We start from the raw sequence: 144,179 nt of genomic DNA on the forward strand, positions 1-144,179 counted from the left end.
TTCCTAGTGTCAGAAATCTGGAAGCTAGGGCGAGTTAGAAATGGAGTTGCTTTCAGGTTTCTTTGAAAATCTGCTCCTCGATTTACATTAGAGCGGATGAGGCGAAAAATGGACTTGGCCGCGCTTAGAGGTTGCTAGTTCAAATTCTATAAATCTCACAGAGTTTTTGAGGACATTGTGAGAGACAGGACAAGTTTGTCTACAAAATTGGAAAATATCACGTCTGTAGAGCGAAGATTGTGGCCGGGAGGAGTTTGGAAAGGAAAAAAATCTGAGAAGCCCCCACACTCTAGCTGATGATGTCACGCACTCTAGCCCAGAAGGTTCCACGCAATACACACCCATTATAAACTCAGGATTTCTCCCAAAACGATCATGGTCGTTGAACAGTGATTGATCAGAAACTATATGAGCTATTGAAACGCGGATTGACACACCAGGACACAAGACTTGTGTCTACATTTTAGAGTTTAAATGGAGTTTCTAGGTGAATGAATGAATGAATGGTGAGCAGTTGAATGTGCACGGAATTTTGTCAAATTTGAATGTTCCGCTCATTGACTTCAATGTTAAAAAAATTACGTAAAACGTTGAATATTTATGAATTTATGAATGTTATGAATGTGAAAAGTAGTAGCGGGAATGTCCTGAATGAGATGAACGTTTTGAAGTTTGAATGAAGTGAATCGGTTGAATAATGTTGAAGGAGATTAGGTTTGAAAAAACAGGCGGAAGAATAATAATAATAATAATAATAATAATAATAAATATGTAGAATAACAAAGGATGTGAATGATTTCATCATTCACACCAACTAGAGAATGCAATTTCTACGAAATTGCGGTGTGAATGATGACTGCTGAATAGCTGGCGCTACGCTGGTATGATGACTTGAATGTGTATGAAGACGTAAAAGTAGGATGAATAGTTGGAAAAGTGGGAATTGTTTGAATTAGTATGAATGTCTTTGAAGAGTTGAATAATACCATGAATGTATGAGAGATGTGGAATATTTTAAGTTATGAATAATAGCTGACGCTACACTGGTATGATGACTTGAATGAGTATGAAGAAGGTAAAGTAGTATGAATAGTTGGAAAAGTGAGAATAGTTTGAATTAGTATGAATGTCTTTGAAGAGTTGAATAAAGTATGAATGTGTGTATGAAGAAGGTAAAGTAGGATGAATAGTTGGAAAAGTGGGAATGGGTTGAATTAGTCTGAATGTGTGTATGAAGAAGGTAAAGTAGTATGAATAGTTGGAAAAGTGAGAATAGTTTGAATTAGTATGAATGTCTTTGAAGAGTTGAATAAAGTATGAATGTGTGTATGAAGAAGGTAAAGTAGGATGAATACCACACCACTCGTGTCTCCATTTTAAAGTTTAAATGGAGTTTCTAGGTGAAAGTATGGCTGAGCTGAAGATGTTTGACTAAAAAAACTACATATCCCACTACTAAATGTAGATTTTAGTACATTCTTGTCCACCAATCAGAGCACACCTGCTGTCAGTTATGAAGATCAGTGCCACACAGTGCTGTCACCATGGCAACGGCCCTTGCTGCGTGTGTATGACTGCTTTGGAGCGTCTCTCCCCCTCTCACTATCGCTCCATTCCCCCTCTGCGTTGGGTCCGAACAAAAGCTTGCCACGCTCACACAGAAACTCCTATCGCCAAGATTTTCACACCGTTAGCGCCACAAGACTCTGATGAAGACACTGATGACTTTTATTTTTTCCTAGTGTCAGAAATGTGGACGCTAGGGCGAGTTAGAAATGAAGTGGATTTCAGCATTTTGACTGTGTAAGTCCTGTTAGATTCCTCTGAACTTTGGCTTTGGGAAGGGTCCGAACAAAAGCTTGCCACGCTCACAATGAAACTCCTATCGCCAAAATGTTTGCACCGTTAGCGCCACAAGACTCTGATGAAGACACTGATGACTTTTATTTTTTCCTAGTGTCAGAAATCTGGAAGCTAGGGCGAGTTAGAAATGGAGTTGCTTTCAGGTTTCTTTGAAAATCTGCTCCTCGATTTACATTAGAGCGGATGAGGCGAAAAATGGACTTGGCCGCGCTTAGAGGTTGCTAGTTCAAATTCTATAAATCTCACAGAGTTTTTGAGCACATTGTGAGAGACAGGACAAGTTTGTCTACAAAATTGGAAGATATCACGTCTGTAGAGTGAAGATTGTGGCCGGGAGGAGTTTGGAAAGGAAAAAAATCTGAGAAGCCCCCACACTCTAACTGATGATGTCACGCACTCTAGCCCAGAAGGTTCCACGCAATACACACCCATTATAAACTCAGGATTTCTCCCAAAACGATCATGGTCGTTGAACAGTGATTGATCAGAAACTATATGAGCTATTGAAACGCGGATTGACACACCAGGACACAAGACTTGTGTCTACATTTTAGAGTTTAAATGGAGTTTCTAGGTGAATGTATGAATGAATGGTGAGCAGTTGAATGTGCACGGAATTTTGTCAAATTTGAATGTTCCGCTCATTGACTTCAATGTTAAAAAAATGACGTAAAACGTTGAATATTTATGAATTTATGAATGTTATGAATGTGAAAAGTAGTAGCGGGAATGTCCTGAATGAGATGAACGTTTTGAAGTTTGAATGAAGTGAATCGGTTGAATAATGTTGAAGGAGATTAGGTTTGAAAAAACAGGCGGAAGAATAATAATAATAACTAGAGAATGCAATTTCTACGAAATTGCGGTGTGAATGATGACTGCTGAATGGCTGGCGCTACGCTGGTATGATGACTTGAATGTGTATGAAGACGTAAAAGTAGGATGAATAGTTGGAAAAGTGGGAATTGTTTGAATTAGTATGAATGTCTTTGAAGAGTTGAATAATACCATGAATGTATGAGAGATGTGGAATATTTTAAGTTATGAATAATAGCTGACGCTACACTGGTATGATGACTTGAATGAGTATGAAGAAGGTAAAGTAGTATGAATAGTTGGAAAAGTGAGAATAGTTTGAATTAGTATGAATGTCTTTGAAGAGTTGAATAAAGTATGAATGTGTGTATGAAGAAGGTAAAGTAGGATGAATAGTTGGAAAAGTGGGAATGGGTTGAATTAGTCTGAATGTGTGTATGAAGAAGGTAAAGTAGTATGAATAGTTGGAAAAGTGAGAATAGTTTGAATTAGTATGAATGTCTTTGAAGAGTTGAATAAAGTATGAATGTGTGTATGAAGAAGGTAAAGTAGGATGAATACCACACCACTCGTGTCTCCATTTTAAAGTTTAAATGGAGTTTCTAGGTGAAAGTATGGCTGAGCTGACGATGTTTGACTAAAAAAACGACATATCCCACTACTAAATGTAGTTTTTAGTACATTCTTGTCCACCAATCAGAGCACACCTGCTGTCAGTTATGAAGATCAGTGCCACACAGTGCTGTCACCATGGCAACGGCCCTTGCTGCGTGTGTATGACTGCTTTGGAGCGTCTCTCCCCCTCTCACTATCGCTCCATTCCCCCTCTGCGTTGGGTCCGAACAAAAGCTTGCCACGCTCACACAGAAACTCCTATCGCCAAGATTTTCACACCGTTAGCGCCACAAGACTCTGATGAAGACACTGATGACTTTTATTTTTTCCTAGTGTCAGAAATGTGGACGCTAGGGCGAGTTAAAAATGAAGTGGATTTCAGCATTTTGACTGTGTAAGTCCTGTTAGATTCCTCTGAACTTTGGCTTTGGGAAGGGTCCGAACAAAAGCTTGCCACGCTCACAATGAAACTCCTATCGCCAACATTTTTGCACCGTTAGCGCCACAAGACTCTGATGAAGACACTGATGACTTTTATTTTTTCCTAGTGTCAGAAATCTGGAAGCTAGGGCGAGTTAGAAATGGAGTTGCTTTCAGGTTTCTTTGAAAATCTGCTCCTCGATTTACATTAGAGCGGATGAGGCGAAAAATGGACTTGGCCGCGCTTAGAGGTTGCTAGTTCAAATTCTATAAATCTCACAGAGTTTTTGAGCACATTGTGAGAGACAGGACAAGTTTGTCTACAAAATTGGAAGATATCACGTCTGTAGAGTGAAGATTGTGGCCGGGAGGAGTTTGGAAAGGAAAAAAATCTGAGAAGCCCCCACACTCTAACTGATGATGTCACGCACTCTAGCCCAGAAGGTTCCACGCAATACACACCCATTATAAACTCAGGATTTCTCCCAAAACGATCATGGTCGTTGAACAGTGATTGATCAGAAACTATATGAGCTATTGAAACGCGGATTGACACACCAGGACACAAGACTTGTGTCTACATTTTAGAGTTTAAATGGAGTTTCTAGGTGAATGAATGAATGAATGGTGAGCAGTTGAATGTGCACGGAATTTTGTCAAATTTGAATGTTCCGCTCATTGACTTCAATGTTAAAAAAATGACGTAAAACGTTGAATATTTATGAATTTATGAATGTTATGAATGTGAAAAGTAGTAGCGGGAATGTCCCGAATGAGATGAACGTTTTGAAGTTTGAATGAAGTGAATCGGTTGAATAATGGTGAAGGAGATTAGGTTTGAAAAATCAGGCGGAAGAATAATAATAATAAATACGTAGAATAACAAAGGATGTGAATGATTTCATCATTCACACCAATAATAATAATAATAATAAATATGTAGAATAACAAAGGATGTGAATGATTTCATCATTCACACCAATAATAATAATAACTAGAGAATGCAATTTCTACGAAATTGCGGTGTGAATGATGACTGCTGAATGGCTGGCGCTACGCTGGTATGATGACTTGAATGTGTATGAAGACGTAAAAGTAGGATGAATAGTTGGAAAAGTGGGAATTGTTTGAATTAGTATGAATGTCTTTGAAGAGTTGAATAATACCATGAATGTATGAGAGATGTGGAATATTTTAAGTTATGAATAATAGCTGACGCTACACTGGTATGATGACTTGAATGAGTATGAAGAAGGTAAAGTAGTATGAATAGTTGGAAAAGTGAGAATAGTTTGAATTAGTATGAATGTCTTTGAAGAGTTGAATAAAGTATGAATGTGTGTATGAAGAAGGTAAAGTAGGATGAATAGTTGGAAAAGTGGGAATGGGTTGAATTAGTCTGAATGTGTGTATGAAGAAGGTAAAGTAGTATGAATAGTTGGAAAAGTGAGAATAGTTTGAATTAGTATGAATGTCTTTGAAGAGTTGAATAAAGTATGAATGTGTGTATGAAGAAGGTAAAGTAGGATGAATACCACACCACTCGTGTCTCCATTTTAAAGTTTAAATGGAGTTTCTAGGTGAAAGTATGGCTGAGATGAAGAGGTTTGACTAAAAAAACTAATGTCCCACTACTAAATGTAGTTTTTAGTACATTCTTGTCCACCAATCAGAGCACACCTGCTGTCAGTTATGAAGATCAGTGCCACACAGTGCTGTCACCATGGCAACGGCCCTTGCTGCGTGTGTATGACTGCTTTGGAGCGTCTCTCCCCCTCTCACTATCGCTCCATTCCCCCTCTGCGTTGGGTCCGAACAAAAGCTTGCCACGCTCACACAGAAACTCCTATCGCCAAGATTTTCACACCGTTAGCGCCACAAGACTCTGATGAAGACACTGATGACTTTTATTTTTTCCTAGTGTCAGAAATGTGGACGCTAGGGCGAGTTAGAAATGAAGTGGATTTCAGCATTTTGACTGTGTAAGTCCTGTTAGATTCCTCTGAACTTTGGCTTTGGGAAGGGTCCGAACAAAAGCTTGCCACGCTCACAATGAAACTCCTATCGCCAAAATGTTTGCACCGTTAGCGCCACAAGACTCTGATGAAGACACTGATGACTTTTATTTTTTCCTAGTGTCAGAAATCTGGAAGCTAGGGCGAGTTAGAAATGGAGTTGCTTTCAGGTTTCTTTGAAAATCTGCTCCTCGATTTACATTAGAGCGGATGAGGCGAAAAATGGACTTGGCCGCGCTTAGAGGTTGCTAGTTCAAATTCTCTAAATCTCACAGAGTTTTTGAGCACATTGTGAGAGACAGGACAAGTTTGTCTACAAAATTGGAAAATATCACGTCTGTAGAGCGAAGATTGTGGCCGGGAGGAGTTTGGAAAGGAAAAAAATCTGAGAAGCCCTCACACTCTAGCTGATGATGTCACGCACTCTAGCCCAGAAGGTTCCACGCAATACACACCCATTATAAACTCAGGATTTCTCCCAAAACGATCATGGTCGTTGAACAGTGATTGATCAGAAACTATATGAGCTATTGAAACGCGGATTGACACACCAGGACACAAGACTTGTGTCTACATTTTAGAGTTTAAATGGAGTTTCTAGGTGAATGAATGAATGAATGGTGAGCAGTTGAATGTGCACGGAATTTTGTCAAATTTGAATGTTCCGCTCATTGACTTCAATGTTAAAAAAATGACGTAAAACGTTGAATATTTATGAATTTATGAATGTTATGAATGTGAAAAGTAGTAGCGGGAATGTCCTGAATGAGATGAACGTTTTGAAGTTTGAATGAAGTGAATCGGTTGAATAATGTTGAAGGAGATTAGGTTTGAAAAAACAGGCGGAAGAATAATAATAATAATAATAATAATAATAATAATAAATATGTAGAATAACAAAGGATGTGAATGATTTCATCATTCACACCAATAATAAATATGTAGAATAACAAAGGATGTGAATGATTTCATCATTCACACCAATAATAATAATAAATATGTAGAATAACAAAGGATGTGAATGATTTCATCATTCACACCAATAATAAATATGTAGAATAACAAAGGATGTGAATGATTTCATCATTCACACCAACTAGAAAATGCATTTCCTGCGGAAATACGTGGAAATGCTTTAATGCTGAAGCAACACTGAAAAAAAAGTAGAATATTTGAAGAAAATATTAAAAAAGCTGAATATTTGAAGAAAATATTAAAAAAGCTGAATATTTGAAGAAAATATTAAAAAAGCTGAACATTTGAAGAGAATATTAAAAAAAGCTGAATATGTGCAAAAGTATGAAAAAGCTGAATAGCTCAGGAGAATATTCAAAAAGCTGAATATGTGCAAAAGTATGAAAAAGCTGAATATTTGAAGAGAATATTAAAAAAAGCTGAATATTCTAAAAAGTTTGAAAAAGCTGAATAGCTGAAGAGCATATTCAAAAAGTTGAATATGCAAAAAGTTTGAAAAAGCTGAATAGCTGTAGAGAATATTCCAAAAGCTGAATATGTGAAAAGTATGAAAAAGCTGAATAGTTGAAGAGAATATTCAAAAAGTTGAATATATGAAAAGTATGAAAAAGCTGAATAGCTGTAGAGAATATTCCAAAAGCTGAATATGTGAAAAGTAAGATAAAGCTGACTGTGTGCAAAATTATGAAAAAAGCTAAATATTTGAAAATAATATTAAGAAAGCTAAATATCTGCAAACGTATGAAATAAGCTAAATAGCTGAACAAATATGAAAAACCTAATTATTACAAAAAATATGAAAGGCAAAAAAATGTTGAAGAAAAGTTGAAATGTCCTTAAAAAGCTGAACATTTTAATATTTGAATGTTCTTTTTGTTTGTAGTATTAGTAGGGTACTAATAGAAGTAGAAGGAGTAGTATCAGTAGTAGGCTAGTAGTAGAAGTATTAGAAGTAGTATCAGTAGTAGGCTAGTAGTAGTAGTAGTAGTACTAGTACTACTACAAGTAGTGGAGGTAGAATCAGTATTAGGCTAGTAGTAGTAGTATTAGTACTAGTACAAGTACAAGTAGTGGACATGGTATCAGTAGTAGGCTAGTAGCAAAAGGAGTAGTAGTACAAGTGAAAGTTCAAGTAGTTGACGTAGTATCAGTAGTAAACTAGAAGTAGTACCAGTACTAGTACAAGTACAAGTAGTGGACATGGTATCAGTAGTAAGCTAGTAGCAAAGGAGTAGAAGTACTAGTACAAGTTCAAGTAGTGGACGTAGTATCAGCAGTAGAAGAAGTAGTAGTAGTACAAGTACTACTATAAGTAGTGGAGGTAGTATCAGTAGTAGGCTAGTAGTAGAAGTATTAGAAGTAGTATCAGTAGTAGGCTAGTTGTAGTAGTAGTAGTAGTAGTAGTACTAGTACTACTACAAGTAGCGGAGGTAGTATCAGTAGTAGGCTCGTAGCAAAAGGAGTAGTAGTACAAGTAAAAGTTTAAATAGTGGACATAGTATCAGTAGTAGAAGTAGTAGTAGTACTAGTACTACTACAAGTAGTGGAGGTAGTATCAGTAGTAGGCTAGTAGTAGTAGTAGTAGTACTATTACAAATAGTGGACATAGTATCAGTAGTAGTACTAGTACAAGTTCAAGTAGTGGACGTAGTATCAGTAGTAGAAGAAGTTGTAGTAGTATTACGCTACAAGCAGTGGAGGTAGTATCAGTAGTAGGCTAGTAATAGAAGTATTAGAAGTAGTATCAATAGTAGTCTAGTAGTAGAAGTAGTAGTACTAGTACTACTACAAGTAGTGGAGGTAGTATCAGTAGTAGGCTAGTAGTAGTAGTAGTAGTAGTAGTAGTAGTACTTTTACAAATAGTGGACATAGTATCAGTAGTAGTACTAGTACAAGTTCAAGTAGTGGACGTAGTATCAGTTGTAGAAGAAGTTGTAGTAGTATTACTACTACAAGTAGTGGAGGTAGTATCAGTACAAGGCTAGTAGTAGAAGTAGTAGTACTAGTACTAGTACTACTACAAGTAGTGGAGGTAGTATCAGTAGTAGGCTAGTAGTAGTAGTATTAGTAGTAGTACTATTACAAGTAGTGGACATAGTATCAGTAGTTGGCTAGTAGTAGAAGTATTAGAAGTAGTATCAGTAGTAGGCTAGTTGTAGTAGTAGTAGTAGTAGTACTAGTACTACTACAAGTAGTGGATGTAGTATCAGTAGTAGGCTAGTAGCAAAAGGAGTAGTAGTACAAGTAAAAGTTTAAGTAGTGGACGTAGTATCAGTAGTAGAAGTAGTAGTACTAGTACTACTACAAGTAGTGGAGGTAGTATCAGTAGTAGGCTAGTAGTAGTAGTAGTACTATTACAAGTAGTGGATATAGTATCAGTAGTAGTACTAGTACAAGTTCAAGTAGTGGACGTAGTATCAGTAGTAGAAGAAGTTGTAGTAGTATTACTACTACAAGCAGTGGAGGTAGTATCAGTAGTAGGCTAGTAGTATAAGTATTAGAAGTAGTATCAGTAGTAGTCTAGTAGTAGAAGTAGTAGTAGTAGTAGTACTATTACAAGTAGTGGACGTAGTATCAGTAGTAGAAGAAGTTGTAGCAGTATTACTACTACAAGCAGTGGAGGTTGTATCAGTATTAGGCTAGTAGTATACGTATTAGAAGTAGTATCAGTAGTAGAAGTAGTAGTACTAGTACTAGTACTACTACAAGTAGTGGAGGTAGTACTAGTACTACTACAAGTAGTGGAGGTAGTATCAGTAGTAGAAGAAGTTGTAGTAGTATTACTACTACAAGCAGTGGAGGTAGTATCAGTATTAGGCTAGTAGTATAAGTATTAGAAGTAGTATCAGTAGTAGTCTAGTAGTAGAAGTAGTAGTACTAGTACTAGTACTACTACAAGTAGTGGACGTAGTATCAGCAGTAGAAGAAGTAGTAGTAGTACTAGTACTACTACAAGTAGTGGAGGTAGTATCAGTAGTAGGCTAGTAGTATACGTATTAGAAGTAGTATCAGTAGTAGAAGTAGTAGTACTAGTACTAGTACTACTACAAGTAGTGGAGGTAGTACTAGTACTACTACAAGTAGTGGAGGTAGTATCAGTAGTAGAAGAAGTTGTAGTAGTATTACTACTACAAGCAGTGGAGGTAGTATCAGTATTAGGCTAGTAGTAGAAGTATTAGAAGTAGTATCAGTAGTAGTCTAGTAGTAGAAGTAGTACTACAAGTAGTGGACGTAGTATCAGCAGTAGAAGAAGTAGTAGTAGTACTAGTACTACTACAAGTAGTGGAGGTAGTATCAGTAGTAGGCTAGTAGTAGAAGTATTAGAAGTAGTATCAGTAGTAGTCTAGTAGTAGAAGTAGTAGTAGTACTAGTACTAGTACTACTACAAGTAGTGGACGTAGTATCAGCAGTAGAAGAAGTAGTAGTAGTACTAGTACTACTACAAGTAGTGGAGGTAGTATCAGTAGTAGGCTAGTAGTATACGTATTAGAAGTAGTATCAGTAGTAGAAGTAGTAGTACTAGTACTAGTACTACTACAAGTAGTGGAGGTAGTACTAGTACTACTACAAGTAGTGGAGGTAGTATCAGTAGTAGAAGAAGTTGTAATAGTATTACTACTACAAGCAGTGGAGGTAGTATCAGTATTAGGCTAGTAGTATAAGTATTAGAAGTAGTATCAGTAGTAGTCTAGTAGTAGAAGTAGTAGTACTAGTACTAGTACTACTACAAGTAGTGGACGTAGTATCAGCAGTAGAAGAAGTAGTAGTAGTACTAGTACTACTACAAGTAGTGGAGGTAGTATCAGTAGTAGGCTAGTAGTAGAAGTATTAGAAGTAGTATCAGTAGTAGGCTAGTAGTAGTAGTAGTAGTAATACTAGTACTACTACAAGTAGTGTACATAGTATCAGTAGTAGGCTAGTAGTAGCAGTAGTACAAGTACAAGTAGTGGACGTAGTATCAGTAGTAGGCTAGCAGAATAAGTAGTAGTAGTACTAGTACAAGTATGAGCAGTGGACGTAGTATCACTAGTAGGCTAGTAGTAGAAGCAGTTGTAGTACTAGTACAAATACAAGTAGGGGACGTAGTATCAGTAGTAGGCTAGTAGGAGAAGTAGTAGTAGTAGTAGTCAGACAGACAGAGAGTGAGACAGAGAGAGATAGACAGACTTGTGTCTACATTTTAAAGTTTAAATGGAGTTTCTAGGTGAAAGTATGCCTGAACTACAAAGAACTACAAATCCCACTGACTGCTCCTGTCTGCTGCTCCTGTCAGCCAATCAGAGCACACCTGCTGTCACTTCTAAAGATCAAAGCCACAGAGATCAAAGCCCTCTATGCGTGTGTGTAACTGCCTCTCACTATCGCTCCATTCCGGCTTTGCGGGCGCTCCGAACAAAAGCTTGCCACGCTCACACCGAAACTCCCATCGCCAAAATTTTCGCACCGTTAGCGCCACAAGACTCTGCTGAAGACAATGATCACTTTTATTTTTTCCTAGTGTCAGAAATGTGGACGCTAGGGCGAGTTAGAAATGGCCCTGCTTTCAGGTTTCTGTGAAAATCTGTTTCTCAATTTGTATGGCAGCCCATTGGGAGAAAAAACCGACATGGCCGCGCTTAGAGGTTGCTAGTTCAAATTCTGTAAATCTCACAGAGTTTTTGAGCACATTGATAGAGACAGGACAAGTTTGTCTACAAAATTGGAAAATATCACATCTGTAACGTGAAAATTGTGGCCGGGAGGAGTTTGGAAAGAAAAAAAAGCTGAAGTGTGTTGGGCTGCTCTCACACTCTAAGCGATGATGTCACCCACTCTAGCTGGCGCAATACACACCCATTATAAACTCTGATGAGGTCTGAAAAAAACATAAAACATAAACTGTGATTATAGAGAAACTGTAAAAGATATCAAAACACTGAGTAATATGGTTACAGTTCAAAGTCTTGTAGGTTGTTTAAAGTTTAAATGGAGTCTGTAGGTGGAAGTATGTGAAAGTATTCGGAGTTCAAAGAGGAGGATGTTACAGAGGTTTTTAGGCTGATCTCCATAGGAATGCATTGAAAAAAAAATATGGAAAAGGCTGAATATATGAAAAAGTATGAAAGGTAGAAAAAAGGTTGAAGGTGAGCATAAAAGAGCTGAAAAAGCTGAACATTTTGATAGTTGAATGGTTTTTGTAGCTGAAAGTATGCAGAAGTTAGAGGCGACTGAAAAACGTACGGAAGAAGAAAAATAAAAATAAAGATTAGGATAACATAGGTTGGAAATGCTTGAAAGCATTTCCACCAATAAGTAGGAAAAAATCCTATGAATAGCAGTAGTGCTCGGGGCTTCGCCCCGAGCACTGGTCCCTTCAGCTTATAGCTGTAGGGGCCAGTGCTCGGTGCGATTGCCCCGTGGCCCTAACTAGAAAATTCCCCCGCCGGGAAATTTTGAAAGGGCCACGGGGGCTACTGCCGGATTGTACATTACGATGAGATTCTTCGAGATTTCAAACGAGACGGAGTTGTTTTATGTATGGACGAGAAGGAGACGTTTGACTAAAAAAACTACATATCCCACTACTAAATGTAGTTCTTAGTACATTCCTGTCCACCAATCAGAGCACACCACTCGTGTCTCCATTTTAAAGTTTAAACGGAGTTTCTAGGTGAAAGTATGCCCGAGCAGACGACGTTTGACTAAAAAAACTAAATTTCCCACTACTAAATGTAGTTCTTAGTACATTCCTGTCCACCAATCAGAGCACATCACTCGTGTCTCCATTTTAAAGTTTAAATGGAGTTTCTGGGTGAAAGTATGCCCGAGCAGACGACGTTTGACTAAAAAAACTACATTTCCCACTACTAAATGTAGTTCTTAGTACATTCCTGTCCACCAATCAGAGCACACCACTCGTGTCTCCATTTTAAAGTTTAAACGGAGTTTCTAGGTGAAAGTATGCCCGAGCAGAAGAGGTTTGACTAAAAAACTACATATCCCACTACTAAATGTAGTTCTTAGTACATTCCTGTCCACCAATCAGAGCACACCACTCGTGTCTCCATTTTAATGTTTAAATGGAGTTTCTAGGTGAAAGTATGGACGAGAAGGAGACGTTTGACTAAAAAAACTACATATCCCACTACTAAATGTAGTTCTTAGTACATTCCTGTCCACCAATCAGAGCACACCACTCGTGTCTCCATTTTAAAGTTTAAATGGAGTTTCTAGGTGAAAGTATGCCCGAGCAGAAGAGGTTTGACTAAAAAAACTACATATCCCACTACTAAATGTAGTTTTTACTACATTCCTGTCCACCAATCAGAGCACACCACTCCTGTCTCCATTTTAAAGTTTAAATGGAGTTTCTAGGTGAAAGTATGGACGAGAAGGAGACGTTTGACTAAAAAAACTACATATCCCACTATAAATGTAGTTTTTAGTACATTCTTGTCCACCAATCAGAGCACACCTGCTGTCAGTTATGAAGATCAGTGCCCCACAGTGCTGTCACCATGGCAACGGCCCTTGCTGCATGTGTATGACTGCTTTGGAGCCTCTGTCTGCGTCTTTCTATCGCTCCATTCCCCCTCTGCGTTGGGTCCGAACAAAAGCTTGCCACGCTCACACCGAAACTCCTATCGCCAAAATTTTCACACCGTTAGCGCCACAAGACTCGGCTGAAGACAGTGATGACTTTTATTTTTTCCTAGTGTCAGAAATGTGGACGCTAGGGCGAGTTAGAAAATGCTGTTCATATCAGGTTTCTTTGAAAATCTGCTTCTCAATTAACATTAGAGCGGATGAGGAAAAAAAGAGACTTGGCCGCGCTTAGAGGTTGCTAGTTCAAATTCTGTAAAACTCACAGAGATTTTGAGCACATCGTGAGAGACAGGACAAGTTTGTCTACAAAATTGGAAAATATCACGTCTGTAGAGTGAAGATCGTGGCCGGGAGGAGTTTGGAAAGGAAAAAACTCTGAGAAGCCCTCACACTCTAACTGATGATGTCACGCACTCTAGCCCAGAAGGTTCCGCGCAATACACACCCATTATAAACTCATGATTTCTCCCAAAACGATCATGGTCGTTGAACAGTGATTGGTCAAAAACTATATGACCTATTGAAACGTGGATTGACACACCAGGACACAAGACTTGTGTCTACATTTTAGAGTTTTTTAGAGACCATGCCCCGAGCACTGGTCCCTTCAGCTTATAGCTGTAGGGGCCAGTGCTCGGTGCGATTGCCCCGTGGCCCTAACTAGGAAAAAATCCTATGAATAACAATAGTGCTCGGGGCTTCGCCCCGAGCACTGGTCCCTTCAGCTTATAGCTGTAGGGGCCAGTGCTCGGTGCGATTGCCCCGTGGCCCTAATAAGTAGGAAAAAATCCTATGAATAACAATAGTGCTCGGTGCGATTGCACCGTGGCCCTAACTAATACTGAACCATGTTTTTGTTTAGAAACAGTAACATGTTCACATGTTTGCCTTTTACATGCAGTGAGGGAGGGGGAGAGGAGGGGCGGGGCCTAGTGAACCTGAGTGAGCGAAGTGAAAGAGGTGGAGAGGAGGGCTGCGTTCACAAACTCTGTGAAGAAAAGATTTGTTGAACTTATAGCAGAGAAACCGCCCCTAACAGCGACATGCTGTTTCTAAAGTGCGAGCAGGTTGTGTCACTTGACTCATCAGGAGAAAAAAAAATCTGTAATGTTTAATTGGACCGCAACGTTGACATTCGTCGTTCATTTCACACAATCTGAACTAATTCGCGTTCAAGTTGCAAACGCGTTGCAATCAGTTCAAAGTTCACAAGAGTTCAAAAGAACGCGTTCAATGAACGCGTTCTTTTGAACTTGATCATGCACAACACTGCACCTGAGGTGAGGGAGGAGTTGATCAGGGTGGTGAGGAATGGCAAGATGTCGTGTGAGATGTCTTGGAGAAGAGAGGAGGGAATCGGCTCGAGGGAGCAGGTACTGGCACGGTTAGATGTAACAAGTGCGTGAACGTCTTCAGAACATCCGAGTTGAGAGTTGGGGGAGATGTTTTCTGGGAGGGAATAGGCGTGAATGAGGAGCTGATGTCGTTTACTTTCTTGGTAAAGTAAGTTGCAAAGTCATTGGCAGTAAGGGAGGAAGGGGGGGGAGGGGTAGGAGGGGTGAGGAGGGAGGAGAACATGGAGAAGAGTTTCCTGGGGTTGGAGGCAGAAGAGTTTATCTTTGCCAGGTAGAAGGCAGATTTAGCTGCTGAAACAGTTGAGGTGAAGTCAGAGAGGAGGTGGTGGTAGTGAGCAAGGTCCTCGTGCTGGCCCGATTTCTTCCATTTTCTCTCTGCCGCTCGCAACAATGATCTGTTGGTTCGCAGAGGTTCAGACAGCCAGGGAGGGGAGGGATGATCGCGCAGGTCATGAGATAGGGGGACAGAGAGTGTCCAAAGAAGAGGAGAGTGAGGACATCAGGATGGAGGAGGCTTCCTCAGTAGGCATTAAGGAGAACTGTTCTGAGGATGGTAGCGAGGAGATAACAGTTGAGGAGAGAGCGGAGGGAGTGAGGGATTTCAGGTTCGGCGGATGGTGACAATTCGAGGCGTAGAGGGGAGGGATGTGGTGGGCTTCATGGGGAGGGAGAAAGTCACAAAGTGGTGGTCGGACATGGTGAGCGGGGTAACAGAGAGTGCCGAGATGCCACAGGATCTTGTGAAGACAAGGTCAAGTTGGTTCCCGGCGCGGTGAGTTGGTGGAGAGGGGGAGAGTGTAAGGTCAAATGCGGAAAAGAAGTCGATGAATTCAGATGAGTGCAGCCTCCCCGGATGGATGTTGAAGTCACCGAGGACGACGAGTGGTGTGCCATCATCAGGGGAGCAGCTCAGGAGGGCATCCATCTCATCCAAAAAGTCACAGAGAGGACCGGGTGGGCGATAGATCACTATGATGTTGAGTTTGAAAGGAAGGGTGACAGAGACGGCGTGGAATTCAAGTGTAGATCGGGGTAGGTGGTCCAGAGGAAGGACCTGGTAGGACCACTTGGGTGAGATGAGGAGGCCAGTTCCTCCTCCTCGCCCTGTTTGTCTTGGGGAGTGTGAAAACGAGTAGGCAGTTGAAAGGGCAGCTGGAGTGGCAGTGTTTTCTGGGGTGATCCAGGTCTCCGTGAGGGCCAGGAAGTGGAGAGACTGCAGGGAGATGGTATAACCACCATAATTACTGCTGTAGGAAGTTAAGGACGATAATAATATACATCCAATACGTAAAAAGCTCCGCTGCCAGGGTTCTCAGCCGCACCAAGCCTGGAGGCTCCTACACTTTTGTGTGGAGATGTTCTCCCCGTATTCAGCGTGGGTTTTCTCCGACGTCCTCCCACAGTCCAATACGTGCACGTTTGGTTAGTTGATGACTCTAAGTTTCCTGTAGCTGTGAATGTGAGCATCACTGGTTGTCTCTCTCTGTGTCAGGCCTGTGATAGGCTGGCATAGAGTTCTCAACGGGCCTGAAAATTACGACCCGACCCAACCCGACCCGACCCGGGCCGTGGCTTTTAAAGAAAGCCCGATGTAACCCGACACATCAACATGGATTATCTGCCCGAACCCGGCTCGCGGCCCGCCGCCCCCCCTTTTTTTTCTTCTCATACACGTATTATGATGACCAGAAAACGGCGACGGTGAATTCACCTGCGGCAGGTTTACTTTTCACCAACTCCATCTTCTTCTCCAGGCTAAAGGCGTGCACGCAGCGCCGTCACTGAACGGAAAAAATTAAGCCCGAGGTCCGACCCGACCCGAGTCACTTGCTTGTATTTTAGACCCAAACCTGCGGGTCCAGTCGGGTTTGTCGGGCCGACCTGACCCGTTGAGAACTCTAGGCTGGCAACCTGTCCAGCATGTACCCTGCCTTCACCCTGTCTGCTGGGACCGACTGTTACCATGGTTACAGATGATGCAAATCTGGATGGATGTTGGTGTTTTTGCTGGAGCCTCTTGAGTGTGTTACGAGTGAAGGTCCACTATTTGTGGTGTTGACAGAGTGATTGCTCTCAGGATTTAAAGAGAATTTTGACAAATATATCAAAACATGCTTCTGAAATAAATGCCCTACCCAAGTTTGAAATATTATCACAGGAAGAGCAAACGGACGGATATAGATGATATGTTAATCCTAAAAGAATTCCTCCTCCCATTACTTCCTGACAACAGATCATTTAAAAAACATTTAATTCAATTTTTAAATAAGACAATAGACAGAATTCAATTTTATATTTATTTTTTATTGATTATTTGTTCACAACACCATTCTCATCAACCACTTTAAAACTCCTCCTTCAACCAATTATGTCTTTAATTGGAACAGATGGTGTTGGCAGTTCACAATTCTTAGGTCTAAGAGCAAGAAGCAGACCCCACACAGTCCCCCCCTGGTTGTTACCAGACACAGAACCCCCCTGGTTGTTATTGCCCTCGAAGTTACCCCTGGTGGATGAAGAGAAGATTCAGCAGCAGAACATAATAATATAGAAGAGAAGAAGTTGAAGTAGTTGTGTTTGTACTAGTACTATGAGTTGTATCTCATTTACTTCCACAATTACATGAATGTTGCATTTAGTTTAATATTTATTGAAATGATAGTAGTTTCTTTGTTGAAAACACAATAACAATGGTAGAAACAGAAGTACTTACCCATTGTTTCCGTTGTGATCTAAATAGAGAAGAGAACAACAAGATTAGGTTAACTCTTCATGTTTAATCACAGAAAAACAGTAACAGTGTCCCAGTAACGTGTGTTTGTAGAGTAATCAGTATGAACACATGGTATAGTGGAGGGTTATAGACATTCATTGTACACACTCGTGTGTCGTAACTATGTATAAAATATGTTCTATGAATATAGATTCTGCGACTGTACCTCCATAGGAAGTGAAACCCCCTTCAACTTCAGTCATGAGGACGACCATGGACAACACAAGAAAGAGCGCGATGCACTTCATCCTGAAAAACAAGAAGCAAATATATGACAGGGGCCACAGTTAGTGACTTTTAAGAAGAAAGTTGTTAATTTTTACTCCTTTTATCATGCAGGTTTTAAGCCAGAATACATATCAACTGAACAGATGTCTAACAACTGTCCTGGTCCTACTGTCAGTAAATGAGGAATACATATTTAGTCCTTACCTTTCTTTGAGTCAAAGTATGCAGGAGGCTGTCAAAGAGAACTTGAGTGAGCAATGTGATGTAAATCTCTGTGATGGTCCAGTACATCCATGTCTCTTTTTATAGCAATGGATGAACTCCTTTAGTCATTGTTTACCCAGAATTTGGCAATCCAGGAAGGTAAACCAAACGCAGTCTCATTGCATGTTGCAATGTGATGGTAAATGTCTGATCTGTTATCTTTCCAAAGAAACTGAAAAAAACTGTCTTCTGACTTTTTTTGATATATTCTTAACAGTTTTTTAGTTCATTTTCTTCTCCAGCTTCCGTAGTTTTCTCTTTTCGTTCTGAATCAGAATAAAAAAAAAAACGATTTTTAAGACGAATTTTAAGACTTGAAGCCAAAATACAGCATGAGGTGAAATGGACAGGTGGAGTTCTAAAAACTATGATTCGTTTTTTGTAGTTTGAGTTAGTTATTGTAGATCAACTAGCTAATTCAACCGGTTCAGGAATATAGTTAACAGTTGCAGCAGAAGCTGAGACACATGGCTCATGGAGGCAGTTCAGGTACGTTAAAGACATCCTAAGATGGCTGCCGCTGCATGTGGAGGTGCAGCAGGCAGCAGTGCAGCAGGCAGGAACAAAATTCGAACAAAACCTGAAATCTACTGCACAGATACAGGGAAAATGATTGTGGAAGATGAGTTTTTAAACTTTCTTTTTATCAAGATCAAAACTGTGAAACAGGATGAGATTGTTTTGATGGCTGTGGACCATTTTGGATCAGAATGGATTACAAACTCCACCAAACTGCTCTTTGAACTGTGCCCAGGTATTACTCGCAAGCTGGTGGCTCACACTGGGCTGCAAAAAGACTCAAAGAACGTCAGGAGTTGCCTTAAGCTTCTCAATGAAGCTGGTGAAAATGTTCCTCGGTTTGTTTCCCATCATCTTGATGAACTACCACCTGTGAATTTTAACAGCCTTGATGTTTCCTGTTTGCTTGGCAAGATTGAACAACTAGGTGCGGATATTATCACCATGAAACAGGCTGTGTCTCTGCAGACAAACACCTGTAATGATCTGCGGATTATCACCACAGACATAAACCAACGTCTGGGTGCTATTGAGCAGCCTAAAATAAATCTGGAGAGAGGGCCTATTTCCCAAACCAACAAGCCTGGAACAAGTCAGAGAGCGTCCATTCACCAAGCCTGTGAGAAGACCCAAGATGGCATGGAGGGCCAGACCAGTGAGGAAGACTCAAGTCAGAAGGTGGAGAGTTCTGCCTCGGGCCTGGACGGGCCAACCAGCGCCGCAAAGGGAGACCCTCATGTGAAGTGGAGTGATATGGCAGCGACCCCACCCTGGAACCTGGTCCAGGACAAGAGGAGCCACAACCGTCGGAAACAGGTCCCCAAAAATGCTTCAGTAAAGCCCAAACCTCGCCTGAATCCTCCTAAAGGGAAGAAAACTGGTGGCATTGTTGGGACTGGTACTGGTGGAGACATCCAAGTCATAAAGTTTAAGCTGGTGAGTGTATTTGCAACAAAATTCTCACCTGATTTAGACTGAGACTTTGACTAGTTACATGAAAGATAAACTTGGGCGTGATGTAACCTGTCAAAAGATAGAAACTGTACAAAGCCGGTTCAGTTCATGTAAAATAACCGCAGAGTGCAAAGAAGTGGATGAAATGTACAACCCAGAGCTGTGGCCTGAAGGCACTTTTGTGCGGCGATTCTATGAGGCACGCAAGCCCAAGTCTACAGTGGGGCCAATGTCAGTGATGAATGTGCCTGTAATGGGGGCTGGGGTACATGATGCCCAGTGCTAGCCACAGTGATGGTGGTCAGAGTGGTGTCATACAACTCACGAGGCTTGCGCCTAGGACAGAGTGCTGGGGACAGAGCGCATCGTGTTGTTGTTGACCAGCTACTAGAGACCACAGACATTCTCTGCATGCAAGAGACATTTTTAGCCAAACAGGACCTTGATAAACTTAATTCTGTACACAGTGATTTTCATGGAGCAGGAGAGTCCACAACGGATTTAAGCACCAGAATGGTGCGTGGTAGAATACCTGGAGGTGTGGCCATTTTGTGGCGCAAGAAATATGATCCAATAATCAGTATTATCAGATTAGAGGTGGACTGGTGTATTGCAATTAAAGTTGTGCATGATATTAATGTTTTTATCATTTTAAATGTTTACACCCCATATGACTGCTACAAAAATGAAGATGAATATATGAATAGGTTGGCATTTTTAAACTCTTATATTAAGGAATGTACATATGCAAATATATTTGTGATGGGTGATTTGAATGCAGACATCTCTGACGATTAATCTCTCTTTGGTCAGCACTTGATGCAGTTCTGTCATGACAGTAAACTGGTTCTTTCCAGCATGAAATTCCTGCCTGTAGATAGTTATACTAACATCAGTGAAGCATGGCACACAACATCCTGGCTGGATCATGTAATCTGTACAGCCGATGCTCATGAAAGTCTGGAAGTAGTTGAAATTTTGTATGGGTTGACTACCACTGATCACTTACCTGTCTGACTGCAGCAGTTCAACAGAAGATGGTGCTAACAGGGTCAAAGTGGATTGGGCTAAACTATCTAAAGAGGATGTCTTGTATTATTGTGGGAGGTCAGATGTTCTCTTAAGGGAAGTACAGCTACCCATGGATGCTATTTTATGTCCAAATATTAACTGTGATGATGTCACTCACTGTAATGACCTATGTGAAATGTATAATAGTATAGTGAGCGCTATACATGAAGCCAGTAGACATCTACACACTCACCCCAGAAAGGTTAAGAATACCAAGCCTGGCTGGAACAAGTATGTAGCAGATCACCAAGAAGCCGCTAAGGCAGCTCATAGGACCTGGGTTATAGCTGGTAGACCCAGACAGGGGCCAGACTTAGAGCACAAGAAACTTACTAATGCTAGATATAAATATGCAGTGCGCTTTATTGGGAAGCATGAGCAAGCCGTAAGAGCTCATTCTATGGCTGAAAACTTGCTTGGTAACAATGTCACTGAGTTTTGGAAAGAGGTAAAAGCTACAAATAGGGCCAAAACAGTACTGCCATGCCACATTGAAGGTGTATCTGGTGCAGACAATATAGCAGAGCGGTGGAGGCAGCACTATGCAGCTCTGTTTAATTGTATCAAAAGTGAGCCCTATTGTGTGGGTAAGTTAAATGAGGAAGTGATTCATTTTACTCCCAACGAGGTTTATCATGCTATAGAGCAACTAGCTGATAACAAAGCTAGTGGCAAGGATAACATCACTGCCGAGCATCTTCAGTTAGCCAGCCCCAGAGTAGCAGCACTGCTGTCCATCTGCCTCACAGGGCTGATGACACATGGTATACTGCCAGACACCATGCTGACAGTCACATTAGTGCCAGTCATTAAGGACAAGGCAGGTAAAATAGGGAGTATGGACAACTATAGACCCATTGCCTTAGCCAGCATTCTTTCAAAGGTGCTAGAAAAGATGCTACTAGATAGACTGAGTGAGTTCATTTACACCACAAAAAATCAATTTGGCTTTAAGTCTAAGCACAGTACAGATCTATGTATCTATGCCTTGAAAGAAACTGTTGAATCCTACAGAGGTTAGGATCTATACATGGACAACCTGTCAAAGCAGTTGGGGAAGTGTAAGACAGGTTGTCTGATAGGGAACACTCTGTTAAACCATCTGATGTACGCAGACGATTTGGCTATTATGTCCCCCAGCACTGTTGGGTTCCAGCAGCTGTTGGATATATGCTCAGAGTATGGGGTTGAGTTTGACGTACAGTACAATGCAAAAAAGAGTGTTGTATTGATATGTAGGACCAAGGAAGATCAGAAGTTGCACTTTCCAATGTTTTACCTGTCAGGGCAATCCCTCTGTGTATCTAACTGTATAGGTGAGTCAATCTATGAAAAAAAAGGGCTTAACCCCAAAAAAATTGATACAAAAGGTTTTTCAATGGATTCTAGTAGTATTTGGTGTGCTGAATAACATACTAAAAGTATACCAAAATATACCTCCCAGAAAGCCCTCATTCCCAAGATGGCGGCCGAAATAGCGGCGGGGAGCTTGAAATGGCTATATCTCAAATTGAAAAAATGTTGCAAAGGAATTTTGGTAACACTTTCTATGAAGACCACATCTATAGTGCATTATGAGCACATTCATAGTAAATTATAATGCTCATCATAATCAATCATAATGCATTACAACTACACTCATAGACACACATAAAGCTTTATGATGCACTATATCAACAGTTAGGTTCTCATGACCGCAAGCAGCTCCCCTCTGTCACCCGAAGTTCCCGCACTGCCTTCATCCTCTTCCTCTGTGGCCCAGGCTGCCTCCTCCCCAGCTCTGTCCGGAGTTGCTTCCTGCTTTTGTGAGCGCAGTCCAGTACGTCTTCCGGTGTACCGGGTGGCCCCCTTCGACTGGCCATCCCACTTCTGACACCAAATGTCGGGGTTCGTTATTTTTCAATGGAAAGATGATGGCTCAGTCGGCGAACTTTAGTGCGGTGAATTTTATTTACACCAAACCAGGAATATTTACAATTTTTACAAAAATCACGGCAGCAACTGGGACCCACATGTCTCTCAACCAAAAAAGCCCTCTTCAAGTGAGCTGAGCTCCCTTTATATACCCCCTTTGCCCCTCCCCTGGGCAAACCAATTAACCCAGCATAGGGGTTTAGAAACATACTTGGAAAAAATTTGCCCCAAAACACATAAAACCAATTCACTTACACTCCAATATTATGGCACTAACAACCCTCCATATGGCTGCACCATTATTTACACTGGAAGTCTCTAATTTGACCATTTTCAATACAAACAATAATGTTAGTTCAGTCCGTGGTCACCTGACCTCCCAGCAGCAGGTGAGCGTGTGTGTGTGTGTGTATGTGTATGTGCCATGTAGGCGCCGAGTGTGCACCCTCGACGTCCTACCATGGGGAGAACAGAGTCCAGGAACTGGGAAAAAGTCTGTATAGCTGCTGAACTGCGAGATACAGGTCCCGGTCCACAGTTTTACCACGCGCTCCCGGCCCGGTCTCCGAGCTACGGAGCGAGAGAGAGAGCGCACACACAGGTCGGAGCATTACCGACGCTCTGCCACATTCCTCTTTCTCAGTTATGAAATTCAGTGGGTTTGAAGAAGATGACTCACGATGATTAAGGTGACTGACTTCTCTGTAGAGTGAATCAACATTAACTATAGAAGGTGTCCCAGGTGCAAACATGAATTCTTGTTTATTTGTGTCAACCCCGTGTGTTTGGTATATTATACATAGTATTACCGCCATATTTGAAATTTGATTTCAGACACAGAACTGATGATAATGTATTGTATTATATTATATTATGGAAATACTCTGTATTGTTATTCCTCTGAAAAGTTATGGTGGAAAATGATGTAGTGCCATCCATACAGAATCATTTGATGCTCTGTCACCAGTTTTAATATGTTGGTGTTTATATGGAAGCATATCTGTATAGTCCTGATTTGACTGTGTGCAGTGGCAAGAAGGGAAGCCGGTCACATGCAGCCATTTTGGTTTGTTGTTGTGGTGGTTGAAGCACAGGAGCGTAGTTGCATTTTGTTCCTCATGTTGTTAAATTTCTGTGATAACACTATTGTAGGGGCTTAAGGACAATATTAATATTCATAATGATATACAGTATATGAATATTTATATTAATATCTGCACTCTTTAATTAATTGGGGCACCACCTGTGGGTCAACAGGAATTTACAGAGTTCACTTTAATGACTGATGACCACTATTAATCAGTTGAGAACCATTCAATATAATTTCAATAAATCAATCTCGCTTCCTTAGATCATAAATCCTTGAAATAGGGATCTTTGCTTATTCTACTCAGAAGAAATATACACAGACAACAACTTAATGATATAGGGGTATTTATTGACCAACTAAGGATTAAAGAAAGTGAATATAATCATAACCAGGATGATGTAAAGCTGGATGGATGTTGGTGTTTTTGCTGGAGCCTCTTGAGTGTGTTATGAGTGAATATCCAATATTTGTGGTGTTGACAGTGTGATTGCTCTCAGGATTTAAAGAGAATTTTGACAAATATATGAAAACATGCTCCTGAAATAAATGCCCTACCCAAGTTTGAAATATTATCACAGGAAGAGCAAACGGGCGAATATAGATGATATGTTAATCCTTAAAGAATTCCTCCTCCCATTACTTCCTGACAACAGATCATTAAAAACACAAACATTAAATTACATTTTTAAATAAGACAATAGAAAGCATTAGATTTTATATGTATTGATTATTTGTTCACAACACCATTCTCATCAACCACATTAAAACTCCTCCTTCAGCCAATTATGTCTTTATTCTGGAACAGATGGTGTTGGCAGTTCACAATTCTTAGGTTGAAGAGGAACAAGCAGACCCATCAGGGGCTGCCACTGCTTGTTACCAGACACAACCCCCCCCTGGTTGTTATTGCCCACGAAGATACCCCTGGTGGATGAAGAAGAAGAAGAAGAAGAAGAAGAAGAAGAAGAATAAGAATAAGAAGAAGTAGTATTTGTACTAGTATTATGAGTTGTATCACATTTACTTCCACAATTACATGAATGTTGCATTGAGTTTAATATTTATTGTAACAATAGTAGTTTCTTATTTAAAGGTCCCATATTTTACTGATTTTCATCAATTTCACACAGCAGCTCCGTCTGTCATCGCCTACTTGGAGAGAGACGGAGACGATGCCGCTTACGCTAGCATGCGCCAATGTTTACGTGGATGTATCGCTATGGCTCGCCTATGTGGCTCAGGTGAAGTTGCTGGGTCCCGTATGGTTGGGACAGATCCTTTACGAGGGTCAGTGTCAATGCAAAGCCAGCTTTGTACCGACCCTCGTTACTGAAGCAGTCCGATGTGGAGTAGTTAGCACACACATACAAGCTAACACGGACCGTAGCCGGCACATTGTCATTAAAAATGAAACGCAACTGCCGTCTGTTCTGTTCTTCTGTAGCTGGGACAGAATATAAGCACTTATGTTGATTTGTACAACCAACAACAGAGCAATGTGCGTGTCTCTGACTGACGACATTGTGAAACACCGCTATCTCAGAGCTGTCTCACCGCAGGACACACCGAACTTCACCTCGGTGATGAACGCCCCCTCTCGATATCTCCTATCATCAGAGGAGTTCGGTTGAGAAACAAATGACTCACTTTGTTGCGTAACCACGGGAGCTGAATCTAAACAGCCCGTAAGTGCGCCATTGTACCAGTGGGGGCGCTGCAGAGACCATGCAGGAGTCGCTTGTTCTCCTCATTCTGGGAGTTGACAGGCTCAGGGAGGACCAGTTTGTAGGTGTAGAGACCAGAGAAAACCTGTTTTTCATAATATGGGACCTTTAAAAACACAATAACAATGGTAGAAACAGAAGTACTTACCCATGGTTTCCGTTGTGATCTAAATAGAGAAGAGAACAACAAGATTACGTTAACTCTTCATGTTTAATCACAGAAAAACAGTAACAGTTGCCCTTCATGGCAACATGCCATGTATCACTTCCTTATTAAATTGGTTGGTTATTCAAGTGATCGGCTAATGCTTGAAGTCCTGCGTTCAAACACTACAGTTGGAAAGTGCTTTTAGTTTTTGTGCTTCGCAAACTGGAAACATTCTACAACACACATTACACACTCTATGAATATAGATTCTGCGACTGTACCTCCTCTGATAATGACACCCCCTTCGACTTCAGCCATGAGGATGACCATGGAAAACACAAGAAAGAGTGCGATGCACTTCATCCTGAAAAACAAGAAGCAAACATACGACAGAGGCCACAGTTAGTGACTTTTAAGAAGAAAGTTGTTAATTTTTACTCCTTTTATCATGCAGGTTTTAAGCCAGAATACATATCAACTGAACAGATGTCTAACAACTGTCCTGGTCCTACTGTCAGTAAATGAAGAAATACATATTTAGTCCTTACCTTTCTTTGAGTCAAAGTATGCAGGAGGCTGTCAAAGAGAACTTGAGTGAGCAATGTGATGTAAATCTCTGTGATGGTCCAGTACATCCATGTCTCTTTTTATAGCAATGGATGAACTCCTTTAGTCATTGTTTACCCAGAATTTGGCAATCCAGGAAGGTAAACCAAACGCAGTCTCATTGTATGTTGCAATGTGGTGGTAAATGTCTGATCTGTTATCTTTCCAAAGAAACTGAAAAAAACTGCCTTCTGACTTTTTTTCTATAGTCTATAACTGTTTTCAATGTGTTTTCTTCTTCTCCAGCTTCCGTAGTTTTCTCTTTGTTCTGAATCAGAAATTTAAAAGAATGAAAACCTATAAAAGACTCAAGGCCCAAAATACAGAGTGTCCACAAAGACAAACAAAATAAATGCAAAAACTGGCAAAACATTCACAGACAAAAATAACTACAAAAACACTTAAAAACTGACAGCAGAAAGCGATTGGACCTATAGTCTAAAGTATATGATGCAGTTTTTCCTGCAATGTAAAGGGTACTTTATTCAGGTAGTACTCTGCATAGGCAGGTTCATGGTGGAAAGCTTCAGCACCAAACACTTCATTTCCTGTGTTCTTCTGAAAAAAAACTCAAGACTCACCTGTTCAGACTTCACCTCCTCGACTGCATAGCATGACCCACTAACACATGTCCTAAATGTAAATGTTAATGCATGTCAAGGAAAACACAAAATTCTCTGACACAAGTTCAGGTGCGTATACTTCTGTGAATGAAACCCCTTCATGTTATTCCTGCAGTTTGCAGCAAAGTAAACATCATGCAGAGATGAAAAGTACTACACTTTATAATGATGATTGATACCTCTAATGCAGAACTTAACTCAGATCTTCTACTTTCTTCCTCTTTCTCGGTTATGAAATTCAGTGGGTTTGAAGAAGATGACTCACGATGATTAAGGTGACTGACTTCTCTGTAGAGTGAATCAGGATCAAGACCAGATCATCATCATGGTGCAACATTAACTATGGAAGGTGTCCCAGGTGCAAACATGAACTCTTGTTTATTTGTGTCAACCCCGTGTGTTTGCTATATTATACATAGTATTACCACCATATTTGAAATTTGATTTCAGACACAGAACTGATGATAATGTATTATATATATTATATAATATATGTATTATATAATGATGCTCTGTCACCAGTTTGAATATGTTGGTGGTTATATGGAAGCATATCTGTATAGTCCTGATCTGACTGTGTGCAGTGGCAAGAAGGGAAGCCGGTCACATGCAGCCATTTTGGTTTGTTGTTGTGGTGGTTGAAGCACAGGAGCGTAGTTGCATTTTGTTCCTCATGTTGTTAAATTTCTGTGATAACACTTTTGTAGGGGCTTAAGCACAATATTAATATTCATAATGATATATAGGAATATTTATATTAATATCTGCACTCAAAGAATTGGGGCACCAGCTGTGGGTCAACAGGAATTTACAGAATTGAATTACTATGATGACCACTATTAATTAGTTAAGAACTAATTGTTAGATATTGATGATGTAGGAAGTTAAGGACAATAATAATATACATATCAATATGTATTAATATATATATTAATAGCACTCATTAATTAATTGGGGCACCACCTGTGGGTCAACAAGAATTTACAGAATTGGATGACTCTGATGACTTATCATTAGATATTACTGATGTAGGAAGTTAAGGACGATAATAATATACATCCAATACGTGCACGTTTGGTTAGTTGATGACTCTAAGTTGCCTGTAGCTGTGAATGTGAGCATCACTGGTTGTCTCTCTCCATGTCAGGCCTGTGATAGGCTGGCAACCTGTCCAGCATGTACCCTGCCTTCACCCTGTCAGCTGGGACCGGCTGTTACCATGGTTACAGATGATGCAAAGCTGGATGGATGTTGGTGTTTTTGCTGGAGCCTCTTGAGTGTGTTACGAGTGAAGGTCCACTATTTGTGGTGTTGACAGAGTGATTGCTCTCAGGATTTAAAGAGAATTTTGACAAATATATCAAAACATGCTTCTGAAATAAATGCCCTACCCAAGTTTGAAATATTATCACAGGAAGAGCAAACGGACGGATATAGATGATATGTTAATCCTAAAAGAATTCCTCCTCCCATTACTTCCTGACAACAGATCATTTAAAAAACATTTAATTCAATTTTTAAATAAGACAATAGACAGAATTCAATTTTATATTTATTTTTATTGATTATTTGTTCACAACACCATTCTCATCAACCACTTTAAAACTCCTCCTTCAACCAATTATGTCTTTAATTGGAACAGATGGTGTTGGCAGTTCACAATTCTTAGGTTGAAGAGCAAGAAGCAGACCCCACACAGTCCCCCCCTGGTTGTTACCAGACACTGATCCCCCCTGGTTGTTATTGCCCACGAAGATACCCCTGGTGGATGAAGAGAAGATTCAGCAGCAGAACATAATATTATAGAAGAGAAGAAGTTGAAGTAGTAGTTTTTGTACTAGTACTATGAGTTGTATCACATTTACTTCCACAATTACATGAATGTTGCATTGAGTTTAATATTTATTGTAATGATAGTAGTTTCTTATTTAAAGGTCCCCTATTATACTGATTTTCATCAATTCTGCACAGCTGTCAGAGGTCCAACAACACTGGATTTGATATGCATTGCCCCAAACCCATCCATGGTCCTGAATTTCAGCTGTCCAAAAGTTGCTCAAATGAGCTCTACTGAGAACAGGCTCTTTCTGTGCCTGCACCTTTAAATGCTAATGAGCTCCATCTGTCAACGCTAGCGGCAGCATGCACCAATGTTTACGTGGATGTATGGCTATGGCTCGCCTATGTGGCTCAGGTGAAGTTGCTGGTCCCGTATGGTTGGGAGAGATCCTTTTACGAGAGTCAGTGTCGAGGCAAAGCCAGCTTTGTATTGACCATCGTTACTGAAGCAGTCCGATGGAAATGACTCCTTTCGTTACGTAACGACGGGAGCTGAATCTGAAGAGCCTGTAGGAGCGCCGTTGTACCAGTTGGGGGGGCTGCAGAGAGCATGCAGGAGTCGCTTGTTCTCCTCATCCTGGGAGTTGACAGGCTCAGGGAGGACCAGTTTATAGGTGTACAGACCAGAGAAAACCTGTTTTTCATAATATGGGACCTTTAAAAATGACAATAACAATGGTAGAAACAGAAGTACTTACCCATTGTTTCCGTTGTGAGCTAAATAGAGAAGAGAACAACAAGATTAGGTTAACTCTTCATGTTTAATCACAGAAAAACAGTAACAGTGTCCCAGTAACGTGTGTTTGTAGAGTAATCAGTATGAACACATGGTATAGTGGAGGGTTATAGACATTCATTGTACACACTCGTGTGTCGTAACTATGTATAAAATATGTTCTATGAATATAGATTCTGCGACTGTACCTCCATAGGAAGTGAAACCCCCTTCAACTTCAGTCATGAGGACGACCATGGACAACACAAGAAAGAGCGCGATGCACTTCATCCTGAAAAACAAGAAGCAAATATACGACAGGGGCCACAGTTAGTGACTTTTAAGAAGAAAGTTGTTAATTTTTACTCCTTTTATCATGCAGGTTTTAAGCCAGAATACATATCAACTGAACAGATGTCTAACAACTGTCCTGGTCCTACTGTCAGTAAATGAGGAATACATATTTAGTCCTTACCTTTCTTTGAGTCAAAGTATGCAGGAGGCTGTCAAAGAGAACTTGAGTGAGCAATGTGATGTAAATCTCTGTGATGGTCCAGTACATCCATGTCTCTTTTTATAGCAATGGATGAACTCCTTTAGTCATTGTTTACCCAGAATTTGGCAATCCAGGAAGGTAAACCAAAGGTCTCATTGCATGTTGCAATGTGATGGTAAATGTCTGATCTGTTATCTTTCCAAAGAAACTGAAAAAAACTGTCTTCTGACTTTTTTTGATATATTCTTAACAGTTTTTTAGTTCATTTTCTTCTCCAGCTTCCGTAGTTTTCTCTTTTCGTTCTGAATCAGAATTAAAAAAAAAACGATTTTTAAGACGAATTTTAAGACTTGAAGCCAAAATACAGCATGAGGTGAAATGGACAGGTGGAGTTCTAAAAACTATGATTCGTTTTTTGTAGTTTGAGTTAGTTATTGTAGATCAACTAGCTAATTCAACCGGTTCAGGAATATAGTTAACAGTTGCAGCAGAAGCTGAGACACATGGCTCATGGAGGCAGTTCAGGTTATCTTTCTGATCTGTTATCTTTCCAAAGAAACCGTTTTTGCTGGTTTTTCAGTTTATTTTCTTCTCCAGCTTCCGTAGTTTTCTCTTCGTTCTGAATCAGAATTTTAAAAGATCGAAAAATTGTAGAAGACTTGAAGCCAAAACACAGCACGAGGTGAAATGGACAGGTGGTACTTTTTCGCGATACAGGTACCGCGGTGATACAGGTATACAATTGGCGGGACATTATGACTATAAAAATGCCTCATACACGAATACTAACTCGTGGGCTTATCAGTATTCTTATTAATTATTCTTATATACTGTTATACATCATTATTATAAAAATGGGCACATTATCAAAGCATTGTAGGTTCAAATCCAAGGTGGAATTGCAGTGTAGGCCTACCACTTTGACTAATCACTTTATCATTATTATTATTATTATTATTATTATTATTATACATAATTATTGTAATTATTACTACTGCTGGTCATACTACAAAGAGGCAGTGGTGTAGCGGTTAAGAAGTTGGACTTGTTGTCAAAGTGTTGCAAGTTCGAATCTAGGATAGAGCTACAACAATCCACCCCCATGCATCCATTACTTATATTACAAATGATTACTATTATATCTTTATAAGTATTACTCCTATCTCATGTTTCAGGTGGTGTAGTGGCTAAGGACTGAGACACATCATCAAAGTGTTGTAGGTTCAAATCCAAGTCTGTGGTTTACCAAATGACTTATTTTCTATCTTGAGTTCAGAACTATTTATGAAAGGCACACTCACACACATGTATCACCGAGATGACTTTAATTCTCAAATGATTTGATGTTGGATCGGCACATATAGCAAACATCTTATGTTAGGTTGACTGGAAACTCTTTTACTTTCTTCATAATTTCATTCACCACTAGGTGTCCCTAGCGTACATATTTGAAGCTTTGGGGTCGAACCACTTTGGTGGTTCATCTGGCTGAGAGGCTTTGATGTTTCAAGAGGCTTCATCTCACCATCACTACAGGTGAGGTCCACAGTCCCTCCACGTGGTAATGGCGTCCTCAGGATGAACAAACAGTTCTCTAACTGAGAAGCTGTGGTGTCCCGAAACAAAACATGCGGGGAGACGGGGAGAGCGGCAGGCAGGCAGGAACGGGTAGCAAAAAGCTGCAGCAGAAACACACAAGGGTGGTTAGTAGTGATGTAACTTCCGAAACGGGCGTGTCGGCGCGTCTCTGAAGTCCCGGATCGAAACGTTTCGAAACGATGTGCCGAACAGCGCTTCTGAGACGCCCATGTCAAGTGACTGTTGTTCAGTGATTGAAGGAACGCCTCTATGGTTCGAAACGTCTATCGCTGAGTTTCGATTGGTGCCATGGCTTGCAGTGCAATTACTACATTGGTTCAATTAACAATCTCAAAAGCTTAAAAACCATGCAGAAACACAAGTTCTTTGAGGCTTTTCGTGGTTGGAGTTTGAGACATAGTTTGACAGATATTTTGAGACATAGTTTGAGAGAGAGTTTGAGAGAGAGTGTGAGAGAGAGAATTAGAGATTTTGTGAGAGTGACTTAGTGAGTATATATTGTTAGATATTAGTATTATTATTAGATATTGTAATTAGTAATATAGCCTATTGTTAGATATTAGTATTATTAGATATTATACTTTATTGTTAGATAAGATTAGAGGCTTAGGTATGGAAGTCCCACCCAAGAGAACACGATCTGTGGTGTGGGAGCATTTCACACTGGAAACCCCAAATAAGGTGAGGTGTATGATTTGTAATAGGCAGCTTGCCTATTGCAATAATACATCCTCAATGATGCGCCACCTGAGATGCACTCATCCTGGAGTTCTAACCCCAGAGGTTCACAATGATCTCCCCAGGCCTGCTGCTGCTGCTGCTGCCACTGATGCCAGACCGTTGAGTAGAGGTATGCTTAAATACTTGTTTTCCATTTTTAAATTGTAGTGGGATTTCCTGAGCATTGGAAACCTGGTCGTTCTCCTACTTATTCACTGTGACAATGTTACTGTATACATTCAAATTCACCTTGCAATGCTGATCGCATTTTGAGATCAGTCTAATAGTCTGAAGTTTTTTATTTGTTTTGTGCTCTTTTAGACAGGCAGAGGGATTTGGATGGTGCTTTGGTGGATATGGTTGTAAAGGATCTCCAGCCATTCACCATGTGGAGGACCAAGGCTTCAGGTCTTTTGTGCATAAGCTTGAGCCCAACTATGTTCTCCCATCTCGGAAGGCGCTGACTGACATGGTCACTGAAAAGTACACCAGCACGAAGGAGAAGGTCGAGGTTGAGGTGCAGAAGGCTGTGAGGCTCACTGCTGATATGTGGACTTCCATCAACACCGAGAGCTATCTTGGAATAACCTGCCATTACATCACACCCCAAGATGAGATGGCTACGTATGTACTTGGTGTTGCCCGGTTTCATGACACACACACGGCACAGCACATTATGCAGGCCAATCATGAGCTCCTGGAAGAGTGCGGTTTAACCTCCAAGGTACACTGCATGGTGACTGACAATGCAGCAAACATGGTCCTGAGTGTGAACCTCCAAAACTTCTATCATTTGCCATGTTTTGCCCACAATCTGAACTTGATTGTGAAGAAGGCAGTGGAAGAAACTACACTGAATGAGATCCGCCTGAAGGCCAAAAAAATTGTTGCCATTTTCCGCTCCAGTTGCAAGGCCAGGGAGAAGCTAACAGAGATGCAGACACGTATGGGCAGGCCTGCCCTTAAACTCATTCAAGATGTTGAAACAAGATGGAATAGTACATATGACATGCTACAACGTTTATATGACGAAAGAGAGACCGTGGCTGCTTCCCTGTCCTGTCTGACTACAGACCAAGCACCTCTGAACAACTAGGAATGTGAGGTCATTTCGGAGTGCTTGGATCTTCTTCGACCATTCAAATTGGCAACTGTGGAGCTGTCTGAGGAGGAAAGAGTCTCTGCATCAAAGCTTATTCCACTCTACCGAATGATCCAACATAAAGTCAACGACAAAATGAGGGGCTCAACACACAATCCGACTCTTGAAATGGGTAGGCTATGTTGCAATAACATCAATGCCAGATGTGACCATGCATATCATTATGTTAAATGTTATAAATAATGCTTGTGTTTGTTTGGTACATTAGGCACTCTGCTGAGAGATGGGATCCAAACCAGATGTGGCACCTATGAAACGTCAACCTTGTTAACCTTTGCCACATTGCTGGACCCACGTTTTAAATCCATAGCATTTGGAAACCCACAGAAGGCCCATGAAGCAGAACAGAAACTTATTTGTGAGTGTGCTTCGTTGATACATGCTGCTACATTAACACCTGGTGAGTACTGTTTTTATTTCTGTGTACTGTATGATGTAGCATAATGTAAAGAGTAATATGTAAGATATGTACTGTAAAGTAATTACTGTTTTGGGTAACACTTTCTATGAAGACCACATCTATAGTGCATTATGAGCACATTCATAGTAAATTATAATGCTCATCATAATCAATCATAATGCATTACAACTACACTCATAGACACACATAAAGCTTTATGATGCACTATATCAACAGTTATAAATCTAGCTTATACTGACTTATAAATCCAAGGGCCTTATGAGTGCTCTTGACCGGTTATAAACTACAGGCTGGCTGCTGGGACTTATAATACATTATAACTACTTATACCCCTCTATACACACACTCAACAATCAACTGTTATAAGGACTCATAGGATGCCATAAGTATATATAAGTTATCAATGTATGCTTTAAGTAAAGTGAGGTTCATATTGATGCATCTATAATGCAGTATACCTAATCATGATGTTTCATTGTTGGCGTTAAGTAAAGTGTAACACATTTGCATGCATTTAAAAGAAGCTATGCTGCATCATAAGTCATTTTGTCAGATACCAAATATAGAGAATTACACTAAGATTAGGAATATAACTGTAAAGCTTGGTTTCAACCTGTAGGGGGCAATCCATGTGCATATTTTGACCATAAAATGTAAATTTTGAAGATTTACAGATTTGGACCTGAATCAATCACCAACACTACTAAATACAGACATAATAGTTTACAGCTGAAAACATTGGTTTTGGGGTTTAGTTACTGTTTAAGGTATAAAACACAAAAAGGGAGAAAAAGACATAGTACATTTTTCAAGCTTTATTTTACCAATGAAAACAGTTGTGTTAATTTCACTGTTAACTGTTCTACCATCTTAAACGTTAAATGCGTAGGATTTAGATGCATCTACTTGTGAAACTATGCAGCCACTGGTCTCTATTTACATTCATGAGTGTTGAATTTCCTCCTATCACGAATGAGCTGGCGGTGAGAAGGTGAAAAATCCAGGTTTTAACTTCTTTCTTAATAAACTGTAAAGTGCAAACATGGGCATGGAAACTACTTCAAGCCACTACAAATATACAAATGCAACATACTACATACTGTAGGTGTGAACTGCCAAACTAATCTTTAATACAACAATTCACATTGTTTGGGTGGCAATTGGAAGCAGAGTGCCCTCTTCCTTCATTTTCAAAATCTTTTCTTTGACCTCTGGGGTCATGGCACTGCGGCACCTATCAATGAATGTTGACAGCTTTTCTCTCCGCTCATCCCAGGCCCCCACATTTCTAAATATCTCCGGTGCAGCAATGCTGAGTTCAGCAATAGGTGCTGTTCTGGACACGGTGTTTCTGTCAGCACCAATGGTCTCAAATGCTGCTTTCATCGATCCCCCTCGGTTGAAGGCATCCAGGGCCATCTTGTATCGTGCTACGATGCTCCTGGTGTTTCTGGCTGTAAATGGTACATTAAAACCAGATTGTGTTTAAAAAGCTTGCTGTCAAAATGTGCAAACTTGTTAAAACTGTAATGAGCAATTACCTCTTCTTCTTCTCATCAGGTCATCAGTGGGTTTAACTTTGCGGGAAGAGGAGGAAGAGGGTGGAGATTTCATTCGGTAGCTCTTCATGGATGAATCTAGAAGAGAAATCAAGGGAGGATCAAAACAGATCATTATAGTGTCAACTTTCAAAATATAAACAAATGCCATGGAATAAGCTGCTTACCCAGGGGGCAAAGCAAAAAAAAACGACACGGAGCGTTGTAAAAGGGTTGACACCAGAAATGATATCGAGGAACTTCAAGGATTAAAACCTGGGTGGACAACCCGGTCAACTAGCTGCTGGAAAGCTACAGGGGGCCAAAACCCCTTTCTTGGGTCATTTTGCTGGCGAAATGATGTAAATGCAAATATTTAGGTACTACAATGGCATAAATAGTCATACAACTATAAAATTTGGCAGAGAGTATCTTGACACAGAGGGAGTCATGAAAAAAAGATTCTGGGGTTTGTTGTAACTCGATTTTAAGATATCACCCTCAACATCCCAAAAAAGACAAAAAAAAGTACTGTTCGCCTGACAAATTCTCATAAAAATTATTATTTTTAAGCACTTTATGGAGAATATCTATGCCTAACATGTATATAGAAAATGTCCTTAATTCATAAGCTTCCATTTGAGTCCAAGATAGCCTTTACTAGCTACTGGAAAGCTACAGGCTGTCTCCAAACAATGCAACACCTATTGTGAAAAACTACATGTTAACTGGCATGATCAGAAACCATTCTATTTCTGGTCTCCCCAAAGTGAACAGATAGATAGAGAAGACCATTGGCCACAGCAAGTGGGGCTTTTGAGATAGAAAAAACTTTCTTTTTTGGGATGTTGAGGGTGATATCTTAAAATCGAGTTGCAACAAACCCCAGAATCTTTTTTTCATGCCTCCCCCTATGTGTCAAGATACTCTCTGCCAAATGTTATAGTTGTATGACTATTTATGCCATTGTAGTACCTAAATATTTGCATTTACATCATTTCGCCAGCAAAATGACCCAAGAAAGGGGTTTTGGCCCCCCTGTAGCTTTCCAGCAGCTAGTTGACCGGGTTGTCCACCCAGGTTTTAATCCTTGAAGTTCCTCGATATCATTTCTGGTGTCAAACCTTTTACCACGCTCCGTGTCCGTTTTTCAAAAAACTGGGATTTTGCCCCCTGGGTAGCTAGAGATTGTTTTTGGCAGTACAGGCTCAGGTAATAAAAAAAAATGTCATCATGAAGACATGCATCTGAATGTGTCAATTAAATGAAACAGGTTGGAGGTGAGAGAGTGATAAACATGGCCTCTTCCAACCAACCAAAACTTGTTGATAAGGGAAATATGACATTATGGCCTGCAGAACTGACAGTGAAGGCAAAGCCCTTCTGTCAAGCTTTCAGTGGACAGCAGATCACTGCATAACAAGTAAAAGCTAAAATGAAGAGTGTGACCTACCACTAATTATTCATTAATATATCAGTATAACTCTTAATACCGATACATCGCCTAACCCTACCAGACAATGAGAAAAAATGTGGGATTTGATTCATCTGTATGTGCCTTTGTTACCTTCAGATGAATCAGAAAGAACAGAACTGGAGTCTTCATCTTCCTTGTCAGAAGCAATGCTCATTAATTGCTTGGCTTTCTTCCCATGCTTGCGTTTGACACCTGCAAATAACAAAACAAATTCTGTGGCTAGTGATCTAGTTGTGAGAAAGGAATAAATATGAAAACACATTTTGTCTGTGTACTGGAGAAAACCTGAGAGTGAAAAAAATATACTTGTACTGTATGAATGTGAATGGATAATTACTCACCTGACTTGCCAGGCATGATTGTGGAATTATCTTCATCCTTCTTGGAGAGTAGCTGATGGATGAGCTCATCCTTTTTCTGAAGTTCTCCTTTCAGGTAAGTCTTATCATCTTTGAGGAGGGAGATGGTTTCATCACGAAATTGCCCCTTCTCTTTCTCTGCCTCCAGGAGTTCTTTGAGTTTTTGAACCTCCATAACTTCATTTGGTGAGACTGTTGAAATAATTACAAATGAAGTAACCCTTACATAAGAATTTCTCTTACAATAATAACAGGAATAAATAATAACAGGAGGTATGTATAATTGCAACACATAAATTAAGAATCCCTGATTGTGTATCTATGCACAAAGGTCTCAAAGATTCTAAGATGTAACTAATTGTGTGCTGCAATTGGGTCATTGTGTCACTATACACTCTTTGTAATTGCTGTGCATGTAGAATCTGTGTATCACCTGCCTGCCCTCTCAGTTTTGCTTTTTTTTGTTTTTTATACAATGTATAAATACAAAAATGTAATACAATATGACTATTGCTTATGTGATGTTGATGCTGAAACAATGTATTGAACAGCCACGGCATCAGCCATAGACATGGACCATACTGAGAACCTACTTTATTGGTCCCAAACTGGGAAATTCTCTTGTGACAGCAGCAAGACACAGTGTACAGTATAAAACACTATACAGTATTGTAAAAACCTTGAGCCACACATTATTAAAAACAATGCTGTTATTAATATTTGGTAGTCAATGACCCACATCTCGACAATTAGTTACAATACCAGAAAAAAAGGATATTACCAGACCTTTTATGCTGTTCTGGGGAGATGACTCAGCCTTGGGATTGGCTTTCACCTTGCGACGACTCATGGTTGAAGCGGGCTAGATTAATAAAAAGCAAGGCACAGTTTCAAGAAAATGCTATTATTGTTACAAAAATTTCTGCATTATGATATCTATTACAGATGCATTAGCCTACCTGTTAATTATTAACTTGCATATACATAATAATAATTTACATACTGTACATGCAGCAGTCAAATATACAAAAACATGAGGGATGCACTTCATGAATGAAAATTCTTAATACCTATGACAATCTAAATATAGAAACAATATAAAAGATGCCAATAAAAATAGTTGGCTATTTATGCCAGTTTTCTTTTGCTGGGACATGTCCACTTTTTACAATCCTGGGGTGGCGGGTGGGGGGAGGGGGTCAACATAGTCCTATTTTTTTGGAAATCGAATTATGGTCATCCTAGTTAACTAGGATGACCATAATTCGATGGTCATCCTAGTTAACTAGGATGACCATAATTCGATTTCGGGTATACCCAAATCGGGTATACCCAATATATACCCAATAATACAATTTTGAGCTTTTCAGCTATTTTGAAAAATAACAACAGCTATAAAATGAAATATCCTACAACAAGCTCATCACAGGAGAAAATATGTGCAGTGTCAGTTAGCAGGTTCCTTGCTAGCAAGCAAACTCAACGTTAGCTCGGTCTGTTGTATGTTCGCAGTCTGCATTTGCAGGTGATTTTATTTTTCGTTTATCTTGAGTCACATATTTAATTTGTCTTGCTACTGTTTTTTTTTCATCTCTTACCAATACAACCAGTCAATGCACCTTTTTCAAGTTGAACACGTGCAGGAAAGTAACTCAAATGTGACAGGAGGTCAGACTTCACCAAAGACTAACCATGAGAAAGGGGGAAAAAAAGGAAGTTACCTGTCTTGGCTCCTTCCTAAAAGCAAACTGATTTTTTGAACTAACAGTAGAAAGTAAAGTTTGTGGCAAACAAAAAAGTATGACACTTACACGTTTTTCAGCTCACAAACGCACACAGCTCTGGTCTGCGGTCTCGGGTCTGCAGCCACACGACGCCAGAAGTGAAGAAGAAGAGAGAGCTGTTCCTGATTGGGCGCAATGCGCATGCGCGAGGAGAACCTCCCGCAACTTTCAAACTGAGCGCCATTTGGGGAAACGAAAAGCGAGGGTGGTCTCAACTAGAGCACTTTTGCAGTGCTCTAGTCTCAACATGGATGAATTAAAGCAAGGATTAACCGATTTATTGCGTGCAAGAGATACTGTTGACAATCGAAGAAAGATTTTTCTTTGGATGCAGAGGAAGGGACTCTTGAAGCGCCAAATGATGTGTAAATCATGTGATACTCCAATGACTGCTGTGCATGTTTCAAGACAGGACGGCTTCCACTGGTAAGAAAAGCTAGCTAGCCACTTTCAACAAGACTAACGTTAGTGGAAATGTTTTGCTCGTGTTTGTAAAATATATTGTCTTGTTTTTGAAAAAAAAAATGCTATACCATATTATTTACGCCTTGCAGTCTGACCCGTTTTACGTCAACCTCCACTGAGAGTGCTGACTTTTGCTTTTTCCAAGCCCTCACCAGACTGCCATCCAGTGTTTGGAATAACGCCGTTTAAAATAACGGCATTAGGTAACGCCGTTATTTTTTAATCTAACTAATTACTGTTTCCGTCGTTACAACGCCGTTATCGTTACTGAACGTTAAATGCGGTGCGTTACTATGAATTGAATTTGTCGGTTGTCGGTTAAAAAAAAAAGTCAGGATCGTGTTCTGCTTGCGCGCCGCTCGTGCCTGGTCTCGGCAGCCTGTTGTCCGTGGAGAAACGTGCAAACTTGCCGCGAGCTGGAGCCGGAGTTGGGGCTGCTGCTGGTCTGAGCGGCGCGCGAAGGCCACGCGGTCCCCGGTGTCCCACCGTCCCGCCGTTCTGGTGTTGGACGGGAATCCGGTGCAGCTGTGGAGCGCGGATGGTGAAGACGGTGATGATGATGATGATGATGATGATGATGATGATGATGATGAACGGCCCAGCGGCTCGTGGAGGCACCGGGGTCTCGCCGTCATAATGTCTACTGCTGTGCGCTCTGACCCTGTTTTGTGATATATGACAGACACAGCGTCTCCCACTGTATAATTTCTCCTCAAGTTTGAATTATTCCCGCATGCGAGGTGCGGAGAATGCAATCTCAATTATTATACACAAGACTACACGCTACACGACTATAGGAGTAACTACAAGACTACAGTTTGCCACCTCATTACAAGAAAAATCCAAATTCTTTGACATAAAGCTACTTTTTTTTTTTTTACAGTAACGCAAATAGTTACTTTCCCTGGTAACTAGTTACTTTTATTATAAAGTAATTCAGTTACTAACTCAGTTACTTTTTGGAACAAGTAGTGAGTAACTATAACTAATTACTTTTTTAAAGTAACGTTCCCAACACTGCTGCCATCAATATTAAAATGCCTCACAGCGTGTTCCCCGATATCACTGCAGCATATTTCAAAGCCTCAACTTTAAAATTTACTGTGAATTTGCTCATTTTGTCTTTCTGAGAGTGCGCATACACGTGGATGAAGGGACTTGTGTGTTTATCGCTTGTTTATTTATTTAGACCTGTTATTAAAAGAGGCCGGCTGCTAATTTGGGCCGTCTTTAAATTGAGGAAATACAATATTTTTTTCTCTTTTGTATTTTTTTTAAATTTCTATTTAAAATATTCTACATTTTTAGGCTGCTGTCTGTGTTTGTAATGGATACATGATCAAGTACATGACCAAGTTGTTTTTACAGGATTTGCAGGCGACACAGAGGAAGAAGTGTTTCAGTTCGCCAAGGATCCATGTTTTACAAGTCCCGCAGATCCCTCCAGAACCACCTGGAATTCATTTACAGGTGGTTTTGTTTTGTCTGTTGCTAATGGAACTCAGTTGAAATCAGACCAATGACTAAATAAAGCTATCTTGTCTGCGCAGTGTTAAGATATCACTTAAAGGTAAAGAGTACATGCAGGTGTTTTATTCTGAAAGTGACAGGACATAAAAGTGGACTTGAAGACCGAGTAAACTGATATCCAACCAGGATACCACCACTACTATGCTTCAATATGCAGTTTGCTATGGACTGACTCAATGGGTAAAAAAAAACAGTATGTCAGCTCTGTAAGAGGGAGGAGACAGAGACAATGTGTTACCATGGTAACTGACCCAGAGTTTACAACAATGCATTTATGTTATTACTGTGCAGCACTTTAGTCAACCTTGTTGTTTCAAAATGTGCTCTATTGAAGTTGGTGGTATATAATTGAAAACCCAGAGTTTCTCTCCTCTCATTTCTACTTTCTGGAATAGGCCTCGGGCTCTTAGAATTAAAAAAAACAATCAGTGTGAGTTTTTATATTCAGTTTTTATCCATTGGGCTAGTGATCTGTTCTTGTTTTCATGTCTTTGTAGATTTTCCCAGGGACTGCGCTTGAGACAAGTTGACCTTATCGAGGACGGTGTTGCAGCAAGTAGCAGAACCTTAACAAAGATGGCTTCGTCTCTGAGAAAAGTATGTCACACCACATTTTCCTTTAGTAAAATTAGAAATACCATTGGTAAACTGGCTTATAAGCCACATCAAGGTAATTAGAGATCCTTCATTGCTCAAAAAATATGGTTGGCTATACATTATTCTCTTATGTCAGAAACCAGACTTTCCAGTTAGTATTTAGCAGTTAGTAATGTTGTGCTTTGTGTTTTCCTATATGCAGGTCTGCAGACGTGCTATTCACAAGTTGCGCAGTCAGGGTAAAATGAAAGTTGGCGGCCGACATAGCTTTGTTATGCTGGATGAAAGTAAATTCTCACACAAAAGGAAGGTAAGATACATTTGCTCAATATGTGGAACTTTATTTGATAGAACCAGTTTTCAAATGACAAAGTAAATCATCCCATTTGAAATTGATAGTTGATTGTACTTGTGCTGTTTTTTGTTGGTTATGGCTGTTAGACTGAAATGAGTAAACAAATAATAGACCTTATGATTTATTCCTTGACCAGCAAAATTAATAATCCATCTGTGTACTTTGAAGTTAGACTCAGGTCTTTTGAACACCCATGTAAATTGAATTTCAAAGTGCTTGTATTAATTTGATGTACTATATCCCTAACAATGTTTGACAGTACAACCGTGGGAGGATGGGACCAGCATGGAGACGGAATAAAAAATGGGTCTTTGGCATCTTGGAAGTATCATATACCACCAGGAGACCCATTCTCAAGATCGTGAGGAGGCGTTCCACAGACCAGCTTCTGCCTATCATAAAGCGCCATGTTAAGAGAGGATCAAGCATTGTGACTGATGAGTGGAGAGCTTACAAGAGAGCACTGTCAGAGGAAGGATACGATCATCATACTGTCTGCCACAAGAGACACTTTGTAGATCCTGTTTCCAGAGGTCACACACAGAATTTAGAGAGAGCCTGGCAAACCTTTAAATGTGATGTTTGGCGTCATAGAGGAAATAGGAGTACAGGGCTTTTAAAAGAACATTTACGAGTTATTGAGTGGGAGTATTGGCTTGGACGATGTCACAGATATGGCATCCTTGGCCGGCTCATTCATGATCTAAGGAAATTCAACATTCATGAATGTAAATAGAGACAGACCTTTACAGTGGCATAGTTTCATGTGGGGGCCTGGAATGAGCAGGAAAAAAAGCAGTCAACATTCATTGATAGGTGCCGCAGTGCCATGACCCCAGAGGTCAAAGAAAAGATTTTTAAAATGAAGGAAGAGGGCACTCTGCTTCCAATTGCCCCCCAAACAATGTGAATTGTTGTATTAAAGATTAGTTTGGCAGTTCACACCTACAGTATGTAGTATGTTGCATTTGTATATTTGTAGTGGCTTGAAGTAGTTTCCATGCCCATGTTTGCACTTTACAGTTTATTAAGAAAGAAGTTAAAACCTGGATTTTGTTACATTTGTATATTTGTAGTGGCTTGAAGTAGTTTCCATGCCCATGTTTGCACTTTACAGTTTATTAAGAAAGAAGTTAAAACCTGGATTTTTCACCTTCTCACCGCCAGCTCATTCGTGATAGGAGGAAATTCAACACTCATGAATGTAAATAGAGACCAGTGGCTGCATAGTTTCACAAGTAGATGCATCTAAATCCTACGCATTTAACGTTTAAGATGGTAGAACAGTTAACAGTGAAATTAACACAACTGTTTTCATTGGTAAAATAAAGCTTGAAAAATGTACTATGTCTTTTTCTCCCTTTTTGTGTTTTATACCTTAAACAGTAACTAAACCCCAAAACCAATGTTTTCAGCTGTAAACTATTATGTCTGTATTTAGTAGTGTTGGTGATTGATTCAGGTCCAAATCTGTAAATCTTCAAAATTTACATTTTGTGGTCAAAATATGCACATGGATTGCCCCCTACAGGTTGAAACCAAGCTTTACAGTTATATTCCTAATCTTAGTGTAATTCTCTATATTTGGTATCTGACAAAATGACTTATGATGCAGCATAGCTTCTTTTAAATGCATGCAAATGTGTTACACTTTACTTAACGCCAACAATGAAACATCATGATTAGGTATACTGCATTATAGATGCATCAATATGAACCTCACTTTACTTAAAGCATACATTGATAACTTATATATACTTATGGCATCCTATGAGTCCTTATAACAGTTGATTGTTGAGTGTGTGTATAGAGGGGTATAAGTAGTTATAATGTATTATAAGTCCCAGCAGCCAGCCTGTAGTTTATAACCGGTCAAGAGCACTCATAAGGCCCTTGGATTTATAAGTCAGTATAAGCTAGATTTATAACTGTTGATATAGTGCATCATAAAGCTTTATGTGTGTCTATGAGTGTAGTTGTAATGCATTATGATTGATTATGATGAGCATTATAATTTACTATGAATGTGCTCATAATGCACTATAGATGTGGTCTTCATAGAAAGTGTTACCCTGTTTTGCATTCAAAATAGACCCACAAGCTTCATCCTCAGGCTCACAAACACCTACACCATCGGCATCAACATCAGCAGCATCAACATCCCCATCAGCAGAGAGTTTGTGGGATCTGTTTGACAGTCGAGTGAACCAAACTCATATTGTGCAAAGTGCAAATTCGGATGCAACTGTGGAAGTGAAAAATTATTTAAGAGATCCTTTTATTCCAAGACGGGCAGATCCTTTGAAATACTGGCAAGAGCGACGTGCTGTCTTCCCTAATTTGTACCAACTGACTAAGACATTTTTAAGGGTCCCTGCAACAAGTGTACCCTGTGAAAGGATTTTTTCTAAAGCAGGGGAAGTGTTATCAAAAAAAAGAAACAGACTCAGCTCAAAAAGAGCTGAACAGATATTATTTTTGAAAAAAAATCTTTGATTATTGTATTGCATATAACAATGTGTCATTTATTTATTTTTAATAATGTTTCTTTAATTCAACCTGCATTCTACTTAAATTAAGGAAACCTAAGACCGGCTCATTTCATAGTGGCACATAATTAGGAGTTTTCTTTGGCCAGACATGTAGTTCACAGAAGTGGCCACTAGATGCCACTGTAGAGTTAGGTTTCATATTCGTTTCAAGGCTTCAACACAGACTGAAACATCGCTTCGAACTGTTTCGAAGCTTCCCTTTGCCCATCACTAGCGGTTAGCAAACTAATGTGTGGACACGGTGACGACTGAACATAGACGGGGAGCCAATTAAGCTGCACATTACCACTCTTACTGACGAAACAATCAGGCTGGTCTCTTTATACTGGAGGAGGGTGATTAGGAGATGATGAGTAGCACCTGGTGCAGCCTGCCGGAGATCACCACGCCCACAGCTCACAGACACACACTGGGTGCAGTCGAATAGTCAAAAAATAAGGTCCTAACTCCTATTCCTTGACCTTTGGGGAAAACGTCACGGGGTTAAGGAAAGGAGATAGGAGAACTCCAAAGGATTTAGGAAAAGTCGACCACGGTGCTCAGAGAATCCGACCGGACTTTCACGTCGTGGCCGCTGATGATTGACAGCTGATGATCGGCACCAGCGATTGACGTGCGTCTGCGCTGGAGAAACTACAATAATGGACTACAAAAACCGCGTCGTCCACTTCTCCACATGTTGGTTTTATAAACAGCTGGTTCACTGACCGGCTTCAGGTCCAGCAGCTCCTCCTTCCTGTTTGACCGTTTGCTGTATTTATGTTTCATTTGTGGTTTTAGTTTCGTTTTTGTCAAGTTTGTAACATGATTGAAATAATAAAAAAAATACCATTCAATTATTATCACTGTCCACACACATTTATCATCACTATTCCAATTACTATATGTCTGCATGAAAGTCATTGTTAAATAGGCATATCGTTTGTTTTCATGAACGTCCGAGGTGTGCTGCACTTTAAATGTTGCTCTCGCAGAGAATTGTGGGTCGGCGTAATCTCCTTTCCTTTCGCATAGGAAGGTCCGTTGCATCCTATGCTAAAGGAGCTCTGAAAGGAAGCATTGGAGCTCCTTTCCTTTGCATTTAGAGAATTAAACGGCTCTTATCATGGCGAGGTGAACGGCCAGCGCAGCCAGCCCACAATACCGGATGTGGGCGAGATGTTGGAGGTGGAAATGATGTGGAGGAGAGGAATTTGACGTTTCAAAATGATGAGATTTTATTTTCCCATTTAGATCGTCATTAACATTTTCCGTAATAATAAAGAAACAAACCACTTTTCAAACAAAAATAAATTCAGCTTTCAAACTGAGCATAGCGTCCTCGACATTTTTGGGCAAAACACTCTACCTCACAGCAGGAGAGCTGACCTTCTCTCCCCGAGCCCTCTTTTTCGGGCGACTGACCTAGCCTCCTGAAGTAGGCCTCTCCATGTAGACCAATTGGCCCAAATTGGCCCAATAGGGCTAAACCACCATGAAAGGGAAGCACTAAACATATTGTTCAATATTAGCATGGATACATTTAGTGAACCGATGGATTACAATACCCCTTTTAAATAATATCAATCCAATTGCCCATTACACACAATATGTACAATACTCATATACATGATTATTACTAAACATACGGACTATGAGACCAAACACCCCTACAACATAATGCCCCGCTTCCTCCCCTTGTTGGACCTGGTAAAAGACCCACCCCTTTGCAGCGCGTGCTTCCACAATGGGGTGGCTGTGAGGAAGCCAGAACATCAGGAAGTGAGCGTGAGTGAAGGTAAACCGATTTATGGACAATATAGACATGTAAATATTAATGGAAGTTGAAACAGTGGGTACCACACTATAGACAATTATATTTGGCCAAATCGGAGTTATACAAAGTTTTAAGACAGTCATATTTTATGCAAACACTGAACCCATGATCGCGGCCGACCAGACAAAGAGCTGGTCGCGCGCCTACACACCAAACAACCAGTTAACTCCCAACATTTCCCCATGTCCCACACAAGCACAATATTTATACAACACGAATAATCAACGAAATCACAATTGCTCATGTAATCGCAAAACAAGAGGAGAGATGCAGCCAATCAGTATATGTGTGTGTGTGTGCGTGCGTGTGAAAATGCGCTCTCTCTCTCTCTCTCTCTCTCTCTCCCGCACCTTTGGTAAAGTGGCAAACAGTCTGTATAAAGTTCATATCAGTGAGAGGCAGATATTCAGTCTCTCACAGGCGGCTACTTGTTTACTTCCGGGTCACTTCTTCAGTTAGGAACCTTCCTAAGCAAAATAGACTATTCGACTGCACCCACAGAAAGGGGGAGGCACATCCAGGAAAACAAACAGGGAAAACAAGAGGGAAGAGGAGGGCTGCCATGATACCATCATAACAAGGGCCACAGTACTGATTGCTGCAACTTAAATTCATAGTCCTTCTGAGAATCATAATTTAGTCAAATGCAAACACAGGCATGATACAAATATTTTCCTCACTTTCCAAGGATATGATTATGACGTGTATGGATCACTGAGGGGGTCTACCTCGCACAGGCCCGGGGGCCCAGATTTGCACAGAACAACCAGTATGTGATGAAGCTACGAGCAAGACATGGATTAAAGTCCTGGTAGACATGTCTGAGAGTGTATATTGAAAACAATAGTGGACCAAGAATGGATCCTTGAGGAACACCCCAATTAAATTGAGCTACAGAGGATTCCCCCACAGAAGTACAGTAGGTCATTAGCATTTAACAAGGGCTGAAACGCTTGAAAACTGTCTCATAAAAGAACTTGAATTATATATAGATATAAATATGTCTTCCAATCACTTCCATGGCCACAAGTGTATAGGAGCAGCACCTAGGCATGCATACAAACATCTGTGAAAGAATGGGTCGCTCTCAGGAAATGTCCTCATTCTTAAATATTCCATAGTTAACTGTCAGTGGGATTATAACAAAGTGGAAGCGATTGGGAACCATAGCAACTCAACAAGAAGTTAGAAGGCCACATAAAATGATGGAGCGGGGTCAGCGGATGCTGAGGCACATAGTGCACAGAGGTCACCAACTTTCTGCAGAGTCAATCGCTACAGAACTTCATGTGGCCTTCAGATTAGCTCAAGAACAGTGTAGAGGGCTTCATGGAATGGGTTTCCATGGCGATCAGCTGCATCTAAGCCATACATCAGCAAGTGCAATGCAAAGTGTCGGATGCATGTCAGGCAGGGCAGAGGCAGGTTAAACAGGCTTTTATTCTAAATTAAAAAAATAGAGAAGCAGACTTAAATACACAGAAGGTTAATGTGGAACAGGTGGGAACAATCAGGAATCAGGGATGACATCAGACCAGGGACACATGAGGAAGGGCAAGTGACCTGAAACGAGAGGGGAGTTACATTTACAAAATTAAACAGGAAGTTCACAAGACAAACCTCACTGCGGCGTGACAATGCAGTGGTGTAAAGAACACCGCTTCTACATCTGGCAATCTGATGGACGAGTCAGGGTTTGGCGGTTGCCAGGACAACGGTACTTGTCTGACTGCATTGTGCCACGTGTAAAGTTTGGTGGAGCAGATTCAATTATCAACAGATAATTATTAATATCAATATAATTATTGATATCAATAATTATATTTAATATATTATTATAATATGGTCATAAATGTACGGGGCACCACCCTGGAATCAGGGACAAGATAACCGAAACCTGTTCTCAGTCTCAATATAAAGGGTTTTATACTCACATGCCAACCATTGTGATCATCGGCATAAAAGTAAAAACCAATAAAACAAGAAAAATGCGTGAAATCCGAACACTAGCCTTCACAACCTGCTGTTATGTGTGTATGTGTGGAAGGTGATGAGCGAGAGATGGCAGGGCCAGTCGGTCCTCACAACACACAAAGGTCAGTAAGCGTGATACCATCACACAGGAGCTCAATGAATGAACTGATAGTAGATCGCTTACTGAGCTTGTGAATGTGTCCGAGGTCAAACCAAACACTGTTACAGGAATAAACCCAGACAGTGGCGCCGCCAGGATTCAATTTCAATGTACGCACAGAAACGGCAAATACAACAACAAATGGGAAAATACTTTTTTAAGACAAAATCTAATGTTTTCAGTATCAGTGAAATCAGTAGCGTATATCATGGTGATAGGCCCCGGTGCAAATATTTTTTTGTGCCCTCCATCCCCGCCCTAAACACAAGCGCACGCTTGTGAGCACTCCACGCACGCACACACACGCTTGGACACACGCACACTACGGTTTGATAACTCTGCCGGCCCGGGGAGAGAGACATGCATCGGCTCGGCCCACAGTGATCAGAGCCGAGCTGTATTGTGTAGTGGAGAGGGGCCAACACACGCTAAGCGCAATTGCGCACACACGCGCGATCGTCCTCTCAAATGCGGCTGCGTCTCTCCAGGTCACTGAGAGAAAGAAAGCTCTGACTTGCTTGGGCAGACGTTGTTTGGTGTCACCCGCTGATTTGCATAATTTAAATATCTAGCCCGCTGAAAAAAATTGCTTCAATTTTTATTTTCACCTTCAAAAAAAGTACGCACAGTGTGTACAGGATTCCGGCTGGCGGCGCCACTGAACCCAGAGGCGTGGGTTCACAATCAGTACTCGAGAACAACAATACAGAAAGCAACGGACTGTGTCCGTGGTCAAAACATAAAACACATTAACAAGAATTACAAGCATATCCTACACTATCGAACCTATGCCTCTGCCCAGAGTTTCTTGGTGCGCCGGCGGCGACGGGGCTGTGGTTCGCGAGTCATGCAGCGGCAGTTCCTTGTGCAGCAGCGGAGGATGCGGCAGGTCGGTTGAATGCAGACGAGAGCAGGGCTTAGAAGTTATCCTTCGCGCTGGTAACTTGGATGAAGAAAACAGTTTGTGTTTCTTCCTTCTGCCGGTAAACAGGAGAGCCCGCGGTGCGGGAGCCTGTTGTTTGTTTTGCAAAAAATCAATAGAGCCCGGATCATCCTGTCCAATCAGCACGCAGACAAGCTTCGGTGGTCGTGGGGGAGGAGCTTGGTGGTCGTGGGGGAGGTGCTCAGTGGTCATGGGGGAGGAGCTCGGTGGTCGTGGGGGAGGAATCAGGAGGAATCAGGCGAGGCTATGAACCATACGGGGCTATGCTAGCTTAGACAGGGCAATGAATCTAACCATCTTGGAAAAACGGTCTACCACCGTGAGGACCGTGGTACTACCTTGCAAGACTGTGACGAAGTACATGGAGATGTCCAACCACGGTCTGGAGGGGATAGGAAGTGGTTGCAGGAGGCCCATGCAGGATCTGGAGGACGTCTTGTTGCGAGCGCAGACCGAACATGCCTCCACGTACTCCCGAACCTTCGGCTCCATGGCCGGCCACCAGAATCGCCGGGAGATGGCAAACATCGTTCTCCGGACTCCCGGATGGCATGAGAGCAGGGAGGTGTGAGCCCAGTGGATCACCTGTGGGCGCAATTCGACAGGGACAAAGAGACGATTGTCTGGGCACCCACTAGGTGGCGGGACTTCACCGTTAGCCTGCTTCAGCTCTTCTTCTATTTGCCAAGTTACCACCCCAACCACACGGGTAAGTGGAAGGATGGTCTCTGGTTCCTTGGCAACAGGCTCGGGGTCGAACAGTCGGGACAGGACGTCCGGCTTGACGTTCTTGGACCCCGGCCTGTAAGAGAGAGAAAAAGAGAAACGGTTAAAAAAGAGCGCCCACGTGGCCTGGCGAGAATTGAGTCTCTTGGCTTTCCGGATGTATTCTAGGTTTTTGTGATCGGTCTAGACTATGAACGGGTGGTCGGCCCCCTCTAGCCAGTGTCTCCACTCCTCCAAGGCGATTTGAACTGCTAGTAGTTCTCTGTTACCGACATCATAGTTTCTTTCCGCTCTGGACAGCCGCCGTGACAGAAAGGCGCATGGGTGCATTTTACCGTCTTGTTCGGAGCGTTGGGAGAGGATGGCCCCGACCCCTTCGTTGGACGCATCCACTTCGACCACAAACTGACGCTGGGAATCTGGCATGGTGAGGATGGGGGCCGAGGTGAAGCGGCGCTTAAGGTCCTGGAACGCCTTCTCTGCCATTGGAGACCACTGGAACTGCACCTGTGTGGAGGTAAGTGCATGGAGGGGGGCCGCTATTGCGCTAAAACCTCTGATGAACCACCTGTAAAAGTTAGCAAACCCCAGGAACTGCTGAACTTTCTTGCGGCTATCAGGAGTGGGCCATTCGGTTACAGCGCTAATTTTAGCCGGATCCATCTGTACTCTTCTAGGGGCTACAATGAAGCCCAGGAAGGAGATGGTGTCGGCATGGAACACACTTTTCTCTGCTTTAACATACAAATGGTTATCGAGGAGTCTTTTCAGAACTTGGGTCACATGGCTTCGGTGAGTGTCAATGTCTGGGGAGTATATTAAAATGTCATCCAAGTATACATAAACAAAGTGATCGAGAAAATCCCTCAAAATGTCATTTACCATGGCTTGGAACACAGCCGGAGTGTTGGTGAGTCCAAATGGCATAACCAGGTACTCGTAGTGACCACTAGGCTTGTTGAACCCGGTCTTCCACTCGTCCCTCTCCCTGATGCGGACCAAATGGTACGCGTTGCGAAGGTCCAGCTTTGTAAATACCTTGGCCAGTTGAAGCTGGTCGAAGACAGAGGACATGAGAGGGAGTGGGTAGCGGTTGATTGTGATTTCGTTCAGCGGGCTTTAAGCTGTGTACACACCGGAAGAACTGTCCGACTCGCGTCGGTAAATTCGGCATCGGCTACTTAATATGGCCGACTCGAACAACGACATGGGCGGTTCACACCTACGGAATTACAGCCGACGCCATACGTTCCGCGCTTGCGCAAGATGTAATGTCTCCAAAACAACAGGCGGCGCTAATCTGTATTGTGGGCCAAAAAACACGAAAACCGGAAGTAGGCGGTCCTCTCTAGACCACCTTCTTCGATTCCACTGGTTATCTGGTATGTTTACCATCGTCACTTCCGGGCTTCACTGATTCGCTGGTCAAGCTGCTAGCCTCCACCAATCAGAATGGTAAAAGAATGACCGACTCGAATGGCGGATTACACATTTGAATCGGCTGAAATGAACGCCGACGTGGGCCGATTCGAGCGACCACACCAAGGAGACTCATGTCACGGACGCCGACTCTCTCAAAGACGCCGATTTTCGGTCCGGTGTGAGCCCGCCTTTAGTCTATGCAGGGCCTCAAGGATCCGTCCTTCTTGGCCACGAAGAAGAAGCCGGCGCCTGCTGGTGAAGATGAGGGGCGGATTAGGCCCACCTTCAGCGATGTCGTCAGGTACTCTTTCATGGCCTCCCTTTCTGGCCTGGAGACCGAATACAGGCGGCCCTTGGGGATGGTGGATACCGGGATGAGGTTTATGGGACAGTCAAACGGGCGCTGAGGAGGAAGGGACATGGCTTTGGTCTTGCTGAACACTTCTCTGAGTGGGTGGTAGCAGGAGTTCCGAGTTCACCGAGTTAGGTCCGGGTTCTCGGGTTCTGTGACAGGGTGTACAGCCATCAGGTTAACTTCTGCTACGACCAAACAATTGTGGGTACAGTCTTTTCCCCAACCCATAATCTTCCCGGATCTCCAATCCACCTTGGGGTTGTGGAGAAACAACCATGGTTGCCCCAGAACCAGTGTGTGAGATGATGCGCTGAACAAGTAAAAACGAATGTTCTCCTGGTGATCCTTAATGTACATGTGTACGGGTTCACTGATGCAGGTGATGAGAAACAGTTCCTTCCCGTTAAGAGACTGAGCCCTGATGGGCTTGGCTAGCGGTTCTGACTCAATCCCCAACTTTCTAGCTAAACCCCAGTCCATTAAACTCTCATCCGCCCCTGAGTCGATTAATGCCTTGAGTTCAGTGACTGTGTGGTGCTTTACCTGGACTCGGGTGAGAGTATGTGAAACGGGACCTGGAGCGTTGATCTGACTCACCGCTACGGGTTGCTTCGCCGGGCAGGTGATGACGAGGTGACCGATCTCCCCGCAGTAGAAGCACCGGCCCTCCAACTGACGCTTCCGCCTCTCCTCCGGTGAAAGCCGTGAACTGCCCAGCTGCATGGGATCCTCTCCTCCTTCTGCGGGGGGTAGTGACGCTGCTCCGGCAGGGTGCAGCGGGATATGCCTGTGATAAAGTTTGAAATATTATATATATACAGTATATATATATTATATATTATCACAGGAAGAGCAAACGGATGGATATAGATGATATGTTAATCCTTAAAGAATTCCTCCTCCCATTACTTTCTGACAACAGATCATTAAAAAACACAAACATTTCATTACATCCTTGCTTCCGGCTTTTCTACAGTGCAGACATTTTTCCACTTTGCTCTCACCCCTGCCTGCGATTTTCTGCTATTTTTTGCTATCTGCTTCTCCTCAATAAGAAACAAAGAGCAGCAGCTCCTGGATACTTTCAAAACCAGTGGGATTATATTTTCTTTGAGATAAAACAGGCATTTTTCAATATTTTTACAACTTCCTCAACGCTACGCGAGGAGGCCTACCAAACAAGATAAGCCTGAGCCTGCTTAAGGTTATTAGCAGAAGATGCCTCCCTTCTCTACGGAAGATTACCATAAACTCCTACAGAAGATTTTACTGCTGGAAACAAAAATTAATCGGTTAGAAGTAAATGTAGAAGTGAATGGACTTTGTGGGAACAACACCACTCTAGCACTGACTCAAAACAGTGGACAGGAGCATGCTAGAACCCAGCTAAGTAGCAATAATGAAGCTATGAAGAAACGGGAGGTCCCTGTACACGGTAATAAATCTACCAGCAATAATCCTCCCTGGAACACACTTGGTGCGAAGCCAAAGAGAAGACCATCTCCCTGTGACATGGGAGAACGGATAACTGGCAGGACCCAGCACCCCGATATCTGTGATCTGACCAGCTGGCCTGCGGACACGGCAGCGGACAGCTGGGAAGAGGAGAGCTACCAAGAAACCTCCCCAGCAAACAACTGTTCAACTTAAGAACAGGTTTGCTCCATTGCTGCAGGACCATGGATCCCCCTCTGACTGCCTGGATAACCCCCCACCACCACGCAGCAGGGTAAGACCTGCTAACTTAAAGCCACAGAGAAAGCTAACGACAGGGACTGAAAATCTAATTGTGGGTGACTTTTCTGTAAAAGATATGAAAAGCAGTAATAACATCAAAGTACTCTGCTTTCCGAAGGATACGGTGTCTGACTTGGAAAAAAGAATCCTGGAAATTGTGGCTGCACACCCAAGTGTGAAAAATATCATTCTGCACATTGGATTTAATGACATTGAAAAACAACAATCAAGAGAGTTGAGAGAGGACTTCAACAAACTCTTTGAAACAGTCAGCTCTGTGAATGCTGAGGTTTTCATCAGTGGCCCTCTGCCCCCGACCGGGAGAGGAGCGGAGACATTCAGTAGACTGTTTTGGCTCAACAAATGGCTCTCAACTGCATCTCTTGCTCGCCCAATGCATTTTATTGACAATTTCCGCTTTTTCTGGGACCGCAGGCATCTTTTTAAGACAAACAGACTTTGCCTAAATAAGTTAGGGGCAAAGCTATTCATCACCAACATGTCTTACTGCCTGCGTCATCCATCTGTCGCCAAGGACAAGAGACGAGAGGAACCAACAAAGAGGGAAGACGAAACACAGATTATCAGAAACGTCGAAGAGGGACTGAATGTGGATCCCTCCCCCACCCCCCCCCAAATCCCAATCCAGGTCTTCGTCATTCTCCCTCCCTCCAATAAACCTTTCTCTCCCCTCCTCCCCCTTGGAGTTCCAAGAGCTACCCTCACCTACCCCCCGCCCTACTCAGATTATCAGAAACGTCGAAGGAGGACTGAATGTGGATCCTTCCCCCACCCCCCCCACCCCCAAATCCCAATCCAGGTCTTCGTCATTCTCCCTCCCTCGCAACTAAGTCACCAAACCCAGGACCCCCTCTTCCAAGACTGCAACTAAGTCACCAAAACCCAGGACCCCCTCTTCCAAGACTGCAACTAAGTCACCAAAACCCAGGCGATCTCCCCCTCAGCGTCAACATCCACCTCCAGCAGTTCATCCCAGCTGTGATGCTGCTCACCCCCCCCCCCCCCCCCCCCCTTATGGCCACCCCCTCCCCACCCTGACAGCAGCCCTGAATATTACCGAGACAGAAAAGGGTTCAGCAGTAGACCGCATTATCAGCTGGACCCAAGGTCGCCTACATTAAAACATGGCACCTTCTGCATTCCTGTTGTGACTACTAAGAGAGTAAACATTGGGAAACTTGAACACACAGCTAACCTAAACAATCTCATTCCTGTTCTCTCAAAATCAAAGTCAAGCTCAAAGCCTGTCAATAACACCATCAGGATGGGTCTGCTAAATAATACGTCTCTTAATAACAAATCATTTTTAGTCAATGATTTTATTACCATTTCTAAACTTGATTTTATGTTTTTAACTGAAACATGGCTAGAACAAAATAACAGTGCAAGCATTCTGATCGAGACAGCACCCCCTAACTATAATTTTATTGATGTTTGTAGATCTGGGAAAAGAGGTGGAGGGGTTGCTGCTATATTTAAAAATACATTTCAGGGGAAACAGATGTCACTTGGTGTTTTTCCATCATTCGAATATCTTTGTGCTGTGTTGAAATGCTCTCCCAGAGTTCTCCTGTTAATTATTTATAGGCCACCTAAATATTCGTCAAATTTTTTCGATGATTTTACTGAATTATTGTCTAGCATCTCCACTGATTTCGACTGCCTAGTTATAACCGGTGACTTTAATTTTCATATTGATGATTTGAATGACAAGGGTGCAAAATAACCTTTTAATATTCTAGACACATTTGACCTTTCTCAACATGTGAAAGAGGCTACTCATTGTAAGGGACACACCCTGGACCTGATTATCACAAAAGGTCTCAATGTTTCTGATGTTTTTGTGACTGATCCTTCATTGTCTGATCACTTCTGTGTTTTCTTTAATATTTCTTTCATTCCTGACACACAAACAGAATCAAATAAGGTCAAAAAGCGGTACATCAATGAACATGCCAATGTACTCTTTAAAAATGCCATCTCCTCGTTACCACCTCTAAACCCATGTCATGCTGATGATCTTGTAAACATCTTTAATTCCAAAATTCTGAATGTCATAAATGTCATTGCACCTGCTATGGTTAAAACAATTTCTGGTAAGCAAAAGGCACCCTGGAGAAAAGCTGCTGTTGTGACAGCCCAGAGAAGAGAGTGCAGGAAGGCTGAACGAATCTGGCGGAGTACTAAACTTCATATTCACCATGACATCTATAAAGAGAGCCTCCGGGCCTACAATTTAGTCTTAAAAAGTGCGAGAGAAACATACTTCTCCAATATCATAAACAACAACACTAATAAGGTGAAAACCCTATTTGCAACTGTTGACAGACCGACCAACCCTCCAACACAAATACCAGCTAAACTCCATTCCATGCAGAAATGCAATGAGTTTGCATTCTTTTATACAAATAAAATTGAAGGCATCAGACGCGCCATCAATATCTCAAACAAAAAAGTTGGATCACCACCCTGTTCAGGCAAAAGTAACACAGCAATGATGGCAAGCTTTAACGCTGCCTTGATGCTTTACCGACCATCTTTTTTAAGAATGTTTTTGACTGCCTATCAATAGACATATTGCAAATAGTTAATAACTCCATTCAATCAGGCAATTTCCCAAAGGCCTTCAAAACTGCAGTCATTAAACCTCTTCTAAAAAAGCGGAGCCTAGATGCCTCTATTATCAACAACTACAGACCAATTTCAAATCTACCCTTCATAAGTAAAATAATTGAGAAAGTTGTCCTCCAACAACTAAATCACTTCCTGGCTTCAACTGGCTGCCACAACAACTTCCAGTCAGGATTTGGACCTTTTCATAGCACCGAGACGGCCCTTATTAAAGTTGTAAATAAGCCACTTTAAGGCGAGCCAGGTTGAGAATCCTGTGAGAACCAGGAAGTCACGCGAGACGTGACAACACCCGCGAACCGTCGTCTTCCTAACGCAACCAATGGCGGAGAGGTGTATTTCTTGTCTGTGAGAGTGTGTGAAGAGTTTGAGCCGTGAAAATCGTGTATCACAGAGGAAATACGTGACCGAGTGAAAGAGTTAGTGCGGACCGGTAACTGAGCCGTCTGACGTATATGTGTGACTGAAGACTTCGTGTTTATTTCTCGTCGGTCGAGGGTTTGTGTACTGTCTCCGGGGTGTCGGGAGCCGCCCTAGACGACCACAGGTCAGCGTAAGTGGCATATAGTGTACTGAAATCTTAGTTAAAGTTACATTTTCTGTGTTAAAGTGTTATTTACGAAGCTGTGTGTTGTTACCCATGTAGAGGGGAGACAGAGAGCCGTGTGTGCGTGTGAGCTGCATCCAGGTGCAGGGTGAGGCTCTTAAGCTACAAGCTAGAGTAAGTGAGCACATGATTTTGCTTTCTGAATGTACTATAAGTTCAGTAAAGGTCACGGTAAAAACATAATTTGCGAAGAGATATATAAAGATGTACATTAAAGTTAATTCATGGTGTTTATTCATTTAACTCATGAAGTTTACTGAGTTAAAACTTGATGTGTACTGTAAAATGTGTCTGATAAAATGAAGAGAGCGGCTTAAAAATGTATTCATGCTAATTAATGTATTTTATTTCCTGTTTACATAGGAATAGGCCACTGCTGTTGTTTGTTTTGGTTTGTTTATAATAATAATAATTTGTTTTATGTTTTTTTTATTTGATTACAAGCAAATCTCTCAAAATTAGAGAATTAATGCTGTGTTCGTTAGAGGGCAGTCGGGGTATTAAAGATCCTACTAAAAGTTATTTTTATGTCCGGTCTCCTCCTTCGTTGACCTGGCCACACTAATTGGTGTCAGAAGTGGGATACCCTGTTTAATGTTGAGATCTTAGTCAGATAACAGAAATTACATAGAACAAACAAACAACAGTAGTGGTGAAGACTGGACCAGCGTGTGGTGTTCCTGAAGTGGCCGTGCGCGGCTGGTGTCTACGAGAGGTGTCTACACCACCGACGTGGATCGCTGGAGGAGCTGATCGTCTGGTGTCCCCGTCTCTGAGACTGTACGACAGAGAGACATTGAACTGGCTACTGACTGTGTTATTTCCCTGCAATAAAGACACCTTAAGAGACTTTTCGAAATGTCAGAAGGAGACAAGGGAGCGGCTGCTCCTGGACCAGAATCCAGCGACGAGGAGATGGACAGCGCCACTGCCTCTGTGCAGGGGGATGAGGGTAACCCTTGGGTACAGGAGCTGCAGTCACAAGTCCTGGAACTGAGTAAGAAACATGATGAAGTTATGTCCAGTATTGCTAATTTGGGTGATGTTCAAACAAGATCCATTGTTTACATTCCAAGAGAAAAACATATTGTACCATTTAGTGGGGAACCAGGTAAAGATGTTTACACTGTCGACGAGTTCATAGAGGAGGTAGAGAGGGCGATGAGAGCGAGGGGTCTACGCAATCAGGATCAAGCAGATTTTGTCCTTTCACTGTTAAGGGGTCCGGCCTTAGAAGAAGTTAAGTTGTGCATGAGGGGACAGTTGTGGGAACCCAGTGATCTGTTTACATGCCTGAGAGGAGCCTTCAGGGACAAACGCAGTACCCCACAACTGTTGCATGCTTTCTATGCCCGAAGACAGTTAGAGGGAGAGGACCTAAGAGATTACTCCCATGCACTCTCACAGCTGCTTAACTCCGCTCTCCAACAGTCCTCTGATGCAGTAGCTGACGCACAACTAGCACTTAGAGACCAGTTCATTGAAGGTGTGCGCGACTCCGCCCTCCGACGCGAACTCCGAAGGCTCGTTAGAGAGAAACCTCGGTCTAGTTTGTTTGATGTCCGTGAGGAAGCTATCATGTGGGCTCTGGAAGACCGTCCTTGGAGCTCAAATGTAGCAAGAAGTAGAAATCTAGTTGGTGCTAGGTGTTAGACACAGGAAGTAATGTTAGCACTTTGACAGAAAGTTTCTTCAGAGACCACCTCCATGGAGAAGAAGATGACATGCACTGCACGGCAAAATGGCTTAAATTAACAGCTGCAAACAAGTTACCGCTGTCATACTTAGGCTATGTTGAGCTTGACATACAGGTGGCTGGGCTTACCATCCCAGAGTTTGGTTTCCTCATAATCAAAGAAGATGACACAAACGAACCAGACTCTTCTCTACCTGGCATCATTGGAATGAACATTGCTAAACGGTGCAGGCAGTTAATGCTCTCAGAGTTTGAGACGACTCTACAGGGTGAGCTGGACTCTGTTTGGAGAGAAGCCTTTAACCGGGTGCGAGAGGCAGAGCTCATTGAGAAGATGTCTGTGGCTCGTGTAGCTGGCAAACACAAAGTACATGTACCTGCTTCATCCGTTTCCACCGTCTATGTAAGAGGCCGTAAAAACCAGACAGAGGGTGGGGGCGTCATATTGTTTGAACCGGGGAACGTTCCACTTCCTGGTGGGTTGATAGTTGTTCCCACAGTCGTATCATCCAACAATCACATTTTTCCAGTTCAAGCAATCAACTTTTCACCAGAAGATGTCTGGCTCTCCCCGAAGGCTAGGTTTGGTATCCTTAGCCAGTGTCAGTGTGTTGAGGGTGACCCCTATGAGGTAAAGTTTCAGCGTATCTCTGCTAATCATGAGGAAGTGGTAGTTAACCGGAAAGATGATCAGGGATCCAGCAGCGACGCACAGACTGTACTTGACCGCTTGCACTTAGGAGGTACACCAGAGCAACAGAAAGAGCTAGTGGCAGTTTTGATGAAGTACGTGGATGTGTTTGCAGCTAATGATGAAGATCTGGGATCCGCTGATCGAGTGAAACATGAAATCCCACTGCTGGATGAAGCACCAGTCTCCCAACCGTATCGCCGTATACCACCTAATCAGTACAAAGAGGTTAAAGAGCACATTTCTGACCTGTTGAGGAAGGGAGTGATTCAGGAGAGTTCGAGCTCGTGTGCTTCACCAATCGTTCTCGTGCGCAAGCCTGATGGAAGTTTGAGGCTATGCGTAGATTACCGGAGGCTGAATTCGAAAACTAGGCGTGATGCATTTCCACTTCCGCGCATCGACGAGAGTCTGGATGCCCTGAGTGGTGCGGCTTTCTTCTCAACCATCGATCTCGCAAGCGGATACCACCAGGTTGTGATGAATGAGAAAGATAGAGACAAGACAGCGTTCACAACACCATTTAGGCTATACGAGTACCTACGAATGCCCTTCAGGCTATGTAACGCCCCTGCAACGTTTCAACGTTTGATGCAGGCCACGATGAGTGATTTAGCCTTCCAGATTGTGTTGATTTATTTAGATGACTTGCTTGTGTTTTCTCCGAACTTCCAGGACCACTTGGTGAGACTTGAGACCGTTCTGAAGAGGTTGAAGGAGACAGGTCTGAAAGTTAAAGTGGAGAAGTGCCATTTTCTCCAACCTGAGGTTAGGTTCCATGGCCACCAGGTCTCAGCCCAAGGTATAGACACAGATCCAGAAAAAGATAAGTGCAGTGAAGTCATGGCCCATACCTAGCACTGTAAAAGAGCTTAGGTCGTTTTTGGGGTTTTGCAGTTACTATAGGAGGTTCATAGAGGGGTTTTCACAGATTGCAGGGCCTCTTCATGATGTTGTAACTGCATGCGTCAAGGAAAGCAGCCAGGTCAGGGCTAATCAGCTGTTCAGGTCGTCGTGGACACCAGAGTGTCTAAGAGCTTTTGAGCATTTGAAAGAGAAGCTAACCAGTGCTCCCACACTAGGCTATGCAGATTTCACTCTTCCTTTTATACTAGAGACAGATGCCAGCAGCCTGGGTTTAGGGGCGGTTCTACATCAGGAACAAAGGGGAAGGAAGACAGTTATAGCCTATGCCAGTAGGAGGCTCAGAGGGGCAGAAAAGAATGATCAAAACTATAGTAGCATGAAGCTTGAACTCCTAGCCTTAAAGTGGGCAGTCACCGAGAAATTTAGGAGTTATCTTTTGGGGTCAAAGTTCACTATCATCACCGATAACAACCCCCTGTGCCACCTCTCCACAGCCAGTTTAGGAGCCGTTCAGCAGCGTTGGGTCGCTCAGTTGGCCGTGTTTGATTTTGATGTAAAGTATCGCCCCGGCAGGTGTAATACTGCTGCTGATGCCCTTTCTCGGCGACCAGCAAATGGTGAGCCAGAACCTGATAGTGAGGATGCAGAATATGATGGATGCGTAGCCATATGTAACACTCTCAGGACAGGTACAGCCCTAGACGTAGATCTAGTGATCGCAGGTGTTGAGCTCAGACAGTTAAGTGCATCTGAAGTCAGTGAGACAGGGACTAACAGGGCGGCCCAGGAGAACACTCCCACACTCCCTGGATATTCCAAAGCAGAGCTCCAGAGCTTCCAAGAGTCCGACCCAGCTCTTAGAGTTTTGAGAGGGTTCTGGGATAAACAAAGGAAACCAACTTACCAGGAAAAGAAAACTCTGACAAAGCCAGTCTGCTCCTTGCTGAAACAGTGGTCGCGACTACAAGAGAAAGATGGACTTATGTACAGAGTGATTGAAGATGCTCATACTGTTACCGGACTGTCTCAAGGAACAGGTTCTCAAAAGTGTTCACGAGCAAATGGGACATCAAGGAATCGAAAGGACGTTGGGCCTGTTGAGACAAAGATGTTTTTGGGTGGGTATGTATGGGGATGTTGAGCAGTGGGTGAAGAAATGTCAGAGGTGTGTGTTAACCAAAATGCCACAGCCAAAGATTCAGGCCCCACAGACTCCATTCTTGGCCACTCGCCCACTTGAGGTGGTTGCTATGGATTACACAACACTGGAACGTGCCACAGATGGTCGTGAAAATGTACTTGTAATGACAGATGTGTTTACTAAGTTCAGTCAGGCCTTTGCCACACGTGATCAGAAGGCAGAAACCACTGCTAAAGTCATCCTGAAAGAGTGGTTTCTAAAGTATGGAGTACCAGAACGCCTGCACTCTGATCAGGGCAGGAATTTTGAAAGTTCAGTGATCGCAGAGTTATGCAGATTGTATGGAGTGAAGAAAACCCGCACAACACCACATCACCCTCAAGGGAACCCCCAGTGTGAAAGGTTCAATCGCACTCTGCATGATCTTTTGCGTACACTTCCCCCTGAGAAGAAGCGGCGTTGGCCTGAACACCTGTCAGAGCTTGTGTATGCGTACAATGTCACACCACACTCGACCACGGGGTATTCACCCTATTATTTGCTGTTTGGAGTTCACCCTCATCTTCCTATTGATGCACTGCTGGGCCATGAACAGGAGAACGGTGATAAACCAGACTGGTTGGCTGTACACCAGGAGCGTCTTCAAGATGCGCATGCCAGAGCGAGAGAATGTGCTGAACGAAAGGCTGAAGAGAGACTAGCTCAGCAGCAAGAGCGCGTGTACTGTCCAGATGTTGAGGTGGGACAGCTGGTTTATCTCCGCCATCGTCCACCAGGAAGGAACAAAATCCAAGACGCTTGGTCAGCCACGGCGTACAAAGTTGTTGAGATCCAAGGGACCACGTACACAGTGGAGCCCCTAGAGGGTGCATCAATCTAACCTGCAGCCATGTGTGGGTCAGCGTAGTGACCGAGGCGACGTCACCATTCAGCCACTCCTGTGAATGAACCTGCCCCAAGGCAAGAGCTAGAGATGGAGTTCATGGAGCCTGAGTTGATTTTGGAAGAGAGAGTGACATATCCAGCAGCTGAGCAGGTTACAACTCAGGAGTTTGAGAATGTGGATCCAGTGATTGTTGAGACAGAATACCAGGAAGAGACTGAGAGACTGGAAGAGAGTGAGGATGGACTTGGGAAGGAGAGGAGTGACAGACCTGAGGAGAGCTTGGAGACGGAACCATTGCCCACTTCTCATCCACTGTCAGGACCTCCCTCTACACCTGCAGAGAGGCCAGAGGAGAGGCCAGTGCCTGCTCCCCGGAGGAAAAAGGAGGGAACTGTAAGTGGTGACACACCCATTTCCCCTCCACGAAGGAGCCAGAGAACAACAGCTGGAAAGAACAGAAACCCTTTTAACTTACCCAGGTCTGCATGCAACGCAGTGTCCTTTAGTCCAGATTTACTGTCTCAGGTGTTAGCTGGCATGGTCTTTTATTCATCACAACTTAAAGGGGCTATGGGTACAGAAGTCACAGAGGACGTTGACTTGTAGCAGGGGAGAATGTAGCCAAGTGAACAGGGGTTACTGTGTTTTTTTGTGTTAGCTTAGCCCTAATAGAATGTGTACTGTCACTTTAAGGCCAGCCAGGTTGAGAATCCTGTGAGAACCAGGAAGTCACGCGAGACGTGACAACACCCGCGAACCGTCGTCTTCCTAACGCAACCAATGGCGGAGAGGTGTATTTCTTGTCTGTGAGAGTGTGTGAAGAGTTTGAGCCGTGAAAATCGTGTATCACAGAGGAAATACGTGACCGAGTGAAAGAGTTAGTGCGGACCGGTAACTGAGCCGTCTGACGAATATGTGTGACTGAAGACTTTGTGTTTATTTCTCGTCGGTCGAGGGTTTGTGTACTGTCTCCGGGGTGTCGGGAGCCGCCCTAGACGACCACGGGTCAGCGTAAGTGGCATATAGTGTACTGAAATCTTAGTTAAAGTTACATTTTCTGTGTTAAAGTGTTATTTACGAAGCTGTGTGTTGTTACCCATGTAGAGGGGAGACAGAGAGCCGTGTGTGCATGTGAGCTGCATCCAGGTGCAGGGTGAGGCTCTTAAGCTACAAGCTAGAGTAAGTGAGCACATGATTTTGCTTTCTGAATGTACTATAAGTTCAGTAAAGGTCACGGTAAAAACATATTTTGCGAAGAGATATATAAAGATGTACATTAAAGTTAAAACTTGATGTGTACTGTAAAATGTGTCTGATAAAATGAAGAGAGCGGCTTAAAAATGTATTCATGCTAATTAATGTATTTTATTTCCTGTTTACATAGGAATAGGCCACTGCTGTTGTTTGTTCTGGTTTGGTTTTGGTTTGTTTTGGTTAGTTTTGCCTGTTTTGTACTGAGACAATCAGAAGAAATTAAGGAAAGACAGGAAATAATTTGTTTTATGTTTTTTTTATTTGATTACAAGCAAATCTCTCAAAATTAGAGAATTAATGCTGTGTTCGTTAGAGGGCAGTCGGGGTATTAAAGATCCTACTAAAAGTTATTTTTGTGTCCGGTCTCCTCCTTCGTTGACCTGGCCACATCTACAAGATAGGAACTATTTTGTTTCCATTGGCGACTTTGTATCAGAACCTACCAATGTAACGTGTGGAGTCCCCCAAGGTTCAATCTTGGGGCCGACTTTATTTAACATCTACATGCTCCCACTAGGACAAATCATGCAAAATAATAACATTGACCACCATTGCTATGCCGATGACACCCAAATCTATGTAGCACTATCACCAAACGACTATCGCCCCATAGTTCTTCTGTGCCAGTGCATTGCGCAAGTCAAAGACTGGATGTGCCAAAACTTCCTACAACTAAATGAGGACAAAACTGAGATAATTGTTTTTGGTGCTAAAAAAGAAAGGTTTAAAGTAATTCAACACCTTCACTCTCTGTCCCTGAAAACCTCAAACAAAGCCAGAAACCTTGGGGTTATTATGGATTCTGATTTACATTCTGACAGTCACATCAAATCTGTAACAAAATCAGCCTACTATCACCTCAAAAATGTAGCAAGACTTAGAGGGCTCATGTCAGCTCAAGACTTAGAAAAACTTGTACATGCCTTTTTTTACTAGTAGGCTACTACTGTAATGTTCTCCTTGCAGGTCAGGCAGCTACAGCTTGTTCAGAACGCTGATGCTAGAGTTCTTACAAAGACCAAAAAATGTGAGCACATTACACCAATTCTTAAATCCTTACATTGGTATGTCAGAGGATTGATTTCAAAATCCTCCTGCTCACATATAAATCACTACATGGTCTAGGACCGAAGTATATCACCGATATGCTCCCACTACATAAGCCTTCTAGAGCACTAAGATCTTCTGAGACCAATCTGTTAGTGATTCCCAGAGTAAACAACAATCACGGGAGAGCATCATTTAGTCACTATGCAACAAATGGCTGGAATAAACTTCCTGAAGATGGAAGACTTGCCCCAACTCTGACCACTTTTAAAACTAGACTGAAAACTTTTATGTTCACCATAGCTTTCTGCTAAATCTTTTAATGTCTGCACTGTTTTTAATTATTGCCATTGTTTTTATTCTCCTTTTCTTTCTGTAATGCATTTTTAATTTTAACTTTATTTTCTTTTAATTCTTCTATTTTTTTTTCACTTTGTTGTATGATGTGAAGCACTTTGAGTCTGCCTTGTGTATGAAATGTGCTATACAAATAAAGTTGCCTTGCCTTGCCTACATTTTTAACAAGAAAATAGACAGAATTAGATTTTTTAGAATGCTTATTTATTCACGACACCATTCCAGGGCTTGAAGCAGGAAAAAATCCTGTGCCTGAAATTTTTTTATGCATTGGGGAGAAGAAAATTCTGAACATTTGCAATCTAAATGAATTAATCTGGTGCACTTTGAGAGTAAACCCACATTATAGTTTGAAACAACATTCAAAACACACACAGCCAGTATCACTAAGCATAAAGTCCGCTAGCTTAATGCTAACGTATAATACCTCAGAAATTAGCATCACCAAGGGCGTAACTTTGAGTTGAACATTGGGGTGGTTGAGATTTCCACCTGTGAAGCAGGTGTGTGTATACATATATATATATATTCTTTGGCCACCAGCCACTGCGGCAGGTTTGGGTTTACCAGCCCAGATATATAGTTTGTGCCTAAAATAAAGTTGACCGACTCAGAAAATGCATAAAAATGGGTCTTGAACGTGTACAAAATACACATTAAAGTGTGTGCAAGTGTTCTTGTTAGGACTCATGGTCCTTAATTGTCTCTAACTTTAAGTATTTTGTCCCGATTACAAATGGGTTTGTAGTGTTTCCCACAGGATCTTTGGAGACTATGGTGGGGGGATTGCGATCCTCTAGGGGGGTCCGGGGGCATGCCCCCCCGGGAGAAAATTTTGAATAATTTCATTTTAATGCATCAATTTGGTGAATTCTGAGAAACAAAATATGACATAACAATTACTGACCAATTTCTTACAAACTGCTGGTACTGATACAAATGTTGACATACTAAATGGGGTTGAGGAGTTTAAGCATTCAAGAAAAGATGAGAACAAAAATGACTAAAACACAATTCGTTTATTATTATTATTATTAATAATGATAATAATAATAATAATAATAATAATAATAATAATAATAATAATAAAAGTGGGTGACTCCTCAGCCTTCCTTGGTGTTTTGGTTTTGACTGAAGCCTCGTTCACATACGTCGTCACTCGCCCATCTCTGAGAGACAACTGTCAATGAATGTGAATGTGTTCTAGCGGGATGTGGTCAGGACAGGCGATGCGATGTGGTCGATCGGAGATAAAATAATTTTAACTTTCTGCGATGCGAGTGAAGCGAGTACCAATCACAATGTAGAATAGAGATGATCGACAGTTGCCGTCAACAGAGAGTTCCACAGAGAGTTGTCGCTTGAAGTCGCCGCCGGCGGCAGTGAGTTTTTTTTTGCCAGCGAGTAGAATTCAGCGAGAAAGCGAGTGACGGGCGAGTAGCGACGTATGTGAACGGGGCTATACGCGCACGCACTGTCGAACTCGCCGGCTGGGGGGGGGGCAACCGTGAGTGGTGGCACTGGAGCCCTAGCAGTAGCTACCTCCTGTTGGGAAGATACTTTTATTCTTTTGCTTTTTTTCGCGTGCTTTCTTCATACCACCGCTGATGCGGGGAGAGACCGGGAGAGACCGGGAGAGACAGTAGAGAAGCGCAGGTCCGGCAAGGTGGGCGAAACCAAATCTCAGAGCGGGAGGGGGCACAGACAAACGTCACTATTTTTTACTGGTAAATTGAGAAAATCTACCACACTGTTGTGATTATAATGCTGAACATTCAATATCAATAATTGTTATATCATATTGGGTGGGTTGTGGTGGCTGGTTTGGATTATTGGGTGGGTTGCAACAGCGACAGCGATAGCAGTAAAGCTGCTAAAAGCTGTTTTAATTCTGGCTTTAGCGCTGTTAACACGTCACAGTTTTAATATTTTTCATGCGAGAAAGTCACAGTTTAATCCAGTGCAGAGTCTGTGGGAGCCGCGACCGGTGACCAGGGCAACGGCTGTCACAGCGGCGGCAGCGCCGGTCTACTGATCTGATCGCCCAGGGCCAACCTCTGTCGTCATCCCGGGGGAGAAAAACGAGCCAAGTAACTTATCCGCACGCTTTTAGAGGTTTGCCGCTGGCTGGTTAAATTCTTTTTATTAGATTAATGTTGGTCTCATTGATGAAATCTAACAACTGTGGCAGTCGCATTAGTTTGTCTGAATGAAAAGTGTGCAGGGCTGCCTTTGGGCTGATGTTATCAATCGCTCTGGCTACGTTGTCCCGGTCCGAGGTGCCTGGAAACTTAAGGCCCGCCCTACTCTGCTCTGATTGGCTAGAACTCCTTGGTTACCTTGAGTACCATTGGTAGTTGGAACTATCACTTTAAACGACTGGTTACAGTTAAAAAAATAAAAAAAAACACTTCACCAAAATATTGCTACGCCGGATTTCCGGCACCGTGCCGGAGGTCTTCAAGCCCTGCCATTCTCACCAACCACTTCAAAATTCCTCAATTTACCAAGTAAGCACATATTTATTATCAACAAATGGTTGCCGCAGTTGACATTTCTTATGTTGAACAGCAAGAAGCAGGAATTTTCAGTGAAGTGGCTTCTTCAGTCGAGTCAGAACGAGTCTGGTCTCAGTGGTAACGATGTGAACGTTTGTCCAGCTGCTCTTCCTGAACTCCAGACACGGACCCTCCCTTGTTGTTATTGCCCTCAAAGTTACCCCTGGTGGATGAAGAGAAGATTCAGCAGCAGAACATAATGTTATAAGAAGAGAAGAAGTTGAAGTAGTAGTGTTTGTACTAGTACTATGAGTTGTTCCACAATTACATGAATGTTGCATTGAGTTTAATACTTATTGTCATGATAGTAGTTTGTTCGTTGAAAACACAATAACAATGGTAGAAACAGAAGTACTTATCAATGGTTTCCGTTGTTAACTAAATAGAGAAGAGAACAACAAGATTACGTTAACTCTTCGGGCCCTAGTTTCGTGGCGCAGGGTGGCGGAGCTGGCCTAATGCAAGTTTCGACCTGCGCAGCCTTGCGCACGGTCAGTTTGGCAGTTTGGTGGATCACCTGCGCCAAGATGGGTGTGGCGGCGCAGCGGGGGGAGGCGTCACAGATTCAGCTTGGCGTAGCGGAAGTTTCGTGGCAAAAAGCCTCGCCGAGACTTCGCCGAAAGCCCGCCAGCTCCAACCTGGTCTACTTTCGGCGCAAGGCGTAAATAAAGTCCATTCATTCAAGGCGAATCACAGCTGGCGGAGTGGAAGTTTGGCTGACGGCGCGCAGTGCGCACACGTCACCGAGACCTCACAGCAAGGTTTCCACAGTTCCAGGCACATTTAAATGCAATAAATAATCACAACAAACACTATTTAATGCAACTCATTGAATCAACACATGAATTTATATCTATATAGATTGTCCCGTCACATCTGACGTCAGATCAAAGGCGGATGGCACGCGTAACTGAAACTCAGCCTCTTGGACCAAAACATCTCCCTCTCTCTCTCCTGTTTTTTATAATATGTGCATTGTTATTATTATGATACGCACGCACAGCGCGTGATGCGCGTGGTGGGAGCGGCGGCGCTGCTTCTGTCATCGGGTTGTCAAGTGACGGATCTTGCACTGAACCTCCCCTAACGCATTAAAGGAGAGGAGAGGAGCTCATTTGATTGGTGAAGATCTGAATCGGCTGTATTAATCCCAGTCCACGCCTCGTCTCCTCCTCGTCTCCCACTCACGCCTTCTTCTCCTCCCTCTTTCCCACTTGCGCGGGTGGGAGTGACGGGAGGTGTGGCTGCGCGAGCCTGCACGGTGCACGAAACCGAAACCCCGTCGGCGTGGCGCAGGTGAGCTGCGCGCTGACTACGCCTAGTCTACGTAACTAGGGCCCCTTATGTTTAATCACAGAAAAACAGTAACAGTGTCCCAGTAACATGTGTGTTTGTAGAGTAATCAGTATGAACACATGGTATAGTGGAGGGTTATAGACATTCATTGTACACACTTGTGTGTCGTAACTATGTATAAAATATGTTCTATGAATATAGATTCTGCGACTGTACCTGCATTGATAGTGATTCCCTCTCCAGGTTCAGCCATGAGGACGACCATGGACAACACAAGAAAGAGCGCGATGCACTTCATCCTGAAAAACAAGAAGCAAACATACGACAGGGGCCACAGTTAGTGACTTTTAAAAAGAAAGCTGTTCATTTTTTCTCCTTTTATCATGCAGGTTTCAAGCCAGAATAAAAAAAAACTGCCTTCTGACTTTTTTTGATACGTTCTTAACAGTTTTTTATAGGGCCGGGAAGGCTTTGTAATAAATTAATCAAAATTAATCGCATTTTAATCGCATATAAATATTTGACCTGAGAACAGTGAGAAGGATTTTTAGTATACCATTGAATAATGACTGAATACATAAGCTTGAGCAACAAAATATTGTTTATTTTTGTTCAACCAACAGACCAGTGCAATTTTTGCCATTAAGTGTAGCCAGTGGCGTTCCTAGGTTTCATGACGCCCTGGGCGAACCTCACCTCCAGCGCCCCCCCCCCCCCCCCCCCCCCCCACACACACACACAAACACCCACAAATGAACCCCCCCTGCCCCCCTGTTCAGACCAGACACGTATTTCTTCACGCTGGTCGACAAGCGCTTCTGCTCAGCTGTTGTTAATTCAGAGCTATTTTTTTACCATAACCTCATAAAATAAATACACCATGTTTCTGTAACCAAGAACTTTGTACACTTCTTTTATTTATCCGTTCAGAGAGAGAGACACACACACACACACACACACACACAGACAGAGAGAGTGTAGTAGACAGTAGTAGTGTAGATATACAGTTGAAATACACATATTTGTTTATCTACTCTTCACATTTATTAAATGTATTTCTCTTCCTGTTTCCCAGTGCGAGTTGAGATACACAAATATCACAAAAATTGCTTTTATTTTGAAAATTGACCGGACTGTCTCGTGTTTCTTTGTGTGATTTCCTGCCAGAATTGACACGATGGCTCGCGGCATGCGCAAAAAATAGAGCAGACGCCAAAACGATCGCTTCACGGCGCGGGACGGCCGAGCCTATTCGCGGCGCTCCGCGTCTCGGTGTGAACCAGGCGTAATCTGTCCGCCTGAAACTCATCCAGTGAGAAACGTTCCGCGGTGCAAAAATAACTGCGATTAAAATGCGTCAATTTTTTTAAAGCATAAATGTTTGTGTAATTAATTAATCTTAATTAACGCGTGAAAGTCCCTAGTTTTTTAGTTAATTTTCTTCTCCAGCTTCCGTAGTTTTCTCTTCGTTCTGAATCAGAATTTTAAAAGAAAGAAAAATTGTAAGACTTGAAGCCAAAATACAGCATGAGGTGAAATGGACAGGTGCTAAAAACTATGATTAGTTATTGTAGTTTGAGTTAGTTATTGTAGATCAACTAGCTAATTCAACCGGTTCAGGAATATAGTTAGCAGTTGCAGCAGAAGCTGAGACACATGGCTCATGGAGGCAGTTCAGGTACGTTCAAGACATTTGCTCCCATATTTACGGTGGCCCTGAAGGGCAAACGGCAACAACATTAACAACAACAAAAACACGACATTAACATAAACACAACAAAGCCTTGTGTTGTTCTTTTTGTCCTTGTGTTTTTGTTAATATCGTGGTATACAGTGGTGTGAAAAAGTATTTGCCCCCTTCCTGCTTTCTTCTTTTTTTGCATGTTTGTCACACTTAAATGTTTCAGATCATCAAACACATTTTAATATAAGGCAAGGACAACACAATTAAACACAAAATGCAGTTTTTAAATTAAGTTTTCTTTTATTAAGGGGGAAAAAAATCCAAATGTACATTGCCCTATGTGAAAAAGTATTTGCCCCCTAAACCTAATAACTGGTTTGGCCACCCTTAGCAGCAGCAACAGCAACAGCCATCAAGCATTTGCGATAACTTGCAATGAGTCTTTGACAGCGCTGTGGAGGAATTTTGGCCCACTCCTCTTTGCACAGTCGTTGTAATTCAACCTTATTGGAGGGTTTTCGAGCATGAACCGCCTTTTTGAGGTCATGCCACAGCATCTTAATAGGATTCAGGTCAGGACTTTGACTAGGCCACTCCAAAATCTTAATTTTGTTCTTCTTTAGCCATTCAGAGGTGGACTTGCTGGTGTGTTTTGGATCAGTATCCTGCTGCAGAACCCAAGTTCGCTTCAGCTTGAGGTTGCGAACAGATGGACAGACATTCTCCTTCAGGATTTGTTGGTAGACAGCAGAATTCATGGCTCCATTTAACACAGCAAGTCTTCCAGGCCCTGAAGCAGCAAAACAGCCCCAGACCATCACACTACCACCACCATATTTTACTGTTGGTATGATGTTCTTTTTCTGAAAAGCTGCGTTACTTTTACGCCAGATGTATTGGGACACACACCTTCCATAAAGTTCAACTTTTGTCTCGTCAGTCCACAAAGTATTCTCTCAAAAGTGTTGGGGATCATCAAGATGTTTCCTGGCAAACATTAGACGAGCTTTAATATTTTTTTGGCCCAGCAGTGGTTTTCGTCTTGGAACTCAGCCATGTAGGCCATTTTTGCCCAGTGTCTTTCTTATGGTAGAGTCATGAACATTGACCTTAATTGATGCAAGTGAGGCCTGCAGTTCTTTTGATGTTGTTCTGGGGTCTTTTGTGACCTCTTGGATGAGTCGTCGCTGCACTCTTGGCATCATTTTGGTTGGCCGGCCACTCCTGGAAAGGCTCATCACGGTGTTATGTATTCGTATTTGTGGATTATGGCTCTCACTGTGGTTCTCTTGAGTCTCAAAGCTTTAGAAATGGCTTTATAACCTTTTCCAGACTGATAGATCTCAATTGTTTTTTTTCTCATTTGTTCCTGAATTTCTTTGGTTTTCACCATGATGTCTTGCTTTTGAGGAGCTTCACTTTGTCAGGCAGGTCCAATTTAAGTGAATTCTTGATTGGGAAGTGGTGTGGCAGTAATCAGGCCTGGGGGTGTCTAGAGAAATTGAACCTTGAAGTGATAAATCTTAGTTAAGTTATGTTTTAACTGGAGGGGCAAATACTTTTTCACACTTTTTTTTCTCCCTTTATAATACAAACCTTCATTTAAAAACTGCATTTTGTGTTTACTTGAGTTATCCTTGACTTATATTAAAATGTGTTTGATGATCTGAAACATTTAAGTGTGACAAACATGCAAAAAAAGAAGAAAGCAGGAAGGGGGCAAATACTTTTTCACACCACTGTATATATATATCCTGGTACTGTGATTGGATGCCACCTGTGCAACAAGTCCAGTCGTAAAATGTCCTCACTCCTAAATATTCCAGTCAACTGTCAGTGGGATTATAACAAAGTGGAAGAGATTGGGAACAACAGCAACTGAGCCAAGAAGTGAACTGAGCGTAAAATGATGGAGTGGGGTCAGAGGTCGCTGAGGCACAGAGGTCACCAACTTTCTGCAATCAATCTCTACAGACCTCCAAACTTCATGTGGCCTTCAGATTACATTTACATTTACATTTAGGTCATTTAGCAGACGCTTTTGTCCAAAGCGACTTACAATAAGTACATTTGTCAAAAGAAGGAAACAAGGAAACCACAACGTATCATTGCCGATAAAGTAAGAGCTAAAAATAGAACAAGAGTTAGGTCCTCATCTGAGTAAACTAGTACTTCAAGAGCAACAGTGCTACGATCAGAGTGCTATAGGTAAGGGGTTTTTTTTGGGGGGGGGGGGGGGGTGTTAGTGGGTCATGCTAGTCGAGGTGAAGTCTGAACAGGTGAGTCTTGAGCCTTTTTCGGAAGATGGCAGTGACTCTGCTGTCCTGACATTAGTCGGGAGTTCGTTCCACCACTGAGGACCAGAACAGAGAAGAGTCTGGACTTTGCTGAGCGACATTTGTTTGATTTCAGCGATGGTGGTACCAGCCGGCCAGCTGAAGTAGAGGAGCGAGGTGCTCGCTTCGGGGCATGAGGTTTGACCAGTGTTTGAAGGTAGATGGGTGCCGTTCCATTGATGGCCCTGAAGGCCCAATTCATCGTCTTGAATTGGATGCGTGCTGCAACAGGGAGCCAGTGGAGGTCACGGAGGAGGGGGGTCACATGGGAGAATTTGGGTAGATTGAAGATAAGGCGTGCTGCAGCGTTCTGGATACGCTGCAATGGTTTAATCGCAGAGGCCGGGAGTCCGGCCAGGAGAGAGTTGCAGTAGTCAAGGCGGGAGATGACCAGTGCTTGGACCAAGAGTTGCGTTGCATCCTTTGTGAGGAGGGTCCGAATCCTGCGGATGTTGAAGAGGGCAAATCTGCAGGATCAGGCCACAGCAGTGATGTTGGGGGTGCAGGATAGTTGGTCATCGAGGATTACACCCAGGTTCCTCGCAGTTGACGACGGCAATACTGTGATGCCCTCGACAGTGACCGACAGGTCCATGCGAGGGCAGTCTTTCCCTGGGATGAAGAGGAGTTCGGTTTTATTCAGGTTAAGCTTGAGGTGATGTGCAGTTGTCCAGACAGAGATGTCAGCCAGACAGTCCGAGATGCGAGTTGCAATGTGAGTGTCAGAGGACGGGGGAAAAGAGAGGAACAGCTGGGTGTCATCTGCATAGCAATGGTAGGAGAATCCATGCGATGTGATAACAGAACCTAGTGATCTGGTGTATAGTGAGAACAGAAGCGGTCCTAATACTGAGCCTTGAGGGACACCCGTGTCCAGAGAACAGGGTTTGGACATAGAGCCATTCCATGTGACCTGAAAGGTGCGATTTGTCAGGTATGATGTAAACCAGGAGAGAGCAGAGTCAGTTATGCCAAGTTCAGCCAGAGTGGAGAGGAGGATTTGGTGGTTGACTGTGTCGAATGCAGCAGATAGGTCGAGGAGAACGAGAACGGAGGAGTGGGACGAGGCTCTGGCGTCTCGCAGGGACTCGGTCACTGTGAGGAGGGCCGTCTCAGTGGAGTGAGCAGTCCTGAATCCTGATTGATTAGGGTCTAGGAGGTTGTTCAGCGAGAGATAGGATGACAGTTGGTTGTAGGCGGCACGTTCCAAGGTTTTAGAGAGGAATGAAAGAAGAGATACAGGTCTGTAGCTTTGGATGTCAGTAGCATCTAGGGTGGGTTTTTTAAGGAGAGGCTTCACGGTAGCTGTCTTAAAATCCGCTGGAATGACACCTGAGGTGAGGGAGGAGTTGATCAGGGTGGTGAGGAATGGCAAGATGTCGTGTGAGATGTCTTGGAGAAGAGAGGAGGGAATCGGGTCGAGGGAGCAGGTGGTGGCACGGTTAGATGTAACAAGTGCGTGAACATCTTCAGAGGTGAGGGGGGTAAAGCTGGTAAGACCATCAGAGTTGAGGGTTGGGGGAGATGTCTTCTGGTAGGGAATAGGCGTAAATGAGGAGCTGATGTCATTTACTTTCTTGGTAAAGTAAGTAGCAAAGTCATCGGCAGTAAGGAAGGAAGATGGGGGAGGGGTAGGAGGGGTGAGGAGGGAGGAGAACACGGAGAAGAGTTTCCAGGGGTTGGAGGCAGAAGAGTTGATCTTTGCCAGGTAGAAGGCAGAAACAGTTGAGGTGAAGTCAGAGAGGAGGTGGTGGTAGTGAGTAAGGTCCTCGTGCTGGCCCGATTTCTTCCATTTTCTCTCTGACGCTCGCAACAATGATCTGTTGGTTCGCAGAGGTTCAGACATCCAGGGAGGGGAGGGAGATGATCGCGCAGGTCGTGAGATTGGGGGACAGAGAGTGTCCAAAGAAGAGGAGAGTGAGGACATCAGTATGGAGGAGGCTTCCTCAGTAGGCATTAAGGAGAACTGTTCTGAGGATGGTAGCGAGGAGATAACAGTTGAGGAGAGAGCGGAGGGTGATAGATCACTATGATGTTGAGTTTGAAAGGAAGGGTGACAGAGACGGCGTGGAATTCAAGTGTAGATCGGGGTAGGTGGTCCAGAGGAAGGACCTGGTAGGACCATCTGGGTGAGATTAGGAGCCCAGTTCCTCCTCCTCGCCCTGTTCGTCTTGGGGAGTGTGAAAACGAGTAGGCAGTTGAAAGGGCAGCTGGAGTGGCAGTGTTTTCTGGGGTGATCCAGGTCTCTGTGAGGGCCAGGAAGTGGAGAGACTGCAGGGACGCATAGGCTGAAATGGTGTCCGCCTTTTTGACTGCAGACTGGCAGTTCCACAGCCCCCCTAGTACTTCAAGTTCCTTACCGGTGGAGAATGGTGGGTAGCAGAGATTGGATGGGTTACAGCCTCGAGTGAAGGGTCTCCGGTGAAATCTTCTCCAGTGTGATGTTCTGACTGGGATAAGACACATGGCTGCGAGGGGGGGTAAGATTACTTCCTCGATGGACTCCCACAGATAGACTCCCTTGTCTTTGTTCAGCTGTCTTGACTCCCACAGGTAGACTCCCTTGTCTTTGTTCAGCTGTCTTGACTCCCACAGGTAGACTCCCTTGTCTTTGTTCAGCTGTCTTGACTCCCACAGGTAGACTCCCTTGTCTTTGTTCAGCTGTCTTGACTCCCACAGGTAGACTCCCTTGTCTTTGTTCAGCTGTCTTGACTCCCACAGGTAGACTCCCTTGTCTTTGTTCAGCTGTCTTCGTTCTGATGGCCAGACGCTGCAGCTGACGCTGTAGTGACAGCCTTTTTAGTGCTCAGTTTACCGCAAGTACTGTGTGTGACCCCTCCCTCTAATCAAGTCTATTCACTACACCTGAGCTGGCTCAAACTTAGTTGATTACTCACTTAGCATAGGCAGTTTCACTAGGATTTCAACAACAAGCTATCAGCACAAGACTAAATGTTACAACTAGCTTTACTCACACAATGCCTGAACCCAAATCTACAATTAGTTTCTGACTTACCAACAAGAGACAAAGCAACTTCCTTCCTTTCTCCAGACAAAATGTGGTTTGAAGGAGGTTTACTGGCAGCCCTTTAAGCACTGTGTGTGACCCCTCCCTCTAATCTCTAAGTCTATTCACTACACCTGAGCTGGCTCAATCTTGAGATTAGCTCAAGAACAGTGTAGAGAGTGTAGAAGAAATTGTGTTACCTTACAATTCTTATTTGGTTTTGGTGTAATGTTCCTTTCTCTCTAAACATCAAATGTCCTGCTGAGCTGTTTTCCATTGTGTTAACCCTTGCCGTCTTGATGAAAAGACTCTTTGATCATTCCCTCTTCCTGAACGGTCTCTGTCTCAAATACATTGATCAAGGCCCGATGAGTGACCCCTGTAGTGACATCGTCTAGCTCTCCTGAGAACGGTCACACCTTGTAGATATCAACAGATGTCTCTTCCTCTGCAGAGAGACATGTGTTGATTCAATGCAAATCCACTCATGACACCTTCCCTTTTGTTCTCTCGACTGTTCTGTAGTGATGTGAATTCCGGCTCTTTTTGGAGAGCCGGTTCTTTTGGCTCGGCTCACTAAAAAGAGCCGGCTCTTTCGGCTCCCAAGTGGCTCCTCAGATTTTCTGTTGCTTAAAGTATGTTTATCACCAAAAATAATGCAAAACCATGTGTAAAATGAATTACTAATGTGAAAAACATACACTATATCAAATATGTCATTAATATAGGTTTAATAAGCTACTGAATACACTCAAATTTGAACAGAGTGCTACAAAAATAAATTATTAAGTAGGCTATAAAAAACAAAGTCCCATCCAGGGCTCCAGACTCCTTGTTTCACCAGTGTTTAAAAAACAAAACAAACAAAACAGAAAATTCACTGGTTGCATATGTGCAAGAGGATGGACTATTTACATTGAAGGTCCTCATGTGCCTGTGCAGGTTATTTGTGGAGCCTGCTCTATATGATATTTTCACCTTGCACAAGTTACACTCCGCCTTTGAGCTGCTTATAGCATTGAAATGGGTCCAAATTCTACTATGTTTCCTGCTGCTGTCACTCATTTTCTCACCGTTTGTTCGTCGCGCTCTCTCTCTCTCTCTAGCTCGCTCGTTCTCTCGTCCTCTCTCTCGCTCTCTTGTCTCCCTCCGTGTGCGTGTGCGTGTGCTCACTGCTGTGTGTGTCTGAACCTCCCTGTCCCCCGCCCCCACTGCTCTGTGTATGGACACGCAGTTGCCGCCACATATTGATCAATCACCTGTGGCTTTCACCAAAACTAGCAGAGAAAAAAAAAAAAAAAAAAAAAATTAATCGGCTCCCAGTGAGGAGCCGGCTCCCGTCGTTCACTTCAAAGAGCCGGCTCTTAGAGCCGGATCGTTCGCGACCGACACATCACTACTGTTCTGTATAAATCCAACTCGGCCAGGCCATTCGACAGATGGCGATTTTGAATATTAGCAATCGGCGCCAAATTCAAAGGGTAAAGGAAGCCTCTTGTAAAATTCCTAACTTTTGCTGATATTCACAATGCCCTGTCTCAGGTCCGGATCTTCCATAGACCCAGGTAACGCGATTTAAATTTTCAAATAGCAGCAGTTGACTGCAGGCTGTTCTGGTGAGTTTTAAGCAAAAAAAGGCCTTATGTAGTATAATAACAGATTGCATGGTGGAATTCTCCGTCACCTTATGGGTTTGAGTTTTTCTCGGTGTAACAGATTATTATATGAGGTGGATGATATTGTTATGGAGTAACCAGGCTTCCATACATATTGTCGTAATTCTTATTGGTAGCATAATGACAGTTTGCATGGTGGAATTCTCCGTGACCTTATGGGTTGAGTGTTTCTCTATGTGAGAGATTGTTATGTGAGGTAGACAATTTTAGTGGAGTAAATCAGTCTGACACTATATTGTCATAAGTCCTAAACTTGGTAGCATAATGACAGTTTGCATGGTGGAATTCTCCGTGACCTTATGGGTCTGAGTGTTTCTCTATGTGAGAGATTGTTATGTGAGGTCGACAATATTTAAGTGGGGTAGCCAGTCCGCCACTCATATTGTCCCAATTCCTATTGGTAGCATAATGACAGTTTGCATGGTGGAATTCTCCGTGACCTTATGGGTCTGAGTGTTTCTCTATGTGAGAGATTGTTATGTGAGGTCGACGATATTTAAGTGGGGTAGCCAGTCCGCCGCTCATGTCATCGTAATTCCTACTTGGAAATGTAATGACGACTTCCATGGTGAAGCTCTCTGTGATCTTATAGATTTCAGTGTTTCTCTTTGTAAAAGATTGTTATATTGAATGAATGAGGTGTGTATAACCGGTTTGACAGTTGTATGAGCTCATTGTAACGTCATATTTGTCAATGTTGTGTATTTGTGTTTTGCTGTGATTTAAGGCCCGCTGTGGCCATAAAAATGTTGTTTTCTTGCTGTGAGAAATGATTGCTGGAATTGAGTAGTTGTTCAGGAGGTTACAATTGAACACAACATTCCAGCTCTAGTTCCTTATCCGTTAGTTAATACCCTTTTGATCACTGTGATTCACGACTGCTGGTTTGCGATAAACCACGTGGCTAAGAGCACTTTATTTTCATGTAAATACAAATTTTTCTTCACTGTGTAGAATCACTTCTTTAGCTAGTTGGGTTGTAAGTCTGTTTTAATTAATTTTCCCCAACCTACTTTAGTTTTCTTTTTAAATACGTTATATTCTATTTTTTTTTATTTCTTGTTACTCAAGACTGTAGACAGTAACTTGCCCTTTATCCCTTCTCTAACTAGTTGGGTTGTCTCTCTGTTTTAATTAGTTTCCCCCACCCTGCCCTTTGTCTTTACTATAGTTTAATTGGTTCTTTTAGTATTCTGGCTTCTCTTTAGCCTGTTGATTCGTTTATTTTTTTTAATTCACTTCACCCTACCTACCATCTATTATTTTAGTATTTTTGTAAATATTTCATTTTTTTCAATTTTATGATTTCTTGTTTCTCATAACTAATACTGTACCTTATCCTTCTAGTATTATCATTTCGTTTGAGCCGGTTGTTTCTGTATCAATTAATTTGCCCCCTTTTATTTTTTTGTCAAAATATTGTTCTCAATATTTAGTACTATTATTAATTTCTCGTTAATCATTTTATAATATTTTTGTTTCAATTGTACTTTTATTTTTACTGTATTTCATTGTTATCTTTATTATTATTATTTTTTTATTTTCGCCTGCTTTTTGCCTGGAATGCTCTATACAAATCTGCCACCCTATTGAACGGAGTTAAACTGAGAGAGCGTTCACAGACACCAGGATGAACGCATTCACAGTAGCGTTCATCAGGCAGAAATACAGTACGTTCAGTTCACGTTCGCCCAAAATATGAACGAGTTCAAGAACTATCGTTCAATGAACAGGTTCAGGCACAACACTGTTTAGCAGTATTGCTTCTGTAACTAGTTGGTTGTCTTTCTGTTTAATGCATTTTCAGCAACCTACCTGTTGCTATTTTAGTCTTTTTGTAAAAACATTATTTTTCTATTTTATTACTTCAGGTTTCACATACTGTTAGTACCTTGTCCTTTAAGTGTTGTTGTTTATCTTAACTAGTTTGCTGTTTTTTTTTGTCTATATGAATTAATTTTTACCTTTTGTTAATATTAGTTTTTTTATTTTTTTAAATGTATTATTTTCATTTTTAAATTTCTCGTTAATAATTATGTTGGTTTTAATTTTTATTTCATCTTATTTTTTATTAGTGTTTCATTATTATTTTCGCTTGTACATTTCTATTTTATTTTTTCTCTCTTCTAAAAAAAAAAAAGAAAAAAAAAGAGGGATAAATTAACTGAATTATGTGACTTGCCATCAATCCTAAAGACCTGAATTGTAACTTGAAACGTTGAATTGTCCTCTGAGGTTGTAAACACAGTAGGCGTCTCCGGCATCACTAAACAACCCAGTAAGTGCTCCAATGACAGTGGAATTAGGCCCCCTATCTAGAGAACATGCCTTTCAAATACTGATACCCCTCTGAACTTACTGGGTCGTGATTTATTATGTCAATTTAGCTGCACCATTAATACACCCCTTATGGGGTATATCTTGATGTACCTGATGCTAATGTTAATACTGTGTTTTCTAGGCTACAACAGGTTTCCCGATCAGTGACCTATGCTTGGCAGTTGCCCTCTCCTCAACTTTCTTTAAAACTTCAAACATCTATGACCATATAACCAAACAACCCACTTCTCCTTTCCTTTCTTGGTTGATTTCTGAAATATCTGACTCTTTGCTCTGGTTTCCCTCACTCCATTGTCTAGCTCATCACGATGCAGTTCCAAATTCTGAGTATATTCAAAAAGCTGAGCAAGATGAAGGAGCAACCTCCCTCTTGCATGTTAATGATATATATGTTGGTCATGGAGGGATTGCACTTGATGTAAAACTATCTCTCACTCAACAACCTATGTTTCAGAAGGATGACGGTGTTCCCCATATCGCAGTAGCTACTGCTAACAAATACGACACCTTGGAGCTGGGCAAGATGGTAAAGTTATTCCAATGTTGTAATGACAAAACATTTTGTGATACTGTAGCCAGTTACCCACTGTACAAGGTTGGCTCTTTGGGGTACATCCTGTGCGTCTCTTTTGACCCACAACCTGTTATCTTTTCAACTCTGTCACAGACAGAACCACACCTAGCCCCCCCAGCCTATTTCTCCATCTACAACCTCCTTCCATCTTCATCCCAGATCCCTCCTGCTTTGTGTTCCTCCCACCCTAATGATGTGGGACTGATTCTTTCTGCTTCTAGTGTAAAAATGAATGTCAACCCAGATAAACCACTCCCAAAGAAACGCCAGTATCCCCTTAAACCCGACACAGAACTTGGAATTGCACCTGTGATAGAGTCCTTGTTAGAACAAGGAATAATAATAGCTACCTCCAGCCTCTGTAACACTCCCATTTTGCCCATACCAAAAAAACAACAACAAAAAACAAATAAGACAAGTTATAAGATCTCAGTGCAGTTAATGATGTGTTAACCCTATTTTTCCTGTAGTTCCAGATCCAACCACTATCCTCTCCTCCTGTTCTGTTCATCCCAGATCACTGTATTTTTTTTATTTCAGTCACGCTGTGGAAACTACTTCCTCCATGCTACTGAGATCTCCACAAAACACTATTTGCCCCCACTCTGTCTCCCATGTTGTCTTCCGCTCTGAAACACAACATTTTTCCTCCTTTAGACAGACTTGTTATGAGTTCACCCTTCTTTCCAAACCTAACCTTACTATTGAGCGCTGATCACCTCTTAACTCTGTTTCCCTCCTTCCTTCCCTAATTGATGGCAAGCCATATAGTTGGGAAAGTTGATCTTAGTTGATCATTATGCTCACCCCGTCCCGAACCACTAGACACACCACTTGCAAAACCTGAGTTAATTTGTTTGTAGATGGTAGCTCATACCGCTCTCCCACTGGAGCACTTGACTAGAACCCTATGAAATCTGTTTTAATTTTTCAAGATTCCTTTTATTTTTTCCAGAATTTCGTGCTTCCCATTTTAATTTTACTAAATCCCGGTTTCTGTTTAATTTTTCAAAAAAAATTTCCAGTTTAATTTTTCTAAATTTTTATTTTCCATTTTATTGTTTTTTCCTAAATTCCATGCTTTCTGTTTTCCATTTTTCGGACTTCTGTGTTTTCCCTTTAAATGTTTCTAAATTTTGTTTTCAGTTCTCATTTTTCAAAATTCTGTTTTCCGTTTTCATTTATAGAAATTCAGTATTTTATAGCATTTTTTCATCAAATACTGTCTAATCGTGTAGGTGATAGATCAAAATAAAGAAATTTCTAGCAGCTGTTGTGAAAAAAACAGTAAGCTTGAATATACGAGGAGAGTCTATGAGTTATATCAATAACAGCGCTTTATTAGCACAAATATCAGGAAAACATATTCCGGCAGTTATACGTGCACGGACCTAATAGTCAACTCAACATAGGGTTGAATTCACTCAAAAGGCGCTTACAACAGAATGCGCAGCTTATTTCATGAGACTCCGCATGAGTCTGATTGGCTCATTCTATAGATGCAGGCGGAGCGTAATTTTAGCATGCCGCGGCCTGGTTGGAGCGCTGGGTATCTCCACCCACACTGGCTCATACGATCCATCCCTCTGGGTGCTGTCATCTATGTATGTGTGTGTATGTTGTCGAGATGCACATATATCATATACTCCTCCCCTGTGCGGCTTCCGCTAAGGAATGTATCCTTGGTATGTTGTTTGACCCCTGCCCTTGCTGCTCTCTCGCCTGTGCCTGTGTGTGTGTATGAGTGTGTAGTAATTTAAAACATGTGTGATTAGCTCATGTATTTACATTTTTCTCCACAAATCCCCCTTTTCACACCAACTAGGTGTGAACATTTTGTTTAAAGGTACTCTTTTCCTTCCTCGTCTTCCATGTCCAGGCTCCCATCCTCAAGTTCCTCATTAGCTAGTAGGGGCATCATATATTTTGGTGGGTCTTTTTCTTTAGTCAGTGCAGTTTGCACTAACCTGGAAACCATGGTTCTAAGACATGGAATGCAGCAGCACCCACAGGTGACTAGTATGGCCAGGAAGATGGCTATTGAGGCTGCTAAAGATATTATTACCGCTTTCCATTTTCCAAACACTACTTCCATCCATTTGGTGAACGGGTCATCGACCCCTGATGCTTCGTGCATTTCTTTGGAGAGTGCTCTTAGGTTTTCTAATGCTCGAGTGACTGAGCCATCTGGGGCCGTGTTATTGGGGATTATGGTACAGCAAAGTTTTCCGAACATGGCACAGACACCCCCTTTTTCAGCTAGGAGCATGTCTAGCGCCATTCTATTTTGCATAGTGATGATCGATGTGGGTGCGAGCTGCTCCGCCAGCCCCTCTACTGCATCCCTAGTGGCATTAGCGAGGCGCAAAAGATTATAGTGGATATAGTTAATGCGGTCTACGTTTTTATTGGGGAGTATCCAGAGAAAGATCGATTCGAACCCTGCCCCTACTTGATTGGCCAATTTATACTCGTCTGGCACGCCTCGAGGGATACCTATAGCGTCCACGTATGTGGTCCCTCCAAATGGGTCTTGCAAGCTTGTGTCCCTTTTAGCAAGTATATGTCTTCTTCTTCGCCGGACGAGGGCGTTAGGTCCTGAGGGGTTTTTTATCACTCGACTGCCTATTAACGTAAGGGGCATCCCTAGTCTGACCATGGCGCAGGTGCCTATGGTGGTGTCGGCCTCTACTCGAGAATAGAGACGCAACCCTCCACAATAGTAAAACAGTCCCGCTCGGGCCCATGGTCCTATCACATCCCCAGATGTTGTCCTATTACACCAATCTGAGGGTATGTTTCCCACATTAACTTTTGGTTTGCTGCTGGTGAAGTTGAAACACTGATACATGGGATCTTTTCCTTTTATGGCGGTAAAATAGCCGGCCCTAGTTTTATTATCAATGGGTGGGAAGACTGATGCCAGGGATTGACATCCTGAGGGTGTGGCTTTTCTGGTCAAGTTCATCATACATTCATAACCTACTTTGTCTTTGTCTGGATATAAGGGGGCAGGTTCGACGAACATGGCAGGACGCGCAGCCGCGCATGCTACACATCCCGTCATGTTCTGGCGCTTAGCATTATCCGTAATCCACCTCAACCAAATGTTACTTTCTCCGAAGCCTGTAGCCATCTTTACGACGTCTAAAGGAGTTAATTCTGTGTAATCCTGGGTCATCACTATCGGACTGGTAGTGGGCGGCTTTAGGGCAGTGGAATTAGCTGTGGTCGTATTCGTTGCACTACCTTTACTAGTGGGGGCGTATTTGGGCGGGTATATGTTTACTTGTATTCCTCGTATCTGGTCTTTTCCGGTGACGTCTACTCCTAATGCGATCCATATGCGATTTTCTCCCGTGGAGCTTGCCTTAATGTTATTGATAGAGAGAGTGAGCGGATTGCCGGTTGGACTGAAATCTCTTTGGAACGAAATGTGGTCCCAAAACTCGCTGTGTGGGAATCGGGTAAAACCGGACCAAGTCCCAGTGAACTTTGTTACTAGATACCACTCGGGACAAAATGGCTGTGAATGCACCGAGAGCCCAAACCCATGTTGGAAAGCATTCCCAGTGGCCTCGCAGCTCTCCACTATTCGTGGACTATGACACAGATAGACATCGTAGCCCCGCCAACTTGCTTGGGATTCCCCGCAGTCTATCACGGAGCACAGGTCGAATGTGAACATTGTGGTATCCCCGGCAGTATAATTTAAAACTATTTTAGCACCGCACGCGACTTCGGGGATCTGGAAAGTTTTCGTTTGTTCCCTTTTGGGACGGGTTAGGTAAATGTTGGTGGAATTGTCTCGCTCTTTGTTTATTAGTTCTAGTCCTAGTAGAAGGAGTATTACCGCCACCCCGGTTACACCCATGATCACGGTGCACATCGTTTTTCCCCCTTGGGAGATAGTCTGCATATCTCCACCTCCGTCTTTCCTCCGGTGCAACAGACGGATCTCCGGAGAGTCTCCTAAAACTCCTCGGAGTCGTCATTTTGGGCCAAATCTGTTCTCACTTCCTGGAGTGAGCGAGTAGGTGGTGATGCTGGGGCACAATGTGTCAGGTGGTGCCTGGGAGCTCCTGCTTTTCCCTTGACCTGGACCGAGTGTGAATAACCTCCTTCACTTCGTACGGACCAGTCCACCTGGGGTCTGTCCACTTTCTTTTGTGAACCTTGACCCTGACCCAGTCTCCTACTTTGACTATCGTCCCCTGCTCTTCGGGATCCTCCTGTGCCTTCTGCACCTGTATTGAGAGAGCTGAGACAAGAGATATTAGTTCTCTCATGTAGTCGGATTTCTCTATCTGACACACATCTAAAGGAGGTATATGTCCTCCATCACGTGGCGGGCCAGGCATTGGCCTTCCCGTCAACAACTCATGGGGCGACAGGTGCGTGCCTCCCCCTTTTGAGGTTCTCATGGCCATGAGAGCCAAAGGGAGGGCCTCCAACCATGTCATCTTACTGCCCGCACATACCTTGGCTATTTTAGCCTTCAACGTTTGATTCACGCGTTCCACCAGTCCCTGGGACTGTGGATGGTAGACCGAACCAAAACTGTGTGCAATCCCCAGGAATGCCTCCACTTCACTCAGCATCTGATTGTTAAAATGTGTCCCGTTGTCTGATCTGATACGTTTCGGTACCCCGTATCTGGGTATTAGCTCTGTTTGCAACCACTTTATTACTGTCTTCCCGTCTTCTCTATTTGTGGGGATTGCTTCTACCCATCTTGAAAATCTGTCTACCATTACCAACATGTACCTCTTTCCCTGTACTACGTTCTCCTGTCCCATATCTGTATAATCTATACTAATATCTTGGAATGGTGCGAGAGGTACGGGGTAGGATCCCATGGGCGTTTTGAATGGTTTTCTTGGGTTGTGGTTTCCACAGACGACGCATTCTTCGCAGTATAGTTTTGCCATGCTGTCTAGGTGTGGGTGCCACCAGAGTGTTGAAATGTTCAACAGTGTCTGTCTTTGTCCCTCATGGGTTGGTCCATGGGCTTCTTTTAGTAGGGTCGCTACTAGTTTTGCTGGTGCCACTATCCTTCCATCATGTGATCTCCAGAGACCTTCTTTCTTTGTGGCCCCCTTTTGTGTCCATGTCGACCATTCGTACGGGCCTGCTTGTTCTTGTATCTTTTTTAGGTCTTCTTCGGTGAGCTTAGGTTGGGGGGGCGTCAGCCTGAGTACCATTTGCTTTGGCTGATATCCTCCTGCCTTTTTGGCCGCCTGATCTGCAGCCTCGTTTCCTTGACTGATCCTGGTGCCTGTTTTCTCATGTCCTTTGCACTTCATTATGGATACTCCTCTTGGTAGGGTGATTGCTTCCACCAGCTCTTGTATTTCTCTTTGGTGTTTGATTGGGGCGTTGCTGGATGTTACGAATCCCCTTCCGTTGCCACATGGGTGCATCTACTTGTGCCGCCCCATGTGCGTAAGCAGAATCTGTAAAGATGTTCACCGTCTTTCCTTTGGCCAGTTTCAAGGCTTCGGTGAGCGCCTTGACTTCTGCCATTTGCGCTGAAGCGGGTTGTGGTATTACTTCTGCTTTGAGCGTCTCATGTCTTCCATTGGGGTGTTGCTGAACCACTGCATATGATGCCTGGTTCAGTCCGTTTTCTCCTCGATAGCAGCATCCGTCAGTGTAGAACCAGAGTTCTGCTCTGGGATCTATGTCATTTTTCAGGTCTTGTCTGAGCTTACTTTCCTTGACCGCAAGTTCTTCACATGAGTGTGGGGTTCCTTTCCCAAAGTTTCCAGCCATGTTCCTTTCGGCTGCGACAAAGGTTATATGTGGCCTGGTGCATTCTCTTTGAATCTTGGTTTTTCTGGCCATGCTGAAAGTAAACTCCTTACTTGCCAAAAACGCTGCAACTCCATGTTCAGTGTGGACCTGTAATGGGTGACACATCACTACATGTGCTGTTTTTTGGAGAGCTTTTGCTACTGCTGCAACATATCTGGCGCACATTGACTGTCCGGTTTCCACTGCGTCGAGTTTTGAAGAGTAGTAGTATCAACACATTCCTCTCTCCCCCTTTTTTCTGATACAAAACAGCATTTAAAAATGCATTTTGTTCAGAAACATCCAAATGGAACACTTCTGTGTAGTCCGGTGAGGTGAGTGCAGCAGCTTGGGAGAGTACTTGTTTCATGTCAGTGAATGCTTGTTCAGCTTCAGAAGTCCAGGGTAGTCGTTCTGTGAGGTTTCGAGCCCCTACCTCGTTGATCATTGTCCGCAAAGGTTGTGTCCGATTGGAGTAATCAGGTATGTGGGATCGGCTGTAGCCCGTTAGTCCCAGAAATGACAGCATGTCTGCCACCGTGGTGGGCTTTGGATGGTGTAGGATTGATTCCCTGTGGGCCGTAGATACTCCCAATCCCGATGCCGAGATTTGTCGGCCTAGGAATCTCTGCATAGCTGCACTTTTTCTCTCTTGACTTTGTAGCCCTTTTTGTGCAGAACTGAGAACAGTAGGGCAGTGGCCTCCAGGCAGAGGGTAGATGTTTCTGCTGCCAAGAGAAGATCATCTACATATTGGATGAGCACAACCCCTGGTGGCCATTGGAGTTCTAGTAGGTGTGCTTTTAGTACCTGATTAAAGAGACCTGGCGAGTCCCTGAACCCCTGTGGCAACCGATTGTAGGTGTACTGTTTGCCCCCAAACGTGAAAGCAAACATGGCTTGTGATGTTTGTGCCAGTGGAACACTGAAGAAAGCGTTTGCCAAATCTATGACAGTGAAGTATCGAAATGCTGGGCTTAAACTCGTGAGTGCTACGTGTGGGTCTGGTACTGGATGAACATCTGGAGTCGTTACATCATTTATAGGGCGGAAGTCTTGTACCATTCTCCAGCCCTTTCCCCCTGCTTTCTGTACCGGTAATATGGGAGTATTCCATGGGGAGTGGCACTCGTATATTACCCCGACGTCCAGAAGGCCCTGTATCGTGGGGGCAATTCCCTTCATTTGATCTTGGGTTAGAGGATACTGCCGTCGATAAATAGGAGGTGCATCTGGGTCTTTCAGGGTGACAATTACTGGTTGTGTTTCCAGGGCTCCTACGTCATGGGGGGTTATAGTCCAAAATCGTGAGTTCACCGCATTCAAAACCGCTGCGGCTCCTGGGTGGTCCGTACATGGAAGTCCATGTTGTCTTGGCAGTGGCAGGTGACTTTGCTCTGGTTGACCCCTCCTTCCTTGGGTCGGTATGGTTTCTGCCACTAGGTGGCTTCGAGGGATTTTTTGTGAGGGGTCCTTCTGATTCACTTTCTGACCAGGTCTTTTCTGAGCCGCCTTGACTCCTTGATCCTCCAGGGGGCTCCAGTGCCGTTATTCGCTGTTGCAGTCTTTCCACTTCTCTCTTCATTTCCTCTCTGTCTTGGTCTTGTACGAGGACTTCCACGCCGGCCAATGTTAGTACTGGTGCTTGTACTGCTGTGTCTGTGGTCTGTGCAGGCATTAATCTTTGGTGGGTGTAGGGAGGTGGGGCTGTTGGGGGAGGTGTCGTTTCTGGAGGCCCAGTTGTTAACTTCTCTGGCAGGACTGGATATATGCCCCCTCCCCCTCCCTGTGCCTCTTCATGTTTGTCTCCCCTCTCCATTCTTCTCTGCTGAAACAGGTCTTTTAGCATTAGATTTGTTACTCTTGTCTCTTCTTCTTGTTCTTCAAACATCTTTTTGAGTGGTTTGAAAAATGATCGCTTGTCCTTTTCAGCCTCCATGTTCTGTCGAGCTCTCTCTAATCTTTGTTTGACATCATTCACCATTATATTCATAGCTTCTCTTGATGGCAGCCCATCCTTGGTGATCCATCCCTTTATCTCCCACCTTTTCGCTACTGATTTAACTATCTTCCCATCTCCCTTTTTACTTCTATCCTCAGTCATAACTCTAGCCTTCAAGGTCTCTACGAAGTCTTCCATTTCCCCCTCGTTCAATCCCTCAATATAATCAAAAGAATCGCTCCTAACGTTACCCAGACCTGCCCCAATCCCACTATAGGTTTATTTAACAGACTCGTCTTAATAAGTTTTTCTAGTTCTAGTATCTGTCTACTCACTACCGTTATCGTTGGTGTGTGTGTCTCTGCTGTTGCTGCTGAGTGGAGAGTGTCACTTCCTAGAGCGTGCAACAGGGTGTCGGCTGCTTCCTCTTCTTCTTTGTTATCTATCTCTCTGAACTCTTCTATGTCTATGTCATAAAACTCCATGCCATGTCTAAATTTTATTGTATTACAACCACTGCCTACGCTTCTCTACTCGACAGCGTGGTCCCGGAGGAATTGTATCGATCTCCAAATTACAAAGTACTATAAATTTCTATTGTATTACAACCACTGCCTACGCTTCTCTGCTCGACAGCGCGGTCCCGGGGGAGTTGTATCGGTTTCCAAATTACAAAGTACTATTTATGCAGTCTGTTGGTTAACCCAAAACACGCTATGTTCGTTAATAGAGTGACTTAATTATGTGCAAGAATTCTCATGCTTCACGGGGTGTGGTGGGTCCGCTACTTCACGATACTGTACACATAAAAGCCCTTCTATTCGTCCTTCATCTCGTGTTTTCTGTTAGGTTCAGTCACACATGTGTACACACTATGGCAGGTTTATTTTTATCACTTTTGCAGAATATGCTTTCCTTCTGTTCTTTTAACATTTTATCCTTTAGTTAAATTTTGTCTAAAGTATTCATACTCACACTCGGTAGTTGTTGATCACCTAATTTATATTTTTCAATATACAGAATTCAATTAAATAGGTTTCTGCTTACCTTTTCGGTTGAGCGCTCAGTAATCAACGTTCCCGAGAATGGATGAATCCTTCTGGCCTCCACTTTCTTTCAGGAGACCCCCCTCCTTCTGCAAGACAGGAGGTAGTCGTTAAAATTCTTTCCTCCTCAAGCTTTTCTCCCAACCATCCTCTGCTACCAGATTTGTTGTGAAAAAAACAGTAAGCTTGAATATACGAGGAGAGTCTATGAGTTATATCAATAACAGCGCTTTATTAGCACAAATATCAGGAAAACATATTCCGGCAGTTATACGTGCACGGACCTAATAGTCAACTCAACATAGGGTTGAATTCACTCAAAAGGCGCTTACAACAGAATGCGCAGCTTATTTCATGAGACTCCGCATGAGTCTGATTGGCTCATTCTATAGATGCAGGCGGAGCGTAATTTTAGCATGCCGCGGCCTGGTTGGAGCGCTGGGTATCTCCACCCACACTGGCTCATACGATCCATCCCTCTGGGTGCTGTCATCTATGTATGTGTGTGTATGTTGTCGAGATGCACATATATCATATACTCCTCCCCTGTGCGGCTTCCGCTAAGGAATGTATCCTTGGTATGTTGTTTGACCCCTGCCCTTGCTGCTCTCTCGCCTGTGCCTGTGTGTGTGTATGAGTGTGTAGTAATTTAAAACATGTGTGATTAGCTCATGTATTTACATTTTTCTCCACACAGCCCCCTGCCCCTGACTTTCGCTGTGTCTAAAATTAGCGTATCTGTCAATCCACTCGCTGCTATTTATGTTTCACTTTTCAGACATGCTGGATGAGGCGGTGTTCCCGTTGATTACACAACGTTTAACCTCCCCCCCCCCTTTTCCCTTTTCTTTCAGCTTAGGTATGGTAACAAACTCTTATAATGTTCGAGAAAACATTGATTTTCAGAATTTGACAAATTCCACAAAATTCCACGTTTTACAGGTATTCTTGTCAGATTCTGCGTTTTAGTCTATGCGCATTGTGGGAATCAGAGAGCCCTACACTTGACTCAGGTTATGCAATTGGTCCCCTATTTGAGATCCTAGAATCTCACCCACCCCCTCCCACCCCCATGCTCAGCCCCACAAGCTGAGCTCTTTGCTTTAACGTGGCTACGTTACAAGCTGCCCCCGACACCTCTGAGCGCTCTGCCTGGTTGTGTTGTTTTATGAATTGTGGAGCTCCTGCGACGGCCGCGCATTAGCCACACATTTCTTGCTTCCTCAACTTGTTTGTGTGACACATGGTGTGACTCACAGGAGCAAATGGGGAATGGTTGCTGAAATAAGCCGATTTACGTTGCTCCTGTTACGTCCCTAAATTCAAACAATTTTGTCGACACAAACCAAGAAGAGCATTCCCCCCGTGAGGACTCTTTTGTAAATATGCTGATTGACTTTGTACAAAGTCATATGTTCACATGTTATTGTTATTGTTTTTTTTAATCATATGTTTTCAACATAGACTGAAGTTTTTGCAAACAGAAAAGCAGACACCACAACAGTGACTATTCTGCTCCTCAGAGACATTGTCTGCCTATTTGGGATCCCACGCTGCATTAACAGCGACAACGGCACCCATTTCAACTCCTCTATCACACGAGAACTCTGCAAGGAACTGTGTTCTTCTGTCTAAGCTCTGCACTAACAGGTGATCGCAGCTCACACGCCTCCCACTGACGGGAACTATCACAACCTTCAGCCTGGTGATTTCAACCCTGAAGCAGTTCAAGCAAAGGAACGCTCTCCAGTCCATCTCAAATACTGCTGACCAACAACACTGTCATGAAGTGTGTGACACCCCACATGGATCCACTCTTCACACCAGTGAAGATCAACAGCCCAGCAGGAGAACAACCCGGAACGGTGCTGTTCTGACCAGATGCTAATGAACGACACCAACATGGCTGCTGCTTGTGACCGGATTATCACTTCTGTGGCTCCTTTGCAGTACCAGTATTAAGCAATGGGGACAGAAGGTTGCTTTGGAAGATCCCCCTCTTAATACTGAAACCACGGAGCCACCAAAAAAAAAAAAAAAAGAAGCATATTAGCAACATCTCGTCCCTGCTTGAATGCTCCATCCTTCAACAGAGACGGGAAACTGGACCCGATACATTTCTCACACATGACCAAATTATTTCTACAAACACTTATATCAATCTGACTAGAATGATAGCTGACAAAAGCTTGAATTCTAACCATAACGGTTACACTGTCACAAGGCCAGCGCCATGACAGTTTGTGTTGCATGTTTGTCTGTTTTGTTTTGTCACCCTACCTGTTTGTATGTCTGTCTCCTTCCCCCTCCCCCTTGCACTCTGTCACCTCTCCTGGGCCTGCCTGCCTCCCACTCCACACCTGCCCTGCTGCTGCAATCAGGCCACCTGGTTCCCATCAGCTCGTCACCCAGTCTGCACTTCAGCCCTGCTCAACCGTCAGTCTCTGCCGGATCGTCACTCTGTCCACACGGTTTGTCGTAGTCACGTTCGAGCTAAGCCAAGCCTCAGAATTTCGACTAGAAAGTTTTTGCGCTTTTTCTGACTGCTGCCTTTTCCTGCCGCAGTTCTTGCCCTGCCTGCCAGCCTGCCTGCCCGCCTGCCCGCCTGCCTGCCTGCCAGCCCGCCTGCCTGCCTGCCAGCCTGCCTGCCCGCCTTCCCGCCTGCCTGCCTGCCAGCCCGCCTGCCTGCCTGCCAGCCTGCCTGCCTGCCTGCCAGCCTGCCAGCCTGCCAGCCTGCCTGCCAGCCTGCCTGCCTGCCTGCCTGCCAGCCTGCCTGCCTGCCAGCCTGCCCAACCAGCACCTCACAACTTCCAATAAAACTTCTCAATTCTGCCAGTTGGTGTCTGAATCATTGGTTCCTAGCAGAGTCGTGACAGTACGATCCGGCCATGCAGGACCAAAAGGACACCAACCCGTTCCACCAGGCAGTTTCCCACCATGGCCAGCTGCTTGGACAGCACACCCATGCACTGAAGGAGCTAATGGAAGGCCTCCGAGAGCTCAACACCAGTGTGATGGAGATTCGAGACCACATGAATCAGCCCACAACCTCTGAGGTTCAGCCTCCAGCCCCAACGCCAGCGGAATCCAGTTCCGGGCCCAGTTCTGTACCTGTTAAGGAGCCATGGGTTCCTCCCCCTGACCGGTATGAAGGAAACTTTGGTCAATGTCGTTCCTTTTTACTGCAATGTAATCTTGTGTTCAGCCAGCAGCCCCAGTCATACTCTACAGAGCAGTCTAAGGTTGCCTACGTGATGGGGCTCCTTCGTGGAAGTGCCTTGGCCTGGGCTGCGGCCCTGTGGGAGAAGGAGTCTCCCGTCACTGCTTCCTACGCTGCCTTCACCTCTGAGATGAGGAGGGTTTTCGACCACCCCATCCGTGGCCAGGATGCCTCGAAAAGGTTACTCACCTTACGCCAAGGTATGCGTAGTGCTGCTGAATTTTCTGTTGAGTTTCGTACTCTGTCCCTGGAGAGTGGCTGGAATAATGAGTCCCTTCAAGCTGTTTTTTGTCAAGGATTAAATGATGCAATTAAGGATGAACTTGTTTCTTACCCGGAACCCTCTGATTTTGAGGGTCTAGTCTCCTTAGCTATTCGTATAGACAACCGGCTGCGGGAGCGGCGAAGAGAGAGGCAGCGGCGGCCACCCACTGCTTCCCCAGGGCGCCCTCCATCAGCCTCCGGCTCCCGAGTTCACCAAGGTGGTGGAGGCTCGGCCACAGACCAGCCCAGGAGGGAACCCTCACCAGAGCCGATGCAACTTGGGCGTTTCCAAGTGGAGTCAGAGGAGCGTCAGCGCCGTATTAAGACCAACAGCTGCTTGTATTGTGGGAGACCCGGTCATTTCCTGGCCTCATGTCGACATCGCCCGGCAAACTACCAGGCTCGCCAGTAACAGGGAGAGTCCTGGCGAGCCACACCTCCATTCCCCTCTCCCCTCAACCCCAAGCACAGGTGCGAGCAACATTGTCATGGAAAGGTCAGTCCATTGATATTTTTGCCCTTTTAGATTCAGGTGCAGATGCAAGTTTTCTCGATGTCAATGTAGCCAAACAGTTAGACCTGCCCTCTGTCTGTCTTGATAAGCCACTAGAAGCTAGTGCATTAGATGGTAGACTGTTAGCCAACATAACTCGAAGGACTGTGCCCCTACATTTGCTAGTGTCTGGTAATCATAAGGAGGAGCTCAGCTTTCACATAATTAACTCACCTTCAGTTCCTGTAGTTCTCGGTCTTCCCTGGCTAGCACCACACAATCCTCAGATTGATTGGAGGACAGGGAGGATCATCAGCTGGAGCCTTCCTTGCCATGCTAATTGTTTACAGTCAGCCCCAACTTATTCTGTGCCCAGCCCTGAATCCCTGCCGGAAGCCCCTGATCTGTCCTCCATTCCGTCAGAATACCATGACCTCCAAACTGCATTCTGTAAGGCCCGTGCTCTGTCTCTGCCCCCTCACCGTCCCTATGACTGTGGGATAGATCTCCTTTCTGGTGCTCCCCTTCCCAGCAGCCGCCTTTACAGCCTCTCCAAACCGGAACAGGAGGCCATGGAGAGGTATATTAAAGACTCCCTGGCCGCTGGCCTCATTCGTCCCTCTTCATCGCCTCTCGGGGCAGGGTTTTTCTTTGTTGGCAAGAACGATGGGTCCCTCCGCCCGTGTATTGATTTTCGTTCGTTAAACAATATCACCATCAAGAACAAGTACCCTTTGCCTTTGATGAACTCTGCCTTTGATTCTCTCCAGGGGGCCACAGTGTTCACTAAACTAGACCTTCGGAATGCATACCACCTGGTGAGGATACGGGAAGGAGATGAGTGGAAGACGGCCTTTAACACTCCTCTGGGCCATTTTGAGTATTTAGTCATGCCGTTTGGTCTCTCCAACGCCCCAGCCGTCTTCCAGGCCCTGGTAAATGACGTCCTCAGGGACATGTTACACCGTTTTGTATTTGTTTACCTGGACGATATCCTTATCTTCTCCAGGAACATGTCTGACCATGTACAGCACGTTCGCCAGGTTCTGCAAAGACTCTTGGAGAATCGCCTCTATGTGAAAGGGGAGAAATGTGAGTTCCATGCCACGTCAACCTCCTTCCTGGGTTTCATCATTGAGGAAGGGCAGATGAAGATGGACCCAGCCAAGGTAAAGGCAGTCCTGGATTGGCCCAGCCCTAGCAACCGTAAGGAGTTGGAGAGGTTCCTTGGATTTGCTAATTTCTATAGGAGATTCATCCAGAATTATAGTCATGTGGCTGCCCCTCTAACTGCACTAACCTCCACCATTAAGCCTTTCCAGTGGACATCCATCACTGAAGATGCATTCACTAAGCTCAAGGGGTATTTTTCTTCTGCCCCTGTGCTCGTCCAGCCTGACCGGGATAGGCAGTTTATAGTGGAAGTGGATGCTTCAGACATTGGAGTGGGGGCAGTCCTCTCTCAGCGCTCCGTCAAGGATGATAAGCTTCACCCCTGTGCCTATTTTTCTCACCGTTTGTCTCCTTCAGAGAGAAACTATGATGTGGGCAACCGTGAGCTATTGGCAGTGAAGCTGGCTCTTGAGGAATGGCGGCACTGGCTGGAGGGATCTCAGCAGCCTTTCGTGGTATGGACAGACCACAAGAACCTGGCCTACATCCAGTCTGCTAAGCGGCTCAACGCTCGTCAAGCCAGATGGGCTCTCTTTTTTGGTCGTTTTAATTTCACTCTGACCTACAGGCCCGGTTCTAAGAACACCAAACCTGACGCTCTGTCCCGTATGTATGGGAAGGAAGATGGCACCACCACGCCCCTGGAACCCATCGTCCCAGAGCCCTGTATTATTGCGGCAGTTTCCCTCAGGATTGAAGAGGAAGTAAGAGGAGCCCAACAGACGCAACCTGACCCAGGTAATGGCCCTCCGGGTCGCCTGTATGTTCCAGACGCTGTTAAATCCTCAGTACTGCAATGGGCCCATTCCTGCCCTGCCTTTTCCTGCCGCAGTTCTTGCCCTGCCTGCCTGCCTGCCTGCCTGCCTGCCTGCCTGCCTGCCTGCCTGCCATCCTGCCTGCCTGCCTGCCTGCCCAACCAGCACCTCACAACTTCCAATGAAACTTCTCAATTCTGCCAGTTGGTGTCTGAATCATTGGTTCCTAGCAGAGTCGTGACATACACATGATGAACTCTTCCCACTGATGACCCATTTTCGAATGTGACACGTGCCATATACTTCAACGGAATACACACATCTCACACCCATGAACTTTCTCCAGTTTTCACCTGAAATTAGAACTTTATCCTGCAAAATATCCATAAACAAGTGTCAGGCGTGCATGGATGCCCCTGCTACCATCCCTCTTAGTGTAGTTCCAGGACCATTAGAATTGTGTATTAAAGGCACCAGAAGTGGACATGACATGAATTTCAAATTGTCACTTTGTGCTTTCCTCCATGACCAACAAGGACTTTGTTTGGACTTCAACCTCGTCTACGCCTCCTGCCTACAGCTTTAGACAATCTTTTTAGCATCTCAGGGTGACACTTGTGCAGTGATTTGTGTTGAATGTTGTATATGTGACAGATTATCATTGCACGCATTCAACACAATACTGATGAGGTGCACACCAGCAATATTAGCAAAACTTTTGAATGATTGGAAACGAATATAGAATAGATGTTTTTGTTGTTATGTTGGAATAATCTGTTTTTTATATTACCCCTTATTATTTTTTCTTGTATCAGAGCAATGTGTAAAATTATTACAGCTAAGGTGACTACTAAAATGATGATTCAACGAAATCAAGCGTAGCGTTAGTTCTGGCAGGCCACGACGTCAAGCTCTAAATCAGCAGCAACAGCCTAGCTGTCAAAACCGAGGAGATCAGCTGACGGCTCAGCTGACTCCCCGTACCCGCTTCCTATTGGGAAATTGCATTCAGAGCGCGCTATTTAAACGGCTCTAGCCTGACCTCCCTCATTGCTTCCTCTGCCGGCTTTTTCAACCCACCTCCACCCCAGCTCCTCCTGTCATCTGTTATGTACCTTACCATTGTTCTTGTTGGTCTGCTCTGTCTGGGGTTTTTCTTGCTGCTACGCTCCCTGCTTATGCCGTTCATGAGGGCTCATGAAGGGCAGGAAGGTGCTCTTCCTCAGGCTTTCCACGCAAGCGCGTGGAAGAGCAGGGAGTCCCAGAACAGTACCATACCGCCAAATGAAACTTGTGCAAATAAATAAAGATTCTTTTTGACAAAGTGGTCCTGACTGAACTACTCACGACGTACCTAAAGAATTATTTCATGATGTTTTCGACAAATTGTGTAGAATTGATGTGATGTGATTGTAATTTTCTTACTTGATTACATTTTCTTGTGTATTTAGTGTTGTCCTATAGGACAAAATGGGGAATTGTAGAAGAAATTGTGTTACCTTACAATTCTTATTTGGTTTTGGTGTAATGTTCCTTTCTCTCTAAACATCAAATGTCCTGCTGAGCTGTTTTCCATTGTGTTAACCCTTGCCGTCTTGATGAAAAGACTCTTTGATCATTCCCTCTTCCTGAACGGTCTCTGTCTCAAATACATTGATCGAGGCCCGATGAGTGACCCCTGTAGTGACATCGTCTAGCTCTCCCGAGAACGGTCACACCTTGTAGATATCAACAGATGTCTCTTCCTCTGCAGAGAGACATCTGTTGATTCAATGCAAATCCACTCATGACACCTTCCCTTTTGTTCTCTCGACTGTTCTGTATAAATCCAACTCGGCCAGGCCATTCGACAGAATGGACTGTGTGGCAACGCGACATTGTCTTTTCTCCACTGTCAGTGATTAAACCTCATTTGAACCAGCCACAGAATTGGACCTGAAGAGTTTTCTTCCACAACAGCTTCATGGAATGGGTTTCCATGGAGATCAGCTGCATCCAAGCCATACATCAGCAAGTGCAATGCAAAGCGTTGGATGCAGTGGTGTAAAGCACGCCGCCACTGGACTCTAGAGCAGTGGAGACGTTCTCTGAATTGACCAATCACGCTTCTTCATCTGGTAATCTGATGGATGAGTCTGGGTTTGGCGGTTGCCAGGACAACGGTACTTGTCTGACTGCATTGTGCCACCTGTAAAGTTTGGTGGAGGGGGATTATGGTGTGGGGCTGTCTTTCAGGAGCTGGGCTTGACCCCTTAGTTCCAGTGAAAGGAACTCTGAATGCTTCAGCAGACCAAGAGATGTTGGACAATTCCATGCTCCCAACTTTGTGGACCAGTTTGGGGATGGCCCCTTCCTGTTCCAACATGACTGTGCACCAGTGCACAAAGCAAGGTCCATAAAGACATAGAGGAGAGAGTTTGGTGTAGATGAACTTGACTGGTCTGCACAGAGTCCTGACCTCAACCCGATAGAACACCTTTGGGATGAATTAGAGTGGAGACTGAGAGCCAGGCCTTCCCTCCAGCATCAGTGTGATCTCACAAATACACTTCTGGAAGAATGGTCCAAACGTCCCATAAACACACTCCTAAACCTTGTGGAACGCCTTCTAGAAGAGTTGAAGCTGTTATCGCTGCAAAGGATGGACCGATGTCATATTTAACCCTATGGATTAAGAATGGAGGTCACTAAAATTCATATGCAAGTCAAAGCAGGTGAGCGAATACTTTTGGCAATAAAGTGTATGTGTGTGTGTATATAATATCATGCAGAGATGAAAAGTAGTGTACCTTATGGTATATATAATGTATATAATGGTATATAATGATGATTGATACCTCTCATGCAGAACTTGTGTGCCAAGTCGAGCAGCTTCTACTTTCTTCCTCTTTCTCGGTTATGAAATTCAGTGGGTTTGAAGAAGATGACTCACGATGATTAAGGTGACTGACTTCTCTGTAGAGTGAATCAGGATCAAGACCAGATCATCATCATGGTGCAACATTAACTATGGAAGGTGTCCCAGGTGCAAACATGAACTCCTGTTTATTTGTGTCAACCCCGTGTGTTTGGTATATTATACATAGTATTACCACCATATTTGAAATTTGATTCCAGACACAGAACTGATGATAATGTATTATATTATGGAAATACTCTGCATTGTTATTCCTCTGAAAAGTTATGGTGGAAAATGATGTAGTGCCATCCATACAGAATCATTTGATGCTCTGTCACCAGTTTTAATATGTTGGTGTTTATATGGAAGCATATCTGTATAGTCCTGATCTGACTGTGTGCAGTGGCAAGAAGGGAAGCCGGTCACATGCAGCCATTTTGGTTTGTTGTTGTGGTGGTTGAAGCACAGGAGCGTAGTTGCATTTCGTTCCTCATGTTGTTAAATTAAGTGATAACACTTTTGTAGGGGCTTAAGGACAATATTAATATTCATAATGATATATAGGAATATTTATATTAATATCTGCACTCATTAAAGGATTGGGGTACCACCTGTGGGTCAACAGGAATTTACAGAATTGAATGACTCTTTTTACCAAAGTTTCTGTATCTTTTTCAACACCTCCCAATTTGTCTCAATAAATAATTGTTGCTGATCTAGACCAACAACTTAAAGTGTAAGTTTGGCGGAAATTGAAAATAAAGCTATTTTCTGAATGAAAATACATCAACTAAGCCGTGGAGGAAGTAATTTTCGCTCATCACGCAGTTCAGAGCTAGCACAGGCGGATAGCTTTATTTTCAATTTCCGCCAAACTTACACTTTAACGCTTTTTATTTGGCAGAATAAACCAGCCCGTATAAAAAAAAAATCCTTCTACTCCCTAAACCTGAAGGGGGACTGGCGCTCCCTAATTTCCGCCACTACTACTGGGCCTGCAACATCAATCCACTTTTATATTGACTCTGCGGTGGAGTTGCAGACGCCTGCCCGCCCTGGGCTCATACTGAGATAACATCTTCCTCCTGCTCTTTGCACTCCACGATTTGCTCACAGCTCCCCATAACTGCCCATAGGGTCTCACCCAATCTGGTCCTCACCAATACCATTAAAATTTGGATCCAGTTCAGGAAGCAGTACGGCTTGCAAAGTGCTTCGATCCTTGCCCCAGTGTTGAATAACTAGGTGTTTCTCCCTTCCTGCACCGATCCTACATTTGGCATATGGTCGGATTAGGGCCTCAAATCTCTTCATGACCTGCATGACGAGGGTGTTTTTACGTCCTTTGCATCTATGTCGGACAAATGCAACCTGCCTAATAGCCACTTTTTTTGGTACCTTCAAATGAGACATTTTATCCAAAAGCAATTCCCTCATTTTCCGAACCGTCCCCCTGAAGCTGAGATGGACCAGTTCCTGTCTCTCAACATACAACACAGAAGACTGATATCCGTCATTTATAATAAGATTGCTCTTCTGAGCCCAGTCCCCACTGTATCGCCTAAAAATCCATGGGAAAAGGATTTGGGGTAGACGTTACTGAGGTCCAGTGGAGGGACATTTAAAACTGGTTCAGTCATCCTCGATTTGTGCCAGGCACGGCCTATTACAGTGGAAGGTGCTTCACAGAGCCCATTTCACCAATGCTAAATAGGTTAAGATACACCCTAGTCACAGTGATGCTTGTAAGCATTGTAAGCAGTCCCCAGCTGATCACACACATGCTCTGGACGTGCCCAAGACTTGCTGAGTTCTGGTCCGATATATTTCAAATCCTCAAACAGGCTCTTAACACAAATTTCGAACCAAATCCCTGACTGCTCCCTCCTTTTAAAAATCTGTCCATCACTACACAGCGTATCGTGGCCTTTACCAACCTGCTCGCCAGACGTACCATTCTCCTTATATGGAAACATGTTTCTCCCCCGACTCACAATAGCTGGATACATGAAATGTTACAATGCCTACGGTTAGAGAAGTTAAGGTTCTCACAGAAGGGATCTTTGACAGCATTCCACAAAACTTGAGACCCACTGCTGGCTTTTATTAGTGATAGTCTCACTGTTATTCCTGATGCTGCTGAGGATACTTCCTAATACTTGGAAGGAGAGAGCACCCCCCCCCCCCCCCCCTTTATTTTTTTATATTTATCTATTTTTTTGTTACTCTAATTATTTGTAATATTTTCAACAATTTTTAATCTATTTGTTTCATTGTACCTGAATTATCTCCTTATGTTATGTGTTATGTAATTGCTTCGTTGTTTACTGTGACTACGTCTGACATGGGCTGTTGGGAGGGATAGTGGGAGTTATGTCGGGGTTTTTCTTTTCTTTTCCCACCTTAAAGCAGATGCAATGATGTATGATACAACTGTTGTACTTTTCTCTTTTTATCTGTCTGCCAAAACTCAATAAAAGAATTTGGAGGAAAAAAAGAACTGAATGACTGATGACCACTATAAATTGACATCAAACAATCAAACATCAAACAAATGTCGCTCAGCAAAGTCCAGACTCTTCTCTGTTCTGGCGCCTCAGTGGTGGAACGAACTCCCGACTAATGTCAGGACAGCTGAGTCATTTGCCATTTTCCGAAAAAGGCTCAAGACTCACCTGTTCAGACTTCACCTCGACTAGCATGACCTCCCCCCCCGAAAAAAAACAAAAAAAAAACACACCCTTATCTATAGCACTCTGATCGTAGCACTGTTGCTCTTGAACTACTAGTTTACTTAGATGAGGACCTTGTTAAAATAATTACCCGTTGGTATAGAACTGGAGGAAGGAGATCGGAGTCAGCTCAAGGTCCAAACAGGGATTTAATCTTGATCAAGAGGAGAATTCACAGAGCAACATGCTGGTCTGTTACTAAGTGTAGACTCAACGTATTGTGAGACGAACATGATATTTATCCATCTTCTTGTGGGTGTGTTTTCACTCAGTTCACAGGGATGGAAGTCGTAAACTCCGATGTTTATCTAAACCTTGCATGGGTTGCAAACCCCACCTTGGTCATAAACCACACCCATGTCGCAAAACACCCATGGGTTGCAAAACACACACAAATGGCCACAGGCCACAGGTCACAGGTCACAGGACACATTTACATTCACCAAACCTTCTCATGTGTAAGTCTTCAGTTCAGATATCTCTCATCAAGAAGTACAAAATTTCCATATCATATCCCTCCTGTTTATGCTGATTCTAAGCATAATCATAACATACATTTTGTGAAGTGTGAGAGCGAAAACCCTATCAGGCAGTTCAAAACATTCTTATTATCCATTATCCTTCTAGAAAGGGAAACTCTCTTACGGTCCCGCTGCCCCGGCAACCACCCGCAGGTACTCCATTTAACAAGGCACAGAAATTATATAAAAATAAGCATAAATTCAAAAGCATTTTGATTACATTGTTGCCCCCAAAAACAAAACATAAATGTCCTCGCCAAGCTAGTCAACCTATCGGGCTTGGCTACGGACCTATCCCTACCTAGTTAAACTATCCCTTGCACGTAAAAAGAACAAAAGAAATGGGGTCACCTTCAATATGTACAAATGCTGTGAATATTTTTCTCCTAAGTGGCTTTAGTCGGCCAATTCAGAAAACTACAACTTCAGTTAGATTTTCTGTAGTCTCATCATAATCAGTAGAATAAACATATCCTTAGTCCGTGGTGTCCTTATCTTCATCAAAGAGGTTACCATATAAATCATCATCTGTCAGATCAGAAGTAACATTTTCTTGTGCTGCATTCTCATAGTCCCCTCGGTGATCATCGGTGATGGGGATCCTTTCGTACAGCATAGTTGTTTTAGTCACAGCGGTGTCAATGAGTCTCTGTAACAGTCCTCTCAAACAGGGGATACAACAACATCCACAAACGATTAGAATGGCAATCATTACGGTTACAGATAACATCATAGTTTTTATAGAACCTGCCCATTTTCCAAAAATGTCCTGGAGCCATCCTGTCAGAGGATCTTCAAAACCAGAGTTTTCAGCTAACTCTGCAGATAGGGAGGTTAATCCATTCAACGCCTTAGTGATGCTGCCATCAGGTGCTGTATTGTTAGGAATAAACGTACAACACATATCTCCAAACATTTTACATACTCCTCCTTTTTCAGCCAACAACATATCTAACGCCATCCTATTCTGCCATGCCATTAAACTAGTCTTATCTAACTGTTGATGTATGCCCCCAATTGCTTCCTTAGTGTAATTTAAAAATGTTTGTTGGTTATAATAGACGTAATTTATCCAATCCACATTTTTATTAACGGTTACCCACCAAGCCAGGAGTGATTCAAATCCTGCAGCAACCTGATTTCTGGCTTTAAACTCATCAGGAACACCTCGAGGAACACCAATTGCATCTATATAAACTCTGTTGTCAAAAGATCCTGCTGGTGCATTTCTTTTTGTTCGTGAATTATGTATCGTCACTTTTTCTAATGCCATTGTGTCATATGGTAAAATATATGTCGGCATTAATAATTGTACCATAGCACATTGGTTCCCTTCCAATCAGTTGGTAATTTTGCTCTGAGTATCTTACCTCCACAGAACCACCATACATCAGCTCTGGCCATGGTTTGATCATTCACTATGTCATCAGTGACATTGCTCTCGCCCTTAATTACATCAATGATGGTTTTACAGTTTATCAATACTCCTACTGACACAGTACCTCTGCTTCGTGTCAAGCAGGTATAATTCCCAGTGTATGGCGTAAACCAAGGTGGTTTAATCTGTGATGACACTGGAGGGAACAGAAGTTTCAAAGTGGTGCAGTTTGTAGCACTCTCTGATTTGTATAATTCTAGCATGCAACGAAAACCTTTTGGATCATTATCTGGATTAAGGGGAAAAGGCACTGTGCCTAACCCTGGCCTGGCTGCTGCACATGCTAGACAATTGGAAGAGGATAACTTGCTGTTTCGGGCTGTGTGAACGATCCATTGTAGCCATACATTTGAGTCTGTGAATCCTGTTTCTAGGGCATACGTTTCCTTCATATTTCTTATGTCTATATATTTTACAGGATTATTTTTCATCGAAGTCGGTTTGGTTGGTGTGGCTGTTACAGATGTTGTCTGATTTCTCGGGCTTGGGGACACTATTATATGGAATATCCCAACCTTGTTTATTCCACTCCCCCATGCTCCCAACACATATGTTCCGTTATCAGTGCGTTTAGGAGTCTTAAGTGTTATTATTACAGGCATGCAATTGTTTGTTTTGCAAATATTTTGTTTTGCAAATATCTTGTTAATTTTCAGTCGGTTTTTCAAGTTAGAATTTGGGTTGTATCCCCAATCCCGTGGTCCTGTATTAGCAATTACCCAACTCCACTTCTCGCACGCACACCCACCTATATGAACAGTTCTACCCCACGCTTTTCTATATGCGCTGCATACCTCCGTGGTGACACAGATATAATTTTCTGTCTCCGGCCAGTGAAAGTGTTGTCCTGAACAGGGGAAAACCTGACATGCATCAATCTGAGCAATGCAATTCATCCCTTCAGTACATTTTATTATCACTACACCTCTACTAGTGTCCCACCTGGATTGTATTCCTATAGCTCTTTCCCTCATTTTATCGTATACCTGGCCTTGTGTCACTATATTTGAAATAAGGAATGCAATTGTGGTCACACATAAAACAGTTATCAAGCATAGCTTTAAATCCGGCATGGTGAATGTTTCTACTTATCTGACAGTGGTATTTGTGCTCTTTTGCAGTGTGTGAGATGGATCCAAGTCTGTCTTTCAGCTATGCGGACTGCTGTGGGTGTAGACAGTAACACTTGATAGGGTCCTTCCCAGCGGGGAGCTGACCAATTCTTTCGCCTCAGGACTTTGATAAACACCCAGTCTCCTGGGTTTATTGGCCCTCCTGTTGGTGCTGGATCTGTAGGAGGAGATACTTTAGACATAATACTTTTGTTCTTCATTGTTTTTGACACGTAGTCAACGATTGTTTCAGTCAATCTTGTATCATCTCCCTTTGTATCTATTAGCGGTACCCTAAATGGCCTTCCATATAATATTTCAAGTGGTGATAATCCTGTACTGTTAGGTTGAATGTGTAAGCTTAATGCTACAGCTGGTAGACATGTTACCCAACTCTTCCCTGTTTCTTCCATAGCCTTCCTCAGTTTTGCTTTAATAGTTCCATTGTTTCTTTCCACCAGTCCTGCTGACTGTGGATGATAACTACAATGGAACCTGAGTTGGATTGAAAATATTTCCGATAGTTTTTGTATTACTTGATTCCTAAAATGAGGACCGTTATCACAATAAATCTTCTCTGGAAAACCATACCTTGGAGCTATGACTGTAGCTAGAATTTTGGCCACAGTTATTGCATCATTGTTCACTGTTGGTGTAATTTCTACCCATTTGGAGAACATATCCACTATTACTAAACAGTATTTCTTTCCTTCGGCTCTGTTTAATTCAATAAAGTCCATACAGATACATTGGAATGGGTATGTTGCTTCTGGGAATTTACCTGGTTTAGGACGTAGTCTACCTTGAGCATTATGTTTAGAGCATATCAATCATGAGGCACAAACATTTTTTGTGTAGTTTTGAAATCCATATGTAGTAAAAATGTTCTCTATTGTGGATACCATCCCTCCTGTTGAGACATGGGTAATCCCATGACTCAATATCGCAGCAAATCTAAATACATTTTTTGGTAGTATAGGCTTTCCGTCGAGGCTCTCCCAAATCCCCGTTTCTGTCTGTGTGGCTCCTTAATTTCGCCACATGTTTTTCTCAGTCTAAGGTGAACTATTTTGCATGTCTCTCAAAATGTCATGATCTATATGTGTAAGCGTAGTCTCAGTAGTATAAATGTCATCTACATTTTTCTGAGTAGGAGCCGCTCGTTTTGCTTCCTCGCCCGCTTTTTTATTCCCCATTGAAATAAAGTCTTTACCCGTAGTATGTGCGGCACACTTGCATATTGCAACTTTTCTTGGCAGTTGAACGGCATCCAGTAGCTGCAAAATGAGATCTTTATGTGTAATAGGTTTCCCTGTAGATGTTACCATGCCTCTATTTTTCCACTGTTGTGCAAACACATGAAGTGTTGAGAATGCATACTGGCTATCGGTATATACAGTTATATCTTTATTTCTCCCTATTTTGCACGCCTCTGTAAGTGCAACAAGTTCTGCTGCCTGCGCAGAGAAATGCGACGGTAAGGAGCCTGACTTCAAAACCTTGTCAGATGTTACTACAGCATATCCACTTACATTTGTCCCGTCAGGATTCTTTTTACATGAGCCATCTACAAATATCACAATATCAGCAGCATCAAGTGGTACATCGGTGAGATCTGGTCTTGGTAAAACTCTAGCACTAGTTTCTCCTACACAATCATGTGCTAATCCATCTGCTTAGTTTGGCAGCAGGGCTGATGGGTTTAATGTAGTGCATCTCTCTAGTGAGATGTGGCTGTGACAGTAGGATAGTAATACAACTAAGATGTCGCGCTGGTGACATAAAAGCTATTTTGTTCTGCATTAGAAGTGCTGAGACCGCATGTGACACCATAAGTGTCAGTGGGTGAAATAACACTATAGAAGCAGAACTCTGCACACTGAGTGCAGCTGCCTGTACTGCCTGCAAACAAGGTGGCATAGCCTTTGTGATGTTATCAAGTTTTGATGAATAATATGCAATAGGTCTCTGTTTTCCTCCAAATGGTTGTGTTAGAACACTAGTCATAAAACCAGTTCTTGCATCGCAAGTCTGAACAAACAGCTTCGAGTAATCAGGGAAAGCTAATACTGCAGAGCTCACTAGAACTTGTTTGAGTCTAACAAAAGCATCATTCGTTCCTTGAGTCCATGTTATTTTGTCTTGAGCTGCCATAGGTTGGTCATATATAGTATTCTGGAGCGGTTGTGCTATTTCAGCATAATTAGCAATCCATTGTCTGCAAAAATTAGTCATACCTAAGAAAGACATCATTTGTCTTTTGGTTGTAGGTTTTGGTGCTTGTAAAATAGCTGTTTTCCTTTTTTCGTCTAGATGTTTACCTGACTGTGAAATATTAAAACCTAAATATTTTACAACCGTTTGCCACAATTGTAATTTATTTTTGCTGACCTTATGTCCTTGTTCAGCTAAGAACTTTAATAGAGCTAAGGTATCTGTTTAGCAATCTATTTCAGTTTTAGACGCTATTAAGATGTCATCCACATATAATAGTATCTGGTTTTCACACAAATTTTACAAATTACAAATTTATTACAAATTTTGCTAAGTTTGCAGACATGGCCATAGAAAAGAATAGTTGTCTGTAGGCAGTCTACCACCGCCTTCATCTTTTCTGATTATTCTAATTGTTCTGCATGCTCCCGTATCGCATAGAAAACATTTTAAAGTTTTATAATTGTTAACCAATAATCTGGTGATCGGTAATTGGTTTTTGATTTATGCTTAAAAATATTTCAGCACTTTCTAGTGAACATACTTCTTCTTCCTCCTCATCTTCTGTGTCTTGGTGTGTGTGTGTGTCTTGGTGTGTGTGTGTGTGTGTGTGTGTGTGTGTGTGTGTGTGTCCATGCATGACCTGATTTATTGAAGTCACGCTGATGAATCATCAACTCGTCTGGGTCTCCCTCATCGTCCTCTCCCCCGCCAGCCTCCTTGACCTCTGCCCTTCGGAGCTCTACGTTCTCGAGCCCAATGTCCAAATTTACCACAACTGTAGCAGCTCTCATCTCCAAATCTCCGTCCTCCCCGTCCTTCTCCTCTTCCTCTCCCTCTCCAGGCTCCACTGTTCACATTGCCTCGGAAATACACATCAGTAAATTAATTAGCATAATTTTCATCATCATCATCATCATCTTCCATGACAAATACTTCACTTGCCTTTTTTGTTCCGCCTTTCTTGGCTTTTCATGGTCAGTCGTAGCTTGTATCCCAGCAGTTCCAACACCAATTAGGTGCTTCCTACGGCTGTTGCTATCGGTGCAGGAGTGGAGAGAGTAGATGCGAAGAGAGAGGGAGGGCGAAGGAGTGGAGCTGAGGCCTGGACAAGAGGCGGTGGTGGCTGAGGGATGATGTACGGGGGAGGGTGGAGACCCAGAGGCACATACTTGTCATCCTGTTTATCTCGGTTGGAGTACAAAACAGGATAAAGTTTATTACATACTGAATCTTTTTCTTTTCCTTTTTCTCCTTTTCTTCCTATCTTTTCCTTTCTTCAACCTCTCTTTTCTCAGTTTCTTCTTTACATTGTCTCACTTACTTTTACTTTCTGTTTCTACATTCCTCTCTTTCTTGCTTCTGCCTCCTCTAACCATGCTTTCGCCTGAGTGTATCCCTCTTTGTTCTACCTTTTCTCACTTCCCTTTAACCTTTCCTCTATTTTTTTTTCTACCAATTCTCTGCATTCTTCCACCTGCAACTTTCCTTTAAACCCATACTTTTTTTCCCACTTCTTTATATATTTTACATTATCTAGAGCTTTCTAGCTCATTCATTTTGCATCTCATTTATATTGAACCTCGTCAGGTTCACAACAATATTTAAAAAAACAACAACAACAATTTAAAACAACTATTACAATTTCCCAGCTTGAATTTGTTTAGTTATTTGTTTATTTATTTATTTATCTATTTAATTATTTTCAATACGTATTTTTATTTCAACGTTATTTCTATTTTACCGGTCTTTTCATTTCTTTCCTTTTGAGTACTCTTACCTATGGGTCTCTAACCCTCCCTGACGTCTTTTTGTTTTCGCAGGCCTTCGGGATTAGTTTAATCTTTGTCCTTCCAAAGACAGCTTACCTGGATTTAGGGTCCTGCCCTAAATCTAAGAGAGTCCTGCTCCCCCAAGCCTTGGCTTGATTCTATTTATTTCCTTTTTCCTATTAGGTCCCTGACCTATTCTAAGAGATCGATCCCCCAAGTTCCCGACTTGCTTTACTTATTAGAAATTTCTTACCCTTTCGATGAGTCCCTGACTCTGTTTGCCTGGCTGGTCCGTCTCCCCTCTGTGGTTGGCCCCGTCACCGCCCCCTCTTCAGAGGACCTGGCCTCCTGTCCAAAACGAGGCTATATGAGCCCCGCGGTGGAGGTCTTTTCAGAGGGTTTCTATTTCCTCTGCCTTAAGGTCTTCAGGTCCTCTGGTACGAAGAGAGGGAAAGATATTGGGGCCCCACGTTGGGCGCCAAAGTGTTAAAATAATTACCCGTTGGTATAGAACTGGAGGAAGGAGATCGGAGTCAGCTCAAGGTCCAAACAGGGATTTAATCTTGATCAAGAGGAGAATTCACAGAGCAACATGCTGGTCTGTTACTAAGTGTAGACTCAACGTATTGTGAGACGAACATGATATTTATCCATCTTCTTGTGGGTGTGTTTTCACTCAGTTCACAGGGATGGAAGTCGTAAACTCCGATGTTTATCTAAACCTTGCATGGGTTGCAAACCCCACCTTGGTCATAAACCACACCCATGTCGCAAAACACCCATGGGTTGCAAAACACACACAAATGGCCACAGGCCACAGGTCACAGGTCACAGGACACATTTACATTCACCAAACCTTCTCATGTGTAAGTCTTCAGTTCAGATATCTCTCATCAAGAAGTACAAAATTTCCATATCAGACCTAACACTTGTTCTACTTTTAGCTCTTACTTTATCGGCAATGATTCGTTGTGGTTTCCTTGTTTCCTTCTTTTGACAAATGTACTTATTGTAAGTCGCTTTGGACAAAAGCGTCTGCTAAATGACCTAAATGTAAATGTAAATGTAATGTAATTGTTGAAAAACACAAACATTTCATTACATTTTTAATAAGACAATAGACAGAATTAGATTTTTTAGAATGCTTATTTATTCACGACACCATTCTCACCAACCACTTCAAAATTCCTCAATTTACCAAGTAAGCACATATTTATTAAGAACAATTGGTTGACATTTCTTATGTTGAACAGCAAGAAGCAGGAATTTTCAGTGAAGTGGCTTCTTCAGTCGAGTCAGAACGAGTCTGGTCTCAGTGGTAACGATCTGAACGTTTGTCCAGCTGCTCTTCCTGAGCTCCATAACTGGAACCCCCTTGGTCATTACCAGACGTGGCCCCCCCCTGGTTGTTATTGCCCTCGAAGTTACCCCTGGTGGATGAAGAGAAGATTCAGCAGCAGAACATAATGTTATAAGAAGAGAAGAAGTTGAAGTAGTAGTGTTTGTACTAGTACTATGAGTTGTATCTCATTTACTTCCACAATTACATGAATGTTGCATTTAGTTGAATATTTATTGTAATGATAGTAGTTTCTTTGTTGAAAACACAATAACAATGGTAGAAACAGAAGTACTTACCCATTGTTTCCATTGTGAACTAAATAGAGAAGAGAACAACAAGATTAGGTTAACTCTTCATGTTTAATCACAGAAAACAGTAACAGTGTCCCAGTAACGTGTGTTTGTAGAGTAATCAGTATGAACACATGGTATAGTGGAGGGTTAAAGACATTCATTGTACACACTCGTGTGTCGTAACTATGTATAAAATATGTTCTATGAATATAGATTCTGCAACTGTACCTCCATAGAAATAGTAACCCCCTTCGACTTCAGTCATGAGGACGACCATGGACAACACAAGAAAGAGCGCGATGCACTTCATCCTGAAAAACAAGAAGCAAATATACGACAGGGGCCACAGTTAGTGACTTTTAAGAAGAAAGTTGTTAATTTTTACTCCTTTTCTCATGCAGGTTTTAAGCCAGAATACATATCAACTGAACAGATGTCTAACAACTGTCCTGGTCCTACTGTCAGTAAATGAGGAATACATATTTAGTCCTTACCTTTCTTTGAGTCAAAGTATGCAGGAGGCTGGCAAAGAGAACTTGAGTGAGCAATGTGATGTAAATCTCTGTGATGGTCCAGTACATCCATGTCTCTTTTTATAGCAATGGATGAACTCCTTTAGTCATTGTTTACCCAGAATTTGGCAATCCAGGAAGGTAAACCAAACGCAGTCTCATTGCATGCTGCAATGTTGTGGTAAATGTCTGATCTGTTCTCTTTCCAAAGAAACTGAAAAAAACTGCCGTCTAACTTTTTTAATATGTTCTTAACCGTTTTTCAGTGTTTTTTCTTCTCCAGCTTCCGTAGTTTTCTCTTCGTTCTGAATCAGAATTGTAAAAGACTTGAATCCAAAATACAGCAAGAAGTTAAATGGACAGATGGTGTTCTAAAAACTATGATTAGGTATTGTAGTTAAAGACATTTGCTCCCATATTTACGGTGGCCCTGAAGGGCAAACGGCAACAACATTAACAAAAACACGACATTAACAAAAATACGACATTAACAAAAACACAACAAAGCGTTGTGTTGTTCTTTTTGTCCTTGTGTTTTTGTTAATGTCGTTGCCGTTTACCCTTCAGGGCCAAAGTACTGATTGCTGTAACTTAAATTCATAGTCCTTCTCAGAATCATAATTTAGTCAAATCCAAACACAGGCATGATACAAATATTTTTCTCACTTTCCAAGGATATGATTATGACTTTATGGATCACTGAGGGGGCCTACCTCGCACAGGCCCAGAGGCCCAAATTTGCACAGAACAACCAGTATGTGATGAAGCTACGAGCAAGACATGGATTAAAGTCCTGGTAGACATGTCTGAGAGGAGGCGTGTGTATTGAAAACAATAGTGGACTAAGAATGGATCCTTGAGGAACACCCCAATTAAATTGAGCTACAGAGGATTTTCTACAGAAGTACAGTAGGTCATTCGCATTTAACAAGGGCTAAAACCTGATTGAAAACTGTCTCATAAAAGAACTTGACTTATATATATATATATATGAATATGTGTTCCAATCACTTCCATGGCCACAGGTGTATAAAAGCAAGTACCTAGGCATGCATACTGTTTCTACAAACATTTGTGAAAGAATGGGTCGCTCTTAGGAGCTCAGTGAATTCCAGTGTGGTACTGTGATTGGATGCCACCAGTGTAACAAGTCCAGTCGTGAAATGTCCTCACTCCTAAATATTCCACAGTCAACTGTCAGTGGGATCATAACAAAGTGGAAGCGATTGGGAACGACAGCAACTCAGCCAAGAAGTGGTCGGCCACGTAAAATGACGGAGTGAGGTCAGCAGATACTGAGGCACATAGTGCACAGAGGTCACCAACTTTCTGCAGAGTCAATCACTACAGACCTCCAAACTTCATGTGGCCTTCAGATTAGCTCAAGAACAGTGTAGAGAGCTTCATGGAATGGGTTTCCATGGAGATGAGCTGCATCCAAGCCATACATCAGCAAGTGCAATGCAAAGCGTTGGATGCAGTGGTGTAAAGCACGCCGCCACTGGACTCTAGAGCAGTGGAGACGTTCTCTGGAGTGACCAATCACGCTTCTTCATCTGGTAATCTGATGGATGAGTCTGGGTTTGGTGGTTGCCAGGACAACGGTACTTGTCTGACTGCATTGTGCCACCTGTAAAGTTTGGTGGAGGGGGATTATGGTGTGGGGCTGTTTTTCAGGAGCTGGGCTTGGCCCCTTAGTTCCAGTGAAAGGAACTCTGAATGCTTCAGCAGACCAAGAGATGTTGGACAATTCCATGCTCCCAACTTTGTGGACCAGTTTAGGGATGGCCCCTTCCTGTTCCAACATGACTGTGCACCAGTGCACAAAGCAAGGTCCATAAAGACATGGAGGAGAGAGTTTGGTGTAGATGAAATTGACTGGTCTGCACAGAGTCCTGACCTCAACCCGATAGAACACCTTTGGGATGAATTAGAGTGGAGACTGAGAGCCAGGCCTTCCCTCCAACATCAGTGTGATCTCACAAATACACTTCTGGAAGAATGGTCCAAACGTCCCATAAACACACTCCTAAACCTTGTGGAACGCCTTCTGGAAGAGTTGAAGCTGTTATAGCTGCAAAGGATGGACCGATGTCATATTTAACCCTATGGATTAAGAATGGTGGTCACTTAAGTTCATATGCAAGTCAAAGCAGGTGAGCGACTACTTTTGGCAATATAGTGTATCTGTGTGTGTACATAATATCATGCAGAGATGAAAAGTAGTGTACCTTATGGTATATATAATGTATATAATGGTATATAATGATGATTGATACCTCTCATGCAGAACTTGTGTGCCAAGTCGAGCAGCTTCTACTTTCTTCCTCTTTCTCGGTTATGAAATTCAGTGGGTTTGAAGAAGATGACTCACGATGATTAAGGTGACTGACTTCTCTGTAGAGTGAATCAGGATCAAGACCAGATCATCATCATGGTGCAACATTAACTATGGAAGGTGTCCCAGGTGCAAACATGAACTCTTGTTTATTTGTGTCAACCCCGTGTGTTTGGTATATTATACATAGTATTACCACCATATTTGAAATTTGATTTCAGACACAGAACTGATACTAATGTATTATATTATGGAAATACTCTGTATTGTTATTATTCCTCCTGCTCTTTGCACTCCACGATTTGCTCACAGCTCCCCATAACTGCCCATAGGGTCTCACCCAATCTGGTCCTCACCAATACCATTAAAATTTGGATCCAGTTCAGGAAGCAGTACGGCTTGCAAAGTGCTTCGATCCTTGCCCCAGTGTTGAATAACTAGGTGTTTCTCCCTTCCTGCACCGATCCTACATTTGGCATATGGTCGGATTAGGGCCTCAAATCGCTTCATGACCTGCATGACGAGGGTGTTTTTACGTCCTTTGCATCTATGTCGGACAAATGCAACCTGCCTAATAGCCACTTTTTTTGGTACCTTCAAATGAGACATTTTATCCAAAAGCAATTCCCTCATTTTCCGAACCGTCCCCCTGAAGCTGAGATGGACGAGTTCCTGTCTCTCAACATACAACACAGAAGACTGATATCTGTCATTTATAATAAGATTGCTCTTCTGAGCCCAGTCCCCACTGTATCGCCTAAAAATCCATGGGAAAAGGATTTGGGGTAGACGTTACTGAGGTCCAGTGGAGGGACATTTAAAACTGGTTCACTCATCCTCGATTTGTGCCAGGCACGGCCTATTACAGTGGAAGGTGCTTCACAGAGCCCATTTCACCAATGCTAAATAGGTTAAGATACACCCTAGTCACAGTGATGCTTGTAAGCATTGTAAGCAGTCCCCAGCTGATCACACACATGTTCTGGACGTGCACAAGACTTGCTGAGTTCTGGTCCGATATATTTCAAATCCTCAAACAGGCTCTTAACACAAATTTCGAACCAAATCCCCTGACTGCTCCCTCCTTTTAAAAATCTGTCCATCACTACACAGCGTGTCGTGGCCTTTACCAACCTGCTCGCCAGACGTACCATTCTCCTTATATGGAAACATGTTTCTCCCCCGACTCACAATAGTTGGATACATGAAATGTTACAATGCCTACAGTTAGAGAAGTTAAGGTTCTCACAGAAGGGATCTTTGACAGCATTCCACAAAACTTGAGACCCACTGCTGGCTTTTATTAGTGATAGTCTCACTGTTATTCCTGATGCTGCTGAGGATACTTCCTTATACTTGGAAGGAGAGAGCACCCCCCCCCCCCCCCCTTTATTTTTTTATATTTATCTATTTTTTTGTTACTCTAATTTTTTTTTATATTTTCAACAATTTTTGATCTATTTTGTTTCATTGTACCTGAATTATCTCCTTATGTTATGTGTTATGTAATTGCTTCGTTGTTTACTGTGACTACGTCTGACATGGGCTGTTGGGAGGGATAGTGGGAGGTATGTCAGGGTTTTTCTTTTCTTTTCCCACCTTAAAGCAGATGCAATGATGTATGATACAACTGTTGTACTTTTCTCTTTTTATCTGTCTGCCAAAACTCAATAAAAGAATTTGGAGGAAAAAAAGAACTGAATGACTGATGACCACTATAAATTGTTGAAAAACACAAACATTTCATTACATTTTTAATAAGACAATAGACAGAATTAGATTTTTTAGAATGCTTATTTATTCACGACACCATTCTCACCAACCACTTCAAAATTCCTCAATTTACCAAGTAAGCACATATTTATTATGAACAATTGGTTGACATTTCTTATGTTGAACAGCAAGAAGCAGGAATTTCTTCAGTCGAGTCAGAACGAGTCTGGTCTCAGTGGTAACGATCTGAACGTTTGTCCAGCTGCTCTTCCTGAGCTCCATACCTGGAACCCCCCTGGTCATTACCAGACGTGGCCCCCCCCTGGTTGTTATTGCCCTCGAAGTTACCCCTGGTGGATGAAGAGAAGATTCAGCAGCAGAACATAATGTTATAAGAAGAGAAGAAGTTGAAGTAGTAGTGTTTGTACTAGTACTATGAGTTGTATCTCATTTACTTCCACAATTACATGAATGTTGCATTTAGTTGAATATTTATTGTAATGATAGTAGTTTCTTTGTTGAAAACACAATAACAATGGTAGAAACAGAAGTACTTACCCATTGTTTCCGTTGTGATCTAAATAGAGAAGAGAACAACAAGATTAGGTTAACTCTTCATGTTTAATCACAGAAAACAGTAACAGTGTCCCAGTAACGTGTGTTTGTAGAGTAATCAGTATGAACACATGGTATAGTGGAGGGTTATAGACATTCATTTTACACACTCGTGTGTCGTAACTATGTATAAAATATGTTCTATGAATATAGATTCTGCGACTGTACCTCCATGGGAAGTGAAACCCCCTTCAACTTCAGTCATGAGGACGACCATGGACAACACAAGAAAGAGCGCGATGCACTTCATCCTGAAAAACAAGAAGCAAATATACGACAGGGGCCACAGTTAGTGACTTTTAAGAAGAAAGTTGTTAATTTTTACTCCTTTTATCATGCAGGTTTTAAGCCAGAATACATATCAACTGAACAGATGTCTAACAACTGTCCTGGTCCTACTGTCAGTAAATGAGGAATACATATTTAGTCCTTACCTTTCTTTGAGTCAAAGTATGCAGGAGGCTGTCAAAGAGAACTTGAGTGAGCAATGTGATGTAAATCTCTGTGATGGTCCAGTACATCCATGTCTCTTTTTATAGCAATGGATGAACTCCTTTAGTCATTGTTTACCCAGAATTTGGCAATCCAGGAAGGTAAACCAAACGCAGTCTCATTGCATGTTGCAATGTTGTGGTAAATGTCTGATCTGTTATCTTTCCAAAGAAACTGAAAAAAACTGCCGTCTAACTTTTTTAATATGTTCTTAACAGTTTTTCAGTGTTTTTTCTTCTCCAGCTTCCGTAGTTTTCTCTTCGTTCTGAATCAGAATTGTAAAAGACTTGAATCCAAAATACAGCAAGAAGTTAAATGGACAGATGGTGTTCTAAAAACTATGATTAGGTATTGTAGTTAAAGACATTTGCTCCCATATTTACGGTGGCCCTGAAGGGCAAACGGCAACAACATTAACAAAAACACGACATTAACAAAAATACGACATTAACAAAAACACAACAAAGCGTTGTGTTGTTCTTTTTGTCCTTGTGTTTTTGTTAATGTCGTTGCCGTTTACCCTTCAGGGCCAAAGTACTGATTGCTGTAACTTAAATTCATAGTCCTTCTCAGAATCATAATTTAGTCAAATCCAAACACAGGCATGATACAAATATTTTTCTCACTTTCCAAGGATATGATTATGACTTTATGGATCACTGAGGGGGCCTACCTCGCACAGGCCCAGAGGCCCAAATTTGCACAGAACAACCAGTATGTGATGAAGCTACGAGCAAGACATGGATTAAAGTCCTGGTAGACATGTCTGAGAGGAGGCGTGTGTATTGAAAACAATAGTGGACTAAGAATGGATCCTTGAGGAACACCCCAATTAAATTGAGCTACAGAGGATTTTCTACAGAAGTACAGTAGGTCATTCGCATTTAACAAGGGCTAAGACCTGATTGAAAACTGTCTCATAAAAGAACTTGACTTATATATATATATGAATATGTGTTCCAATCACTTCCGTGGCCACAGGTGTATAAAAGCAAGTACCTAGGCATGCATACTGTTTCTACAAACATTTGTGAAAGAATGGGTCGCTCTCAGGAGCTCAGTGAATTCCAGTGTGGTACTGTGATTGGATGCCACCAGTGTAACAAGTCCAGTCGTGAAATGTCCTCACTCCTAAATATTCCACAGTCAACTGTCAGTGGGATCATAACAAAGTGGAAGCGATTGGGAACGACAGCAACTCAGCCAAGAAGTGGTCGGCCACGTAAAATGACGGAGTGAGGTCAGCAGATACTGAGGCACATAGTGCACAGAGGTCACCAACTTTCTGCAGAGTCAATCACTACAGACCTCCAAACTTCATGTGGCCTTCAGATTAGCTCAAGAACAGTGTAGAGAGCTTCATGGAATGGGTTTCCATGGAGATGAGCTGCATCCAAGCCATACATCAGCAAGTGCAATGCAAAGCGTTGGATGCAGTGGTGTAAAGCACGCCGCCACTGGACTCTAGAGCAGTGGAGACGTTCTCTGGAGTGACCAATCACGCTTCTTCATCTGGTAATCTGATGGATGAGTCTGGGTTTGGCGGTTGCCAGGACAACGGTACTTGTCTGACTGCATTGTGCCACCTGTAAAGTTTGGTGGAGGGGGATTATGGTGTGGGGCTGTTTTTCAGGAGCTGGGCTTGGCCCCTTAGTTCCAGTGAAAGGAACTCTGAATGCTTCAGCAGACCAAGAGATGTTGGACAATTCCATGCTCCCAACTTTGAGGACCAGTTTGGGGATGGCCCCTTCCTGTTCCAACATGACTGTGCACCAGTGCACAAAGCAAGGTCCATAAAGACATGGAGGAGAGAGTTTGGTGTAGATGAACTTGACTGGTCTGCACAGAGTCCTGACCTCAACCCGATAGAACACCTTTGGGATGAATTAGAGTGGAGACTGAGAGCCAGGCCTTCCCTCCAACATCAGTGTGATCTCACAAATACACTTCTGGAAGAATGGTCCAAACGTCCCATAAACACACTCCTAAACCTTGTGGAACGCCTTCTGGAAGAGTTGAAGCTGTTATAGCTGCAAAGGATGGACCGATGTCATATTTAACCCTATGGATTAAGAATGGTGGTCACTTAAGTTCATATGCAAGTCAAAGCAGGTGAGCGACTACTTTTGGCAATATAGTGTATCTGTGTGTGTACATAATATCATGCAGAGATGAAAAGTAGTGTACCTTATGGTATATATAATGTATATAATGGTATATAATGATGATTGATACCTCTCATGCAGAACTTGTGTGCCAAGTCGAGCAGCTTCTACTTTCTTCCTCTTTCTCGGTTATGAAATTCAGTGGGTTTGAAGAAGATGACTCACGATGATTAAGGTGACTGACTTCTCTGTAGAGTGAATCAGGATCAAGACCAGATCATCATCATGTGGTGCAACATTAACTATGGAAGGTGTCCCAGGTGCAAACATGAACTCTTGTTTATTTGTGTCAACCCCGTGTGTTTGGTATATTATACATAGTATTACCACCATATTTGAAATTTGATTTCAGACACAGAACTGATACTAATGTATTATATTATGGAAATACTCTGTATTGTTATTATTCCTCCTGCTCTTTGCACTCCACGATTTGCTCACAGCTCCCCATAACTGCCCATAGGGTCTCACCTAATCTGGTCCTCACCAATACCATTAAAATTTGGATCCAGTTCAGGAAGCAGTACGGCTTGCAAAGTGCTTCGATCCTTGCCCCAGTGTTGAATAACTAGGTGTTTCTCCCTTCCTGCACCGATCCTACATTTGGCATATGGTCGGATTAGGGCCTCAAATCGCTTCATGACCTGCATGACGAGGGTGTTTTTACGTCCTTTGCATCTATGTCGGACAAATGCAACCTGCCTAATAGCCACTTTTTTTGGTACCTTCAAATGAGACATTTTATCCAAAAGCAATTCCCTCATTTTCCGAACCGTCCCCCTGAAGCTGAGATGGACCAGTTCCTGTCTCTCAACATACAACACAGAAGACTGATATCTGTCATTTATAATAAGATTGCTCTTCTGAGCCCAGTCCCCACTGTATCGCCTAAAAATCCATGGGAAAAGGATTTGGGGTAGACGTTACTGAGGTCCAGTGGAGGGACATATAAAACTGGTTCACTCATCCTCGATTTGTGCCAGGCACGGCCTATTACAGTGGAAGGTGCTTCACAGAGCCCATTTCACCAATGCTAAATAGGTTAAGATACACCCTAGTCACAGTGATGCTTGTAAGCATTGTAAGCAGTCCCCAGCTGATCACACACATGTTCTGGACGTGCCCAAGACTTGCTGAGTTCTGGTCCGATATATTTCAAATCCTCAAACAGGCTCTTAACACAAATTTGGAACCAAATCCCCTGACTGCTCCCTCCTTTTAAAAATCTGTCCATCACTACACAGCGTGTCGTGGCCTTTACCAACCTGCTCGCCAGACGTACCATTCTCCTTATATGGAAACATGTTTCTCCCCCGACTCACAATAGTTGGATACATGAAATGTTACAATGCCTACAGTTAGAGAAGTTAAGGTTCTCACAGAAGGGATCTTTGACAGCATTCCACAAAACTTGAGACCCACTGCTGGCTTTTATTAGTGATAGTCTCACTGTTATTCCTGATGCTGCTGAGGATACTTCCTTATACTTGGAAGGAGAGAGCACCCCCCCCCCCCCCTTTATTTTTTTATATTTATCTATTTTTTTGTTACTCTAATTTTTTTTAATATTTTCAACAATTTTTGATCTATTTTGTTTCATTGTACCTGAATTATCTCCTTATGTTATGTGTTATGTAATTGCTTCGTTGTTTACTGTGACTATGTCTGACATGGGCTGTTGGGAGGGATAGTGGGAGGTATGTCGGGGTTTTTCTTTTCTTTTCCCACCTTAAAGCAGATGCAATGATGTATGATACAACTGTTGTACTTTTCTCTTTTTATCTGTCTGCCAAAACTCAATAAAAGAATTTGGAGGAAAAAAAGAACTGAATGACTGATGACCACTATAAATTGTTGAAAAACACAAACATTTCATTACATTTTTAATAAGACAATAGACAGAATTAGATTTTTTAGAATGCTTATTTATTCACGACACCATTCTCACCAACCACTTCAAAATTCCTCAATTTACCAAGTAAGCACATATTTATTATGAACAATTGGTTGACATTTCTTATGTTGAACAGCAAGAAGCAGGAATTTTCAGTGAAGTGGCTTCTTCAGTCGAGTCAGAACGAGTCTGGTCTCAGTGGTAACGATCTGAACGTTTGTCCAGCTGCTCTTCCTGAGCTCCATACCTGGAACCCCCCTGGTTGTTACCAGACGTGGCCCCCCCCTGGTTGTTATTGCCCTCGAAGTTACCCCTGGTGGATGAAGAGAAGATTCAGCAGCAGAACATAATGTTATAAGAAGAGAAGAAGTTGAAGTAGTAGTGTTTGTACTAGTACTATGAGTTGTATCTCATTTACTTCCACAATTACATGAATGTTGCATTTAGTTGAATATTTATTGTAATGATAGTAGTTTCTTTGTTGAAAACACAATAACAATGGTAGAAACAGAAGTACTTACCCATTGTTTCCGTTGTGATCTAAATAGAGAAGAGAACAACAAGATTAGGTTAACTCTTCATGTTTAATCACAGAAAACAGTAACAGTGTCCCAGTAACGTGTGTTTGTAGAGTAATCAGTATGAACACATGGTATAGTGGAGGGTTATAGACATTCATTGTGCACACTCGTGTGTCGTAACTATGTATAAAATATGTTCTATGAATATAGATTCTGCGACTGTACCTCCATGGGAAGTGAAACCCCCTTCAACTTCAGTCATGAGGACGACCATGGACAACACAAGAAAGAGCGCGATGCACTTCATCCTGAAAAACAAGAAGCAAACATACGACAGGGGCCACAGTTAGTGACTTTTAAGAAGAAAGTTGTTAATTTTTACTCCTTTTATCATGCAGGTTTTAAGCCAGAATACATATCAACTGAACAGATGTCTAACAACTGTCCTGGTCCTACTGTCAGTAAATGAGGAATACATATTTAGTCCTTACCTTTCTTTGAGTCAAAGTATGCAGGAGGCTGTCAAAGAGAACTTGAGTGAGCAATGTGATGTAAATCTCTGTGATGGTCCAGTACATCCATGTCTCTTTTTATAGCAATGGATGAACTCCTTTAGTCATTGTTTACCCAGAATTTGGCAATCCAGGAAGGTAAACCAAACGCAGTCTCATTGCATGTTGCAATGTTGTGGTAAATGTTTGATCTGTTATCTTTCCAAAGAAACTGAAAAAAACTGCCGTCTAACTTTTTTAATGTGTTCTTAACAGTTTTTCAGTGTTTTTTCTTCTCCAGCTTCCGTAGTTTTCTCTTCGTTCTGAATCAGAATTGTAAAAGACTTGAATCCAAAATACAGCAAGAAGTTAAATGGACAGATGGTGTTCTAAAAACTATGATTAGGTATTGTAGTTAAAGACATTTGCTCCCATATTTACGGTGGCCCTGAAGGGCAAACGGCAACAACATTAACAAAAACACGACATTAACAAAAATACGACATTAACAAAAACACAACAAAGCGTTGTGTTGTTCTTTTTGTCCTTGTGTTTTTGTTAATGTCGTTGCCGTTTACCCTTCAGGGCCAAAGTACTGATTGCTGTAACTTAAATTCATAGTCCTTCTCAGAATCATAATTTAGTCAAATCCAAACACAGGCATGATACAAATATTTTTCTCACTTTCCAAGGATATGATTATGACTTTATGGATCACTGAGGGGGCCTACCTCGCACAGGCCCAGAGGCCCAAATTTGCACAGAACAACCAGTATGTGATGAAGCTACGAGCAAGACATGGATTAAAGTCCTGGTAGACATGTCTGAGAGGAGGCGTGTGTATTGAAAACAATAGTGGACTAAGAATGGATCCTTGAGGAACACCCCAATTAAATTGAGCTACAGAGGATTTTCTACAGAAGTACAGTAGGTCATTCGCATTTAACAAGGGCTAAGACCTGATTGAAAACTGTCTCATAAAAGAACTTGACTTATATATATATATGAATATGTGTTCCAATCACTTCCGTGGCCACAGGTGTATAAAAGCAAGTATCTAGGCATGCATACTGTTTCTACAAACATTTGTGAAAGAATGGGTCGCTCTCAGGAGCTCAGTGAATTCCAGTGTGGTACTGTGATTGGATGCCACCAGTGTAACAAGTCCAGTCGTGAAATGTCCTCACTCCTAAATATTCCACAGTCAACTGTCAGTGGGATCATAACAAAGTGGAAGCGATTGGGAACGACAGCAACTCAGCCAAGAAGTGGTCGGCCACGTAAAATGACGGAGTGAGGTCAGCAGATACTGAGGCACATAGTGCACAGAGGTCACCAACTTTCTGCAGAGTCAATCACTACAGACCTCCAAACTTCATGTGGCCTTCAGATTAGCTCAAGAACAGTGTAGAGAGCTTCATGGAATGGGTTTCCATGGAGATGAGCTGCATCCAAGCCATACATCAGCAAGTGCAATGCAAAGCGTTGGATGCTGTGGTGTAAAGCACGCCGCCACTGGACTCTAGAGCAGTGGAGACGTTCTCTGGAGTGACCAATCACGCTTCTTCATCTGGTAATCTGATGGATGAGTCTGGGTTTGGCGGTTGCCAGGACAACGGTACTTGTCTGACTGCATTGTGCCACCTGTAAAGTTTGGTGGAGGGGGATTATGGTGTGGGGCTGTTTTTCAGGAGCTGGGCTTGGCCCCTTAGTTCCAGTGAAAGGAACTCTGAATGCTTCAGCAGACCAAGAGATGTTGGACAATTCCATGCTCCCAACTTTGAGGACCAGTTTGGGGATGGCCCCTTCCTGTTCCAACATGACTGTGCACCAGTGCACAAAGCAAGGTCCATAAAGACATGGAGGAGAGAGTTTGGTGTAGATGAACTTGACTGGTCTGCACAGAGTCCTGACCTCAACCCGATAGAACACCTTTGGGATGAATTAGAGTGGAGACTGAGAGCCAGGCCTTCCCTCCAACATCAGTGTGATCTCACAAATACACTTCTGGAAGAATGGTCCAAACGTCCCATAAACACACTCCTAAACCTTGTGGAACGCCTTCTGGAAGAGTTGAAGCTGTTATAGCTGCAAAGGATGGACCGATGTCATATTTAACCCTATGGATTAAGAATGGTGGTCACTTAAGTTCATATGCAAGTCAAAGCAGGTGAGCGACTACTTTTGGCAATATAGTGTATCTGTGTGTGTACATAATATCATGCAGAGATGAAAAGTAGTGTACCTTATGGTATATATAATGTATATAATGGTATATAATGATGATTGATACCTCTCATGCAGAACTTGTGTGCCAAGTCGAGCAGCTTCTACTTTCTTCCTCTTTCTCGGTTATGAAATTCAGTGGGTTTGAAGAAGATGACTCACGATGATTAAGGTGACTGACTTCTCTGTAGAGTGAATCAGGATCAAGACCAGATCATCATCATGTGGTGCAACATTAACTATGGAAGGTGTCCCAGGTGCAAACATGAACTCTTGTTTATTTGTGTCAACCCCGTGTGTTTGGTATATTATACATAGTATTACCACCATATTTGAAATTTGATTTCAGACACAGAACTGATACTAATGTATTATATTATGGAAATACTCTGTATTGTTATTATTCCTCCTGCTCTTTGCACTCCACGATTTGCTCACAGCTCCCCATAACTGCCCATAGGGTCTCACCTAATCTGGTCCTCACCAATACCATTAAAATTTGGATCCAGTTCAGGAAGCAGTACGGCTTGCAAAGTGCTTCGATCCTTGCCCCAGTGTTGAATAACTAGGTGTTTCTCCCTTCCTGCACCGATCCTACATTTGGCATATGGTCGGATTAGGGCCTCAAATCGCTTCATGACCTGCATGACGAGGGTGTTTTTACGTCCTTTGCATCTATGTCGGACAAATGCAGCCTGCCTAATAGCCACTTTTTTTGGTACCTTCAAATGAGACATTTTATCCAAAAGCAATTCCCTCATTTTCCGAACCGTCCCCCTGAAGCTGAGATGGACCAGTTCCTGTCTCTCAACATACAACACAGAAGACTGATATCTGTCATTTATAATAAGATTGCTCTTCTGAGCCCAGTCCCCACTGTATCGCCTAAAAATCCATGGGAAAAGGATTTGGGGTAGACGTTACTGAGGTCCAGTGGAGGGACATATAAAACTGGTTCACTCATCCTCGATTTGTGCCAGGCACGGCCTATTACAGTGGAAGGTGCTTCACAGAGCCCATTTCACCAATGCTAAATAGGTTAAGATACACCCTAGTCACAGTGATGCTTGTAAGCATTGTAAGCAGTCCCCAGCTGATCACACACATGTTCTGGACGTGCCCAAGACTTGCTGAGTTCTGGTCCGATATATTTCAAATCCTCAAACAGGCTCTTAACACAAATTTGGAACCAAATCCCCTGACTGCTCCCTCCTTTTAAAAATCTGTCCATCACTACACAGCGTGTCGTGGCCTTTACCAACCTGCTCGCCAGACGTACCATTCTCCTTATATGGAAACATGTTTCTCCCCCGACTCACAATAGTTGGATACATGAAATGTTACAATGCCTACAGTTAGAGAAGTTAAGGTTCTCACAGAAGGGATCTTTGACAGCATTCCACAAAACTTGAGACCCACTGCTGGCTTTTATTAGTGATAGTCTCACTGTTATTCCTGATGCTGCTGAGGATACTTCCTAATACTTGGAAGGAGAGAGCACCCCCCCCCCCCCCCTTTATTTTTTTATATTTATCTATTTTTTTGTTACTCTAATTTTTTTTAATATTTTCAACAATTTTTGATCTATTTTGTTTCATTGTACCTGAATTATCTCCTTATGTTATGTGTTATGTAATTGCTTCGTTGTTTACTGTGACTACGTCTGACATGGGCTGTTGGGAGGGATAGTGGGAGGTATGTCGGGGTTTTTCTTTTCTTTTCCCACCTTAAAGCAGATGCAATGATGTATGATACAACTGTTGTACTTTTCTCTTTTTATCTGTCTGCCAAAACTCAATAAAAGAATTTGGAGGAAAAAAAGAACTGAATGACTGATGACCACTATAAATTGTTGAAAAACACAAACATTTCATTACATTTTTAATAAGACAATAGACAGAATTAGATTTTTTAGAATGCTTATTTATTCACGACACCATTCTCACCAACCACTTCAAAATTCCTCAATTTACCAAGTAAGCACATATTTATTATGAACAATTGGTTGACATTTCTTATGTTGAACAGCAAGAAGCAGGAATTTTCAGTGAAGTGGCTTCTTCAGTCGAGTCAGAACGAGTCTGGTCTCAGTGGTAACGATCTGAACGTTTCTCCAGCTGCTCTTCCTGAGCTCCATACCTGGAACCCCCCTGGTCATTACCAGACGTGGCCCCCCCCTGGTTGTTATTGCCCTCGAAGTTACCCCTGGTGGATGAAGAGAAGATTCAGCAGCAGAACATAATGTTATAAGAAGAGAAGAAGTTGAAGTAGTAGTGTTTGTACTAGTACTATGAGTTGTATCTCATTTACTTCCACAATTACATGAATGTTGCATTTAGTTGAATATTTATTGTAATGATAGTAGTTTCTTTGTTGAAAACACAATAACAATGGTAGAAACAGAAGTACTTACCCATTGTTTCCGTTGTGATCTAAATAGAGAAGAGAACAACAAGATTAGGTTAACTCTTCATGTTTAATCACAGAAAACAGTAACAGTGTCCCAGTAACGTGTGTTTGTAGAGTAATCAGTATGAACATATGGTATAGTGGAGGGTTATAGACATTCATTGTACACACTCGTGTGTCGTAACTATGTATAAAATATGTTCTATGAATATAGATTCTGCGACTGTACCTCCATGGGAAGTGAAACCCCCTTCAACTTCAGTCATGAGGACGACCATGGACAACACAAGAAAGAGCGCGATGCACTTCATCCTGAAAAACAAGAAGCAAACATACGACAGGGGCCACAGTTAGTGACTTTTAAGAAGAAAGTTGTTAATTTTTACTCCTTTTATCATGCAGGTTTTAAGCCAGAATACATATCAACTGAACAGATGTCTAACAACTGTCCTGGTCCTACTGTCAGTAAATGAGGAATACATATTTAGTCCTTACCTTTCTTTGAGTCAAAGTATGCAGGAGGCTGTCAAAGAGAACTTGAGTGAGCAATGTGATGTAAATCTCTGTGATGGTCCAGTACATCCATGTCTCTTTTTATAGCAATGGATGAACTCCTTTAGTCATTGTTTACCCAGAATTTGGCAATCCAGGAAGGTAAACCAAACGCAGTCTCATTGCATGTTGCAATGTTGTGGTAAATGTTTGATCTGTTATCTTTCCAAAGAAACTGAAAAAAACTGCCGTCTAACTTTTTTAATGTGTTCTTAACAGTTTTTCAGTGTTTTTTCTTCTCCAGCTTCCGTAGTTTTCTCTTCGTTCTGAATCAGAATTGTAAAAGACTTGAATCCAAAATACAGCAAGAAGTTAAATGGACAGATGGTGTTCTAAAAACTATGATTAGGTATTGTAGTTAAAGACATTTGCTCCCATATTTACGGTGGCCCTGAAGGGCAAACGGCAACAACATTAACAAAAACACGACATTAACAAAAATACGACATTAACAAAAACACAACAAAGCGTTGTGTTGTTCTTTTTGTCCTTGTGTTTTTGTTTTTGTTAATGTCGTTGCCGTTTACCCTTCAGGGCCAAAGTACTGATTGCTGTAACTTAAATTCATAGTCCTTCTCAGAATCATAATTTAGTCAAATCCAAACACAGGCATGATACAAATATTTTTCTCACTTTCCAAGGATATGATTATGACTTTATGGATCACTGAGGGGGCCTACCTCGCACAGGCCCAGAGGCCCAAATTTGCACAGAACAACCAGTATGTGATGAAGCTACGAGCAAGACATGGATTAAAGTCCTGGTAGACATGTCTGAGAGGAGGCGTGTTTATTGAAAACAATAGTGGACTAAGAATGGATCCTTGAGGAACACCCCAATTAAATTGAGCTACAGAGGATTTTCTACAGAAGTACAGTAGGTCATTCGCATTTAACAAGGGCTAAGACCTGATTGAAAACTGTCTCATAAAAGAACTTGACTTATATATATATATGAATATGTGTTCCAATCACTTCCGTGGCCACAGGTGTATAAAAGCAAGTACCTAGGCATGCAGACTGTTTCTACAAACATTTGTGAAAGAATGGGTCGCTCTCAGGAGCTCAGTGAATTCCAGTGTGGTACTGTGATTGGATGCCACCCGTGTAACAAGTCCAGTCGTGAAATGTCCTCACTCCTAAATATTCCACAGTCAACTGTCAGTGGGATCATAACAAAGTGGAAGCGATTGGGAACGACAGCAACTCAGCCAAGAAGTGGTCGGCCACGTAAAATGACGGAGTGAGGTCAGCAGATACTGAGGCACATAGTGCACAGAGGTCACCAACTTTCTGCAGAGTCAATCACTACAGACCTCCAAACTTCATGTGGCCTTCAGATTAGCTCAAGAACAGTGTAGAGACCTTCATGGAATGGGTTACCATGGAGATGAGCTGCATCCAAGCCATACATCAGCAAGTGCAATGCAAAGCGTTGGATGCAGTGGTGTAAAGCACGCCGCCACTGGACTCTAGAGCAGTGGAGACGTTCTCTGGAGTGACCAATCACGCTTCTTCATCTGGTAATCTGATGGATGAGTCTGGGTTTGGCGGTTGCCAGGACAACGGTACTTGTCTGACTGCATTGTGCCACCTGTAAAGTTTGGTGGAGGGGGATTATGGTGTGGGGCTGTTTTTCAGGAGCTGGGCTTGACCCCTTAGTTCCAGTGAAAGGAACTCTGAATGCTTCAGCAGACCAAGAGATGTTGGACAATTCCATGCTCCCAACTTTGAGGACCAGTTTGGGGATGGCCCCTTCCTGTTCCAACATGACTGTGCACCAGTGCACAAAGCAAGGTCCATAAAGACATGGAGGAGAGAGTTTGGTGTAGATGAACTTGACTGGTCTGCACAGAGTCCTGACCTCAACCCGATAGAACACCTTTGGGATGAATTAGAGTGGAGACTGAGAGCCAGGCCTTCCCTCCAACATCAGTGTGATCTCACAAATACACTTCTGGAAGAATGGTCCAAACGTCCCATAAACACACTCCTAAACCTTGTGGAACGCCTTCTGGAAGAGTTGAAGCTGTTATAGCTGCAAAGGATGGACCGATGTCATATTTAACCCTATGGATTAAGAATGGTGGTCACTTAAGTTCATATGCAAGTCAAAGCAGGTGAGCGACTACTTTTGGCAATATAGTGTATCTGTGTGTGTACATAATATCATGCAGAGATGAAAAGTAGTGTACCTTATGGTATATATAATGTATATAATGGTATATAATGATGATTGATACCTCTCATGCAGAACTTGTGTGCCAAGTCGAGCAGCTTCTACTTTCTTCCTCTTTCTCGGTTATGAAATTCAGTGGGTTTGAAGAAGATGACTCACGATGATTAAGGTGACTGACTTCTCTGTAGAGTGAATCAGGATCAAGACCAGATCATCATCATGGTGCAACATTAACTATGGAAGGTGTCCCAGGTGCAAACATGAACTCTTGTTTATTTGTGTCAACCCCGTGTGTTTGGTATATTATACATAGTATTACCACCATATTTGAAATTTGATTTCAGACACAGAACTGATACTAATGTATTATATTATGGAAATACTCTGTATTGTTATTATTCCTCCTGCTCTTTGCACTCCACGATTTGCTCACAGCTCCCCATAACTGCCCATAGGGTCTCACCCAATCTGGTCCTCACCAATACCATTAAAATTTGGATCCAGTTCAGGAAGCAGTACGGCTTGCAAAGTGCTTCGATCCTTGCCCCAGTGTTGAATAACTAGGTGTTTCTCCCTTCCTGCACCGATCCTACATTTGGCATATGGTCGGATTAGGGCCTCAAATCTCTTCATGACCTGCATGACGAGGGTGTTTTTACGTCCTTTGCATCTATGTCGGACAAATGCAACCTGCCTAATAGCCACTTTTTTTGGTACCTTCAAATGAGACATTTTATCCAAAAGCAATTCCCTCATTTTCCGAACCGTCCCCCTGAAGCTGAGATGGACCAGTTCCTGTCTCTCAACATACAACACAGAAGACTGATATCTGTCATTTATAATAAGATTGCTCTTCTGAGCCCAGTCCCCACTGTATCGCCTAAAAATCCATGGGAAAAGGATTTGGGTAGACGTTACTGACGTTACTATTTAAAACTGGTTCACTCATCCTCGATTTGTGCCAGGCACGGCCTATTACAGTGGAAGGTGCTTCACAGAGCCCATTTCACCAATGCTAAATAGGTTAAGATACACCCTAGTCACAGTGATGCTTGTAAGCATTGTAAGCAGTCCCCAGCTGATCACACACATGTTCTGGACGTGCCCAAGACTTGCTGAGTTCTGGTCCGATATATTTCAAATCCTCAAACAGGCTCTTAACACAAATTTGGAACCAAATCCCTGACTGCTCCCTCCTTTTAAAAATCTGTCCATCACTACACAGCGTGTCGTGGCCTTTACCAACCTGCTCGCCAGACGTACCATTCTCCTTATATGGAAACATGTTTCTCCCCCGACTCACAATAGTTGGATACATGAAATGTTACAATGCCTACAGTTAGAGAAGTTAAGGTTCTCATAGAAGGGATCTTTGACAGCATTCCACAAAACTTGAGACCCACTGCTGGCTTTTATTAGTGATAGTCTCACTGTTATTCCTGATGCTGCTGAGGATACTTCCTAATACTTGGAAGGAGAGAGCACCCCCCCCCTTTATTTTTTTATATTTATCTATTTTTTTGTTACTCTAATTTTTTTTAATATTTTCAACAATTTTTGATCTATTTTGTTTCATTGTACCTGAATTATCTCCTTATGTTATGTGTTATGTAATTGCTTCGTTGTTTACTGTGACTACGTCTGACATGGGCTGTTGGGAGGGATAGTGGGAGGTATGTCGGGGTTTTTCTTTTCTTTTCCCACCTTAAAGCAGATGCAATGATGTATGATACAACTGTTGTACTTTTCTCTTTTTATCTGTCTGCCAAAACTCAATAAAAGAATTTGGAGGAAAAAAAGAACTGAATGACTGATGACCACTATAAATTGTTGAAAAACACAAACATTTCATTACATTTTTAATAAGACAATAGACAGAATTAGATTTTTTAGAATGCTTATTTATTCACGACACCATTCTCACCAACCACTTCAAAATTCCTCAATTTACCAAGTAAGCACATATTTATTATGAACAATTGGTTGACATTTCTTATGTTGAACAGCAAGAAGCAGGAATTTTCAGTGAAGTGGCTTCTTCAGTCGAGTCAGAACGAGTCTGGTCTCAGTGGTAACGATCTGAACGTTTGTCCAGCTGCTCTTCCTGAGCTCCATACCTGGAACCCCCCTGGTCATTACCAGACGTGGCCCCCCCCTGGTTGTTATTGCCCTCGAAGTTACCCCTGGTGGATGAAGAGAAGATTCAGCAGCAGAACATAATGTTATAAGAAGAGAAGAAGTTGAAGTAGTAGTGTTTGTACTAGTACTATGAGTTGTATCTCATTTACTTCCACAATTACATGAATGTTGCATTTAGTTGAATATTTATTGTAATGATAGTAGTTTCTTTGTTGAAAACACAATAACAATGGTAGAAACAGAAGTACTTACCCATTGTTTCCGTTGTGATCTAAATAGAGAAGAGAACAACAAGATTAGGTTAACTCTTCATGTTTAATCACAGAAAACAGTAACAGTGTCCCAGTAACGTGTGTTTGTAGAGTAATCAGTATGAACACATGGTATAGTGGAGGGTTATAGACATTCATTGTGCACACTCGTGTGTCGTAACTATGTATAAAATATGTTCTATGAATATAGATTCTGCGACTGTACCTCCATGGGTAGTGAAACCCCCTTCAACTTCAGTCATGAGGACGACCATGGACAACACAAGAAAGAGCGCGATGCACTTCATCCTGAAAAACAAGAAGCAAATATACGACAGGGGCCACAGTTAGTGACTTTTAAGAAGAAAGTTGTTAATTTTTACTCCTTTTATCATGCAGGTTTTAAGCCAGAATACATATCAACTGAACAGATGTCTAACAACTGTCCTGGTCCTACTGTCAGTAAATGAGGAATACATATTTAGTCCTTACCTTTCTTTGAGTCAAAGTATGCAGGAGGCTGTCAAAGAGAACTTGAGTGAGCAATGTGATGTAAATCTCTGTGATGGTCCAGTACATCCATGTCTCTTTTTATAGCAATGGATGAACTCCTTTAGTCATTGTTTACCCAGAATTTGGCAATCCAGGAAGGTAAACCAAACGCAGTCTCATTGCATGTTGCAATGTTGTGGTAAATGTCTGATCTGTTATCTTTCCAAAGAAACTGAAAAAAACTGCCGTCTGACTTTTTTAATATGTTCTTAACAGTTTTTCAGTGTTTTTTCTTCTCCAGCTTCCGTAGTTTTCTCTTCGTTCTGAATCAGAATTGTAAAAGACTTGAATCCAAAATACAGCAAGAAGTTAAATGGACAGATGGTGTTCTAAAAACTATGATTAGGTATTGTAGTTAAAGACATTTGCTCCCATATTTACGGTGGCCCTGAAGGGCAAACGGCAACAACATTAACAAAAACACGACATTAACAAAAATACGACATTAACAAAAACACAACAAAGCGTTGTGTTGTTCTTTTTGTCCTTGTGTTTTTGTTTTTGTTAATGTCGTTGCCGTTTACCCTTCAGGGCCAAAGTACTGATTGCTGTAACTTAAATTCATAGTCCTTCTCAGAATCATAATTTAGTCAAATCCAAACACAGGCATGATACAAATATTTTTCTCACTTTCCAAGGATATGATTATGACTTTATGGATCACTGAGGGGGCCTACCTCGCACAGGCCCAGAGGCCCAAATTTGCACAGAACAACCAGTATGTGATGAAGCTACGAGCAAGACATGGATTAAAGTCCTGGTAGACATGTCTGAGAGGAGGCGTGTTTATTGAAAACAATAGTGGACTAAGAATGGATCCTTGAGGAACACCCCAATTAAATTGAGCTACAGAGGATTTTCTACAGAAGTACAGTAGGTCATTCGCATTTAACAAGGGCTAAGACCTGATTGAAAACTGTCTCATAAAAGAACTTGACTTATATATATATATGAATATGTGTTCCAATCACTTCCGTGGCCACAGGTGTATAAAAGCAAGTACCTAGGCATGCAGACTGTTTCTACAAACATTTGTGAAAGAATGGGTCGCTCTCAGGAGCTCAGTGAATTCCAGTGTGGTACTGTGATTGGATGCCACCCGTGTAACAAGTCCAGTCGTGAAATGTCCTCACTCCTAAATATTCCACAGTCAACTGTCAGTGGGATCATAACAAAGTGGAAGCGATTGGGAACGACAGCAACTCAGCCAAGAAGTGGTCGGCCACGTAAAATGACGGAGTGAGGTCAGCAGATACTGAGGCACATAGTGCACAGAGGTCACCAACTTTCTGCAGAGTCAATCACTACAGACCTCCAAACTTCATGTGGCCTTCAGATTAGCTCAAGAACAGTGTAGAGACCTTCATGGAATGGGTTACCATGGAGATGAGCTGCATCCAAGCCATACATCAGCAAGTGCAATGCAAAGCGTTGGATGCAGTGGTGTAAAGCACGCCGCCACTGGACTCTAGAGCAGTGGAGACGTTCTCTGGAGTGACCAATCACGCTTCTTCATCTGGTAATCTGATGGATGAGTCTGGGTTTGGCGGTTGCCAGGACAACGGTACTTGTCTGACTGCATTGTGCCACCTGTAAAGTTTGGTGGAGGGGGATTATGGTGTGGGGCTGTTTTTCAGGAGCTGGGCTTGACCCCTTAGTTCCAGTGAAAGGAACTCTGAATGCTTCAGCAGACCAAGAGATGTTGGACAATTCCATGCTCCCAACTTTGAGGACCAGTTTGGGGATGGCCCCTTCCTGTTCCAACATGACTGTGCACCAGTGCACAAAGCAAGGTCCATAAAGACATGGAGGAGAGAGTTTGGTGTAGATGAACTTGACTGGTCTGCACAGAGTCCTGACCTCAACCCGATAGAACACCTTTGGGATGAATTAGAGTGGAGACTGAGAGCCAGGCCTTCCCTCCAACATCAGTGTGATCTCACAAATACACTTCTGGAAGAATGGTCCAAACGTCCCATAAACACACTCCTAAACCTTGTGGAACGCCTTCTGGAAGAGTTGAAGCTGTTATAGCTGCAAAGGATGGACCGATGTCATATTTAACCCTATGGATTAAGAATGGTGGTCACTTAAGTTCATATGCAAGTCAAAGCAGGTGAGCGACTACTTTTGGCAATATAGTGTATCTGTGTGTGTACATAATATCATGCAGAGATGAAAAGTAGTGTACCTTATGGTATATATAATGTATATAATGGTATATAATGATGATTGATACCTCTCATGCAGAACTTGTGTGCCAAGTCGAGCAGCTTCTACTTTCTTCCTCTTTCTCGGTTATGAAATTCAGTGGGTTTGAAGAAGATGACTCACGATGATTAAGGTGACTGACTTCTCTGTAGAGTGAATCAGGATCAAGACCAGATCATCATCATGGTGCAACATTAACTATGGAAGGTGTCCCAGGTGCAAACATGAACTCTTGTTTATTTGTGTCAACCCCGTGTGTTTGGTATATTATACATAGTATTACCACCATATTTGAAATTTGATTTCAGACACAGAACTGATACTAATGTATTATATTATGGAAATACTCTGTATTGTTATTATTCCTCCTGCTCTTTGCACTCCACGATTTGCTCACAGCTCCCCATAACTGCCCATAGGGTCTCACCCAATCTGGTCCTCACCAATACCATTAAAATTTGGATCCAGTTCAGGAAGCAGTACGGCTTGCAAAGTGCTTCGATCCTTGCCCCAGTGTTGAATAACTAGGTGTTTCTCCCTTCCTGCACCGATCCTACATTTGGCATATGGTCGGATTAGGGCCTCAAATCTCTTCATGACCTGCATGACGAGGGTGTTTTTACGTCCTTTGCATCTATGTCGGACAAATGCAACCTGCCTAATAGCCACTTTTTTTGGTACCTTCAAATGAGACATTTTATCCAAAAGCAATTCCCTCATTTTCCGAACCGTCCCCCTGAAGCTGAGATGGACCAGTTCCTGTCTCTCAACATACAACACAGAAGACTGATATCTGTCATTTATAATAAGATTGCTCTTCTGAGCCCAGTCCCCACTGTATCGCCTAAAAATCCATGGGAAAAGGATTTGGGTAGACGTTACTGACGTTACTATTTAAAACTGGTTCACTCATCCTCGATTTGTGCCAGGCACGGCCTATTACAGTGGAAGGTGCTTCACAGAGCCCATTTCACCAATGCTAAATAGGTTAAGATACACCCTAGTCACAGTGATGCTTGTAAGCATTGTAAGCAGTCCCCAGCTGATCACACACATGTTCTGGACGTGCCCAAGACTTGCTGAGTTCTGGTCCGATATATTTCAAATCCTCAAACAGGCTCTTAACACAAATTTGGAACCAAATCCCTGACTGCTCCCTCCTTTTAAAAATCTGTCCATCACTACACAGCGTGTCGTGGCCTTTACCAACCTGCTCGCCAGACGTACCATTCTCCTTATATGGAAACATGTTTCTCCCCCGACTCACAATAGTTGGATACATGAAATGTTACAATGCCTACAGTTAGAGAAGTTAAGGTTCTCATAGAAGGGATCTTTGACAGCATTCCACAAAACTTGAGACCCACTGCTGGCTTTTATTAGTGATAGTCTCACTGTTATTCCTGATGCTGCTGAGGATACTTCCTAATACTTGGAAGGAGAGAGCACCCCCCCCCTTTATTTTTTTATATTTATCTATTTTTTTGTTACTCTAATTTTTTTTAATATTTTCAACAATTTTTGATCTATTTTGTTTCATTGTACCTGAATTATCTCCTTATGTTATGTGTTATGTAATTGCTTCGTTGTTTACTGTGACTACGTCTGACATGGGCTGTTGGGAGGGATAGTGGGAGGTATGTCGGGGTTTTTCTTTTCTTTTCCCACCTTAAAGCAGATGCAATGATGTATGATACAACTGTTGTACTTTTCTCTTTTTATCTGTCTGCCAAAACTCAATAAAAGAATTTGGAGGAAAAAAAGAACTGAATGACTGATGACCACTATAAATTGTTGAAAAACACAAACATTTCATTACATTTTTAATAAGACAATAGACAGAATTAGATTTTTTAGAATGCTTATTTATTCACGACACCATTCTCACCAACCACTTCAAAATTCCTCAATTTACCAAGTAAGCACATATTTATTATGAACAATTGGTTGACATTTCTTATGTTGAACAGCAAGAAGCAGGAATTTTCAGTGAAGTGGCTTCTTCAGTCGAGTCAGAACGAGTCTGGTCTCAGTGGTAACGATCTGAACGTTTGTCCAGCTGCTCTTCCTGAGCTCCATACCTGGAACCCCCCTGGTCATTACCAGACGTGGCCCCCCCCTGGTTGTTATTGCCCTCGAAGTTACCCCTGGTGGATGAAGAGAAGATTCAGCAGCAGAACATAATGTTATAAGAAGAGAAGAAGTTGAAGTAGTAGTGTTTGTACTAGTACTATGAGTTGTATCTCATTTACTTCCACAATTACATGAATGTTGCATTTAGTTGAATATTTATTGTAATGATAGTAGTTTCTTTGTTGAAAACACAATAACAATGGTAGAAACAGAAGTACTTACCCATTGTTTCCGTTGTGATCTAAATAGAGAAGAGAACAACAAGATTAGGTTAACTCTTCATGTTTAATCACAGAAAACAGTAACAGTGTCCCAGTAACGTGTGTTTGTAGAGTAATCAGTATGAACACATGGTATAGTGGAGGGTTATAGACATTCATTGTAAACACTCGTGTGTCGTAACTATGTATAAAATATGTTCTATGAATATAGATTCTGCGACTGTACCTCCATGGGAAGTGAAACCCCCTTCAACTTCAGTCATGAGGACGACCATGGACAACACAAGAAAGAGCGCGATGCACTTCATCCTGAAAAACAAGAAGCAAATATACGACAGGGGCCACAGTTAGTGACTTTTAAGAAGAAAGTTGTTAATTTTTACTCCTTTTATCATGCAGGTTTTAAGCCAGAATACATATCAACTGAACAGATGTCTAACAACTGTCCTGGTCCTACTGTCAGTAAATGAGGAATACATATTTAGTCCTTACCTTTCTTTGAGTCAAAGTATGCAGGAGGCTGTCAAAGAGAACTTGAGTGAGCAATGTGATGTAAATCTCTGTGATGGTCCAGTACATCCATGTCTCTTTTTATAGCAATGGATGAACTCCTTTAGTCATTGTTTACCCAGAATTTGGCAATCCAGGAAGGTAAACCAAACGCAGTCTCATTGCATGTTGCAATGTTGTGGTAAATGTCTGATCTGTTATCTTTCCAAAGAAACTGAAAAAAACTGCCGTCTAACTTTTTTAATATGTTCTTAACAGTTTTTCAGTGTTTTTTCTTCTCCAGCTTCCGTAGTTTTCTCTTCGTTCTGAATCAGAATTGTAAAAGACTTGAATCCAAAATACAGCAAGAAGTTAAATGGACAGATGGTGTTCTAAAAACTATGATTAGGTATTGTAGTTAAAGACATTTGCTCCCATATTTACGGTGGCCCTGAAGGGCAAACGGCAACAACATTAACAAAAACACGACATTAACAAAAATACGACATTAACAAAAACACAACAAAGCGTTGTGTTGTTCTTTTTGTCCTTGTGTTTTTGTTAATGTCGTTGCCGTTTACCCTTCAGGGCCAAAGTACTGATTGCTGTAACTTAAATTCATAGTCCTTCTCAGAATCATAATTTAGTCAAATCCAAACACAGGCATGATACAAATATTTTTCTCACTTTCCAAGGATATGATTATGACTTTATGGATCACTGAGGGGGCCTACCTCGCACAGGCCCAGAGGCCCAAATTTGCACAGAACAACCAGTATGTGATGAAGCTACGAGCAAGACATGGATTAAAGTCCTGGTAGACATGTCTGAGAGGAGGCGTGTGTATTGAAAACAATAGTGGACTAAGAATGGATCCTTGAGGAACACCCCAATTAAATTGAGCTACAGAGGATTTCCTACAGAAGTACAGTAGGTCATTCGCATTTAACAAGGGCTAAAACCTGATTGAAAACTGTCTCATAAAATAACTTGACTTATATATATATATATATGAATATGTGTTCCAATCACTTCCATGGCCACAGGTGTATAAAAGCAAGTACCTAGGCATGCATACTGTTTCTACAAACATTTGTGAAAGAATGGGTCGCTCTCAGGAGCTCAGTGAATTCCAGTGTGGTACTGTGATTGGATGCCACCAGTGTAACAAGTCCAGTCGTGAAATGTCCTCACTCCTAAATATTCCACAGTCAACTGTCAGTGGGATCATAACAAAGTGGAAGCGATTGGGAACGACAGCAACTCAGCCAAGAAGTGGTCGGCCACGTAAAATGACGGAGTGAGGTCAGCAGATACTGAGGCACATAGTGCACAGAGGTCACCAACTTTCTGCAGAGTCAATCACTACAGACCTCCAAACTTCATGTGGCCTTCAGATTAGCTCAAGAACAGTGTAGAGAGCTTCATGGAATGGGTTTCCATGGAGATGAGCTGCATCCAAGCCATACATCAGCAAGTGCAATGCAAAGCGTTGGATGCAGTGGTGTAAAGCACGCCGCCACTGGACTGTAGAGAAGTGGAAACGTTCTCTAGAGTAACCAATCACGCTTCTTCATCTGGTAATCTGATGGATGAGTCTGGGTTTGGCGGTTGCCAGGACAACGGTACTTGTCTGACTGCATTGTGCCACCTGTAAAGTTTGGTGGAGGGGGATTATGGTGTGGGGCTGTTTTTCAGGAGCTGGGCTTGGCCCCTTAGTTCCAGTGAAAGGAACTCTGAATGCTTCAGCAGACCAAGAGATGTTGGACAATTCCATGCTCCCAACTTTGAGGACCAGTTTGGGGATGGCCCCTTCCTGTTCCAACATGACTGTGCACCAGTGCACAAAGCAAGGTCCATAAAGACATGGAGGAGAGAGTTTGGTGTTGATGAACTTGACTGGTCTGCACAGAGTCCTGACCTCAACCCGATAGAACACCTTTGGGATGAATTAGAGTGGAGACTGAGAGCCAGGCCTTCCCTCCAACATCAGTGTGATCTCACAAATACACTTCTGGAAGAATGGTCCAAACGTCCCATAAACACACTCCTAAACCTTGTGGAACGCCTTCTGGAAGAGTTGAAGCTGTTATAGCTGCAAAGGATGGACCGATGTCATATTTAACCCTATGGATTAAGAATGGAGGTCACTTAAGTTCATATGCAAGTCAAAGCAGGTGAGCGAATACTTTTGGCAATATTGTGTATCTGTGTGTGTACATAATATCATGCAGAGATGAAAAGTAGTGTACCTTATGGTATATATAATGTATATAATGGTATATAATGATGATTGATACCTCTCATGCAGAACTTGTGTGCCAAGTCGAGCAGCTTCTACTTTCTTCCTCTTTCTCGGTTATGAAATTCAGTGGGTTTGAAGAAGATGACTCACGATGATTAAGGTGACTGACTTCTCTGTAGAGTGAATCAGGATCAAGACCAGATCATCATCATGGTGCAACATTAACTATGGAAGGTGTCCCAGGTGCAAACATGAACTCTTGTTTATTTGTGTCAACCCCGTGTGTTTGCTATATTATTCATAGTATTACCACCATATTTGAAATTTGATTTCAGACACAGAACTGATACTAATGTATTATATTATGGAAATACTCTGTATTGTTATTATTCCTCCTGCTCTTTGCACTCCACGATTTTTCACAGCTCTCCATAACTGCCCATAGCGTCTCACCCAATCTGGTCCTCACCAATACCATTCAAATTTGGATCCAGTGCAGGAAGCAGTACGGCTTGCAAAGTGCTTCGATCCTTGCCCCAGTGTTGAATAACTATGCGTTTCTCCCTTCCTGCACCGATCCTACATTTGGCATATGGTCAGATTAGGGCCTCAAATCGCTTCATGACCTGCATGACGAGGGTGTTTTTACGTCCTTTGCATCTATGTCGGACAAATGCAACCTGCCTAATAGCCACTTTTTTTGGTACCTTCAAATGAGACATTTTATCCAAAAGCAATTCCCTCATTTTCCGAACCGTCCCCCTGAAGCTGAGATGGACCAGTTCCTGTCTCTCAACATACAACACAGAAGACTGATATCTGTCATTTATAATAAGATTGCTCTTCTGAGCCCAGTCCCCACTGTATCGCCTAAAAATCCATGGGAAAAGGATTTGGGGTAGACGTTACTGAGGTCCAGTGGAGGGACATTTAAAACTGGTTCACTCATCCTCGATTTGTGCCAGGCATGGCCTATTACAGTGGAAGGTGCTTCACAGAGCCCATTTCACCAATGCTAAATAGGTTAAGATACACCCTAGTCACAGTGATGCTTGTAAGCGTTGTAAGCAGTCCCCAGCTGATCACACACATGTTCTGGACGTGCCCAAGACTTGCTGAGTTCTGGTCCGATATATTTCAAATCCTCAAACAGGCTCTTAACACAAATTTGGAACCAAATCCCTGACTGCTCCCTCCGTTTAAAAATCTGTCCATCACTACACAGCGTGTCGTGGCCTTTACCAACCTGCTCGCCAGACGTACCATTCTCCTTATATGGAAACATGTTTCTCCCCCGACTCACAATAGTTGGATACATGAAATGTTACAATGCCTACAGTTAGAGAAGTTAAGGTTCTCACAGAAGGGATCTTTGACAGCATTCCACAAAACTTGAGACCCACTGCTGGCTTTTATTAGTGAAAGTCTCACTGTTATTCCTGATGCTGCTGAGGATACTTCCTTATACTTGGAAGGAGAAAGCACCCCCCCCCCCCCTTTATTTTTTTATATTTATCTATTTTTTTGTTACTCTAATTATTTTTAATATTTTCAACAATTTTTGATCTATTTTGTTTCATTGTACCTGAATTATCTCCTTATGTTATGTGTTATGTAATTGCTTCGTTGTTTACTGTGACTACGTCTGACATGGGCTGTTGGGAGGGATAGTGGGAGGTATGTCAGGGTTTTTCTTTTCTTTTCCCACCTTAAAGCAGATGCAATGATGTATGATACAACTGTTGTACTTTTCTCTTTTTATCTGTCTGCCAAAACTCAATAAAAGAATTTGGAGGAAAAAAAGAACTGAATGACTGATGACCACTATAAATTGACATCAAACAATCAAACATCAAACAAATGTCGCTCAGCAAAGTCCAGACTCTTCTCTGTTCTGGCGCCTCAGTGGTGGAACGAACTCCCGACTAATGTCAGGACAGCTGAGTCATTTGCCATTTTCCGAAAAAGGCTCAAGACTCACCTGTTCAGACTTCACCTCGACTAGCATGACCTCCCCCCCGCCCCCCCCAAAAAAAAAAAAAAAAAAAAAACACCCTTATCTATAGCACTCTGATCGTAGCACTGTTGCTCTTGAACTACTAGTTTACTCAGATGAGGACCTAACACTTGTTCTACTTTTAGCTCTTACTTTATCGGCAATGATTCGTTGTGGTTTCCTTGTTCCCTTCTTTTGACAAATGTACTTATTGTAAGTCGCTTTGGACAAAAGCGTCTGCTAAATGACCTCAATGTAAATGTAAATGTAATGTAATTGTTGAAAAACACAAACATTTCATTACATTTTTAATAAGACAATAGACAGAATTAGATTTTTTAGAATGCTTATTTATTCACGACACCATTCTCACCAACCACTTCAAAATTCCTCAATTTACCAAGTAAACACATATTTATTATGAACAATTGGTTGACATTTCTTATGTTGAACAGCAAGAAGCAGGAATTTTCAGTGAAGTGGCTTCTTCAGTCGAGTCAGAACGAGTCTGGTCTCAGTGGTAACGATCTGAACGTTTGTCCAGCTGCTCTTCCTGAGCTCCATACCTGTAACCCCCCTGGTCATTACCAGACGTGGCCCCCCCCTGGTTGTTATTGCCCTCGAAGTTACCCCTGGTGGATGAAGAGAAGATTCAGCAGCAGAACATAATGTTATAAGAAGAGAAGAAGTTGAAGTAGTAGTGTTTGTACTAGTACTATGAGTTGTATCTCATTTACTTCCACAATTACATGAATGTTGCATTTAGTTGAATATTTATTGTAATGATAGTAGTTTCTTTGTTGAAAACACAATAACAATGGTAGAAACAGAAGTACTTACCCATTGTTTCCGTTGTGATCTAAATAGAGAAGAGAACAACAAGATTAGGTTAACTCTTCATGTTTAATCACAGAAAACAGTAACAGTGTCCCAGTAACATGTGTTTGTAGAGTAATCAGTATGAACACATGGTATAGTGGAGGGTTATAGACATTCATTGTACACACTCGTGTGTCGTAACTATGTATAAAATATGTTCTATGAATATAGATTCTGCGACTGTACCTCCATGGGAAGTGAAACCCCCTTCAACTTCAGTCATGAGGACGACCATGGACAACACAAGAAAGAGTGCGATGCACTTCATCCTGAAAAACAAGAAGCAAATATACGACAGGGGCCACAGTTAGTGACTTTTAAGAAGAAAGTTGTTAATTTTTACTCCTTTTATCATGCAGGTTTTAAGCCAGAATACATATCAACTGAACAGATGTCTAACAACTGTCCTGGTCCTACTGTCAGTAAATGAGGAATACATATTTAGTCCTTACCTTTCTTTGAGTCAAAGTATGCAGGAGGCTGTCAAAGAGAACTTGAGTGAGCAATGTGATGTAAATCTCTGTGATGGTCCAGTACATCCATGTCTCTTTTTATAGCAATGGATGAACTCCTTTAGTCATTGTTTACCCAGAATTTGGCAATCCAGGAAGGTAAACCAAACGCAGTCTCATTGCATGTTGCAATGTTGTGGTAAATGTCTGATCTGTTATCTTCCAAAGAAACTGAAAAAAACTGCCGTCTAACTTTTTTAATATGTTCTTAACAGTTTTTCAGTGTTTTTTCTTCTCCAGCTTCCGTAGTTTTCTCTTCGTTCTAAATCAGAATTGTAAAAGACTTGAATCCAAAATACAGCAAGAAGTTAAATGGACAGATGGTGTTCTAAAAACTATGATTAGGTATTGTAGTTAAAGACATTTGCTCCCATATTTACGGTGGCCCTGAAGGGCAAACGGCAACAACATTAACAAAAACACGACATTAACAAAAATACGACATTAACAAAAACACAACAAAGCGTTGTGTTGTTCTTTTTGTCCTTGTTAATGTCGTTGCCGTTTACCCTTCAGGGCCAAAGTACTGATTGCTGTAACTTAAATTCATAGTCCTTCTCAGAATCATAATTTAGTCAAATCCAAACACAGGCATGATACAAATATTTTTCTCACTTTCCAAGGATATGATTATGACTTTATGGATCACTGAGGGGGCCTACCTCGCACAGGCCCAGAGGCCCAAATTTGCACAGAACAACCAGTATGTGATGAAGCTACGAGCAAGACATGGATTAAAGTCCTGGTAGACATGTCTGAGAGGAGGCGTGTGTATTGAAAACAATAGTGGACTAAGAATGGATCCTTGAGGAACACCCCAATTAAATTGAGCTACAGAGGATTTCCTACAGAAGTACAGTAGGTCATTCGCATTTAACAAGGGCTAAAACCTGATTGAAAACTGTCTCATAAAAGAACTTGACTTATATATATATATATATGAATATGTGTTCCAATCACTTCCATGGCCACAGGTGTATAAAAGCAAGTACCTAGGCATGCATACTGTTTCTACAAACATTTGTGAAAGAATGGGTCGCTCTCAGGAGCTCAGTGAATTCCAGTGTGGTACTGTGATTGGATGCCACCAGTGTAACAAGTCCAGTCGTGAAATGTCCTCACTCCTAAATATTCCACAGTCAACTGTCAGTGGGATCATAACAAAGTGGAAGCGATTGGGAACGACAGCAACTCAGCCAAGAAGTGGTCGGCCACGTAAAATGACGGAGTGAGGTCAGCAGATACTGAGGCACACAGTGCACAGAGGTCACCAACTTTCTGCAGAGTCAATCACTACAGACCTCCAAACTTCATGTGGCCTTCAGATTAGCTCAAGAACAGTGTAGAGAGCTTCATGGAATGGGTTTCCATGGAGATAAGCTGCATCCAAGCCATACATCAGCAAGTGCAATGCAAAGCGTTGGATGCAGTGGTGTAAAGCACGCCGCCACTGGACTCTAGAGCAGTGGAGACGTTCTCTGGAGTGACCAATCACGCTTCTTCATCTGGTAATCTGATGGATTAGTCTGGGTTTGGCGGTTGCCAGGACAACGGTACTTGTCTGACTGCATTGTGCCACCTGTAAAGTTTGGTGGAGGGGGATTATGGTGTGGGGCTGTTTTTCAGGAGCTGGGCTTGGCCCCTTAGTTCCAGTGAAAGGAACTCTGAATGCTTCAGCAGACCAAGAGATGTTGGACAATTCCATGCTCCCAACTTTGAGAACCAGTTTGGGGATGGCCCCTTCCTGTTCCAACATGACTGTGCACCAGTGCACAAAGCAAGGTCCATAAAGACATGGAGGAGAGAGTTTGGTGTAGATGAACTTGACTGGTCTGCACAGAGTCCTGACCTCAACCCGATAGAACACCTTTGGGATGAATTAGAGTGGAGACTGAGAGCCAGGCCTTCCCTCCAACATCAGTGTGATCTGACAAATACACTTCTGGAAGAATGGTCCAAACGTCCCATAAACACACTCCTAAACCTTGTGGAACGCCTTCTATAAGAGTTGAAGCTGTTATAGCTGCAAAGGATGGACCGATGTCATATTTAACCCTATGGATTAAGAATGGAAGTCACTTAAGTTCATATGCAAGTCAAAGCAGGTGAGCGAATACTTTTGGCAATATAGTGTATGTGTGTGTGTACATAATATCATGCAGAGATGAAAAGTAGTGTACCTTATGGTATATATAATGTATATAATGGTATATAATGATGATTGATACCTCTCATGCAGAACTTGTGTGCCAAGTCGAGCAGCTTCTACTTTCTTCCTCTTTCTCGGTTATGAAATTCAGTGGGTTTGAAGAAGATGACTCACGATGATTAAGGTGACTGACTTCTCTGTAGAGTGAATCAGGATCAAGACCAGATCATCATCATGGTGCAACATTAACTATGGAAGGTGTCCCAGGTGCAAACATGAACTCTTGTTTATTTGTGTCAACCCCGTCTGTTTGCTATATTATTCATAGTATTACCACCATATTTGAAATTTGATTTCAGACACAGAACTGATACTAATGTATTATATTATGGAAATACTCTGTATTGTTATTATTCCTCCTGCTCTTTGCACTCCACGATTTTTCACAGCTCTCCATAACTGCCCATAGGGTCTCACCCAATCTGGTCCTCACCAATACCATTCAAATTTGGATCCAGTTCAGGAAGCAGTACGGCTTGCAAAGTGCTTCGATCCTTGCCCCAGTGTTGAATAACTATGCGTTTCTCCCTTCCTGCACCGATCCTACATTTGGCATATGGTCAGATTAGGGCCTCAAATCGCTTCATGACCTGCATGACGAGGGTGTTTTTACGTCCTTTGCATCTATGTCGGACAAATGCAGCCTGCCTAATAGCCACTTTTTTTGGTACCGTCAAATGAGACATTTTATCCAAAAGCAATTCCCTCATTTTCCGAACCATCCCCCTGAAGCTGAGATGGACCAGTTCCTGTCTCTCAACATACAACACAGAAGACTGATATCTGTCATTTATAATAAGATTGCTCTTCTGAGCCCAGTCCCCACTGTATCGCCTAAAAATCCATGGGAAAAGGATTTGGGGTAGACGTTACTGAGGTCCAGTGGAGGGACATTTAAAACTGGTTCACTCATCCTCGATTTGTGCCAGGCATGGCCTATTACAGTGGAAGGTGCTTCACAGAGCCCATTTCACCAATGCTAAATAGGTTAAGATACACCCTAGTCACAGTGATGCTTGTAAGCATTGTAAGCAGTCCCCAGCTGATCACACACATGTTCTGGACGTGCCCAAGACTTGCTGAGTTCTGGTCCGATATATTTCAAATCCTCAAACAGGCTCTTAACACAAATTTGGAACCAAATCCCCTGACTGCTCCCTCCTTTTAAAAATCTGTCCATCACTACACAGCGTGTCGTGTCCTTTACCAACCTGCTCGCCAGACGTACCATTCTCCTTATATGGAAACATGTTTC

The 144,179-nt window shown here is 42.5% G+C and overlaps 1 protein-coding gene and 6 long non-coding RNA genes across 14 annotated transcripts; 1 reads left to right on the plus strand and 6 right to left on the minus strand.

The window, feature by feature from the left end:
* Positions 1-16,950: 16,950 nt before the first annotated feature.
* LOC311027023 lies at positions 16,951-109,533 on the minus strand. 8 transcript variants are annotated; one of them, XR_014598544.1, is made up of 4 exons: positions 25,878-26,074; positions 25,611-25,693; positions 17,358-17,376; positions 16,951-17,150 (listed from the first exon to the last, which is right to left on the minus strand). It is a non-coding gene; the product is annotated as an uncharacterized lncRNA (long non-coding RNA). The 8 variants fall into 8 exon arrangements; XR_014598545.1 differs by lacking the exons at positions 25,611-25,693; positions 25,878-26,074 and adding exons at positions 17,584-17,666; positions 17,850-18,064; XR_014598548.1 differs by lacking the exons at positions 16,951-17,150; positions 17,358-17,376 and adding exons at positions 23,785-24,381; positions 25,330-25,348 and having other exon boundaries at positions 25,878-26,066.
* On the minus strand, positions 34,650-38,792 carry LOC311026986 (uncharacterized protein). The gene is made up of 6 exons (XM_084030717.1): positions 38,696-38,792; positions 37,671-37,746; positions 36,867-37,076; positions 36,616-36,717; positions 35,052-35,147; positions 34,650-34,964 (listed from the first exon to the last, which is right to left on the minus strand). Exons 2-6 carry the CDS (start codon positions 37,732-37,734, stop codon positions 34,651-34,653), a joined length of 786 nt encoding a protein of 261 aa, XP_083886843.1. The 5' UTR covers positions 37,735-37,746; positions 38,696-38,792; the 3' UTR covers position 34,650.
* LOC311026586 lies at positions 39,007-41,316 on the plus strand. The gene is made up of 3 exons (XR_014598499.1): positions 39,007-39,094; positions 40,502-40,603; positions 41,161-41,316. It is a non-coding gene; the product is annotated as an uncharacterized lncRNA (long non-coding RNA).
* A 14,317-nt stretch (positions 109,534-123,850) lies between the features above and the next one.
* LOC311026679 lies at positions 123,851-124,671 on the minus strand. Its single transcript, XR_014598513.1, has 3 exons — positions 124,587-124,671; positions 124,362-124,380; positions 123,851-124,153 (listed from the first exon to the last, which is right to left on the minus strand). It is a non-coding gene; the product is annotated as an uncharacterized lncRNA (long non-coding RNA).
* Positions 124,672-128,967: 4,296 nt separating this feature from the next.
* On the minus strand, positions 128,968-129,757 carry LOC311027104. Its single transcript, XR_014598563.1, has 3 exons — positions 129,704-129,757; positions 129,479-129,497; positions 128,968-129,270 (listed from the first exon to the last, which is right to left on the minus strand). It is a non-coding gene; the product is annotated as an uncharacterized lncRNA (long non-coding RNA).
* A 4,327-nt stretch (positions 129,758-134,084) lies between these two features.
* LOC311026914 lies at positions 134,085-134,905 on the minus strand. The gene is made up of 3 exons (XR_014598536.1): positions 134,821-134,905; positions 134,596-134,614; positions 134,085-134,387 (listed from the first exon to the last, which is right to left on the minus strand). It is a non-coding gene; the product is annotated as an uncharacterized lncRNA (long non-coding RNA).
* Positions 134,906-139,653: 4,748 nt separating this feature from the next.
* Positions 139,654-140,821, minus strand: LOC311026988. Its single transcript, XR_014598541.1, has 4 exons — positions 140,656-140,821; positions 140,390-140,472; positions 140,165-140,183; positions 139,654-139,956 (listed from the first exon to the last, which is right to left on the minus strand). It is a non-coding gene; the product is annotated as an uncharacterized lncRNA (long non-coding RNA).
* Positions 140,822-144,179: the final 3,358 nt, after the last annotated feature.

This window comes from Eutrigla gurnardus (assembly GCF_963514095.1).
Source record: "Eutrigla gurnardus genome assembly, chromosome: 16".
In the NCBI taxonomy this organism is placed as follows: Eukaryota; Metazoa; Chordata; class Actinopteri; order Perciformes; family Triglidae; genus Eutrigla; species Eutrigla gurnardus.

Excerpts from the sequence above, each read along its gene's own strand:
- LOC311026986 (XM_084030717.1), bottom strand. The coding sequence starts at position 37,734 with ATGAGTCGTCGCAAGGTGAAAGCCAATCCCAAGGCTGAGTCATCTCCC. Across the intron at positions 36,718-36,866 it reads AATCATGCCTGGCAAGTCAG|GTGTCAAACGCAAGCATGGG; the intron begins GTGAGTAATTAT and ends TGTTATTTGCAG. Across the intron at positions 34,965-35,051 it reads CCTGATGAGAAGAAGAAGAG|CCAGAAACACCAGGAGCATC; the intron begins GTAATTGCTCAT and ends TACCATTTACAG.